The sequence below is a fragment of the Pristis pectinata genome, chromosome 25 (assembly GCF_009764475.1).
Source record: "Pristis pectinata isolate sPriPec2 chromosome 25, sPriPec2.1.pri, whole genome shotgun sequence".
Classification (NCBI taxonomy): Eukaryota; Metazoa; Chordata; class Chondrichthyes; order Rhinopristiformes; family Pristidae; genus Pristis; species Pristis pectinata.
Window position 1 is genome coordinate 12,880,984 of NC_067429.1, and position 121,896 is coordinate 13,002,879.

The following is a 121,896-nucleotide window of genomic DNA, read 5'->3' on the forward strand; positions in this document are numbered from 1 at the left end:
TTAAATGAATTCCTTGCACCAGAGAGCACCTCTGATCCAGGCTTTATTCCATTCATCTTCACTGCTGAAATTACAATGTTTTAAAGGCATTTGGACACGTACTTAGATGGGGAAAAGGGTTAGAGGGATCCTGGCCTAATGCAGGCAAATGGGATTATCATAGATAGGCATCACAGTCGTCATGGACGAAGTGGGCAGAAAGGGCTGTTTCTGTACTGTACGATTCCATGCTCTATGATTCTATGAAGCAGCAATGATAGAAAGATCAGAAAAACTCTCTTGAAGCCATGAGGTAAGTTGATGGATTGGTAGATAAAGATCACCAACGGTCCTCCCAGCCTCTCTGTGTGTTGTAGTATTTCAATGGATGTGAGAAGGGGCGACAATCATGAGCACCATGTTGGGATTGACTTTCAGGTCCTGGGTGAGTGCCTACATACAGTCCTGCTGCACGTCAGTAAAATGTGTATGATGGCTTGCCAACCAACCAAAGCACTGTACTCAGTGGTAAAATACATGAGTGCATCAGCAGGAGTCTGTAGTACTCCCACCTCAGCACCCTAGGCAAGGGCTTTGAGATTGCAGATGATATTAGTTTGTGTTTTAGTCTTGGCCGCAACCTTCTGCAGATGGTCATGTTGATATCAGGTTGTGGGAGATCTTCTCCCTATGGAGAGTAACACTTTTCAAAAAATACACTGCCACTGGAAATCTGAAATAAAATCGAGAATGCTAGGCAGTACCATGGCACAGACACTAGAGGTACTGTCTCATAACTCCAGCGACTTGGGTTCAATCCAGACTTCAGGTGATGTCTGTGTAGAGTTTGCACATACTCCCTGTGACCAAATGGGTTTCCTCCAGGTGGTTTCCCACATCCCAAAGAAGAGTAGCGGTCAGTAGATTAATTGACCACTTGAAATTGCCCTTAGTGTGTAGGTGTATGGTAAAATCTGAGGAGAGTTGATGGGATTGTGGGGAGAATAAATTAGGATTTGTGTAGATGGATGCTGGATGAGCAGTAGGATGAATGCTTTGTATTCGTGCTCTATGAATCTAAGACTCAGTGAAGTACTCAGCAGATCAGGCAGCATCTGTGGCATTATCAGTGAGGTCCTCAATCCTCATTCATGTTTCTCTATTTACCTCTCCTCCAGGCACGTCAGCTGCATTTAACACTTCACCCCCTCTCTCGGCCAACTCCAGCACAACCCATTAATCCAGTTTTTCTTGGTCACCGCCCTAACGCAGGCACTCTTACATTCTCTCCATCCCTCCCTCTTCTCTGCAACTTAAAATATGATTTTGCTGGTTTTGGCTTAGGGTCAATATCTCTGTTTTTCCCTCCGCAGGTGCTGCCTGACCTGCGGAGTATTTCCAACATTTGTTGTCCATATTTCAGTTTTCTGGATTTGCAGTTGTTGGCTTCTTGGCTCATTGCAGATTTACGGACTGCCAAACTATGTCAAGGTGCCTCACCCAACAACATATTTGTGAAATGCAATGATGATTTCCTGCAAGCAATCCTCACAGTCTTTCTGGGCTAGTGATGGCCCCAAACATACAAGAGGACATTAGAACAGAAAATACAAACTCTTAGCAGAGAGAGTCATAGAGTAATACCTCACAGAAACAGGCCCATCAGCCCAACTGATCCATGCCGACCAAGATTCCCATCTAAGCTTATTGCATTTGCCCACATCTGGTCTATATCCCTATAATCCTTTCCTATCCATGTACCTGTCCAAATGTCTTTTAAGTGTCATTGTACCTGCCTCAATCACTTCCTCTAGCAGTTTGCTCCATATACGCACCACCCTCTGCGTGAAGAAGTTGCCCCTCAAATCCCTTTTAAACCTTTTCCTTCTCACCTTAAACCCATGCCCTCTAGTGTTTGATTCCCTTTCCCTGGGAGAAAGACTGTATGCACTCACCCTGTCTATGCCCCTCATGATTTTGTACATCTCTATAAGTCTCCTACTCTTTCAGTCTCCTACATTCCAAGGAATAAAGTCCTAGCCTGCCCAACCTCTCCCTATAACCCAGGCAAAGGCAGGAGCAACTGTTAAAATTTCAGGTTGATGAACCAGTCTTGCTGAAAGGTCACCAATGGGAAAAGACACACCTGAAGGTATTTCATCTGAATACATGCAGCAATCGTTACAGGTTGATGAATTATGGCACAGATAGAAATGAATGGGTACAATTCAAATGCTGTAATTGAGCTACAGTTGCAAGGTGAACAAGGTTGGGGCTTAAATATTCCATGATGGTTCATATTCAGAAGAGGTAGGCTAAATGGAAAAGAAGCAAGGTTAGCCCTGATTTTGGTGAATGGGTAATTGAACAGAAAGAAAGGATTTTAGAAAATCAAGAAGTACAATCAATTTGTCTGGAGTTAAAAAGCAAGAGGAGAGATAAAGTGAACTGGGTGTGTACTCTCTAAACTTTAGAAGAATGAGTGGTGATCTCACTGAAAAGTACAGAAATCTTACAGGGCTTGACAAAGTAGACGCAAGAATGACATTTCTGCTGGCTGCCATGTCGAGTAGCAGAGGTGGGCTACTTCTACTGCTATTTCTTTGTACCAAAACCTAGGGCTTCTGAGAGGCAGTGTTCCCACATTTAGTCCACAACGTCCCTCTCTGACAAAATCTTCTTCATCTTCCCACTTTACAATACATTGTGTTCACAAGTCTTCAGACTTTTTGCCTCTTGTTTCTATGCTCTGAATAAGGTATCTGACAGTCTTTATTACTCACTGCAGTCTGAAGTCAACCCACCTACCCTTCCTTAAGTTGTGTTTGCAGGATCACAAATCTTTGTTCTCGGAACTGGGTTTCTCTTACAATCTGCACGCTTTTATTTGGTCAATCCCCAGTTTGTCTTGTTAGCTTGCTTCTACTTAGGCCATTTTTGGAGTAAAGTTTGGTTCCAAAGACCTTGGCTGAGGTCCACCAACAAGTGTAAGTGCAGGGAATGCACTCAGCCACCTGTCTGCCATGGTTACATTGGTCCTTGGCTGTTTTAGGCACATCCAGGATCATCCCTTTGAGTAGTCTTAAAAACTTGCAATGCAAGGTATGAGAATGGGAGTTGGGTACACAGGAGGGAAGAGCACAGGAACCCACTGTGCCAATTTCTTCTGTAACCTGCAGAGGGGACTATCAAGGCCTAGCTATCAGTAAAGACAGCATTGAAACGTGATCACATTTGGTGAAATGCTTAAAACAGGTGCATGTTTTATAAATACATGCATGTATGCATATAGTTAACATACTTAATAATTAAGGAGGGTGCACCCCCTCCCTCCATCCCTCACTGACTTCAACTCTGAGGAGGGGAAAATAGTAGCAAATTTCACCTATCCAGTCTCATTCTTTCTCTTCACAGATAAAAGAATAGTTGACATGAAAGCAGTGCCTTTTTAAGATGTGTGCTAGTGAATGTCAGTATTTTAGCAAGGTTGAATAGAAATGAAGATGTGAAGGTGATATAACCGGTAATAAAGGTAATATGCAGCAGAGAAACTATGAAAATTAAACCATTTCACAGAGTGCACTGTTAAATATTAACTGTATAATACACTGTGGATCAGATTCTGCAAATTAACTGCAAATCTTTTAATATTTAATCTCAGATGATCCACAATTGCAATACCAGCACTTCTCAGTAATTTGAACTCAATATTAAAAACGTCAACTCTCTTTTGTTAACATTTGACAAGCTTGTTTTAATGGAGTCCTACTGGAACCATAGCTTCTTGAACAGCTTGTTCATGGGTGCCCTCTACAAGGGCATGGCTTGACTTTATATCCATGAGCAGCAGTGTGTTTGCATTAACACCCATCATTAAATAACAAACTAATGGAACATTTACCTCACTGCAAGGAGAGCACAGTAAAAGCCTATTCTTTATTTTAAAAGTTCCCTATTTAACCTCTTAAGGGACAAGGTTGTCATGTGAAAAAAGGTTTGGAAAATGGTGGGCACTGTTATATAATCTGTGAAAATTAAAACATAAGAAATAAAAACAGGAAAAGGCAATTTAACCTCTCAAGCCTGCTCTATCATTCAGTAAGATCATAGTTAATCCTAGGGCAGCATAATGGTGCAGTGGTAGAGCTGCTGTCTCACTATGCCAGAGACCCAAGTTCAATCCTGACCTTGTACGAAGTTGTGATTCTCCTTATGACTGTATGGGTTTCTTTCGGATGCTCTAGCTTCCTCCCACATCCAGTTTATAATATCCAATCTCATGTGCTCTCATTTTGTTGAATTACCTCTTGTGTGGCACCTTATCCAAGGCCTTCTGAATGTCCAAATTCATGACATCCACTGCTCTTCCCTTTTCTGGTCTGCTAGTTACAACTTCAAAGAAATCTAGGAGAGTTTTCAAACATGATGCAATCACAGAGAAGGCACGCCAGCAGCTCTACTTCATTAGGAGCGTGAGGAGATTTGGTACGTCACCAAAAACTCTTGCAAATTTCTATAGATGTATGGTGGAGAGCATTCCGGCTGGTTGTATCACAGCCTGGTATGGAGGCTCCAATGCACAGGATCACAAGAGGCTGCAGAGGGTTGTAGACTCAGTCAGCTTCATCACGGGCACAACCCTCCCCACCTTCAAGAGGCGGTGCCTCAAGAAGGTGGCATCCATCACTAAGAACCCTCACCATCCGGGACATGCCCACTTCTCATTACTACCATCGAGAGGAGGTACAGAAGCCTGAAGACCCACGCTCAATGATTTAGGAACAGCATCTTCCCGTCCGCCATCAGAATTCCAAACAAACCATGAACCCATGAACACTAACTTGTTATTCTTTTATTTTCACTATTTATTTATTTTGTAATTCATGGTAATTTTTATGTCTTTGCACTGTACTGCTGCTGCAAAACAGCAAATTTCGCGTCATATGTCAGTGATAATAAACCTGATTGTGATGAGCCACTAATGTCAGGCAAACTGATCTGCATATTCTTGCTTTCCCTCCCCCATCTTTCTTAAATAGTGGAGTTACATTTCCTGCCTCCTAATCTGTGGGAACCAGGCCAGAATCCATGCAAAGTTGGAAGGTGAGGCATCTGCTGTCTCCTCATCCACCTCTTTCATTCCCCATTGTTGTGACCTTGCACCTTATTGCACTGCACTTCCTCTGTAGCTGTGACACTTTACTCTGTACTGTTATTGTTTTTACCTGTACTGCATCAATGCACTCCGTACTAACCCAATGTAACTGCACTGTGTAATGAATTGACCTGTTCGATCGGTATGCAAGACAAGTTTTTCACTGTACCTCGGTACAAGTGACAATAATAAACCAATACCAATATAATTTCTCCTGTCTCAGTCTGGAAGGGACCCACATTAACTCTTCTTGATCTTTTTTTTTCACATACCGGTAGAAGCTTTTACGGTCAGTATCTATGTTACACTCATATTCAACACTCAGTTTCCTTATCAGTGTCTTGATTCTCTTTTACTGAATTTTTATTTTTTTTCTAAATCTGTAGGCTGTCTGCTCTTTCTGACAACAACACATCTTTCTTTGATCTAATGCTATCATTATCTTCTCTTTGAGCCAAGACTCAAACGTGTTTTCATGTTCCAGTAAAGGGATTTTTTTGTTTTGGAAATTATCAGTTAATTCTTGAAATATTAGCCATCACTTGTTCACCCCCATACTTTTTAATGTCATTTCTAACCCACTATAAGTTACTCACACCTCATTCCTGGGTATTTTGCTTTGTTTAGATTTAAGACTGGTCTTAGATTTAACTATATCACTTTAAACCTTAATATAAAATTTGAACATATTGTGATCATTCTTCCTTAAAGACCTGCTAATTACAGTGTTATTACTTATCCTTTCTCATTGGACAATGCTGCATCTAAATTAGCCTGATCACTTGTTGTTTTGTCAAAACACTAATCAGGTGAAAACTATTGATTTATAAACAGAAGACTGGAAATACAGAGATTCAGAGTTTTTAAGCACCTCTTCTTCAAAAGGTGTGCATATCTACACACAGATTTTCACATTGATGTTATATTGAGAGAAGGGTTGTCAGTGCAAGAATCTCTCTATGAAAGGATGAGTGGATTAGTCACAGCATTTTGTCAGTATATCTGTGGCCTCTATCTAAGAATGTTACAGACTAATCCCATTCCAGGATTTGAATGTTTAATCTGGGATGATGTTGGTGTAGCAGTGAACTAGTTCACCATTACAGGGTCATGCACTTTGCACAATTAAACTGATACCCCAAATACTTATTCTGCATACTATCGTAGCATAAGTGTAAACCAGTTCCAAGTAGGATTCTTTGGGTTTGGGGTTCAATCCTGAACTCCTCATTTAACACGCACAGCGTTGAACTATATGATTCCATATTACTTGTTGTAATTCTTGGCATGAAACAAAATGGTTGAAAATGTGCTATGTGATATTCAGGATCATTATGATGACTAAATACCACAGGATTTTAGATTCTTAGATGTTCAGCAATGCAAGATATATTTTGTGGTCCTATTGCTTTTTCCATGAAAAATGTAAATCTGTGTCAAATATATTAATACATTCAATTGAAATGAATTGCTATGTCTGCTCATCTAAGACAGTCAACTGTATTTAATAATTCTGTCATGTAATGGGCACTTTTTTTTAACATATGCAACATGCCATTTGTTGCTAATCTCAATCATTGTTAATAAGACTTCCATTTATTAATTAAATGTTCAAATTCTCATTTTCAATAGGAATTTCTACTTTGGTTTGGTAATCTTCGTTAACAAATACTTCAGTGCACTGTGTAATGAATTGACCTGTACGATCGGTATGCAAGACAAGTTTTTCACTGTACCTGGGTACAAGTGACAATAATAAACCAATACCGATTTTTTTTCTCCTCCTGGCTCTATGCGCCCTCTAGTGGCTGGCATAATTTATTTCTGAAGTTTTGTCATTTGTATTTTCAGTGGTTTTGAAGGTATTTTTTTTGCTGAAGCAGGTAAGATCAGCTGGATTGCACTTAAGGAACTTGACATTTCACATCCATAGTTGAGAAAAAAATTGCTGGCCTTACAAAATAACATAGCTCTGGATACAGGTACTGGTTATTATAAAGCCTCTTGGAGTAAGTGCATTTCAACGGGCGACTTTTTATGGGTTTCCTATTAGTCAGAAAACAAAATTTGGAGTCACCTGGAGCAGAGGATAAACAGGAAAGAAAGGCGGAATTCCTGGTAAATAGGCAATGAGGATTTAAAGTGAAAGGCAATGAGACGTTTGAAGGAACAATCGGCTTAGACCAAGAAGCCAAGGGCATCAGAGCCGATAATGACAATTGGGTTGCCACCTTTAAATGTGCGTTCCACTATTAACTTCATCCATCACAAAGGCCGTTCGTTGTTTTCTGCTACCCAGTCTGGGAGAGCAAAGGAGCTGTTGTTATATTCATTCATGGGACATAGTGATTGCTTAATGGACTGAATCCCTGCCAAAGGTTACTCAGAGGATAAGTAAGAATGAAACCATGCTTCTGTTGGTCAGGAGTTAGATGTAGTCCAGACTGGGTAAGGATGGCACATTTCCTTCCCTGAAAGATATTACTGAACCAGATGTTTCCTTACAATAACCTGGTAGTTTTATGATGCTAACTTTTTATTGCAGATTTACTTACTTGAATTTAAATTCCACAGCTGGCATTATAGGATTTGAACTCATGTCTTCAGATCTGTTGTTCTCCAGCACCCACTACAGTTGCCTTGTTTGCTTTTCTACCTAAATTATCAAATAAAATTTCTCACATAATCAAGGAATGTGTTTAGTATAGGAAAGTGGTGGCATGGTAAAAGGTCAGCCATAATCCTATTGAATGCCGGAGCAGCTGTGGTGGGCAGAATGGACTATACCTGCTTCTGTTTCTGATGTTCTTATACCCGTCAATCACTGCAGCTCCCTTTCATGTCGGGAATTTGCATTTCTGGATTGTAATGGAAACACAAACCAGATTCATCTCTTAAGAGCATCAGCTCTGATTGCATGTACAATTAGTTTGGCATAGTTTGCTATTTTCCAGAGAAGCAATTTGTATAATATATAGGTATACCTCTTCTGCACATCTCTTCAATTACTTAGTCAGTGGTCTATTGTAAATATTCTAGACGATCTTTTGCAATTCCATTTTATAGATTGAGAGGTGCCTGAACTTTAATTTTGTTGCAAAAATACTTTTAAAAAAAACCAAATCCCACAATGTTAATGAGTCATAGAAATTTGCAGCACAGAGGGAGGCCATTTGTTCCATCGTACCTATGTCAGTCAAAATTGGACTTCAGATTAATTTCACTTTGCAACTCAGAGTCCCCTGCCTTGCAAATTTATGGCTTTTCAAGTGTTCAACCAGATTGCTTTAAATACAAAGAGCATTTCTCCCTGTGCTTCAAACAGCAAGGTCCAGAACCCCACCACTCATTGAGTGAATTCTTTTTCTTAATTCATCTTAATTATTTAAGTCTGATTACTAATTTCTCTGTTTAAAAACACAAGAGCACAAAACAAAGTAGGAGCAGGACTAGGCAACCTGGCCCCTCAAGTTTGTCTCATCATTTACTATGATCATGACTGATCTGACTCAGACCTCAACTCCTCTTCTGTGCCAATTCTCCAGAACCCAAAATTCCCTGATCTCTCAAAAGTTTGTGAACCTCTTGAAATACCTGCAATGATCCAGTTTCTATAACCCTCCAGAGAATTCCAGGGAATCAACTGGGGAATAAGTTATTGCTGATTACACTGTCTCAGCCTTTCCTAATTTCAAACATCTCAATTAAATTTCGCTTTCATCTCCTCATCAAAGAAAACAACTCCAGCCTAGACCATCTAACTTTATGTAATCCCCCAGCCCTGGAAGTACCCCCACTGATCTCTTCTACACCCTCACGATCTCCCTGCGCTTGTCTTTCTGTGCCTCAGCCAATAGAAGCAAGTAACCTGTATGTCTCCTTAGCCAACATATCTACCTGCACTGCTACCTTCAGAGTTTTGTGAAACATGCATTCCAAAATCCTACTATTCCTCCACAGTTCTTAGTTTCCACGTGTGAAAAGATAGCTAACACTTGGAGATGTTTCAAGTAACATGCAATCACTAATAATGAGTCAAATTAGAAACCCTTTAAACTCATGGAGTTTAAAGGGTTCACATTTTAAAAGTATTGCAGTAAAAATAGGCAGCACGGTCATATTTTATTTCTGCTTGGTTCAAAATGAGAGCAACCTTCAATTTGTAGATTATTCCTTATTTTTTATTCCACCATTTGTGGCCAGTCTTTCAATTACTCCAGGCATGTTTGGAATTCTGCTTCACCTTGCTGTTTCTCCCCTCCTACAGTTCTCTCAAAAGCATATTTCTTCGCTCGTTGCCTTCCATTCCTTAAATAACAAAGTATTTACAGCACAGAAATAGGCCATTCTTCCCAATTGATTAATACTGATACTTAGTCTGCAATTTTTTTTCACACTTCATTTAACCCCATCAGCACATTGTTTTATTCCTTTCTTCTTCAAATCCTAAACTGGAGGCAAATGCACTGTTGCTATTTCCCTCAGATATTTAATGTGGTGGTGAATTCCACATTTTAACTGCTCTTTGGGTATTGGCGTTTCTCTTGAATTCCCCATGGATTTTTGAGTTGCCACATGTGAGATGTCCAGTGCTATGTAAGAATAATACAAGTTTGAGCAGCAAACATCTCCCAGACACAGGACGTGACCGAGATAGGGGACAAGCACATTGCAGGCTTGTAAGCGCCTCATAAATAATGATTCACCAAGAACCCACAGAATGTGACATGGATTACTTTATTTAGAGAAAGAATGGCTACTGGAGACAGTATAATTATATGTTGACCCATCATTCCTTTATGGCTCTTGCCGGGCATATTACTCTGAGAAATAATTCTTCATGTGGACTGGCAAGTTGTTTACACCCGAAGAAATTTATGCAATTTATTTAAATAAATCAAAACTGTGCATGCAATAAGACCAAAATTAAAATTATTGCAAAAACGTAGCAGGCAAAAAAAGTCTATATTTTTAAATCTGTTACGACTCCCACTCCCAATATTTCCTGATGTTGATTCCTTGCAAAAGAAAGGGCAGGTTGGGATGAAAGCGAGAGGTGAGAGTGGGATTGCAGAGTTCAGTGTGAGGGTAGGAACTGTATGATGTGGGATATTCTGAGAGAGCTCGTTGGTGTAGGGGGACCTGGAAGGCAGCAGCACCAACCGGTCGCGGCCTCCGCCATGAGTTTTGAGTGGCCCTGGCAGTATAACTTCCCTCCTTTCTACACGTAAGTCGTGTTTGCTTCGCTTTTCACCCGGGAGATGCGGAATTAAACAAATGAACCGAACAGGAGCCCGGGGTCGGGCGGAGGGGGGACGTTTCCCGCGGAAATCGTGACGGAGGAAGTTGCCAAAAGAGGAAGGAAGAGTCGCCTCCTCGTCTCTCCCCCTCCTCTACCCTGACCCCACCTCCCTCCTCCTCATCCTACCCCCCTCCCCTTCTCACCCTACCCTCCCTCTCCCCCCCCCCTCCCCTCCCCCCCTCCTCATCCTCCCCCCCTCCTCATCCTCCCCTCCCCTCCCCCCTCAGCCCCCACTCCCCCTTCTCCCCCTCTCCCTCACCTACTTTGTGAAGCCAAGGACCTGAACCCAGCAGCACCTCCTGATAGTTCAACTCCCCCACTTCCCATCTTATGTCAAACCCTCCCCTTCCAAAACCCAGCCACCACCTTGCACCAAAGCCCAGGCCAGGGCTATTCCTCTCCTTGGGCACAGGGTATGTCCAACCCTCCAAATCAGAATCCAGTTTATTATCACTGACATGTGAAATTTGTTGTTTTGTGGCAGCAGTACAGTGCAAGACATAAAAACTGCTATAAGTTACAAAATTAAATAGTGCAAAAGAGGAATAACAAGGTAGTGTTCATGGACCTTTCAGAAATCTGATGGCAGAGGGGAAGAAGCTGTTCCTAAAATGTTGAGTACCTGTACAGGCTCCTGTACCTCCTCCCTGATGGTAGTAACGTGAAAAGGGCATGTCCTGGGTGGTGAGGGTCCTTAATCATGGATGCCGCCTTCCCTGAAAACCTCATCATTTTCAACTCTTCCACCTCATCCACACACCTGACAATTTATCTCTTCCAACAATTTACAAACACAATTTACCCTTCTGTATAACTTCCCCCATCCACTGAGAACTGTAAGTACCACACCTCTGAAACTAGGCACTTGCTCTCCAATCTTGACGACCAGCCCACATCCAATCTCAGGACTGACCTTCCTTCCCTGTCCTCCCCTGTATGGGACACAGTAACACTGTGTACTCACAGTTTCAACTCCTGAAACCAGGTTGGCCAAATCGCTCTCCCAAGTTCAATCCCCTTATACTTTCTCCAACCCAAGAGATGGGGGTCAAGGGTCATCTGAAGCAAGAATATTCGTAGATCCCTGGGCACAAACCCTACTCATCCACTTCCTGAATCCAAGTGCCGTATTGGAGAAAGTTATTTCATTCCTGTCATTAGAGAAAATACAGACACAGGTTTTTATCAGTACTCCTCAAAATACAATGTATCTATGTATAACATTTACCTGTTATTGAAAGCAAGTGTACTGCACCAGTACTGAGATTTTTCTTGATTTTTTTGAGTGGATGTGTAAAATATTGTGCAATAGCAGCCGAGGAGCTAGTGATTTAAAGGGATAGTACAAATTAACACCCTGCATTGTCAGTGTAATAAAGTGTTCCCATGTTTCAGAGGTCATGAGCAATTAGAAATGATTGTCCATTTTTAATTGTTCATGAGAGGTGATAGTGAGCTGCATTCTTTGACCACTACAGGCTATGGGGTGCAAATATACCCAAAGTGCCATAATGTAGGGAATTCTAGGATTTAGACCCAGCAAGAGTTGGAGGGAAAATTGCATCTTGTGTGTTCTGTGCACCATTTATCTTTCCAGATGATGGAGATGAACCATTCAGGAGTTGTAGTACATTTTGTATTTGATGTCCACTGCAACCATGATCCATCAGTGGTGAAAGCCTTGAGTTTCCTCACTTTCCTGCAGAGATGTACAAGACATTTTGTTGGGAAAGTTAACAAAATATTATTGTTTATTGTGATAGGAATAGAATACAAAAGAAGAGAGATTAAGCTCCAATTATAGGCATTGGTGAAATCATATATGGAGTATTTTGCATTGAATTGGTCTCTTTATTTAAGAAAGGAATAAATATGTTGAAAGCAGTTCAGGGAAGGTATATTAGACTGATCCTTGAATGAGCAGATGGTCTGATGAGGAAAGACTGAATAGGCTAGGCTTGTATTCCCTGGATTAAAACAGTGAGAGGTGACTTGATTGAAATATAAGATCCTGATGAGTCTTGACAGGGTGGATGTGGAGAGATGTTTCCTGTTGTGGGAGAATCTAGAACTGGGGTCACCATTCAAGAAGAGGTACTCATTTAAGTCAGAAATAAGACCTTTTTTTTCCTGAGTTCGTGAGAATTGGCATTCCCCTTCTGAAAGGACAGTAGAAGCAGAGGCCTTTCAGTATTTTTAAGGCAAAGTTAGATAAATTCTCGATGAGCAAGGAAGGTTACGAAGAGATCAGCCATCAACTTATTGAAGTACAAAGCAGGTACAAGGGCCAAATGATTTACCATCACTCCTAATTTGCATGTATGTGTTTTGAACAATTTTCTCTCTACTGCATTGATCGCACCAGCTGAGTTAACAGTAGATTGGAGATGTTGATTAATCAACTCGTATATTTTTAAGAGGTTACAGAAGCATGAAAGTGTGTCATAACCTTTGTTTAAAAACAGCACAAATAAACCCTCTAACAGAAGGTGACGTTAGTATTAGAAATCATTAATCCTACATAGGATATACAGCACAGAGACAGGCCATTTGGCCAAAGCAGGCCACATTGACATTTATGCTCCACTTAAGCCTCCTTTAATTTTTCCTCATGGAGTCGTACAGCATGGAAACCCTGCTGACCAAGATACCCATCTAAGCGAGTCCCATTTGGCCCATAGCCCTCAAAATCTTTCCTACCCATGTACCTGTCCAAGTGCCTTTTAAATGTTGTTAAGGTACCTGCCTCAATCAACTTCCTTCTGACAGCTCACTCCATATGTAGACCACCCTCTGGGTGAAAAAGTTGACCCTCGGGTTCCTATCAAATCTCTCCCCTCTCACCTTAAACCTATGCCCCAGCCCTGGGAAAAAGACTGTACATTCACCCTGTCTATGCCCTCATGACTTTATACACCTCTATAAGATCCACCCTCATTTCTACTATGCTCCAATGAATAAAGCCCTAGCCTGTTCAACCTCTCTATTACTCAGTCCCTTGAGTCCTGGCAACATCTGTGTAAATTTTTTCTGCACTCTTTCTCACATAACTCTCCTTTCCTTTCTCTCTAACATGCTTGTCTGTTGTCACCTTGATACATCAATGTTATTCCTTCAAGCATTTCCAGTGGCAGCGAGTTTCATTCTCAACTTTGGGTAAATAAGTTTCTTCTGAATTCTCTATTGGCTTTCCTAGAACCCTCTATTGTAACATGAACCAGTTGGTAGAAAACCTGCTGCCAACTCTAGCTCTCTACAACATAGCAATGCCGCCAAACAGGTGCAGATAAGGAATGCTCTTCAGACCATTTGATTGTATCCTTCCCAATTTATCCATCATTGAAATGAATGTTGGGTCATCAGTCTCACTTACTAATGAACTATTATTGCAACATTTGATCACATTCTGTGTAAAGCAGTATTTCTGTCCTAAACTTGTCATTCACAGCCCTGAACTGTATGCACTTTCTTATTTCCCTGGTGCATCTGAAGAAAATAAACCAAAAACAACATCATCTCATTCATTCTATAAGTGTATCTCTGGGATGTTCCTTATTTATCATATTGTTCCTGCTGCACTTCTCACTGAAATCACCCTTGTTATTTTCTGTATTTTTTTTCTCGACACAAGTCTAGGCTGACGCTTTGTTGGAATACCAAACACGGGTTGCATTGTCAAAGTTGCTTTTTTTAATGTGAAAAGCTAAACCTGATCTCTCAAGTAGAGTTGTAGCTGGTTTCCTGGCCAGTATTTATCTCATCATTATCCCCATTGCTTTTTCTAAGAGCTGCTATGTGAAAATTGACTGCCACATGTCTTATATTACAACAGTGTCTACAAAAGGCACTTATTGGGAGCAGGGTTGTTTATATCATGCTAAGGTTGTGAAAGGTACTATATAAATACAAGCCTGAAGCTGACTGGTGGATGTGACTATAGTTGCCTATCAATCTCATTTCTTGAAGTTGGACAAATTTTGCCAGAGCAACAAGGAGGAGTTTGTGTCCCTTTACAGCCTTTATAATGTTGGAAAATATCCTAAGGTGCTTCGTAGAAGACAAAAACACAGAAGACACAATGAGGAGAAATTAGGACAAATAACTAAAAACTTGGGCAATGTGATGCTTTAAGGATTGTCTTAGAAGAGGAGAGTGAGATAAAAGGAGTTAGTAAGAAAATTCTAGAGCTTGGGGCTGACACAGCAGAAGGCATGACTGCCACTGGTGAGGTGGATGTAGTAAGGGATGCACGTGAATCCTTAGTTTTTTTTTTATGGGGGGGAAGGATAGTTTTAAGCTAGAGATAATGCAAGGGGCAAAGCCTTGGAGGGGTTTGAGGATGTGACAGCACATAGTTGTACTTGTATCTAATCCAGGTATTGCACTGTACTAGCCCAGTGATATTTCTAATAGACTGGATGGGACATTAACTCATCTCCTGATTCCACAAAGCCTCACACTACCTTCCCCAAATAGTCATTTACATTGACTCTCAGTAAAGGTGCCTGGTTCCTGGTAGGAAATGGATAGACTCAGCCAAAGCAGCTGTAGAGTTGCCCCAGACGGCCTCAGGATCAGTGGGTTAAAGAGGTGAAAATCTACATGGTTTCAATCCATGATGTCCATCTCGTGTCCACGCTGCTTATAAGGCTGTGGGCGTCCAGTGAACACAGTCAGGCACATTTGCAAATAAGTGGCCTGCCGATATTATCTAGCCTCTCACAATAGAATGGAAAAAATTCTCCAGGAAAAAATCAAAACCATGCAGGGTAGAGTGATGGAATATTTTTCACTGTTCTGTGCCTTCCCCTTTGTATTTCCATTTTCTGGATGAGCATTTGAGGCAAGGTGAAAGACAGACAAATGAAGAGCTCTGCAGATACCCATCAATAATGCTTTGTGATTAAGCAGTTCATGTTTGTTTAACCATGCTTAGACTTGGGAAGGACTCTTCAAGCAGGATGACATGGGAGTTGGGGGAAAGATGTGAATAATGAAGCCTCACCTGTTTTTCTCAGTTATTGGGAAATATAACTTCACAGCTTAAACAAAGAGACTGAGAGAAAAATCCAAAGGTTAACCACAAACGTCAATGGATGTTAATTTTGCCATTCACTGTCACCAGTAATGATTGCTGCTTAGAGAAGGGATACTAAATATAGCTTGATTACAACAAAAAAAAATGTGCGGATATTGGACACACTTTCCCCAGTGCTGTCAAAGATTAGCAAAAAATTTAAGCAAAATATACCAATACTTTAAAGCAGATGCAACACCTGTATAAATGTAAAAGTGAGCAAAGCACTTTCTCAATTGTATTTACTACAATTATTACAATTACAATTGTGAGGTAGACCTCACGATCTACCTTGTTGTGATCTTGCACCTTGTTGCATTGCACTTTCTCTGTAGCTGTGACACTTTACTCAGTACTGTTATTGTTCTTACCTGTACTAGATCAATGCACTCTGTACTAACTCAATGTAACTGCACTGTGTAATGAATTGACCTGTACGACCGGTTTGTAAGACAAGCTTTTCACTGTACCTCGGTACAAGTGACAATAATAAACCGATACCAATACCAAGTTATTGAGAGGTTCTGCAATAACATCTTTTGTCCTTTAATCTCCTATTTAATATTTTTGTGAATTTACTTGTAGCCAGCCTCTCAGTGACAAGGTAAATGGTAATATAAATCTAGATCTTTGATTTGTTTATCGGCACACTTGTTGCAAGGCAGGAACAGGAGAACTGCATGATGTTTACACTCCCTTACAAACAGTCATCCAAACTATAGACTGATACAGGAGCTGACAAAAAGAATGCATTAACAGGGTTGTAATTACTAAGTCTTACCAAGTATCATTAAGAGTTAATATTCCACAAAGCAATCAGTCCTTTTCCCTTGGATCAATTCTCCATGGAAAGATCATTAAACTGGGTAGAAAATTTACAGGGATTCAAACATGTAATTAAGATGTGAAAGTAGTTAAATTGGATTAAATTACTGTAAGCACAAGGACAGAGGACCATGAAGCTAACTGTAGGATGAATTGAGAATAGAATACTAGTTGTCAGATAGACAGCTATTCATGAAAAGGTGTGTTGGTTTACAGTGTCCATGCTGATCATCACGTATCCATCTGTACTAATCCCATTTACCAGCACTTGGTCTGCAGCCATCTATGCTTTGGTGTTTCAAATGCTTGTCTAGATGCTTAAATATTGTAAGAGTACCTGCCTCCGATACCCTTCCAAGCAGTGTGTTCCAAACTCCAACCATCCTATGGGTGAAAAAGTTCTTTTTCAGGTCCCCTCTACACCTATACCCTTATCCTAAACCTATGCCCTGCTATCTACCCTATCTAAGCCTCTCATAATTTTTGTGTATCTATCAGGTCACATCTCATCCTTCTCTGCTCCAAGAAAAACAAAGCCAGTCTATCCAGTCTCTTGTCATAACTGAAATGCTCCATTCCAGGCAATATACTGGTGATTCTCCTCTGTACCCTCTACAATGCAATCATGACCTTCACAAAATGTGGCAATCAGAGCTGTGCACAGTATCAAGCTATGGCTAGCCAGTGTTTAATAAACTGTGCCATAACCCTCTTTGCTGTTTGTATTCTTTGCTTGGATAATGAAGGCCAACTATCCTTATCTACCTTGCTGCCACCTACAGGGATCCTTGGACTTGCGCAGCAAGGCCCTTCTGTTCTCAATACCTTCTCGAGCCATTCATTTATGTGCATTTCCTACCCTCGATAGTCCTCCAAAAGTGCATCACCTCACACTTAATCAAGATTAAATTGGTACGCAAGACAAGCTTTTCACTGTACCTCAGTACAAGTGACAATAATAAACCAATACCAAATTCCACCTGCCATTGCTCTTGTCCATCTTACCAATTGATCAATATCATCCTTTAGTCTGTGACTATCCTTCTCAGCATCTATGTCACCGCCAATTTTCATGTCATCTGCAAATTTACTAACCATTACTCCTACATTCCAATTCACATTGTACACATATATAACAAACATTATATGTCCCACCGCTGATCCCTATGGTACACCACTGGTCACAGGCTTCCAATCACATAGAGAACCCTTCCATCACACTCTGCCTCCTACTGCCAAATCAGCTTTGGATGTAACTTGCCACTTTCTCTGAATCCCAGCCTCTAACCTTGTGGACCAGTCTCCCACGTGGGACTTTGTCAAAGCCCCCACTGAAGTCCACGTAGACTACATCAACCACCACTGCCTCGCAAGGCAAGGTGTCAAAGCCCCCACTGAAGTCCACGTAGACTACATCAACCACACTGCCCTCGGCAATAGATTTTGTTACGTCTTTGAAAAACTCCATTAATTTGGTCAAATAGGCTTTCTTCCCAACACTATTTCACTTTTAAGAATACATGAGGGAGAGAGAGTTTGTGCAGACATTAGCTGGCTTCTGTATTTGACCCTGTGTATTAATCCAATACTTATTCACTTGTTAGATGCATGCTAAACCAATAACATCATACTTGCCTTTCAAAATTAAGCATCTAAAGGTATGACATGCCTAATAAACTTATAACTAATTTTACTGAAGCTCCAGTGAGTAGTTAAAATCCCAATGAGCTGTTGGAATATAATTGCTATTAATCTCATAAACAGTGTTGTTATTGATTGAACAGTGTATTGATGTATAAAGATATTTAATCAGATAAGTATCCATTTCAATATATACCTGCATTAAATGTGAGGAATAAGGATTAACTTGAGTCCTACACTCCTATTCACATGTTTCAGCATTGCAATTGCGCCAGTATTGTTTAATTTTTATGCTGGGGATTCAACTTGTATTAGAATTTGCAATTATTGTTCTATTAATTGACAAAGTCTCAATATGAGTGAGTTAGTTTGGTGATGCATTTATCGTTATGTGGCCAAGTAATGTGTAGTTTTTGCAATGACCTATGGCTAAAAACATTTTCTTACCCATGTAATTCTGTGTATTGCTTTTTCTTTATTGCTAGACTACAACAAATGTTAACACACAGCCGCAAGCAGCTGGGCAGCATGGTGCTCAACTGGTGCTCTCCTATCTACGCTATCACAAGCTTTACACTATTGATGTATTGGAGGCCCAAGAAAGCCCACTATTCAACAATAAGAAGATCCAAAGTATCCTTTCACTCGAGTTTGTTAATCTTCATTATACAATAGATTTAGTGTTTTGTTATATTTCAACTGCTATCAACATTAGATTTTATAGAACCTACTGCAGGAACCTACTTGGCTACCACATTTGTGCCAGCTTTCTAAAAGAACTATGCATCTTCAGTGGCAGCCTTGGCTCAGTGAGTTGCATTTTTTTCTTCTGAATCAGAAGGTTATGCATCCATATCCCTTTCCAGCTGTTCAAGCACAAAAATCTAAGCTAACACTCCACTGTGATACTGAAGGACTACTGCACTGTGAAGATGCTGTCCAAAAAAGCCACTAAATTGAGGCCCTTGAATTGTTTTGTACGGTATGTAAAAGAACCCATGGAGCTCTTTCAAGAAAAAGTTGGGTATTATCCCTGGTGAAATAGCCAATGTTTATCCTTTAATCAGCATTATTCCCTTGCACATTTCTTGTGTGCAAGTTGGCTGGTTGCCACACCTCCCATATTCTAACACTGATTATACTTCAAAAGTACTTCATTGTTAATAGAATGCCTTAATCATAGTAGATGGGATATAGTCAAGAAGAAATGCAAAGTAAAGCATTTTCCCTAACTTTGGTTTGAAGGGAAGTTTCCCATAGAAGCTATCCAAGTTGTATTGGAAGAACTCCGGAAAAAAGGTTAGTAGACAACATTTCTCCAGTCTTCTTAAAATTCAGACTAGATATTCCCCCCAAAAATTAAATAGAGCTATAACTAAATGTTTCTTTTTGCATTATATTGCTATCTTTATGCATAAACTTTCTAATTACCTCAGCTGCCCATCTGACTCCTTGCTGGTTTAGTAGGTATACAGATCACATGCTCTGCCACCAGGTCATGCAGAGTAAGGTTTATGTTGTGATAGTTGATCTCGGCAAAGATAGAAACAACGTATTACAATCAATCCCAGCAGTCCAGGGCAAATGCTATCTGACCTGTGTTTTTCCAGCATTTTCTGTTTTTATTTCACATTTCCAGCATGGTTTTCAGATTCCCCCTCGGATTCTTTTGGTTAAGTAACCCTTCGTGAAGAAATCGTCTGATGCTGGATGTTCAAATTCTGTATGATGAATGAACAGTTGGATAAAAGACCAGGACACTTGTTTTGCATGCTTGAGTTTTTCCTGCTTATGTGCTGAATTTAATATTGAGGGCTATGTTGTTTAAAGTTAATGGAATGTATCTCCATTTGTTTTTACTTTTAGGAAACTTAGAGTGGATTGATAAAAATAAAACTCGCTGTCTCATAATGTGGAGGAGACCAGAAGAGTGGGGGAAACTTGTGTATCAATGGGTAAGAAGTAGCTTGCTATCTACTTTCCACAAATGTTCTTGTAACAAATTTCAAACAGTATCTAGAGGGTTGTAAAATTAATTGTTCAGATTGCCCTTTTTTTATTTGCTGCATTTATTTTGACAGCCTGATAAGATAAAAGATGGTGAATAGATCTTTCTAAACAGCAACCTTTTGGGAAAAGAAGGCAAGCTCATCACATTTTCCTTTTCTTTCTTGAAATTAAATTGGGAAACAAGCAAGAAACAAAAGAATAGCAGTGAAAACTTTGTATTTTATAAAGTAATTGGTACATTAAAAAGTGGCTTGCCTATGTTTTCAGAAGTCTTGGCAATGGGTTATCTCTTCATCTTTCAGATGGATAAGTATGAATGATGCAATTAAAGACTCCATGCTATAGGACGTAAGAGTCCAACTGAAAGTGGTTCACATTTAAACTAATCATAACTAGCCGAATTGACAGTTACTACACACATCACTAAGAGGCTGCAAAGATGTGTGTTAAGTAGAAGTACCATTTCTGGTGCAGTGAGCAGTGCTTTATTCTGCATCCTACTAGTATCTGACCCCAGTATATTCTTGATGCTGTACATATAAAGAAAATGCAAAAACTGGGGAGGAAAAAATTATCTATTCATCAAAGGCCGGCATACCTGCTTGATGTCCAAAAATAGAAATAATTTCACCAAAGCTATCCTGAGTTCAGCAAAATGAAACAAATTGTTGATGTAAAATTACTTCAGGATTTTAATACTTAAAGAATTTATGTGTCAAAGTTTTTGTTGTTGAATGCCATTGTTTTGCAATTTACCTTGTACAGTAGTTCAGTTAAAAGTGCAGCATATCTTCATCCAAGGGTGGAAGTTGTGTTATTTAACCATAGCATTTGTACAGTATCTTGTCCCAATTATCCAACATCACTTAACACAGAATTTATTTTGCCCAGCATTATTTCACATACAATTAATTTCATTGAAGTGCAGCCATTGTCCTAAAGCTGAAAGAAGCAGAAATAGGCCATTCAGCCCTTTGTGCCTGTTCCAAATTTCAATAAGATCCCAGTTAATTCTGTGAGAGGAAGCAGGTTGTGCACTGCTGGATTTCAAAATTAGCATTGAGAGGAACAACTAATAAATTGGTATAGGGTCATTACCTGGATCACCAGAGAATTTCCACTACTTTTTAGAATTAGGATATTTGATGTTCACCAGATAATGTCACCTGAAGCTGGTATGTATCTGAATGTTTGGGCTGTCATTGATAACTGGATGATAATCAAAATCACAAGTAGTTATCCATTTTGTTTAGGTGCTGATTTCATCCGTCTTTCATTTACTTCGACACTTAATGGCAATCCAACAAAGTAATGGACTTAGATAACTTAAAATTTAGGGTTAATTATCTGTGCCTAAACTCAGTGCATAGAACCATTCGTTTTGAAATTTTCTATATTGCCTGTCAGTATCTGATATTAATATCTTGCAGGTTTCAAAGAATGGCTTGACAAACTCCGTATTTACATTTTATGAACTCTCCAATGGTGATGACACTGAGGGTGAAGGTAAGGGAGATTTACTATTACCTGCTATTAAATTAGCTTTGGAAGCAAGAGACTGGTTGTCATCATATTCATTCGTTTGTTTCTATTTATATTCTTACTTCTATTGTGTTGAGTTCCAGTGTTATCACTTTTCTGAGAAGCCTTTTCCACTGATAACAAGGAGGTACATTTTATGTATGGCTAACAAACTGGTTTGTCTACATCTGATTAAAATAATCTTGTAACCACCTATTTGAACATAAATAACCTTTGCCATTATGCTGATCAAAGAACCAGTCAGTTAATTCTGAATATGGAATTCTGGTTTCATACCTGTATCCTAGTATGCTTAGTTTTTAAGCCATGCTACCTTGGTATAATGAAGTAAAGAGATTGCTTCTTGGAGTTCCTCGATTATTACCTAATTTAGAACCACCTAGAATCTGCAACGCAAGAGGAGACTTTGGCCCATTCTATCTGTGCCAACATTGACTGGAGTTGACCAGTTCTTCATTTCTCTCCCTGACCTTGTATTCTTTTATAATCTTTCTCCACACGATTATTTATTGTGCTTTTTAAATTATGTTGGTTTGCATAATGCAGTTAATCTTTGCTCATCCTGTTAATCCTATCTGTGAGGAATCTTTTTATGCCTTACCCACCTCCTATGCTTCCTTATCAATTCATCAACCTGTGTAAATACTTTCAAAATTACACCTCAAAGACAATCCACCAGCATGCTTTCAGCTTTTTCTATCTGCAAAATTTAATATTTGAATATATCGTACTGCAAAACAAAATGAGTTTTTTTTAAGCAAAATGTATGTCAGTCTTCAGTTCCTGGTGACGACTGAAATCTGACCTAGAGAAAGAAAACACACAACAGGCAAATTATTGACTGAGATTAGTTAGTTATTCTCTGTGTGATCCGAAGAGTGCCACACTGATGGACAGTCCGATGAGGAGTGGTCTCCTGCCATTTTCCATCAAATATCAGTGAGCCTGCTGCACCTTCCAAGGAATTCCTGTCATCAAGTTCTCCCTGATATGTGCTCAGAGCAGCTGCTAAATTTCCATAGGATTGTGTTATTTAGAATGCAATGGTGTCAGTGCTGAGAGCCATGACTGTGTTCTGTCCTTGCTAGAGTTCCATGGTTTGGAAGAATGGCTTCTGCTACGGGCACTGCAAGCTCTACAGACTGAGCGAAAGGCAGAGATTATCACCCTTGCTGACAGTAAAGGGGTCAAGTTCTTCTGATGCCACTCATGTTGGTCTGAGCAGCTGCTGGACACTCGTACAAAAATTAAAGCATTATAATTGAAAATGATTTCAAGACCCTAAAGGGAAGTATTTTGAACTTCAGATCTCCAGATATCACTGTTGCACCGTTGACTCGATTGTAATGCACAATCTGGCTGCCTGCAGTCTCCTTTTCATTCTTCATCTAAGCTTAAAGCAATTATGGCTTCAAGTACTGAATACAACATTATGATTGTTTGTGCTGTTCTCTGTGTTTACAGAGAGAAAAAAAAGACTCAAAAGAAAGAATGTTTGCACATAGCCAGCCAGTACAGGCTCAGAGTTGAGTGATTAGAAAAGAGTCTACAGCGTATTGCAAACCCACAATAACATTATTTACTTCCTTCCTATAATTATGATTATGCTGGCTTATAATTCAAATTAAATTGATAACATGATGTGTGGAAGACTCTCAAGCTCTTCTTGGTAGAACTCCAAAAAGCTTGTCAGCATGTTCAGAGATTAGTTTGTCAATTTTTCCTTCAATCTTTCCTGTGAATGCACTGTTCTTATTCTCTATATGTGTCTTAAAACATTAGACAGTGGAGAACCCTCTGTCAATATTGGGAATCATATGTGTTTTTTCAAGCCAGAATAAAGGGCAAACATTTTATGAACGTGAAATATCAATGGCTCTGGCAAGGGAATACAAACCTCATGTAAGTACTAAGTGTAATGTGCAAATTTGATAGTGCAAGGAGATTCATTTTCCATCCTGGGTCCAGTCACTACTCAAATTGGATAGAGCTAGAATTTTTCAGTTGGCTAGAATACTAAAAATACAAAACAGAATATGATTATTGACTTCAGAAGTGGGGCGGCACGGTAGCATAGCGGTTAGCGCAACGCTATTACAGCGCCAGCGATCGGGGTTCGATTCCCGTCGCTGTCTGTAAGGAGTTTGTACATTCTCCCGTGTCTGCGTGGGTTTCCTCCAGGTGCTCTGGTTTCCTCCCACATTGCAAAGACGTACGGGTAGGTTAATTTGGGTTTAAAATGGCGGCGCGGACTCGTTGGGCCAGAAGGGCCTGTTACCACACTGTAAAATAAAATTTAAAAAAAATTAAAAGTCAATTTGAATTCTCAGTTGTTTGATGACCAGGTGCACAATGATGGCTGATTTGGCTAACACAGTTGCTGCACCTTCTTTTTGAATCAATAAACTTTAAATTTTGTTTTCATTCAAAATCAGTACTGAGATAATTAAATACATATCTACTTTTTAAAAATATAGTCAAAGTAAATATTTTCTTTTTAATGCAAATAGTTATGTCCTGATTAACATGAAGAACAGTCAATTATCATTAACTGCAGGGAACTCTCAACGTTTCACCTTTATTGTTAACATTGTTGCACACTTGAAGTCCCGTCAGTCAAATGAAAAATTTTGATATTGCTGAATTTAAAAATTTGTCCTGTAACAAAACACACATTACAAGTTAACTGGTTCAATTTTCCTGCTCTGTTACAGGAGCTTAATGCAGGTGTCAAATCACCAGAGCTTCCCATCCAATCTACCATCTTCCAGGTCAAATGTAGATTGTGGTTCATGGTTCAGTCAACTTTAGGGTGTTGTGTTTGGTTTCAGTAATGTAAGGACCAAAACTTTCTTTGGATCGAGGAATTGGAGCAAGGGGGCATTATCTTAAAATTCGAGCTGGAAAAGTTAGGAAAGAAGTCAAAAAGTGTATTACACAAAGGGAAGTGAAAATCTGGAACATTTTCCTACCTATTCCCAACAGATGTTTGTCAATGATAGCAAGAAATATTGGTTAATAGAGAACAAATTTTGAAAAAAACATCATACATGATGAGAATGAAAGAATGCAACCAGTTTAAGGAGTTGACTGGCCTGCGGGAGTTGATCTTTTCCCTATCTTGCTGTCAATTGCATTTATAGTAAATGTGTTTTGCATTTGTTTGCACCCTAAGTAGGTATGACAGAGTTTAATCCCCACTTATAGTTGGGAAGAGTTTTGTTTATTTACTCATGGAATATAGATATTGCTAACAATGCCAATATTTATTGTCCATCCCTAAATACACTTATGATGTTGGTGGTGAGTTACCTTCTTGAACTGTTGTAGTCCTCCTGAGTAAAGATACTGCTGTGAGGGAGTCCCAGGATTTTGACCTAGTGACAATGAGGAATGGAGATAAATTTCCAAGTCAGGGTGGTGTGTGACTTCGGAGGGGAGGATGCAGGTGGTGGTATCACTGTTGTCCTAGGTTTGGAAAGTGCTGTCAAAGAAGGTTTTGATTTTATTTACTTGAAAGCCTTTTGAAAATGATGACAATTAGTTAGAAATATGTACTAATTAAAGATGGATAGAAAGTATAGACAGTTTGTTATAGGTTACAGAAAAGAAACAGCAATCCTGAATAATTCAAAATGATGAGGATTTTGGCATTTTGTTTCAAGTAGATTTTTTTTCTTAAACTCTGCCTACCTAGTATGGATTTTGTTTATATTGCACTTCTGGTTTCATTATTTTAAAGTTATTTTAAAATAAAGCATTTTTTCCTTTATATATGCTATATGGAGTCAAATTGAATGATTTGTCAATAATCCTGGTATATAAATCGGTAATCATGAGTTAAATAAAGAATAGATTGGAAAAGTTTAAGGAGGAAAATGAAGACAAGATGAAAGGGAAAGACTTACAGAAAAGTAAATCAAAATCTGCTTTTCATTGGAGAGAAAAATCCTATAAGAAAATGTACTAGTAGCCTAAGTAGGAAGGTTTGAACTTTGCAGAGTACATCCAGAAACCTAAAGTCTGTGCAAGCGTATTTTAAATTTCCATGTTTCTTTGATCTGCTGATGTTTACGAGATATTGTGATCTAGATCACATTGAACAAACTTCTATTCAAAAGATGAATGCTAGTCATATCAAAATGGTTACTGCATGTGATGATCCAGGTGCATATGGTTCAAACGTCCAAAATATAAATTAACATTTAAAAAGATGCTGCAGAATCATATCAAGTTATGAAAGCATTAAAGAGGCAGTCATTCAAGAAGTATAACATGTAAGCATTTTACTTGCATAGAAGGAGACTAATTATCCTACTGTATCTTTGCTACTATATAACTTCAGTATTCTAATACCATCTAAACCCACTCAATTTAAAATTATGTTATAATCTCTACTGCAAATGTGTGTCTAGGCTCTAAATCAGAAGTTCAAGGGTTCAGGGCAAACTCCATTATTTAAGTTTACACCAGCAAAGCACTGAAGTACCATCTTTTAAATGTGATCTCAGGCCCCATCTGCTCCAGCAGGTTGATCATAGAAAATCCCCAAGTAGTCACAAAAAGGAATAGGGAGTTCTCCTGGTTTCCAGACTAACATTTATCCCCATCTTTAAAAGAAGAATAACTTTATTTTGTTAGTATGTGGGGTCTCATGTTGTCTGTTGCTTTTGCCTACTTTAGGATTATCTACTTAGCACTGAAATACTTTGGGACCTTTAAGTTCTAGTCCTTTTTCCAGATCTACTTTATTTTCATGTTTTAGACGTGGGTATATATCCATACTTCTTTTTTAATGCTTCTATTAACTGATGAGTCAATATTTATCAGAACCAAAGACATTAATTCCTCTTTGAACATAAAGTATTCTTTTCCATAATGGTTAAAGGAAGCCCCAAGAGAGATTAATGTAAATTATTAAGAAAACTGCTTCATTTAAATTCTTTGAATGTCACAGTTCCTTTGGGTTTATCAGCTTTTCTGTTACCAATTCCACAGTCTTCTCTGATGAAAGGTTAATTTTGAGATGGGAGCAACAAGCTCAAGGGTTGGGTATGTTTTTTTGCTTCAATGGAAGACTAGCAGTCAGCCCTGTGACACAACATTTTGTGGGCCTTTGTTGTATAAAAGTAAATCTGAACTGTAAGCCATTTCCAAACCTTTTCAGAGAAAGGATTAATAAATTGTAAATGCTATCATTTATCATATGTTTCTTCATGTTAACCTGGACCACACCAGAAACCAAATGCACAGATGCTGCTCAACCCACTGAGTTCCTCCAGCAGACTGTTTGTTGCTCCAGATTCCAGCATCTGCAGTCGCTTTTGTCTCCATTAACCTGTACATTTTAAGTGGACTGAAGCCATTTGGAAACTGAAAGTAATAGAATTACTGGTTAAAGTGTGAAGACAAGAACATTGCACATCTCTGAAGCTGCAGATGTTCCTTTTTGTATATAATCCATTGCCAAGCATTCCTCTGAGACCCATAAGGAATGTGTAGACATCTCCTTCCCTGGAAATTCCACCCTCTTCAGGTGGGATACTCTGGGATCCTTTCTGCCCACACCTACCCATAGTGGTAGACAGCTATGGGCCTCCATATAGCAGATGTGAAGTGCACCCTTAGCCTGTTAATGAGCCCAGGGAGGTGAAAGAACATTGGCTTTTCCTGTCTCTGGATAAGTGGCCGTTTTCTTGCAGTTTCTCTCTAGTCATACAAGTCTCTAGTTGGAGCAACCACTTTATAATTCATATGTTTTGTTCCAATGACCTTTTACTTCACATTCCTGTTGTTCCACTGGTTCATACTTTTGATTTATTTAAACACTGTCAATCACTTATGTCTATTATAATTCAGTTAGTTTTACAACCGCTCCTGAAAATGGAATGAAAGAAATCTTGTAGCAGACAGTAAAGAAAGCCAATCAGAAAATAGGACACAAATTGGAAACATCGATCCCTGATTTTTTTTAAATAGGACAAGATTTAGGCAGGTGTTGAAGCAAGTTTTAAATTTTAAAAAAATCAGGGCGAAGCTCCTTCAGTTCCTGTGTCTCATTAATATGCTAGTGGGCAATCTACATGTTGAATTTGGGAACCTCATGGCTATCTGCCAATGTGGGAAGGTGTGAGAAAGGTCATAGAGCTTCTTTTACGGAGAAAAAGATGGTATGGGTGGGGAAGGAGCTTCTTAAACAAGGGTCCCAGAGGAGCACTCCTGTATGATGCCATGAAGAAAGTGACAAACTTACCTATTAAGGTCTCAGCACCAGCACAACATGCCCCTTGACATAGCAAGTCATCCCAAGGCTTTTCACAAGGCATTTCAAACAAAGTTTGACAGAAAAGCCACTATGAAGATATTACTTCAGGTAAGCAGAAACTTAGTTTAAGGAAGGACTTGAGGAAAGAGAGGGAGAGGAAATTCCAGAATTTATGCAGCTGATTTCAGGAGTGATCAAAGGGCTACAGCTGAAAGAATGTAGAAATTAGGGTTGGAGGATATTAGTGATTATAAGAGGATCAAAGCCATGGAGCAATTGAAAATACATGTGAGAACTTTACAGTGTAAATTTTGTTTAAACAAGAGCCAAGGGATTATGCATGACTGGGATATAGTAGAGGTTAGGACAGATACAACAGAGTTTTGGATGACCTCAAATTTGCAGGTGGCAGAATAAGGGGCCTTTCCAGTCCCAGTTCTCATCTGAGCTGGGCAGGAACGACAAGTGTGAGTTCGCTGGGCAGCTGGAATTAAAATTGCAGTTGGAACACTAACCAACATATCTAAAGGACACTGCTGGTGATGAAGGGTTAAATTTGCCATAAAGTGATTGAAAAAGCAATTAAGATCTGAAGACAAGTACACACACAAGCAAAAATGTGCTTGGGGGTTTAATGTTGATTAAATAGCTTCAAAGCCCAAATGTTAACTAAACTCTTCACCTGTTATTTGAGAATCTTTCCAGATACCCATTAGTATCCCTATTTAGAAAAACAGCTCAGTGTATGATGACAAGGGGTCATTCCAGGATTGCTTTATATCTGTTTCTACTTTGCAAATAGCTACATTATTACATTGACATCAATTAGCAAATGGTTGCCAGCACAGCGTCAGAGAAGGCCATCTGACACATCACCACCAAAGTAGCGCTATCTAATTTCAGCTCCTGGTTGGGAGCCTTGCCGATCAGAGTACATCAAGGGCACATGGCTTCCAACTGAAACAAGCACGAAAAGATATAACTTGTTAAGTTTGTTTAAACAAGAGAGTTCTAAAAACAAATGTTGTATTCTTACACCAGTGAGGTGGTTATGTACCCAACACTCCACAACCAACCTTCATGTAAGAGCAACAATCTGCTGGAGGAACTCAGTGGGTTGAGCAGCATTTGTTGGGGGGGGGGGGGGGTTGGGGGAGGGAGAGCAATTGTCAAATGTTTGAGGTTGAATCCCTGCACCAGGACTGGGGCCAAATTGGGAGGCCTGCAAATGGAGCTGGAAGTTACGTGGGACAAGATGGTGGTGAAGACAAGTACTGAGGAAGGAATGGTCCATGTTTCGGGTTGAAACCCTGCATCTGATGCGAGGAAGAGACTGGAGACACAAGAGACTGCAGATGCTGGAATCTGGTTAGATTCCAGCATCTGCAGTCTTGTGTGTCTCCATTTTACTACTCCACTATAAAGTCTATTCAAGGTATGCCGACATTGAAGAAGTTTTTCTCCTCTCTCTGATGGGAGTTCTGTGAGACTCTCTCTCAATGCTCCCCCTCTGTGGTTTCCACTGCTCTTCAGTTACATTCTTACCAAGACTTGGTGCTACAGCCACATATCCTTACTCAGTACTTGTCTTCACCGCCATCTTGTCCCGCGTGCCTTCCAGCTCTGTTTCCAGGCCTCCAGTTTGGCCTCAGTCCTGATGCAAGGTTTCAACCTGAAACATCGACAATTGCTTTCCCCCTACAGATGCTGCTCGACCTGCAAGTTCCTCCAGAAAATTGTTTTTTTGCTCCAGATTCCAGCATCTGCAGTCTCTTATGTCCTCATGTAAGAGTTGTTTTCCATCCATTCTAGTTCTGGTCATATAGTTCTGAGGAACTATTATTGCATGTGAAATTAATAACTACTAAATTTATAAATAATATATCCACAAAAAATAATTTGAGTTTTTAAACAGTTATGTCAAAAATTATATCAAATTAGTCTTTTTTGGATTACTGACAACCAGTACTACCTATCCCCAACTGCCTATGACCTTGCCTTACCCCACTAATAATCCCCATCCCCAACCTCTTATGACGACTGATCTGCAATTCACCTGATGCGATCTGGCCTTGCCTGATTTCCTTCACTATCTCTGCATTCATGAAGGCAAGTGCAAGGCTTGTTCAACCACATACGATAGTCTAGACTTCATACAATACTGAACTCTGCAGCATGCGTTCCTCGAACCTAATGTGCTTTGTCCCTTTGCGCACCAACTGTTTAATGCATCTCCATGGGTGCTGTTCCTTTTGTGGACAGTGTATTTCTGGCAAAGCACAGACATGCTTAAGAAATGGGTCAGATATGAATTGCATCTGGCTGCTCATGTTCATGCCAGTGATGGCTGATGTCAGAATCCCTGCCCCATTTATTTCAAAGACTTCACTAACCCTGAATGAAAAGGTTAAGTGTAGATAAGTAGTTCACTTACTTAACTTTTATCTTAATGGTTTCAATTAATTTCTAGCACTTTAATGTGTGTTTAATTGAATTGAAAGTCTAGACACAGGATCATTGCTGCAAACTTTGTCCCTCTCCAATTATGATAACTTTGATATGGAAGATCTCATTCATCCAAAAGGAAGCTCAATTGCCCTGTATCCATTTGTCAGTAAGTGTGGACAAGGTCAGATGTGTCCATGTGTGTGTGTGGTAAAAGTGCATCGAATTCTACTTGAAGTGTAAATATGAGTGCATGTCTGTCCACTTGTGTGTGTACACTGTGTGTGTACACTGTGACTGTACAGCAGAGCTTGATCTACAATTGTCCTGGACCTCCTTGTCATTGGATCAAAATTTCACTTTGTCATGTCCATGTGCAATGGCCAACTTATGTTAAAAGAGTCTTCCACTCCTCAGAACTGGATTCTACGGGATTGCATATGAAGGAATTAAATGTATTGCTTTTCTATTGTTTAATATTTTATTTAAATTCCTTACCTGTTTGAACAGTTTTAAATCAAAAAATTATGTTAACATCTGATGATTTCTTCTGTTTACTATGTCAAGCACAATCAAAATTCTAAATTACACCAATAATTTCAGCAGAAGTATTAAAGAGAACAAATCTTCAACCATGTACTGAGGATGATCATAGAAATGTACAGCGCAGAAATGGACCCCTTACAGCCCACCTCATCCATGGCAACCATGATGCCTACCTACACTAATCCCATTTGCCTGCGTTAGGCCCATTTCCCTTTGCACCTTTCCTATCCAAGTACTGTTGATGGCAGAGGAAGTCTTTCTTTTTGTTGGTAAGGGAATGGTGGCATTTATTTTTTTATTAAAATTTATTGCAAATGTTTGATGCCCAATGCAAAAAAAAATTCTGATGTTAAGATGTGATGTCCATGTGTCAATTACCACAAAATTTCTACAAAGAGAATCAACTGTCAACGTGAAAGTGTTTCATTTAACCCACATGTCTATATTTTGGTAATGTGCCCCTGGTCATCGCATGTGATAGCCTTTCTTTCTGTGTAATTATTAATTATTTAAGGTATAAATTAGCTAACATTTTTCTGTTATAAGAACATGCCAATCCAGTGCCCCAGTGTTGCAAGAATGGGCATTGCACTAACAAAAGAAAGTAGCAAGTGGTTGAATGAAGTCTGTAAAGCTAAAGATATGTCAGAACCAGAGCAGAACAAATCAACACCCATTGTATAAAAATCAACGGAAGTCATGCAACAGTCAAGTTGTGCCCATTAAAAACTGAGCAGCTGTTCACCCACATACTAATACCCACATAATCAAGAGGTAAGGGGCAAAGGACTTTTTTGAAAGATCACCAAAGTTTATAATTTTGTTTTCATTGGATAATAAATGCTTATCTCCACAATGGCTGAATTAAACCATAAGAAATGGAAGCGGGAGTAGGCCATTGAGCCCCTCGTGTCTATTCTATCATTCAATAAAATCATGCTGATCTTTTATTCGAACATGGAACAGTACAGCATGGGACAGGCCATTCAGCCCACGATGTGCCGAACTTTATCCCAATTTATACTAAGTGGCCTCCTGTGTATCATCCAATAATCCCTCCATTCCCTCCATATTCATGTGTCTACTTTAAAGCCTCTTAAATTCCACCAAACTGCCTGCTCCCACTACTATCCCTTGTATCCTATTTCCCAGCACCTACTATTCTCTGCGTAAAAAAAACTTGCCTCACTTCGCATAAAAAAACTTCCTCCCTCTAGCCTTAAAAGCATGTCCTCTGGTGTTTGACATTTCTACTCTGGGGAAAAGATTCTGATTGTCTACCTTATCTATGTCTAATTTTAAAAACCTCTATCAGTTCTCCCCTCAGCCTCCAACACATTAGGAGAACAACCCAAGTTTGTTCCTTTCCTTGTAGCTCATACCATCTAATCCAGACAGCATCCTGGTAAACCTCTTCTGCACCCTTTCCACAGTCCACATCCTTCCTATAATGGGGCGACCAGAACTGCATACAACACTCCCAAGTGCAGTCTGACTAAAGTTTTATATAGCTGCAGCATGACTTCCTTACTCTTTTTTTCAACACTTCTATCAATGAAGGCAAGCATTCCATATGCCTTCTTTGTCATTTTATCCACTTGCGTAGCCACTTTCAGTGAACTATGGACCTGGACCCCAAGATCCCTCTGTATCTCAATGCTATTAAGGGGCCTGCCATTAATTGTATACTTTCTTATTTCATTTGACCTCCCAAAGTCCAACACCTCACATTGTAGCATCATTTTCCTGCACTGACCCTATATCTCTTGATTTCTTTCAAAAGTCTTCCAAAACAATCAATTAAATGAAATCTAGGCCTACCAACAATATATTAAGACTGTTACCTTTGCATTTTCAGTTTTACTAAAAAAATATTGCTTATTACTGTATTACTATATAATACATCTTACGAGTTTATATAACATTTTTCTGCAACAATCACACACCCACTAAGTTTATTCCTTCATTCCTTGACTAGATCATTAACTCCTGATCCCACCGGTCCCCACCTCAGAGCAAAAGCACCAATTGGCATTAATGACTTACATGCTGAGAAAAAGAGACCTTGCATTTTAACAACACCTTCCATGATCCCAGAATTCACAGAGTGATTTACAGTCATTGAGGTATTTTTGAATTATTGTCACTGTTCTAATGTAGAAAACTGGCAGCCAGTTTTCAAACAGCAGTTAGATAATGATCAGTTAATGTTGTTATGTAGATTAAAGGAGCAAAATATAGAGCAGAACTTCACTACTCTTCCTTGAACAATGCTCTGGCCTCTTTTACAATTGCCTGATATGGATGGTGACTTGGTTGTTCACAGATTCCACTTCAGAATTGTACTGTACCTTTTGTTTAGAATGGTATAATATTATTGTCCTTATAAATTATATAATCCTTTGTCTTTCCGTGAGACATGGAAATGGGATTAGCAGTTTGTTAACAACAGTTAATATTCTGCATATGTCAAAATCTGAACAATTTTGGAGTGGAGTTTGCTTCTTAATTGGGCCTGAAACTGACCTAGCACATTACCATTTGTAGATTTATTTCACCAAACTGTTAAAGAGTCTTCATTTCCTTAACAGAAATAACCTTTATGGCCATAAAAAGATGCAGCACAACAGAACAGTACATTGTGTTTTACATAGTGTAACATAATGTCTTTAAGAAACAGCATAGCATTCGACAACCAGAAGCAGCACCATTGATGTCCTCTTATCTATACAGAAGACTAACAATGATTAGAATGAATGTTTTGAAATGATCTAACCCACCCCCATTCCCCTGCTGCAGATAATTCTCTTGTCATCACATCATGCTATCAGGTATTCCATACATTTTTGAAATTATGTTGTGTAAAGATCATAAATGGGCTAAGATCACTGTGGAAATAGTGGATCTAGGAATGTTACATATAATGATTTAAATATTTTTGATGCATGATCTTCAAGTGAGATTATTTAGCATAATGTCATTTTTTTTAAAAATAGCTTTGTTATCTTAAGATTCATGGTGTCAATACATGATAAAGTTGCATCTATAATTACAGTACAGGTCATTCAGTCCAGTGGTTTTACGCTGACGTTTTTGCTCCTCCTCCTGCCCTCTCAACTTATCAACAATGTTTGCCTTGATGACTTAACATAATTAATTCTACGTTTTCTTTTAGCTGCAAGCAGAACTACTTCTGAAGTTCACCAGTTACTAAATTATCAATACCTTTGTGTTTATGTCATGAGAAATCATGATTAATTTAGCCCCTTTTAATTAAATGATAATTAAACAAAAATAGAAGATAGCCTTTTAGTTGTTTCTTTGGTGCAAGTACTTTGCAAATGGGAATTTATTGTGAAACTGTCATTTATTGAATGCTTTAGGTTTAATAGGCAATTCTGGTGCTGTGACTGAATCAAGCCCTTTTAGAGAATGATAATGCTAAAAGCATAACCCATAATTACACTGGGCAATGGTTTTACCCCAGCAATTAAAGGGCCTTCATGTGTGCTTTATATCACACTCATTTTAAATTTGTGATTGTGGGAAATACTTATCAAAGCATTAGTGAAATTATTGAAAAATGATTGAACAGCAGGGCTGTTTAGCATAATGAAGACAGAGTTATCAAAATGTTAACAAGCTATCAAAATATTAAGCTTTTTTTGGAGTGGGAGCAGTGAACATTCTGTAATTAACTAAATAAACAAGGAAATAATAATAGTTGTAACAACATGTACAATTCACATAATAATAGTTCATACTTATTTTGGGTGGAATATGAAATCACTGAGTATGTTTAGATTTTACAGAAAGCAGCTTTAAAATTAAGCATTATGTGAAATATTATTTGAAATGAATGCATCATTTATAATTAATTGACAATGAAAAATGCAGTTTTATGGTATATATTTTATAGATTTCTCTTTAAATATACTTGCTTTTTTACAATTCAATACACCACTGGATCAAAATTGTTTGATGTTTGGGAAATGCATTGGGTAAAATAATGCCCATACCACCCATGGTTATGTCACAGCCCCTCTCTCCTTTTACTGTTACCTTGAAGCCTTTTCACACTTTCTTTCCTGTTCACAATTCCACTGAATTTTGTATCTTCGGAAAACTTGGAAATATGACATTTGATCCCCTAGGCCAAATCAATTATATAGATTGTGAATAGCTGGGGACTGAGCACTGATCCTGTGATACCTCCCTTGTTGCATCCTGCCAACACGAGAAAGACATGTTTATAACTACTCTTTACTTTCTAGCTGTTAAACAATTCTCAGACTGTTTGAGCCCCATGTGTTCAAACCTTGTTGACCAACCTCCAGTGCAGACCTTATTGAAAAGCCTACTGATATGCACCATATGCATATCTATTCTATTACTCACGTCCTCAAATAATGCTAATTTAATAATCAAACATGATTTCCCTTTCATAAATCCACATGGACTATTCAATCCTGTTATTCTTTTATAGGTATTAGATACTTCATTATAAACCCTGACTACTAATGTTAGGCTAACCGGTCTGTCGTTCCCTGTTTTCTCTCTCCCTCCTTTGCTAAATAGTGGGCTCACATTTGCTACCCTGCATATACCATTCCAGAACCTAAAGGATTTTGAAAGGTGATAACCAACGCATTCACTATCTCTATAACCATGTCTTTCAAAACTCTGGAACATGGATCACAGGGTCCTTGGGATTTATAAGCTTTCATCTTACCAACCACATTCCAGCATTTTCTGTTTTTACTTTCAACATCTTTCTTGTGATATTAACACTGAGCCATAGTTATTTAAATAGCACCTATTGTTGCTATTAAGATAATTGAATTATTTCTTCTTTAAAATGTCTATAGTTATTTTCTGTGAAACAATTTTGGACAATAGCCCATTCAGTGAGGTACCTCTTCTATGTGGAATAGAAAGTTTTTGACAGATTGGCTCAGTTATCACCACTCTTGAACCTGAAGAATATGGTTCAAAGCTAAATAAAGGTATGATCTCTGATGCTTCCTTATAAAGCTGAGGCAGTGGGTCATGTTTGAGATATGGTTGATTTTGCATGAGATGTACCATCTGAAGAGGGTCACTGAGTATGCTGCTGTCTTAAACACTGATCTCTCTGAAACACCACCAAACAAACAAGTGAGTAATTTTATTGACTGAAATTATCCACTCGGTCTGTCTACTCAAGACAATAGTATCACTGCTTCCAAATTAATTTGCTATTTTTGAAGTTCTTTGGCTTGACCTGTTTTGTTGGAAGACAATGTGAGTCAGTCAATGACGCTTGACGTGTATGGGAGAGGAGCTAGATGCCCAAGCATCAAATCATCCCATAATAGTAACAGGTCCACTCCCCACATGGTTGAAGCCCACTCTGCTTCCTGGCTTGTCTGTGGACCTTACTCTGGAATTTGTTGTGGTGCTGTTGAATTGCACCACCTTGCTTTCTGATTGTTGCCTTAAATGTTATTACCTATTAAAGTATGATCAGGACCAGTATAAAGTGATTGAATTCATTTTAGTTGATACAAAAGAAAAATATTGTAGTTGTTAGAAGTCTGAAAATAACATTGATAATGCTGGGTATGCTGAGGCAGATCACAGCTGATGAAACACAAGAATACAAGAAAATAGGAACAGGACAAGTCTGTCCCACCATTCAATATGATTATGGCTGATCTATGCTCGCCTCAACTCCTGCGCCGTTTCTCAATATCCCTCTATTCCACAATCTATCAAATATTTATCCACCTCCACTTTAAATACCTCTGATGATCCGGCTTCTACCACCCATCAGTGCAGAGAATTCCAGAGATTCACCACACTCTGCAAGAAGAAATTCCTACATACCTCAGTTTTAAATGACCAGCTCTTTATGTTGTAGTTATGTCCCCTTGTTCGAGACTCCTCCACTAGTGAAAACATCTCAATATCTACACTCCCAAGCTCCTTTATGATCTTATATGCATGAAAAAGTCAGCCCTCATTCTTCTAAGCTCCAAGGAATGCAGGCCCAAACTGTTTAATCTTTGTTGGTAGACAATCCCTCATCCCAGGAATTAGCAACAAAATGTTGGCCCTCCTCACAGAGGCTAGTGAAACTCTGGAATCCTCTATCTCAGAAGGTTGTGGAAACTAGATTGTTGGAGGTATTTAAAGAAGAAGCAGGTCAATTTTTGAAAGATTGAGGAATTGGTAAATTGGTTTATTATTGTCACATGTACCAAGGTACAGTGAAAAACTGTTTTGCATGCCATCCATACAGATCATCTCATCATATCAGTGCATCGAGGTAGTACAAGGGAAAACAATAACAGAATGCTGAATAAAGTGTTACAGTTACAGAGAAACTGCAGTGCAGGCCGACAATAAGATGAACGGCCATAAGGAGGTAGATTTTGAGGTCAAGAGTCCATCTTAATGTACTAGGAAACATTCAATAGTCTTATAACAGCTGTCCGTGAGCCTGGTAGTACATGCTTTTAGCCTTTGTATTATCTTCTGCCAGATGGGGTAGGTGGAGAGAAGAGAGAATATCCAGGGTGGGTGGGGTCTTTTGATTATGTTGGCTGCTGTACCGAGGCAGTGAGAAGCATAGACAGAGTCCGTGGAGGGGAGACTGGTTTCCATGATATGCTGAGCTGTGTCCACAACTTTCTGCAGTTTCTTACAATCCCAGACAGAGCAGTTGCCATACCAAGCCATGATGCATCCAGATGCTTTCTATGGTGCATTGATAAAAATTGGTGAGGGTCAAAGATGACATACCAAATTTCTTTAGACTCTTGAGGAAGTAAAGGCACTGGTGAGCTTTCTTGGCCATGACGTCCATGTGGTTGGACGAGGACAGGCTATTGGCGATGTTCACTCCTAGGAGCTTGAAGGTCTCAACCCTCTCGACCTCAGCACCATTGATATAAACAGGAGCATGTGCACCACACCCCTTCCTGAAGTCAATGACCAGCTCTTTTGTTTTACTGGCATTGAGGGAAAGGTTGTTGTCATGAAACCATGCCACGAGGTTCTCTATCTCCTTCCTGTACTCTGGCATCGTTATTTGAGAGTTGGCCCACTATGGTGGTATCATCTGCAAACTTGTAGATGGAGTTAGAGCAGAACCTGGCCACACATTTGTAAGTGTATAGGGAGTAAAGTAGGTGGCTGAGGATGCAGCCTTGTGGGGCTCCAGTGTTGAGGATAATCGTGGCGGAGGTGTTGCTGCCTATCCTTACTGGTTGTGGTCTGTTGGTCAGGTAGTCAAGGATCCAGTTGCAAAGGGAAGTGTTGAGTCCCAGGTCTAGGAGTTTGGAGATGAGTTTGCTTAGAATTATAGTATTGAAGACAAAGCTGTAGTCAATAAACAATAGTCTAATGTAGGTGTCTTTACGGTCTAGATGCTCCAGACATGAAGATACGGCAAGAGAGATACCATCTGCTGTGGACCTGTTTTGGCAGTAAGCAAATTGCAGTGGGCCAAGCTTGTCTGGGAAGCTGCAGTTGATGTGTGCCATGACTAGCCTCTTGAAGCACTTCATGATGGTGGAATTGAGGACAAAGAGAAGCAGGCACAGAAAGGAGATGAGGCCAAAGGCAGATCAGCCATGGTCATATTTAATGTAAGGACAAGCTTGAGGGGCTGGGTGGATTACCCCTGTTCCAGCAGTCGTGAGTGTATAGGGAGTAAAGTAGGGGACTGAGGACGCAGCCTTGTGGGGCACCGGTGTTGAGGATAATGATGGCGGAAGTGTTGCTGCCTATCCTTTCTGATTGTGGTCTGTTGGTCAGAAAATCAAGCATGGGAACAGGCCCTTCAGCCCAACTCATCCTTGCTGACCAAGATGTCCAACTAGACTAGTCCCACTTACCCATGTTTGACCCATATCCCTCTAAACCTTTCCTATCCATATACCTGTTCAAATGTCATTTAAATGTTGTTATTTTACCTGTCCTAACCACTTCCTCTGGCAGATCGTTCTATATACACACCACTCTCTGCTTGAAGAATTTGCCCCTCAGGTCCCTTTTAAATCTTTCCCCACTCACCTTAAACCTATGCCCTTTAGTTTTTGATCCCCTTTCCCTGGGAAAAAGACTGTGCATTCACCCTATCTATGCCCCTCATGATTGCATATGCCTCTATAAGGTCACCCCTCAGTTTCCTACGCTCCAAGAAATAAAGTTCTAGTCTGCTCAACTTCTCCCTATAACTCAGGCCCTCCAGTCCTGGCAACATTCTCGTAAATCTTCTTTGCACTCTTTCCGGCTTAATGGTGTCTTTCTCAGAACAGGGATACTTCTGAACCACCAGCAATGTGATCCTCACATGATGTTCACACAAGCATTTCGCCATGTGGAAATATGAAACTTTTGTACTTAGCCTCTCAGTTTTAGCTGGCATACCTGCCACAGCCCTATTCATTTGAACGGAGTTGTCTATCATTGGGGGAGGGGGGAGCAGGGCAAGCTTCAAGGACCATAGACCTTGGAGCTGCTCAAGGTCTGTATGCTCCACTTTGTGGGATCCCCACCACGGTGGGATCTCGAGATCACTAGGTACTAAATCAGTCACAAAAGTTTAATAGAGTTGTGGGAATAGCAAGAGAAGTTCTCAAATTGCAATTCAGGATATACACTCTGATATCCACTGATACTGTCTGGCCTGCTGAGTATTTACTGCATTTTTGATTTTTATTAGCTTTACCGTAGGGTTTCAATTTGTTTGACATTTTGTGGATTGCTGCCGAAAACTCAGCTTTGATATTGAACAGGATCCACATGATACTTTCATCAGAACTAAATGGGCAGATACCTTCTCGCAATTAAAAGGAATTTAGACAAACCCAGCCTATTGCTGGTGGTTGCAACTTGCCACCAGGTTATCTTGTCCTCAGTCCCCAGACATCAGGAAGAAACAAACAAAGAAGGTTCTGATTTTTTTCAAAGAAAGCTGCAGAGGCTGAAAATCTGAAATAAAAGACAGATTTTCGTTTCTCTTTCCACAGACGCTGCCCGAGCTGCTGAGTTTTCTGTTAATTATGCCGTGAAAAGCAAAGATTACCTTCCAGAGAATGGGTCTGCAGGTCGATCCGCGCTTCACGTAAACCCACGGGGCATGGGCTTGGAAACATTAACCCACCCAATCCCACCTCACTGCGCGGATGTCTTTGAGGTTCCAGTAACTTTACTTCTAATGAAAAGCCACCTCAGTGTGTGAGGACGTGACGTTAGTGGAGGGAATGTTCTGCCCGATAAGGGAGCACTATCCACTCAGAACCTGCTCGGCGCGATAATGCCACAGGTGCAAACGTCAGCATTAAAGGGACGCCTTCGCTCACCCCGGCACTTCTGGTAGCAGCAGCAGTCGCCGCAGGGAAACCAGGCGGATTAACGCTGATTAAAAGAAAATAATAGACCTCATCGATCTAGGGACGGGTCTGTGAAGAGACGGCGTTAGAAGGACCAGCTCAGGACACCTCCAGTCGCAGAGCCAATGACCGGAGCGAGCGGGAGTCGTTAGCGCAGCGGCGGGCTGATCGAGACCAATAACAGGCGCAGTTTAAGAAACTCTACGCGAGTAAGTTTGCAAGAGGATTGAAGGTGGAACAGGTCTAACAGTCCGGGAGAAAGAGTGTGATTGCTTCCAGTGCAACAGCCGGAGAGCTGGTCCCAGCGGATGGAGAATTGGGAGGGGAGGAGGGGGGGCTGCAAATAATGTTTTGCTTCTTTAACATCGTATCTGTTTGAAAACAAGGAATTATTGTGTCGGGGAGGAGAGGAGGAGTCGTCCTCTCTAGTCACTCAACACTCTCCCTGCGCTGGAGACAAGTTTCAATTGGAGCTTGGGGTGTTGAACGACAGCTCCATGTCCAGAACGATGTCCCAGGCAGAGGTAGACCTGGCCGGCTTTGGGGTCATGGCTTCGGCGCTGGACTTGGAGCGCTCCTCCCTCCTCAACAAGATGCACAGCCGCCGGCGGAGGCTGTCGGCCAAGGACGGCAGGAGAACACCGCACCGAGCCCAGAGGAAGAGCTCCATCGAGATCGAGCTGGGCGCCGACGGGTTGCTGCTCCGCCGCCCGTCTTGGGCTCACCTCAGTGAGCCTGACGGCGAGCCGCCGCCGCCGCCTCCACCTCCACCTCCTCCTTCTCCTCCTCCTCCTGCCCCGTGTCTCGGAGAGCCGCCAACGGGCGAGGCGAGCCAAGGCGGTCCCAGCGCCCCGCCGGTGGCCAAAGCCGTGGCGGCCAACAGCTCGGACACCGAGGATGGCAGCCCCCGCACCCCGCACAAGGAAGCGGCTCCCGAGGAGAATAAGATGGAACCAGAGGAGAATGAGGTGGAGATGAAGGCGGTCGACACGTCTCCTGATGGCAGGTTCTTGAAATTCAACATTGAGCTCGGAAGAGGTTCCTTCAAGACGGTCTACAAGGGCTTGGATACAGAAACTACCGTGGAGGTGGCATGGTGTGAGTTGCAGGTAAGGAGAAGTAAAAACGTGCATTAATTTGGCACCTTTCACATCCCCAAAGTGCTTTATAAACTAGTGAAGTTTGGTCAGAGTTGTAAGAAACAGTTCATTTCGCACCACCAGCTCCTTCATGAGAGAGAAATATCAGCCAGGGCACTTGCTATCCTCAGAATATTGGCAGGAGAACTTTGAAAGGGAGAGAGAGCTTGTCTACTCTTTAGTCCAAAAGACTTGCATCAGAAATTCATCCCCAATGTAGCACTAAACATGCCGTATAGTAAGATCAAAGCATCTCTGCTTCAGAAATCATTTTGCCTTACTTATTTGTGTAAGTGTGTTGTATTCTGTCTCTGAAAATCCTTCCATTGATTTCAGTGAGACGACTTTCAGAGATGGAAGACAATGCAGGACTATAGAGAATACCTGAAGCTATGGTGGAATCATATAATAAGGAAACAGACTCTTCAGCCCAAAGAGTTCATGCCGACCATCAAACACTCATCTACACTAATCTTTCTTTAATTCCACTCCATTCTCCCTGCCCCCCCCCCCCAGATTCTATCATTCACCTACACATGGGGCAATTTACAGTGGCTATTTAACATACCAGCCTGCACATCTTTGGGACGTGGGAGGAAGCTAGATAATCCAGAGGAAAACCACACAGTCACGGTGAGAACATGCAAACTCCACAAAGACAGCACCCATGGAAACAATTGAACCCAGGTTGCTAGAGCTGTAAAGTAGCAGCTCTACTATCTGTGTAACTGTGTCACCCAGGGAAGAAGTTCTGCACAGCTGCCTCTTGACACTGCAGCTCTGGGAGAAAAATAGTCAATAACCAATTTACTGTCCTACCATTTAATCTCAGTGGAATATTAATCATCGTGTTACTTCAGAAATGCTTCATTATCGCACTACTAGAAAGGAAGAAGTTTTACCATCTTAAGACATCCCAAAACTCTTCACAGACAGCTAAGGGTGTTAAAAGTGAAGCTGTGGTTTTAATGTAGGAAAGAGTCCAATCTGTTTGTGCACAGCCGTCTGCCACAAGCAGCAGTAATGATCAGGTAACCTGCATTTGGTGATAGCTAGTTGAAAGATAAATGTTGCCTTCCAAGTAATTTTATGGGATCATTTTGTCCACCCAGCAGGTAGATGAGCCATTGGTTTGGTATATTATCTGGAAATGACACCTCTGACGGCGCAGTATTCTCTCAATACTTCACTACAGTGCACTAGAAAGGAGCTTGAATCCACAAGCATTTTGACTCCAAGATGAGAGTGCTCTTAGTAACCAAAGCTAGTACCTTGTGATTAATTTATATGATTCTCTTATTTTGTCAACGGATGGCACAGCAATCTGTCTTGTTAATGTTCCAATGAGGCCCTTTTCTCTTGGTCTCTAAAAATAAGGTGGTTTTAGATTGAATGGGTGCAGAGAGAATCTTTCCACCTGCCATCTATGTAAGAAATTCAGTAGGTAATTCGGAAGAAATCTCTTTACCCAAAGAGTGTTGAGCATGTGGAATTTGCTACCACAAAAGTGACTGAGGTAAATGGATTGGATGCATTTAAAGAGAGGCCACACAAGCTTACAAGAGAGAAGGGAATAGAGGATTACACTGGTAGATTTAGTTGAGAAAAGACAGGAGGGATCTTAAGCAGGGCAAAAACGTCAGCATGAAGTGATTGGGCCAAATGGCTATTCTGTCTAATCCTATGTGCTTTTCCCCTTGTGGAGTGATGATAGGAGTTTAAATTGTTATTTCTCTATCATGAAATCCGGAATGTAATTATTCTATTGCAAATTCCTGTCAAAATTTTGACTCTGCTGCCCCCCCCCCCCACTTTGCAAACATGACATTTGTATACTATATAATTTACCTTTGTTTCTACTCCAATGACAAAATAACAGACTGCTATGTAGAGCTGCCAATGGGATAGGTAGATGCTAGGGGATCCAAGGGACTTAAACCTAGATTGACATGGCAATGAAGTTACACAATGTCAAATCCAAGTACTGGATAGTGTGGAGGGTAGTCTTGGGCTGTAGGGTGATATTGATGTGTTGGTGAAATGGGCTGAGAAATGGCAGATGGAGTTTAATCCTGATAAATGTGAGATGACGTATTTTGGGAGTACTAATGAGGTTGGGACATACGCCATGAATGGTAGGGTCCTAGAGATTAGAGGGACCTTGGTGTACAAGTCTAAGGATCCTCGAAGGTGGCAGCGCAGGTAGATAATGTGGTTAAGAAGGCAATACAGGCCTTTGTTAGTCAGAGCATTGAATACAAGAGCAGGGAGGTTATGCTCCAATTTATCAAACATTAGTCTGACCTCAGCTGAAGCACTGCATGCAGTTCTGATCACCACAATAGGAAGGGTGTGATAGCACTGGAGAAGGTGCAGAGGCAAATCACCAGGATTTCAGTTATGAGCAGAGGCTAGGTCTGTTTTCCCTGGAGTGGAGGAGGTTAAGAGGGGACATGATTGAGGTATGTAAAATTATGAGGGGTGCGGATAGGGTAGACTGCAGGAAACTATTCCCCATCTCAGAGGTAGGTAAAACACGAGGACATAGATTTAGGGTAAGGGGTAAGAGGTTTAGAGGGGAATGGAGGGAACCCTTTTCACCCAGAGAGTGATGAGTACGTGGAATGCACTGCCTGAGAGAGTAGTGGAACAGAATCAGTGAGATCATTTAAGTAGTATCTAAACAAGCACTTGAGTTGCCTTGGCATAGAAAGCTACAGGCCAAGCACTAGAAGATGGGTTTAATATGGATGGGTGCCCACTGGTTGGTGGGGACTGAATGGCCTATTTCCATGCTGTATGACTGCATGACTCTATGACATTTGAGAGCGTGTACATGGTATGGTGAATATGTTGCTGTCTCAAAATGTGTAATAATAATAGTTTATTTTATTAGTGGCAGTTTTAGGTTTGAGGTAACTCATCTCCAGTTGCTAACACTAAATGCAGTTCATAGTTGCAACAGCATAATGCACGATACATTTGCAGTTCAGTTCTATGGACACCAGTGCTGCCAAGTAGTGTGTTTAGCTCTACTGATTGGGGATGAGTTTCTGTGCAACGTTATCTAATTGGTAGGAGCTTTGGTGTGAGCAATTATGGTAGCAGTGAAATGGTGAATAGAGGAAGCCTTATTTTGTCATTCCATCATTGGGCTTAGTTATTATTCAAATGGAGCATGGAACTGAGTGTCTCGTAATTGTATCATCACTTCTGTGCTTGTTTGTTCCGTACTCTGGTTAGCTGTGTCCTGTCTTTCCATGGCCAACTTCCAACCTTGGAACAAATGGAGCCCTGGAAAATATATCCACGTGGCCAAGTTATAAAAATAATTTTAAAAGATTGAACTAAACCAATAACTTTAATAATGTACATGGTGGACTGTGGGTGGTGTTCTTGACAGAATGAAGGAATGAAATTTATTTACATAAAGCAAAATTTTGAAGTGTCATTGGCAAATAATAAACATCATTAGTAATAAATTAAGCATGAATTGTTTTATTATTAACAAATAATTTCATATGCATTTAATAAGCAATAGGTGCCAGTGCAACTTATTCCACTCAGTGAGTGAACTATGCTCCCCATTTTCTCTTTATGCTTCTTCAAAAGTTTGAGAATGCATTACATACAACACCAGATGCCTTCAGGGCAAAATCAATGAATGTATTCCCAGGAGAGATGGTTACTTGCTCAGCAAGTAACTATTGTTGGAGATAATCTAGTCATTTTAAAGCTGATGCTAGTCCCTATCCTTTTGGGAATGGATATAAAGCTTGGATGAATTTGTTTCAGCTAACTAAGAAGCTAGTTTTCTCTACCAAAGAATTATTTAAATAGTTGAACCAGTATTTGCAGGGATTTAGGATTAAAAAGGTAGCAATGACATGGCTAACAATGTAGTTGAAACAATTTTGGTGATCCAATTAGCAAACTCCTGAGATGTACAAATCAGTCTTGGTTTATAAATGTGTACTTTTTTTATTCTCCATACTTAAGAATGTGTTTGACCCAAAGCAGTACATAGTTTTTAGACTGTTTAATTTGTCCCTAATAAAATACTCCTTAATAAATGACTTACTGTCCTTAGTATGATCTTAGAACTGTGGTAGTATTAATATACTGTATATATTTCAACATTAAGGACAACAGGACATCTGAAGGTACTCCAGTTTCTGGATGTTAAGCAATCTATTTACTTAAAACAAACCATAAGTGCTTTTTTTTAAAGCTGTTGACTAGAAGTCCTACATGGATTATTTATCCATTAAAAGTACATCTAATTACTCACTGTTATATTGGCAACCACACTTTGGAATAGAGGTAAAAAACATACAACATAGACATTCCTTCACTGCATTCAATATATAGAGGGCATGTCTATGGGAAAATATCCACATTTTATTTATTATTCAGGATCAATCATTTAAATTGTACTTCTCTACCGAAACTTGCCATGTTATTTAACTGAAACAATTTCAGTTAACTTGGCTTTTTATATTTTTTCCCTGAAAGGGGCAGAGAGCAACATCAGTTCAATTTTTATAGCATTTTAAAAATAACCAGATTCTCATAAATAACAGTGGCTCATTTCATTGCTCCACATATCATGGTGTTAAATCATTTGGTGAGCCAAATAGTCTGTCAGTTGATCGACAAGGCAAGTTGCATTTTGTTTTGTTCTCTCCTTGTCTGACAGCAATTTTTAAAAGATCATTCATCTAGATATTGTTATTGTGTCCCCAATTTGTTTTTTAAGTAGCATGCATTGTGCATTCTATTCTCCCACATGCCAGCTCTTTTTAAATCTACAAGCAATTTGAACATATTGAAGCCAGTTAGTTACTTGTCACATGACAGTAAGTGGAACACCTGCCCCTAAAGTTCATTTGATTTACTTTCAGCCTAGGGTGCAAAACCTTAAGGAGAGTAGTACATTTATATGTTGGTACTAAGGTCTCCTTGTAACAGCTTAATCGCTGTAATGGCCTAATTAGATTGTGAAATCACATGTAAATAATTCACTGTTAATGATGTGAGAGTACTTTACCAGTACATCTGATCTACGGAATTGCTTTCCTCCCTCTGTTAATGTGCAATGGAGCACTTGGAAGTTTGGAGTGTAAAATGTTGGACCATTTCCCTAACTGCTGCTGAGGTATGGGGAGATTAATACACGAGTCAAGCACCATAATCTTTCTTCGTGTCTGCTCCCAAAATTTGCCTCCTTTGTACTGCCCAATGCATAAGAAATTGATTGGGCCTTTCTATTGATCAGTGAACCTGCTATTGCAGTGTTTTCTAACCGTTCCACTTTTTGTAACACTTTTGGAATAACTTGAAGCCAAGTGTAACACAATGGGTTAAGTGTGACATGAGAAGGGATTTTTTTTCTAGTGTTGTAGATCTTTCACACCCCAGAGGATATTGAATTGCTAAGGTAAAGAGATGTTTGGACAGCAAAGTTTAAAGGCATCAGTTATGAAAATACCTTGAGGCCAATGATCAGATCAGCCGTGGTCTTGCTGAGTGGTGCAACAGGCTCAAGAGGTCTTGTAGATTCTTCTTGCTCCTGTTTGTGTTCCAGTGTTAATTTCTAGGTCAGTGAAAGCTATCAAGTACAGGGATCTATAGAAGTAAACAAAGGACAATTAAATATACTGCTGGAAACCAATAAAATAATCACATGGTTTTTATTTGGTAACTTGGACTTGCTCCTCCTGCCCTGAAAACAACTGGTACTAGTTAAAAGTTCCACTAGTTCAGTGCCTAATGGGCAGGATGGCAAGGATTCCTTTGTTTGCAATAGGAATGCAAATTGAATTTTGGCTCTCTTTTGTGATTGGAATGGAAAGCAATTCGGGGCTTTTTGTGAAGAATGATACCGCATCCATTTTACCTTTCCATTGACTCTTTGGGACCTATTCTGTTAGTTAAGCATTCAAAATGCTTACTTTTATACCCAATTTATTTTCAATCACAGCAATGATTTAACTTTTTAAGGGCTTTTGCATGTAAACAAAATATAATGACGGATCAGAAAATGGAAATCATTTTCAAGTTGAGATTTGTATGTAGCAGCTCTGTTTGGTACAGTTATGGATTGTTGGTAACCGTGGGCAAGATTAGCATTTATTGCCCATCCCTGATAACCTGAAGTAACAGAGCACCAGCTTCTTGACCTGCTGCAGTCATTTTGATGAGGTACTCCCACGGTGCTTTGGAGTAAAGTTTAGGTCAGTGAAGATGAAGATTTCCAAGTCAGGGTAATGTGTGAAAAAGGGGGGAACCCACAGGTGGTGGTGGTACCATGTATCTGCTGCCTCTTCCTTCAAAGCAATAGAGACCTTGGGTTTTAGAGCTGCTACATACAAATCTCAACTTGAAAATGATTTCCATTTTCTGATCTGTCATTATATTTTGCTTACATGCAAAAGCCCTTAAGAAGTTAAATTATTGCTGTGTAGAAGCTTTGTGAATTGCTGCAGTGTATCTCACAGACAGTTCAAATACAACATGAGCTGTCTTGATGGTGGAAGGAGTGAGAGTTGATTGTTGTGGGTGAGGTGTCAACTTACTGGGTGGTAATAAAACCAGAAATTGCTGGAAACACTCAGCAGATCAGGCAGCATCTCTGGAAAGTGAAACAGAGTTAACTGTTCTGACGAAGGATCTAGGACCTAAAGTGTTAACTCTGTTTCTCTGTCCATAGATGCTGCCTGACCTGATGAGTGTTTCCAGCATTTTCTATCTTTATTTAAGATTTCTAGGATCTGCAGTTTTTTGATTTTGTTGCACTGATGATGTCAGACTTCCTGAGTGTTGTTGGAGCTGCATTCATCTGGCCAATTTTTATCAAAATGTGCAATTACAAAATGTTCAAGTTTGACCAGCATTAGCTGACCTCTGTGCTGCATGAGTTTCCAAGCATGAGCATAACTCTGCTCTCCTTAGCAACAAATATTTAATATTCCACTCAAAGTTTTGAAAGTTGTCAGAAGGTCTAACTATGAGCCAGTTACTTTGGCTTTTCACATTGGGCTGGAGATATGTTGCTGCCTATATTAATTCAAAAGTGGAGAAATTCCTTGGTGATATGTAATAAATCACTTGTTTAGTGCATGTGTGTGGATCTGCATTTCAGAAGTTCAGCACCCATATCTTATTGCACCACTGAGGACAAAAATTGCTACCTTGAAGCATCGTAATATAACCCATTTCTTGTTCCTTAGCTGTAATGTGTTTGTCTGATAGATGGAAACTTGAGTTGTTTACACTGGCAGTCCTTGTATTGTGACATTCCTGAAATCATTTCACAGTAATATGCAAATACAGTAAGTCCACAGGTTACGACAGGGTTCTGTTCCTGAGAACTGTTCATAACCCGACCTGCTTGTAAGTCAGAAATGAACAGAAACGGCTGTCATGGGCACAGGAAGAGTGGCTGTCAGACAGCCTCACTGACTCAGCAGACTCGCTCACTTGCTTACTCAGCACTCCCAACTTTGGTTCGACCCAGCCCCTGATTGTGGCAGCTTGTAGGGGGTGTTGGGGAGAGTAGTCACACGGAACAGCCCTGTTCCCACCCGGCAGAAGACACCTGCAGCCCCGCGGCAGCCGGTGACTCCATCCCCATACATCCCGCCAGTTTCCCAAAGGTTTTTCTGTATGTACAGGCTGTCCATAAATCAGTGTTCGTAACCTGGGGAGAACCTGTACAAACATCTCTTTTAAAAAAAAATAGGAGTGTTACTTCTGCAACAGCCATATCACCTTCCAGAACTTTTTTTTCTATTGTTTCATCCTTGGTGTCTGCCGCCTTGGTGAGTTGTAAAGTTTAGCCTATGAATAACTGCATAATCTGCTGGGAAGATTACCAAAACAAAGTTATAAGTACTTCCTCCATGAGTAATTTTCCCCAGCTCTGTCAGTTGATATGACCAAATCACTCCTTTAAAGATATTGGATCCAAAGGTTATCTGAGATGGGATTTAGAACCACCCCATAATTATCAAAGTTAAAGAAAAATTGAATTTCAAAGTCCCATTGCCATGCAAATGTCAACGTGTCAATAGTAGCTCATTTTGATTAACGCTATAGCTTAGTGGTGGCAGCAGGCTACTGAAAATTGGAAAGACATAATGTCTATGCTGCATGTTTGCATCATATACTGAAGTATTTACAAGTTACAAACAAAACTTTTTTGTTGCTAAGTTGTTGTGATATCGCACTTGTTAAATTAGCAATGGTGTTGATTTTTATGATATTTAAATATCATTGAGATAAATAGAAATGGCAATTGAAAAGGGCAGGTGAAAGAATAAGCAGTTGCGAAGAGGTAATAAGTTACTGTTCAGAGGCTATTCTTTATGGTTTTAGAAAAATATGAACTTTGTTTAAAAATAACCCCGGCCAATTCTATCTTCTCTCTCCACTTCTGAAAATCTTGGGTTTAATTCCATGTGTCCCTTAGTGGTGAGCTGAATGGGGCTCTTCATTGTAGGCCACAACATTGCCTCCTGGTAATCCAAAAGCAAAATACTGCAGATGCTGGAAATCAGAAATAAAAAGAGAAAATGCTGAAAATACTCAGCAGGTCTGCAAGAAAGGAACGTGGTGTTTCAGGCCGATGACCTTTGCTTTAACCTTGTTTCTTACTACACAGCTGCTGCCTGACCTGTTGGTTATTTCCAGCATTTTCTGTTCTTATTGCTGATGCACTGCTTCCAGTGGTAGGCGTCCTACCCCAGCCCATGCTACCTCACTTGTGCAGAAATCCTGCCTGATCACTCCTTTTAATTCAATGCTACTAGTCCCAATCTAGAGACACATCTGGTATTCCATTCAACATTAGGCAACTACAGATCAGGGATTGCATTTCACAAGTGCTCACTAAAGTAAATTTGTGGAACCATCAAAATACTAAAGCCAGGAATGTACATAACTTAAATTTCTCCCCAGTGCAGTTGTTTTGCAAACCTCCACATCCTCTCCCATTGGTAGTGAACATTTTGGCCACTTTTCTACTGGTATCCTGTACTTTGCTTCTGCTCAAAGCAGTCTCTTTTCACCTGGTTTGTACTACTACAATGGTTCTCATAGCCTGCTTTCAAAGAAACAGACATTTGACCTTCCTTCAGTGGAATGCTAATAAGCAGGTGTGTAGTTTTTAAAGGGCGAATTAAGGTGATGTAATCGGTCTCTTTCCTGCTAAAACAAATAAAAAATCTCAACCCCTACAAGATGTTCTTTATAACTTGCACCCAAATGTTAAAATCATCCCTGTTGCTCCCATCAGTTTAATTTAACCCAGGCTCAGTATTTGCATAACTAGCTTGAGCAAGCATCTGGAATTTTTAGTTGTTACTCCTATCAAAGGAGATACATGTATAATCATAATAAGACTAAGCTTACAGTGCCACAGTACCACCTGCTCTAGCCACTGGGTATATCAGTTCTGTTTCAAAACTTGTACCTACTTGTGAATTATCAGCTGCAATTTCTTGATCAGATTGAATGTAGTTAGTCTGGCATATATTTATTGAACTTATTTCTGAATCTTTCAATAAGTTTATTAAATGAAATTAGAAATGGTGCATTTATAGCGTAGATGTTTGCTCTGGTGAATTATTTCTAAAGCTATCTAAATGCTGAACAAGTGTCTGCTTCCTTTTCAAAAAGCAAAGAAGCTGCAGATGCTGGAAATCCAAGATAGAAGCAGAGAATGCTGGAGATACTCAGCAGGACTGACAGCATCTGCAGAGGATGAAACAGGGTTAATGGTTCAGGTTGACAACCCTCCATCAGTTCTGGTTCTGGCTGCAAAGCACTTTGGGAAGCCCGAATGGTGCTAGATAAATCTTTCTTGTTTTCAAAATTTTGCAATTAAAACTAAATACCAACCATGGAGGATTGTGAAGTGTCACAGATAGTGAAATGTCCTTGCATTTCTGCATCCTCATTCTGGGTAAATTTCCATTTTCCCTTGCCACTTGAAAAATTCTTGCATGAAATGGAATTTAGTTGCTGATGGACATTCATTTGCATCAAGTGACCTTTGTCAGTAATGATTTGTAACCAAGGTATAAGAACTGGAAGAATATGAAATGGAAGGTCACACTGGAGCACTGTGTAGGGACTTTTTTCATTGTGTTTTCCAGAAAATTTTTCCATTCACAGCATTGACATTTTCCACCTGGATATCCAACTGTAAAGAGAGCCTGGAAAAGTTGAACACTAGAATACAAACTGCACAAAGAAAAATAATGGAGTTAGTTTAAACCAAACTCTAGGCAGGGAAACCCATAGGACATGGTGTAGAGTTGGTTTGGTAACCTGCCTAATTTTACTCTTCATTAAAATCAGTGTTTCACCTAGGCATCCTGCCAAGCTAGCAAGATTAAAGTTGCCTCATGGTCTCTTGTAAGCAGAGCTTTTATAATATTTTCCATGAAGTTTTCTGGTAAAGGTCCAGTTTGGTGACTTCCTTATTATTCTGTGCTTATGGGGTTCCTTAAGAGTTTGAGGAGCAGTTATTGTCCTTCTGCACCTTCCTAAAGGTTCTACAAAGTTGCTACAATTTAAGGTTTAACAAGATCTCACTTGGCAGATGTAAATCTAAATTTACACCAAAGATGCCAACCATCTTTCAGCAATCAGACAGCTGAAATAGTAATCAAAAATAACGATGTTTATGTGTTAGTAAAATATGCGTAGGAAAGATATTAATAATATAAATGCAATTTGAACTGTAGTATAACATTTGCATGTTAAATATCTACCATCTCTTTCATGTTTGACATTTACTATTCTTGAGTGGTTCATATGAAAAAGAATTTGTGTTTTAAATAATTGTAAAATATTACGTAAATGGAAAGTGAAGGACCTAGGACAAAAAGTACTGCTGTATTTTTTCCTCCTCCTTAGTCTGAGAGAACCTTTCACATTAATCAAGGTGAGGAATGTCAGTGTTGAGGGATTAATTATTTTTCCAATTGCGTCGGCAGTACCTGTGCCAAAAGCACTTAGTTTTTGTGCAGATTAGCTGTGGGATAAAGCTTCCAGTGATGTCCCAAAATTGAATCCAAACCCAAATGAATGCATCATTTACATTTTGAATGTGACTTTTGCATGAAATTTATGCTTTAGACCTGAAGGTCTGATGTAGTCATTAAAAAGCTGGGCTATATGCCATTGAAAATAAAAAAAAACTGTAGATGCTGGCTGTTAGCTATTTGGTTATATTGATAGCCAGGTTCATGAGTGATAGGGAGGTGCGTGTACATACATGTGCTGAAAGGCAGCCGCGTGCATTTCCTGCCACTTGAGAAATTCCTAGAACTTAGTTGCTGGTGGACAGTCAAGTCAAGTGAGCTTTTTGTCGTAAGCACAAGTACATGTGTGCACAGGTGCAATGAAAACCTTACCTGCAGCAGCATAACAGGCACATAGCATCATATAAGTAGCACTTGCAAGAAAAACAAACTGTACACAATTTTTTTTACAAGAAAGAATGTAATTATAACAAAAAATGTTCATTCGAGTGCAAAATGATCAAGTTGATCATAGTATCGCTAAATTGTAGTGATTAGGGTTTTGCCGGTTGGTTCAAGAACTAAATGGTTGAAGGGGAGTAGCTGTTCTTGAACCTGGTGGTGTGGGACTTAAGGCTTCTGTACCTCCTGCCCAATGGTAGCTGCAAAAAGATGGCATGGCTCAGATGGTGAGGCTCTTTGATTTGTAAAAAGTGGCCTTTTTAGGGGATGATTTGCAACTGAGTTATCATTAATATCTATGCAGCAGAGTGGTGTATCTCATTACGCCAAGATCTCACTTTGTTGTGTCCTTAAGGTAGCTGGTGTGAAATGGCCATTCCATATTAAAGCAAGTCATGCAGAGCCAACTTCCAATCCTCAATGTAAAGTTTGGGTCCTGGATTGTAGGGCCCTCCGGGAGAAGCCTGACATCAGACCTGAATGTAGCTCTGCTATCACAGCCCAGAACTCGAACACTTGAGTATTGACATCATCCCTCTGAGTGAGATATAATGGGCAAGAGATGATCAGCTCGCAGAACAGTAAGGAGGACCTGCCAGGAAAAGTTGGAGATCTGATAGTTGTGACCATCTTCGTGAAACCCAACTCCAGCAAGTACAGAGGGATCTTCCCACTGGCTGTTTAGGGAAAATCATCATCAGGGTCCTCCCCAGCTGCCTCCACCCCCCCCCCCCCCCCCCCCACCCAGCGGTTGATAAGTTTGCCTCCCAATTCAGTGTAGATTCCATCCATCTAGTGGCATAATAGATGTGATCTTTACTGCAGATCAACCTGAAGAGAAATGCAGGCAGCAGTGGTAACGATTATACATGGCCTTTTTTGATCTGTTAAAAACTATTGACTCCATTTACTAAGAGATTGTGGAACATCGTCTCAATTTGGGCTGGTGTAGGAATTAATCTCCATCCTATTGTCTGCTACTTGATGGCATGCAAGCTGTGATCTGAACCAAGGGGCCCACAGCAGACCCAATCTCAGTGCAAACTATTGTCATGTAAGGCTGCATCAATGCCCCAACACTTACTTCTCACTATTTCTCATCCTGGTGCTGCGGCTTGTCTCAAAGGCTTCCTGCTGAAGTGGATTTATTCTAGGACTACCGACACCTCGACTTCATGCATCAAGCTGCAGCTTGCAGACAACACTTATATTTGTATATGTCTGGAAAGCAAACTCCATGTCATCTTTGAGAGAATGGGCCTTAACAAAGGTCCTGTATCAAACTGCCCCACTCTAAAATACTGCCCTCCCAAAAATACAGATCCATAACCAGACTCTGGAAAATGCAGACCACTTCCCTTGTCTCAGGCATTGCCCCTCAGCAAAGGCATGCATTAGTGATGAAAGTCACCATTTCCTTCAGTGCACTAGCTCAGCCTTTGACCATCAAGGAAAAGTGGTTGAAAATCAAGACCTGAAGCCCAGGACTAAGCTCATGGTCTACTGGGAGCAGTGATCCCAGTCTCTGCAAAATCCTCCAATCCCAAGGAGCAATCAAAGAGAAAATGCTGGAGATACTCAATAAGTCTGGGCAACAATCTGTGGAAAGAGAAACCAGGTTAATGTTTCGGGTCAGTGATCTTTCATTGGAACTGGAAAAGTGGGGGGGAAAATGTGGATTTTCAGTTGTGGTGGAGATAACAAGGGGAATTCTGTAATATGGTGATTAGCATAGTGTTGAAGGGAGATGAATGAGGGCAGTACACTGGGAGATGCAGAACACAGCAGTTGCTGGAAATTGGAAACAAAAGCAAATGAAAATTTCAGCAGATCAGGTAACATCTATGGAGAGAAAAGGCCTGAGTTAATGTTACAAGTGGATGCTCTTACTGGTTATCTGGTTATGAAGCTGGTATTTGGAAATTGTTGGATTCGGTATTGAGCCTTGAGAGCAGTTACCTGCCTGGATGGAAGATAAAGTAGTGTTCCTCAGGCTTGCACTGGTCTCTGCTGGGATAGCATATGAGACTAAAGAAGGAGAGGTCAGAGTGGGAGTGAAATCGATAATTAAATTTGCAAGCAGTTGGGAGTTGAGAATCCCTTGCAGACTGATTGGAGTTGTTCTGCAAAATGGTCCCCAAATCCAAGTTTGGTTTCCAATGTAGAGATGGCCACCAAATACAAGACACAAATTTGGAAGAAGTACAAGTGAATTGCTGCTTCACCTTGGAGGACTATTTGGCTACCTGGATAGTGTGAAGTGAAGAGAAAGGGGTAGGGGTTGCATCTCTTGCAGTTGCATGGGGAAATGTTGTGAGATGGTAGGAAGTATGAACCAGAGAATCATGGAGGGAATGGTCCCTTGCATTGCTGAAAGCAGAGGGGAAGGGGAAGTGAGTTTGTTGGTGGAATCTCATTGAAGGTTGCAGATGCTTTCAATGTCAGTGTCCTCTCCCAGGCCAGTATCCCTAGCACCTGAACTCCCAGTTATACTTGTGTGGCTTCAATGGGCAGGCCATGTCATTTGCATGCCCTGTACCATTCTCCTAAAACAGACACTATTTTCAGAGTTGCATCATGACTTGAGATTATAGGTGGGCAGAAGAAACAATTTATGGATGTTCTCAACATCGCCTTTTGAAATGTGTACTTGTGGGAATCCCTAACCTATCACCATTCAAAATGGAGAAAGAACACATTGTGGGCCTGGAAGTGAGGGGTGTTGCATTTGTGGGCCCACTACTAAAGAAGAATCTGGAGTATGATAAAGCCAGTCAGAGTTGTGAAGTTTATCGGTGTATGGTTCTTGAGATTAGCAGATACAGAACTCGAGAGTCTCATTGTGTTTGAATGGTGCCATTGTGATTTGAAGTATAAATGGTACATTTGTGGTTAATTCTGTGATTCAGATTACTCAACCAAATTGCATTTGGCTATTAAAGAAAAACATTTGCCAATGCTCATTTCCCAAGATGTTTACCTTTTATAATTATTTTCATAAAATATAGACCTTAATTTTATGGCCAGCAATGTAGCGTCAGTGCACACAGCTGACCTCTAAGAGCTGTGCAAAAAATTTTCCATGGCGTGAGCATCCTGTTTAACAATACTTGCCCCTGTCAGGCATCAATTCAATGGGATTTTGGGCAACCAGTGCTTATGGTGCTATAAAGCTACTTCTACATTAAAGAATTCTGACAGATGGCAAACCAGGAAAGGAAATGCAGAATTAATTTTTAAACATTTTACAGAGCACCAAAGAAAGATTAGAATGTATACCCTGTTTGAGGTAGAAGCTGAAATATGAAATAATATAAGAAATAGTTATTTTATGCATACTTTGATTTTAATAAATTTAGTCTTTTGAGACCAGTGTTGAAATTTCCTTGAGAGATGTTATGGCTTAATATGCTGTTTATAAACTTATGTAAACCTAATGCAACAATACATTCCATTTGCATCAATGGATTAGGTTTCTTTGCCTAGAAATTGGGTTTCACTCTCGCTTGATGCACAAAATGTGGGGCTTCCTGCAGGCTAATGAAGGGACCAGTGATCATAGTGCACAGCTCAGAACTGAATTGCACACATACTGGCTTCAATGAAGAGAGCACCATTGATTCATCTCTCATAATGCTGGCTATTGAAAACTGTGGCTGTGTACAACTGATGTCACAGTACGAACATTTTAGTTGCCAAATCATTTCTGAACCCTGTGCATCTGTGAGTGAGCATCAAAGGTCGAAGGTTGCCTCCAACAGCTTTGTTGTTGGCAGTGGAGGAAGTGATCACTGCATGCTCTGTGGCACCATTGGGTGCATGACTGTTGCTGGGCAGATATCACTTGCCCCAAGGTGAATCATGCATGGGAGTGTTTGGGCCAATTTAGAATTCTGCACCATTTTACCTGAAAGATCACCAGGGTAATCTACCCTGGCTGGGTAAAACTTCTTTCGTGCATGATTTGAGCTTTCCTTAAAAAAAAGTGTGCAGGTGGACTCAACCTCTAGGCTAAGGTCTTGCCAAAAAGAGGGCATCTTTGACAAAGAGACTGCAGATGCTGGAATCTGGAGCAACAAAGAAAATGCTGGAGAAACTCAGCAGGTCAGGCAGCATCTATGGAGGGAAATGGACAGCCGATATTTTGGGTCAAGACCCTTCATCTCTTGATCTGAAACGTTGAGTGTTCATTTCTGTCCATAGATGATGCCTGACCTGTTGAGTTCCCCCAGTGTTTTGTGTGTTGCATCTTTTGACAATGTTGTGCACACTATGTACCATAGAGTACATGCTTGTAGAGAACTGGGGCTTAAACATGCGGGTGCTGGATGAGGGACAAAAGGAGGAAGGAAACTCCAGCAACCAATCCAACCAAAACTCCTACTCAATCAATAACCAACACATGCCAAATCTTAGTTATTCAACTTGGGATAATTGCTCCCCATTGATACTTGGAAATCCATTCTCTGTCTCTTGCACTTGGGTACAGTATCATAGCAGCTTTATGCTGTGGTTCTCTTCTGAAATTTAATTCCTTTTGAGGTAAACAGAATCAAACTTCAGAAATAGGGCAATATGCAGCGACTACTATGCTGTGCAGTTGGTTAAACCAAACAAGGAAGGATCTTTCCTCCATTCTGCAGTGATATATCATGTGCATGTTTTAATTGTGAATTTTCTATTGTGATGGAGGTTGTGTATGAAAAGGTAACACGAGGTACAGAAAATTGAGTATATCTTTATAATAACTCCTTCATTTGAGGATGTGATTCATTTTTCATCAGACCCATCAGTAACCACTGAAAGAAAGGCTTGCTTTTTGTTTTTATGCCTTTCATAATCTCAGGGCAATCTAAGCAATTTACAGCCAATGAAGTACTTTGGAAGCATAATCTGTTAAAATGCAGGAAATTTGTAATCGGTAGATAATATGTATTTGCTTTTTTTCTGCTGATAGCTGAATTAATAACTTAGAATCTGCAGCCAAGGAACAAACAGGAATGGGATTCAGTAACCTGTTTGTGACACAAGCTGTGTGTGATTTATTTTCCTGTAATAATTTGAGAACTTCAAATTAAAATCTCTAGCTACTAAGGCTGACTCCCCACTTCTTCATTTCCAGATGTAATCCACAGTACGGTTTTCAAATCACCAGAAAAAGTCATCTAGAATAATGAGAAAATTGCTTCATATAAAATTATTGTGATAATAGAATCCCATATGTGTATGTAGAGAAGGAGGCCTTCCAGCCACCATGTCCCCGATAGGCAAATAAAGAGCAACAAACAATCTGCTGGAGGAATTCAGCAGGTCAAGCAGCACCTGTGGGAGGAAAGCTGTGTACAGTTTGACAATGTTGTGCACCCTATGTACCATAGAGTACGTGCTTGTTCAGCAGTGGTCGCCCCATTACAGAAAGGATGTGGAGTCTGTGGAAAGGGTGCAGAAGAGGTTCATCAGGATGCTGCCTGGATTAGAGGGTATGAGCTATAAGGAAAGGTTGGACAAACTTGGGTTGTTCTCCCTAGAGCATCGGAGGCTGAGGGGAGATCTGATAGAGGTTTTTAAAATTATGAGAGGCACAGATAGGTTAGACAGTCAAACACCAGAGGACATGCTTTTAAGGTTAGTGGGGGGAAGTTTAAAGATGGCGTGAGGGGCAAGTTTTTTTTACACAGAGTAGTAAGTGCCTGGAATGGGTTACAAGGGTAGTAGTGGAACCAAACAGTTTGGAGTTTAGGGGCTTTAGATAGACACATGAATATGGAGGGATATTGATGATACACGAGGAGGAGATTTAGTACAAATTGGCATCGAGATCAGCACAATATCATGGGCCAAATGGCTTGTCCCATGCTGTACTGTTCTATGAAAGGAATTTGTCAATGTTTTGGGTCAAAATCCTGCATCAGGAAACGTTGACAATTCCTTTCTTCCCATGGATGCTGCTCTACCTGCTGAGTTCCTCCAGCAGATTGTTTGTTGCTTCAGATTCCACATTTGCAGTCTCCGGACAAATAAAGAACTATCTTGAAGGAACTATTCCCACTCCTCATTCAAGTACTATGTAAATGCATTTAGAGTTTCTGTTTCCAGCACCCTTTCAGGCAGTGAGTTCTAGATTCCCACCACTCTTTGAACAATTCTTCCTCTAATCCAGTTACTTAAAACTATGAACCTTGTTATTGACCTCAATGCTGAGGGAAATGAGTCCTTCCTGCTTACTCCCATGATTTTATAAAGCTGATTTAATTTCCCCTCTGCTTCCTTTGTTCCAAAGCAAATAACACTAATGTAGCCAATCTGTTTTCTTAACTAAATTTCTTCAGCCCTGGCGTTGTCCACATCCTTTCTACTCCTAATATATCCTTTTGTCTTACTCTAGCTGTGACCTATCTGGTGTCTTCTACTGTATCAGAATGACCTCCCCAGTCCTATATTTTGTTCTGGCCAATAAAGGCAAATATCTGCTTAGGGCCAATAGGATATTTGCCTTTATTGGCCCTACCTGTCCTGTTACTTTCCAGGGATTTGTGGATATGTGGCTAGAGGTCCTACTGCTCCTCCACATGGAAAATGGGAGAAGAATTAGGCTACCTGGCCCCTTAAGACTGCTCCACCATTTAATATGATCATGGCTGATCCACCCCACTTATTTTTTCATTTCCTTATCTTTGCCCTCCTCTCAGACTTCACATTTTGAAAGTAATGATTCATCTGAATTGTTCAAGCTAATATCAATATAAGAAAATACCATTTAATTTTATAATACACTGCATTGTGTGGAACCAGTGCAGGATATTTTTCAGTGAAATTAGCTGGACAAATTGATGACAGTTTGGGTAAAATAATTCTAACCAAACTAAAATACTATCATCTCACATTGATGTTGGTAGGGGAGCTTGGGCTCTGATGTTGTTAGTTCTGATGGATGTGTTCGGACCCCCACTTGTTTTTAGGTCGCACTTACTCCATCCAATGTTAGGAATGCAGCCCAGTAAGTTATTTAACAGTGTGAAGCTTTTAATTTCTATTCAAGCGTGGTGTATGGCAAAAACTCGAAACTGATGAGGATATTTTTAAGCATGAATTAATTGAATGAAAATTAACTTAATTTTACAAGTCTTATAAAACTTTAGTATTTTAACAATCCAGCAAGCCACAGATTAACCTTTGAGCTTGTATTACTCTGTCTTGTAGCTACATTTCTCAATGGAATACATTTTATTAAAATTTTTCCCACTTTCATAGTTTTGCCTAAAGACTCTTATGCCTTTTGGCTCAGTAAGGTTACAATATTCCATTGACATTGATTGATGCTCCAAACAGTTTTGGAGTTTTATGGGAGAACTTTTTCCCTCTGCAATTTTTACCTTGTGCTGCATTAGTTAAATGCAAAAGAAGAGTTTTGAATGATTTCCAAGCTCTTTAACACAACTACATTCAAAGTCATGAAAGCTTGCAAATTTAGAAATTAGGTTAGCTCCTTTCTGGGATAAGGAGGATTTTTGTTTGAAAAGTCAGTTTAATTAAACTGGTTATGCAGAGTTTTGAAGGATGAAGTAACTTGGTATTGCTTCCCTGGTCTGAACAGATCTGAGAGACTAACAGAGCAAACATACAGTAAGGTTATAGTACTGCTAGCTTTCGTCATTGAGCAGGCCACTGGGATTTTGAAGGTATCTGGCACCTCTACAAACCTTGGGAGTCTTTTGGTACAGTTAAGCCAGCCTCTCTGACATGTTTTGTTTTTTGCTGGAGCCTGCACAATTTTTCCACAGACTTATTACTGACTGATGTCCTGGCAGATAGGAAGATGGCCAAGGACAGAATTGTCAACAGGCAGTTGGGCTCGTACTTGAGGAAGTAGTCACATAGGGAAATCCTTTGTGAAGGTGCCAGGATATGTGCACAACTCCACAAGGAACCTTCGGTTGGTATGCCAATAATGGCTCAGTTGGTGGAACTCTTGCCTCTGAACGAGAAGATTCTGGGTTCAATGGCCCTCCCAAACATAAAGCACAAAATTCTAGGCTGAGGTTCTGGTACTGAGGGGGTGCTGCACTGTTGGAATTGCCGTCCATCTGATGAGAGGTTAAAACGAGCACCTGTCTGAACTCTAAATGACACTATTTAGAAAATGAAAAGGGTATTATTTCCTGTGGTCCAACCTCCACTGATTCCTCCATGGACAATGCCAAGAAGATTATGTACTCAGTAATATATTGCTGTTTTTGAGGGCTTGCAAATTGGCTACCGATTTTCCTAGATTGCATCAATGACTATATTTAAACAATTTGGAACAGTGGACACCATAACTAGGTAGAAAAGGAAAGAATTTCACACTGTTGCACCATATCTGCATTTACAGCCCCCTTCTGAATCATTCATATTCTAGTGTTCCCCTACATTGTATGGTTACCAGTGCAACCATTTTGGGTGTGGTCTGCTTTTCTCCCCAATTCTTCCACAGCTCATTATATTATGGACAATGAGGGATATGGTCCAGGTGCAGGTAGATGGGACGATCAGAAGATCAGATCGGCATGGACTAGATGGGCCTAAGGGCCTGTTTCTGTGCTGTAGTACTCTGACTCTAATTCTGCAGGACAGTGATTCCTGGCCATTCAGAATGAAAGCCCCACTTGTACACGGTCCATAAAATGAGCACCCCTCCCCACCTATGATGTCATGAGCTGCTCCTTTGAAGGAGTTGGAGCTGTCCTGGGGATTCCTAATTGCCAGCAGCTCTACAGTCAGGTCAGCTAGCAGGCTGAGAATATTTTTATTAAACTTTTTTTGACTTTCTTGGTTAACTCAGAATTATTAAAGCCTGACAAACCCTCTTTAATCTGTGATCAACTCTGTCCCCAAACCCCAACCAAGAGGTTATGCAGTTGAGGCACAGAAATGTACCAATTACCAATCATTGCCTGTCTTTGCTTTATTCTGACCTGTGAACATGCACCCAAAGAGCCAGTGAATGACGATGTTCATAGCCCTTGTGTTGCAACCTCACAGGTTCCCCTGTTCCTCAGATTGCTTCAAGCTCAGGCATCCACATAATGACCTTCAACCTATTGCAGAAACTGCGATGTCTGTGCTGCACTGAATCTCTCCTAGTCATAGATGTGCTCACTGTAGAGGAGGTGTGTTAATGCTAGTCCCCAATTTGAACATTGACGACCCAGGAAATGGGACCACAGCAGAGTAGGAGGTAGTGCAGTCCCAGCACTAACACAGAGGTAAACCTGCCTGAGGAGAGGTGCCATTTAATTAAATCAGTCTAGAACTAAGAAGTAAATTATGGTGAGATTACTGATTGATGTAAGAAAAACATTTGCTTCACTGGTATCCTTTTCTTTTTAGAAAAAGGAAATTGTCTTCCTACCCTTGTCTGATCTGTATGTGACTCCAGACCCACCAATATAGTCATCTCCTGACTTCCCTCAGAAATGATCACTGTTGGGGAAGTGCTTTGCCAGCGTCATCCACATCCCAAGCATAGATACACTTTCAAAAAAAGACTTCTGATAGTGTATAGATACTGAGTGGAGAGGTCTGAGTGAGAATTACTGCCAAGGAACTTGCCACCGCATCTCTGTGTTCAAGCTGAAACAAACCAAGGATTTAACGCTGGAGCATTTACTTTCCGCATACTTTGTTGGACTTGGTTGGCATGCTAGAATTCCATTCAGCAGCTTGTGTTCAAGTAGTCAGCTTTTCACTGTGTTGTATATATTGCAATTTGTACAAGATTTATTGGAAAGCATGTATTCTCTGACTGTGGAATCCATGTATTAGGGGTGCATGAATAACAAGAATCCTGCCCTTGCACCTTTAGTTTTAGCCCCATGAGTGAAGGATTTGATATGCATGTTGAATTTTTAAAAATTCCATAATTTGGTTGAGTGAGTACTCTGTATCATTCAGATACACTCCCCTGCCCCCTGGCAGCAATATTCCAACAGTTACCACTGGGGAGTAATAAATGCCATTTCTCTCTGTGGAGCTGGCTTCTAAAGAGCATTTGCAGAATGGAGAAAGGCAAAACTAACCAGAGAAGAATCTCTCGACAAGATCGCTACAGTTCCACTGTCTGTGACAGGAAATGCTGAAAGTCAAACCAGCTGGTTTTCTTTCCCTCTATTATTTCCACATGGGCCTATTTTTAATAAATAATATTTGTCATATGTGGTGTGTCAGGGTTCACAAGTGTGACCCTACACTGGAAGCAGAAAGCACAAGGCACATTTAAACCACCTGCATTGCTTGAGGACACAGAAAAGAGTCTTGCAATTAAGAGACATAACTACCATAAAATTAGTTGACTTTTCTTTGTAGAAAGGTAGCGAGAGGCAAATCTTACTCTGCTCTGTCACAAACACATTAAGGATCATACAGGGCAACCAGATAATACTGCAGGGGAAATTCAAACTGATCTTTCTTCACAGAAGAATAGCCATTGGTGGACTGTCTGGAATTGAATAACATATTTAATGTTAAAATAGGTAATGTAACTGCGAATACATTAAGCAGCTCAATGTATGGATACTGTCCATTCATGATTTAAAAAGATAGGATAGGTATTCAATTAGCCAATATCTTCAGTGGCCCATTCAAGATGGGGATAGTTCCTTTGACTTGAAATCTAGTTCACATGGTTTCTAGTTTCAAAAGAAGGACAGATCGGTGTGGGGAAACTGCTTTCTATTGTTGGGAGAATGGTGGAAATGATTGTAAGAGATGCTTTTATTGTCACTGAGAAATGGAAGAAACCATTAGAAACCCACACTAGGATTTGAAAAAGTCAAGTCTAACAAATTTAAAGGCGTGGTTAAACGGGAAAGAGTGCAGAGAAGATTTAAGATGATGTTGCCAGGACTAGAGGGCCTGAGTTATAGGGAGAGGTTGGCCAAGTTAGGTCTTTATTCCTTGGAATGTAGGAGAATGAGGGGCAACCTTGTAGAGGTGTTTAACATTATCAGAGACATAGATAAGGTGGATGGTAAACAGTCTTTTCCCCAGGGTAGGGGAGTGCATAACCAGGGGGCATAGCTTTAGGGTGATAAGATTTCTTTATTAGTCACATGTGCATCGAAACACACAGTGAAATGCATCCTTTGCGGAGTGTGTTCTGGGGGCAGCACGCAAGTGTCGCCACACTTCCAGCGCCAACATAGCACGCTCACAACTTCCTAACCTGTACATCTTTGGAATGTGGGAGGAAACTGGAGCACCTGGAGGAAACCCACACAGACATGGGGAGAACATACAAACCCCTTACAGATGGGTAGTGGTGGAGGCAGATATGTTGGTCAAGTTCAAGAGATTGTTAGATAAGCATATGGAGGAATTTAAAATGGGGGATATGTGGGAGGAAGGGGTTCGATAGACTTAGGTGTGGTTTAAAGGTCGGCGCAACATGGTGGGCTGAAGGGCCTGTATTGTGCTGTATTGTTCTATGATTCTATCACAGTGGCCGAATTTGAACCTGGGTTGCTGGTGCTGTAAATTGTTATGCTAACCGCTACACTACCGTGCCTGCAACGGGAAAGATTTAAAAGCGACCTGAGGTGCAACTTTTTCCAGCAGAGCGTGGTGAGTATATAGAATGAGCTGCTAGAGGAAGGGTTTGAGGCAGGTACAATAGTATCATTTAAGAAGCACTTGGATGGGTACATAGAGGGGCAGGGCTTAGAGGGATATGGGCCGAATGCTGGAAATTGGGACTAGCTGGGTGGGGACTGTGGTCAGCATGGACTGGTTGGACTGAGAGGCCTGTATCCGTGCTGTATTGCTCTATGACTCTAAATTTGATGCTGCAATGGTGGTGGATGACGGAAATCCAATGTGTACCTACCAAATTCTCCCTGCATTATTTCACCGGAAACATTAATTCCATAAAGTATTGGTCCAATGTATCACAGTAGTGATGACCTCTATACTACCTTTTCATTTATTGTGGAAGTTGAACATGTATTATTGTGCTTTCCTCATTCATGTGTTTATTTGTCATTAGACTCGGAAGTTATCGAAGGCAGAGAGGCAGAGGTTCAGTGAGGAGGTGGAGATGCTGAAGGGATTACAACACCCCAACATTGTGCGTTTCTATGATTCCTTTAAGTCTTCTGTGAAAGGTCACAAATGTATTGTGCTGGTGACTGAGCTCATGACATCGGGGACACTCAAAACGTAAGTAGTTACCCATCGCACTTCAGAGCATGAAAATCAAAAGAGCTGCAGGTGCTGGAAATCAAAACTAAAAGCAAAAGATGCTGGAAACACTCAGGAGGCCAGACAGCATCTGTGGAAAGAAACGGAGCCAATGTTTCTGGCATTTCCTGTTTACAATTCTGAGCTTTTGGGTGTTTTTTTTCCCCCAAGGCAAAGTGATAACTCGAATCACAAGCAGGAGGGAAAACATGCACTGAAGGCAGGAAGATTCATACAGCAAAAGTGGATGTCCTTCCAAAGATGAGCCAAAATGAAGATAACTAGGTGCTTCCTTCTTTAGATTCACACTTCCACTTTCTAGTCTTGTCCCCATTCATCTGAAGGGTTCTTTAGCTGCAGAAACCCCAAGTAATTAAATATGAGAAGGTGTAATAAACCTCACTGGGCTTTCAACCAAAGTGACATTACAGGCAAACACGATTACGTGCAAGTTGGCGAATGAATTCACAGATAAACATTTTCCCCCAATGCTGGGGGCTTTCAGGCCAATTTTTGTGCACCAGCTGAGTCATTTTAAGAACTTGCCACTAGAAATGAGTTTCTGTCCGTCATTTGTGCCACATCATAAACCTAAGCATTCTGTAATCAGAAGTACACAAATAGCATAAGAAACAGGAGCAGGAGTAGCTTGCGAGCCCACTACCCCCACCCTACTCCAAAGCCTGCTCAGCATCTTAAGATCATGACTGATTATGTGGCACATCTCCACCTTCCTCCCTGACCCATCTCTCATCTCTTTACCTCGTATCTATTCTGTTCAAAATGAATTAATTGGGAATAAAATTTAGCATCCCGATTCACTCTGGTCGCATTACATTATCACACAAAAAGCAGTTCCAAATATAATTAAAACACAACCAAAATCCTGACAAATTGTTATCACAACTGGAAGGAAAATAACAATCAGAACTCTTTATTGTGTTCATGTTTTGGGTCTTTATGAAACATTATTTTCCTATACCCAGTAATCTTGTGTGACAGCTAAATGTGATGAAAGAATGACTTTATTTGGCATATAATGTACAGTAATACCGAACAAGCTGATACTTCTAACAATATGAAAGTTAGCTGGCATGTTTTGTTTTCATTTTAGGTACCTAAAGCGTTTCAAAGCAATGAAAAATAAGGTTCTGCAGAGGTGGAGCAGACAGATCCTGAAGGGTCTTCAGTTTCTCCATACCCGGTCTCCTCCCATTATCCACCGGGATCTGAAATGCGATAACATTTTCATCACAGGCCCGACAGGCTCAGTGAAGATTGGTGACCTCGGTCTTGCAACACTGAAAAGTGCCTCGTTTGCAAAAAGTGTAATAGGTAAACATGTTAAGATCTTGTATATCTTTATTAATCAGATTAATATGGCATCATGGCAGAAATGAGTTGAAGGATGAAAGATTTGCCCAGAAGTTAACATACCTTGCCATGTCTTGGTATGAAAAGTTATTGAATTTCAATGTAATCATTTGTAAAGAGAAATCAGATTTGTTGTGATTGGGGCAAAGTCCACAATCTTTGTTTGGTGTCCTCCATGCATCTGTTGTACCAACACACAGTGGACCATGGACAATACCAGTGCAGTGCAGTGCATGCATGGCTGGCCCTTCTGAGACTTTGGATCACAGGAGGCTTACTTCACTGTTACTTGAGCCACCAGACAATCTTCCAGGCCCTGTGGAGATTGGAGCTTGCCTCAGTTAGACACTCCTCAAGCAATATATTTACCTGTATCCCCTCAAGCTCATTGCTATTGTAATGTTTGGGAAGAAAAGTTGAAGCCATGTTGACATAATGTAAATATTGTAAGTGAATGTAACAATATGCTTGGTATGGTGAATGATAGGTGAATATCCTGTATTGTACAATTATAAATTTTATGAATAAAGTGTATTTTTGAAAAAAAACCGTGACGATGACTTTCCCTCAGGCCCCTCCACCCCTTCCAAGTCATTACCCTCACCCATACCATAGTCCATTCATCTGCCATCTGGATGATCCCCACCAATCTCTGCCTGACCTGATATCATCTCTCTTTTGCCAGCCAAGAGGGAAGCCATTACACAGTTTATATCAGTGGCGTAGAGGTTAGCTATTCCGAACAATTGCCACATTGTTTCATGACAACCTAAATTGGAACAACTGGGGAAAAAAATGGAAGTAAACACAGCAATAATCATTGCAGTGATCAGATAAGGACTTTACAAATCCACTTCCTCAAATACACGTACCCAGCGACATTGCAGTGCCATAGTTAATGAGTCAGCATGGATTTAAGGCTGCAACCACAATAGAATTCCACTTCTAAGTAGCTTCAATGTGTTAATGAGGTGCCAGCCTGTGACCTACACTCATCTAGCACTGAACTAGAAAAAAAATCCTCTTTGCACAAAATTGGCATGAATCCAGAGCGAATGGATATGTGCTCCCATTTTTAAATAAGTGACATCCAACTTTTCTTAAGAAGTATGCACTACCCAGACAAAATATTCTGTGTCAATAGCAAAGTAATGCAGCAAACAATGCTTTATCAATGCTAGAATTAAGACCCTGTATTGGGGCAGAACATAGGGGGTCCAGACTTTGCATCTGGTCTTTTCTACAACACTAAAAGTGAATTAAGCCACTTAAAATTAATATATAATCTTGTATTTTATTGCCTAAAGGCTAGGCAATTTGATGTGGAGACAATACAGCATTCAGATGCAGATAGTCTGTACTTGAGCCAAATGTTCAAGGTTATTTAACGCAATGCTCAGAAGAGGTCAACAAATGTGTAGTTACATACCAGCTTAATCTGTTTCAAAAGAGAGGTCAAGAAACATTGTCTCTTTGACTAAGTATTTATAGAACTAACACTAGCAATATCTGGTAGATGTACTGCACATTAGTCCAACAGATCAACTGAGATCTATTGATATACTGAGAACAGCAAATGCAAGAAAACAGAAGTGAAAGCATTTGACTTAAGCCAAAAGAGAAGGCAAAGATGTCATCATTAAAATAAGACAGTGACAATATAGACTGTCTGAGCAGGAAGAATGAATTAGCAAATCAATCTAGAAATGAGGAATAATAGAGAAAAACCAGGAGTAAGAGACAAGCCAGCGCTAATATGCTCCCTTACTTGTAGCATTAACATCTTTACCTGTTCAAGTGAGTGTCTCTCTGATCAAAATTAACAGCCAGTTTTGGTACTAGGAAGACAAGAGTTGCTGATAACCAATTCATTGTGATTGTATTTAATCAAAATCCCTAATGTAAAACATAACAGCATTTAAAAGCTTAACCCAACCTTCCTTGTTTTAGGTACTCCAGAATTTATGGCCCCTGAGATGTATGAAGAAAAATATGATGAAGCTGTTGATGTTTATGCATTTGGCATGTGCTTATTGGAAATGGCTACCTCAGAATACCCATACTCAGAGTGCCATAATGCAGCCCAGATATATCGCAAAGTAACAAGTGTAAGTAGAAACTTACTTTAGTTTCCAATTTTATTAACTGAAGAATTAATTTGTGAACCAAAGTTACCATTTACGAGTTCTAGGACTTCCACCTCAGCAAAACTTGCCCAACTGCACCTCTGGCTCCACTCATCTGCTGCCAAAACCCACATCAATACCTTTGTTACCTTGAGCTGATTATTCCAATTCATTCTCAAATGAAGTCTTTCACTTCACACCCAACGAGTGTCAGGTCACTCAAAACACTGCTGTCCTTCCCCAATATACTGCACTGGCTCCCAAATGTGGGTTTGCATCTCTCTATCCTGGTAATCTCCTCCAACCTCAGATATAACTGTGTTTCTCCATTTCTGGCCTTCCCATCCTAATCATCCCTAAATGTAATTCCTATACCTTTCCCTGCTGTGCTTTCAGCTACCAGTCCCTGAACTCTGGAATTCCCTCCCTAAACTTCCCTACCAATGTCTCTCTCCTCCTTTAAGATGTTCTTTATAACCCATTTCTTTGACCAACCTTTGATCATTTGGCATAATATCTTCATGTGGCTCTGTTTCACATTTAGTTTGGTAATATTTTGGACATAGAAATGTTGTGGCAACTGAGAATTTTTTTAGTTTCAAAACATTTTCCTAAGTAAATGAGAAAAGACGAGGTCTACTAACAGTATTCAGGATATCTCAAACTGGCTCGCATGTAATTATATAACTTTGATCTACAATTATTATGAGGCAAATGTGGTTGCTATTATACATGTAGCAGTAAGACAAATGGCTAGCTAACCTACATTTTTTGTTCCTGTTGACTGAAAGATAAAAGCTAACCAATCCACTGGGAAATTTGCTCTCTTTTGTTATTAAGTCTGTTACAACCACCTGAATAGACAGGTGAAGTATCAATAATATCACATTCCCAAGAAGCATCCGTAAACATGCATCACTCTCAGAGTACTGGATTGAGATTTCGGATCTGATCAATTACTGAAGTCTTCAGACGGGAGTCTACATCCACTCATTCGATATGAAGGTCTTCAGTTCAGTTGGTGTAAGTTTTCCAGAGGTGGTTCCAATAGAAACAAAGACTTTCAGTTACTGTGTAGGTCCACACTTAATATTAAGAATACATTATATGACCAGAAAGGGCTCGTTACCTCATTGGAGCCCAGCTTTGGCAGCAAACTGTTGATGGTATGCAATGCTCCATTTGGCGTCAGTTAAACATAATTCAAGCAAAGCAAAGACGACTAAGGATTGTGCAAGTTGAAGATTTTTAAGAGATTGTTAAGTGCTTACCATGAAATTGTGACACTTGTTCGCTCAACAGTGCAACTAGCAGGCACAACAGTACTCCACCACTGAGGTATCATTCAGCATGGATCTTGGTTAAGATAGAACAGAGTCTTGTTCCAATTTAGCTACACTATGTTTTTAAACCTTTACTTCCAAGAGCATAAATTGAAATAGTGGTGTTACGACACACCGGTATGAAAGAGTGTGCTGCTATCCTTCTACATTCCTCACCTGTTGGAAGCCACACCACAGTCAAAACCTAAGATGTTTAAACAAGAAGTTGACCGAAGCATGTCATGGGACTAATAACTGAGTCAGATCACAAATATACTATCATATAGTTTTGGTCTGAATAAACAGCTAATTCTAGAGTTGAGACTGCCTTTGGCATCAAGGTAGCATTGGACTGAGTCCGGTAATCAAGAAGCCCTAGGTGTATGCCTTTAAGCAAGTAGAAACATTCAGCCTTGACTGTGTTCAGGCCCTGAAGCCAATTTGGCAAAATATGGACTGAATCCATCCTCCCATTCTCCTGTCCTCTCCTTATCTGGTTTATTCCATGAGCAAATATAAACTGAGACCTTGACCAGGAACCTGATTTATTGCTTTCAGGGAAATGAAGCCTGAGGGTGAAATTTCAGTGAGTCTTGAGGTTCATCTTCAAGTTTTAATTTGCTCTCAGAGGAACTTTGTGTCACTTTTCGATGTGGGACCATTTTCCTGATTGCCCCTTCACCACCACAAACCTTTCCATCCTCACCCCACACCTTGTCACTGAAATCCCTGGTGTCACCAACTCCAGTAATGATCATGAGTAGTTCAAGACACGAATGTTAGAGCATGCTCTGAGGTCTTGAAGGGAAAACAAGGGCACCTTTACAAAATAAAATTGCTAATTTCCCTGGGTGGAAGTAGACTGAACAATCAGTCATGTTTCATTGCCCACTGAAAGTCAAAACATTTTCAGACTGCCTCACTGTATTGTGCAAGAATTAAAATGTTAACATAATGGAAATATACCCATGGCTAAAACGTTAATGCCTTAAAAGCCAAATGTTTCTCTATTAGTTGTGCATTTAAACATTCTATAAACCAACACAAATTGCTCCCTTTGAAGTGCTCAGGAAAAGGAAAGGCGTTTGTTTAACAGAGTTTGGATAATCGTTGGGATCGTCATTGAAAAGAACAGGCTGGATGAAATTAATCTGAGGCCAGTGAAGGCAAGATGGTACATATTATGGAAAGTTAGGGAGGGTAGTCAGTCAAATGATGTCATATGATGTGCTTGCAGGGAAATAGGAAACGGGGCAGCACAGTGGTGGCAGCTGTAAGGGTCCAGTTTGATCCTGACCTTGAGTTCTTTCTGTGTTTGCACGTTCTCCCTATGACCCTGTGTGTTTCCTCTGGGGGCTCCTGTTCTTCCCTTCCTCCCCACCCCCCCACTCCACCCCTACATCCCAAAGATATGTGGGTTAGTGGGTTAATTGTCCACTGTAATTGCTCCTGGTTTAAGGCAGGTTGCAAGAGAATTTGGGGGAGTTGAATGAGAGAAAATAGGTTAGAGGAAAGTTAGTAGGGAAATAGGACTGATGGGAGTGCTCTGAGAGCTGGCATATCTCAATGGGCCACATGGCCTCCAATGTCATAAGAAAGTATGGGAATAAGACACAAATATGAGAAAATTGATATAGGTCCTATGCCAAACATTTAATAGTTTGCTGAAGTGTGGAATTGGTATCTTAGTCCTGAAGGCCTAAGGTTTTCAAAAAGCAGACATGATGGATTCATTGGTTCATTATCTTCATGTCAAATATCAATGATCGACAATGCAAGTACGTAGAATCACGGACATGGCTGCACATTAAGGAGGCCCTGTCCTGCATGAAAGATTCACCAGATATACTGGGAGAAGGAAACCTGGTTGATATTGTCCACCCATACTCTTAAAAAGCTTTTGAAAAGGTTCTCCACAAAAGACTTTTCTACAAGATTGAAGCCACAGGTATTACTGTTCAACTGTGCTGGATTGAGGAATGATTGGGAGTCTGCAGGTAGAAAGTGGTTGTGGATCAGTTAGAAAGTGATTGGTGGCTACTGTATCCAACAGTGATAGTTTCTAGAGTTGTTGCCATCTAGGTGTATGGGAAACTATCTGCAAATGTATGTTGATAGTAAAGAACGCCCAGGAGTCAGGACTGTAGATGATACTTTATTACATCAAGCAAATATAATATAACAATGGATTGGGGCCATGATTGCCAAATAATGTTTAGCTTGGTTGAGTGCAGACTTACCCACCTGGATGATTTGATTTATAAATTTGGCTTGCAATGATTATCTTGTGATGGTTTTAATTTTCCCGATTTGGCCAAGCAGACGTAAGACGGTTAGCCACAGAGGCAAGCTGGGACTGCTGGTGAGTGGGCAGTTGATGTTGCTGTCACTGGTATTACAGTAGAGGAAAATGGTGGCATAGTGGTTAAGTTACCAGAGTCCAATCCAGAAGGCTAAACAAGTGATCATGATGACATAAGTTTATATCCACCAATTTAAATCCACTTAACTAAATAAATGGAAGTAAAATGCTAGGGAAGAAAAACAGAAAATGTCAGAAACACTTCACAAGTCAGCAGCCATGGACAGAGAAACAGTTAATTTTAAGTTCATTGACCTTTTAGTAAGCTACTGTTTCTTTTATATCTGTTTTTTCAGGAAGTCTGTTGTCTGCCTTGTGTGTGATTTCAGACCCAAAGCAGTGTGGTTGCCCTTTAACTGTCCCATGAAATTGTTCAGCACACCACTCTTCAAGAGCAGTTTAGGGATGGGTGTTAAATGTGGATCTTGCTATAAAGGTAGATAACAGTCCATTCATGAATGGGAGTACTCCATCTCCACAGAAGCCTTGCAGTCAGGACAATTGGCCTTCAGTGCATGGAACACCCACTCCTTGTAAACTTCAACAACTTTAAAGGACACTGAAGGGCAACAAGCCCTGTGCACATGTTGCAACCCAGTAGAATCAACCAGCAGCTAACATAAGGTAATTAATAACACTATAAATAGTCTATTAGATGTGTTAGCTGAAGCACTATGCAGTATTTGCTGATTGATGCCCTAATCTGTCCTACTAGCAGAGGTTAACTGTAAGGGCACTGGCTATCACAAAATATGAGTGACTTGAACTCCAAATGTGCACACAGGTCAGACACAACGTAACCTCTGCAGCACCCATAGAACATGCTGGATACCTGAATTAAGCCCAGCCCTTCCTTTCTTTCATTACACACTTGTTTGACCCCCACAACCCCCTGCTGGGGTTTGCTCATGTGGATCCTTAGTGATGTTCTGAAACCCACCCAGCACCAATTTTTTACTAACTGCTCCAGCAGTGACTTGGGCAGGTTGTTAGAGCTGCTGCACAACAATTAGGTTAGGGAGCTAAAATCGGCCAGGCCTTAAACTCTGGAGTACCCAAAGGTTGAGCCTGTGTCCCAGCCCAGTAAAATAAGAGCTGTAAAATGGGTTTGGTTGGATGCACAAAGTGAGAACATCACCATTTGCTCTCCAGCACCCCAGGTGATTACAGAAACTGGCTAATATTAGGCTCCTCCCAAGTTTCTTCATAACCACACGAGTTCAGGCCCACAGAAAAGATAACATAGTCATGCACTAAGCTGCATATCCCATGTTTCTGAGCTCAGGAGCCTGTATAGGTATGGGGCAAATGGTATACTGCCAATCCCAGTAGTTATTAATCACATTAAGGATGTATACATGTATAATATAATTATTTAATGTGCCCATTCAAAAAGCAGTCACATTTAAATCCCTGCATGTGTCAATTACCAGGCTTGTTCTCTAAATTGTATCCTCCATGCTTAGATCTAATTCAGGATTCGGTGATTCCCATCCAACTGACAATGAAATTCTTCTTTTACCTTTCCAGTCTTCATATTGCAGTCTAAGTAACTACTGAATTTTTGTCACTGTCCAAATTTATTCAAGCTACCTCTGCTTAATTTTAAGATTATGGTAGGGAGTGGAGGATCAAGAGCCAATGCCCCCTCCCAAAAAAATAATGCAGGAATGAGCCAATGCCCTTGCTCTCAAAGTACCATGTCAACTTTGTGCAGCCTGCTGATTAATATGATTGGATCATGCGGCCAACAGCAGCAGTGCTGTTGGGGTGGTCGGATTGCCTCAGCAGGGAGACCAGAATCAATAATGGCTTACACCACCTAAGTTAGACAGCACTGCTTTAAGTTCACTCTCAAGGGCAGGTACATTGTGGCAGCAGGTGGTAGCAGATTTCAGTTCTTCCTGAACACAGACATCTCGCCCATTGCTGAGGTTTAGGTACTAGTGCCCACCTGTTGGAGCAGTGTATTTTGTAGCAAAACCTTGAAATCAGGGCAAAGTTCTTCAGCAGCAACCACACTACTACCTGTTGTCTTCAGTAACTTGAAAGAACATTGGTAAACGCCAAACGCCCATACAACAGAAGAAACAATCAGTAGAAATCAATCAACAGTTAACCTGAAATTCTTTGATGGTCCCTTTTAAGTAGTCCTGATCAGATCTTCCTGTTGCTCGGGTATGGGAGTTTAAGAGGAGATGTTCGCTGGAATGTGAAGTTCTGAATGGGCTGTTTGATGTCACAATATACCTGCTCCGCACACTTGCAGTGACTGTTCACTCTGTGAATGCTAACTCCCTTGCTACCATACATCCAACACCATCTTGGAATTGAAAAGGAATCCTTAGTGCTCAATTTACATGCGCTACCGATATAAATTTTGAAGCCTTTATCTGCAGTACAATTTTAATTTTGTAAATTTATCCTCAGGAGACTTCCTCAGCCTGGAACTGCTTCACCAGTTTTACTTAACTACAGCCAGCAGCATAACATCTTGGCTCTGCCTGTGCTGCTAACAACTTGAGAGTACATATGATTGTATGTGTGCCCCATATGACCCCTAAGCTGTTGCTCTCTGGAAAAGAGTAATTACAATGTATAATCCAATGATTGAAACCAAGCAAACATAAAAAAATTAAATATGTACCAAAACTTGACATGCAACTTCCACGTCAGAGGGGACACCAAAGGGTAGATTTTACATGAATGTTCCCTCTTGAAGTTATTTCCCTTATTCCTATTTCTTTTTAATTGAGGAATGCATAATGATTTCAGAGTACCAAGTGTTGGACGACTGAGGAGGATATACCTTCATTGATTCCTGATGATTAAATGCTCTCCACCAGGCTTACAAGCCATCTCAAAATTAGTTAGCACACAGTTCTCAGAAACTACAGGATTGACAGATCTTTTTGGAACTCTCATTCATCTGGGGAGCTCAGCTTGGCTGCATTGTATCATCTGTTGCCAATTTGGGAATGAAAGAAAGTCTAAGAAAGAATGAAAGAAAGTGGCGTAGATAGGGTGAATGCGCAAAGTCTTTTTCCCGGGGATAGGGAACCAAAAACTAGAGGGCATAGGTTTAAGGTGAGAGGGAAAGATGGAAAGATTTAAAAGTGATCTGAAGGACAACTTCTTCATGGCAGAGGGTGGTATGTATATGGAACAAGCTTCCAGAGAAAGGAGTTGAGGCAGGTACAATAACGACATTGAAAAGAGGTGTAGCGGTTAGCGTAACGCTATTACAGCGCCAGCAACCCGTGTTCAATTCCAGCCGCTGTCTGTAAGGAGTTTGTACGTTCTCCCCGTGTCTGCGTGGGTTTCCTCCGGGTGCTCCAGTTTCTTCCCACATTCCAATGGCGTACAGGTTAGGAAGTTGTGGGCATGCTATGTTGGCGCCAGAAGCGTGGCGACACTTGCGGGCTGCCCCCAAAACACTCTACACAAAGAAGCATTTCACTGTGTGTTTTGATGTGCATGTGACTAATAAAGAAATCTTATCTTATCTTAGATAAGTACATGGATAGGAAAGGGTTAGAGTGATACAGGCCAAACGCAGGCAAATGAACTAGCTTAGGTGGGCACTTTGGTCGGCAAAGGACGGGTTGGGGCAAAGAGCCTGTTTCTGTGCTGTATTACTCAGTGACTCTATTGGAACAAAAATCAGAATGCTGGAAGAACCTCAGCGAGTCAAGCAGCATCTGTGGAGATCCTGATGTAGGGTCCTCACCCGAAACGTTGACTTACACCTTTAGCCTCCACAGATGCTGCTTGACCTACTGAATTCTTCCAGTTTTCTGTTTTTTGTTCCAGATTCCAGCATCGGAGGTCTCTTTTGTCTTCAAAGTCTATCTGAAGTTGAGTAGCTGTGTTCTTTCACTAGTACAGTATGCACTTTGAGGGAAGGAGATTAGTTTTTAGATTAGTCCAGCAGTGAAGTGATGTTTTGCCCCAGAATCCTTGTGTGCTGTTGTCCTGTGCATCTGTTTGGGGATATTTCACAAGTCTTGGTAAACAGACAACATCAAAGTAACCTTAGTTAACGATGCTGAACTGTGTAGATGCCAATCTGATTATATGTCTTTGACCTTAGTGAAAGTTGCATTTGCATTATATGGCCTGAGTTACCCAGAAGAAAGTGCAGTTAAGCCTGATTTAATTTTCTTAGAAGCAATTAGCACTAGCTCATACAGGAGTAAACTGCCATTGATGTGCAATAAACAGTAAGACTGTAATTCAATTTCACAATCCACCTTGATCTAATTATTCTGTTGGAAAATTTTGGAGGTTATACAATTAGCTCATTTCCATTTAACTGCTTAAACTGAGACTGCGCAAGGGCTTGCCCCCAGTTTACACCTGACATTTTGAAGAACGCTGAGCATATTCATTAGTATGAGTGCAACACTTTTCAACTTTTGGTAGTAGCCTAGGTGCAACACTTGGTGGTTGTGAGGTCTTTAAATCAACTCCTGTAGTAGGTTCTTCCCTGGCAACTTTATCAGGTTGGTGTCTATTTAGCTAATAACCTGCTAAATTATGTATAACGTGAATGTGTGGAAAAAAGCATGCGTGAGTAAATACTTGGGCCAAAAAATGCTTCTGCATGCTAAAGTGTACATGGAAGAGGCACTGTGCTGGGTCCTCCAGCAGTTGGATGCGAGCCCCACAGGCTCCAGTATTCTATTGCACGAGGCCAAGGCATTACAATAGGCCTTACAACTACACAAAGGCCCTTTCTCCACAGTGACAGGAGATTGCGAGTTGGGGGAAGGGGAGAGGGGAAGGTGGGAATGGGAAGAATATGAGGGGTAGAATGTTTGGAGGGTGCAGACTGATGGAGAGAGAATTGGGGGTGGCAGATTGAGGGGAGGGGATCATGGGAGAGGGAGATTTTTGGGAGGGTATATGGGGAGAAGATCTGGGGGAGGGGAGATGGAGGGATCTGTGGTGAAGATAATCATTGGGTGTGTTTGCATAGATGATGGGGGTGTTGAAATATTATTGGGGTGGGTGACCTGGGAGATGATTCTGGGTCTTGTCATTGGGACTGTCGTGGGGGCAGGTGAGGTAAGTGGTGGGCAGGAGCAATAACTAACATTGCAAGATTAATGAAGGAACCTACACAGAGAATTATCTGGACAATAAATTTCCTAACAATGGCCCAGGTAGGGTCAGGATCTGCTTCACTGATTGAGGCCAAGCTATTTGCATCAGTAAGTTATCAAAGCATGCAGTTTGGAATAATTGCACAGGATTAACTAATGCCTTCTAGTCACAAATGCAAAATTGTGATGACAGGATATAACATACTTGTAAGGTTTCTTAATTCCTCCGCTTGGAATTGTCTGGGACATAATTAAATCAGGCTATCAAGTTAATCATTGTCAAACACAACACTTACGTACCTTTGATTGCCCTGAACTTTGATGTTGTTTTTCTGTAGGGTGTTAAACCAGCCAGTTTTAACAAGGTAAAAGTCCCAGAACTCAAAGAGATTATTGAAGGATGCATCCGCCAAAACAAAGATGAGAGGTAAGAATCTGGTCATCATCTGTCTAATGATACAGGTTAATCTTCCAAATAGATGGTTTTTCATCTTTGCCCTTTAAATCATCCCTGTCAATCCCATGTGACCAGTTATTGTATGGGGAACTTCTCATCTTTTAAGTGGAAAGATTGTATTCTATGTAGAGGTTCCAGTTTCTGTCATAGAAATGTATGCATGTTAATTATGTACATTCTATGTATAAACATTTTTGAAAGCCAAACAGAATGTCAGATTTTAATAAATGTTTCTCAATGGGTTGTTCTAAAGAGAAGTGTAGCTTCTCTTTAAACAAGCTGATTTACATCATGATATATTAGCTTATGCCTCTCAAATACATACCTGTTTCATTACAATCTTATGCTTTCCTGATTGTGAATGAGTATGGAATGTGTAATCCCTCAATTGTATTGTATTCCTTAAGGGACAGTTACAGGCTCTGATGATGATGATTGCCTCCAGAAATGTGAATGGAAAGGCCTCATTCAAAAGCGGCCCTGGGTGCAGGGATAGACCCACATCTGAATGGATAAGCCTATGCCACAAGTGACAATGGGCCTTTGGCTTCACTCTGACTGAGCTGTGAGCACCCAATAAGCATTGTTTGCCAGTGAAGACCAAGCTGATGTGATAGCCAAAAGAGTGAGACCAAATCAAGAGTGGCTGTGGGGTCAGATGTGGTTCGGGGGAAGGTAAAGCAATCCGAGCAGGAAGTCAGTGCACAGAGAAGGGAGCGATGGCTAAGACGATGTGGATAGCGGTGATCGGTGGGAGAAAGCAGAGGCTGTCCTTCAGGCACAGAAGGTTATGGGGTTGTTCAAACATGGGGGAGCAGCACACAAGGGAGAGCAGTTACTGAATGGCAACAGTGATTAGAAGGGAACAATGATCAGCAGCAAAGTAGTGGTTTATAATTGGGATTGGGAAGAGCATGCCTGCTCCTGCTAGTTCTGCACTCAGGTGAGAATAGTCTAAACACATGCCCTCTAAAGGAGCATTTGTAGATATCTTTTAAGCTGTCCCACACTGGTACAATTCATCATAATACTGTAGATGGAAGTTTGAACAAGTGTTAGGCCCCTTATTGTAAAGGGGAATATCTGATTCAAGTTGAGGACCTTGGACAGCTATATATCTGTTTGCATTAATATGATGGGTCGAGTCCCTCTGCCTCATAATGAGCATGCCCTTCCTGCTGTCGCATTGCAGGCTGAGGCAGCAATTCAATGCCTAAAGAAGTGCAAAGCAAACTCAAATAACATTGTACAGCATAAAATCAAATCCATCCCCACCACTAATCACATTTAAGTCATCTGCACCCCTGTTCTGATTCCAATACATTTTATCTGCCTTTCCCTGTTACCACTGAAAGACAGATAATGAATCTTTAATCTTGTCTTTTTGTGTAGAATTTTATTGAGATCACTTGCAGATGAAAAGCCTCCTCTATTTGTCCAAAGATCACCTGAGCAGAGGGATATAAATGGCATAATTACAGTTAGAAAATTATAACTGCATAAACCTTGAATGATATCTAATCATGAACCTAAAGAGACAATATAGTGACATTGTAAATGTACTTAGTCTTGTGGCACCTAACATAGAAAATAGGAGCTGGATTAATCCATTCAGCCCTTCAAGCCTATTTGGCCAAACAGAGACAGCTGATCCTCTGTCTCAATACCATATTCTCACTCCCCCTAACCCGAAGCCTTTTTAGTAAAACTATAGGTGTATTTCTATTAAGGGTCTTCTGAGCAAAAGTTAGCATTTATGTAAAGTGCCTTTACAACCTTTTTACAGCAGTGAAATGCTTTGGAGTGTAGTCACTTGAATAATGTAAGCAAACATGACAGCCAACTTGCACACAGCCAACTACTTGGTAATGGGCAATGGTGGCTGAGGGATAAATATTGTCCAGGCTCCAGGAATAACTCCCTGTTCTTCTTCAAAATTATTTGATGCAATAGTTTACATTACTCCTGAGCGTATAGATAGGGCCATATTGTCTCATCCAAAAAGAAAGCCACCTCCAACCCTGCATCACTCCCCCACTGTCATCCCACTGGAATGTCAGTGCAATGATCAAATGTGTAAGTTCGGTAGTGGGGAAGGCAATATCATATTTTCCCAAGACCATCTAGGCCACCCATAAAAGTATATACAACTTGAATCCATCGTTGAACACTTGTTCTATAGAGGTCCAGGTATCAATTTAACTTTAAAAAACTGAGATGTATTTCTCCAATATTTGTTTTATTGATCACTTAAGTATATTGGTTGCACAATGCAATCTGAAGATGCTCATAAATATTTACCACCGTGCATTTAGTCAAGAAGTAGCAACCAAGTTTATTCCAAACTTTGAGAATCCAAATGATTTTCAAACTCCAATATTAAGGGGACTGTTAGTTATGAAATCTATGAATTAGCTTAATCCTAGCGTCCTATTCTATTTTTGAGCAGGTACACCATTCAAGACCTTCTCGACCATTCATTCTTCCAAGAGGACACTGGGGTCCATGTGGAACTTGCAGAGGAAGATGATGGAGCAAAATCTGCCCTGAAGCTCTGGCTCCGCATGGATGAATCAAAGAAACTCCATGGCAAATACAAAGACAACAAAGCCATAGAGTTCTTCTTTGAACTATACAAGGATGTTTCAGAAGAGGTGGCACAGGAAATGGTAAAATTACTGCTACTTCCTTCCGTTTAGTGTTATTACTTAATAACTGCTGACATTGTGGATTTTGTTGGTTGCCACCACTTGAACATGACGAATGTATATAAATATAGTATCATTTTGTGTGCAACACTTGCACGCAGCTGAATCCCACAAACAACGTGATAATCTGAATGTGCTAAAATGGGATCTAAATGTAACTCAGGTGATTGTTCTTTAAATTGTGATTGCTAAAAATTAACCTTGATTAATTTGTTAAGAGCGTAAAGAAGCAGAAGCAGAAGCAGGCCATTAAGCCCCCTATTTCTACTGAATCATTCAGTGCAATCACTGCTGATCTTTTACCTCAGTACTACTTACCTTTACCAACACAGTTTCCTTTAATATTCAAAAATAAGCTGATAGCTGTCTTGGATATTCAGTGTACATTCAGTCATATTCAGTGACTGAGCCTCCACAGTTCTCCATTTCCTACCCCTGGGTGAAAGAATTTCTTCTCTGTAGCAAACGACTGACCTCTTATTTTGAGATTGTGACCCATGGTTCTGGAACACCAGTCAGGAAAACATCATTCCTGCAGCTACTCTGTCAAGCCAGTAAGAACCTTATATGTTTCAGTTAGATCATTTCCCATCCTTCTAAACTCTAGCCCAATCTACTTAATCTCTTCAACAGACATCCCAGGAATCAACCTCATGACCAACTTTTATAAAACACTGATTTGGCCACAACCGGGGTATTGTGTCCCATTCTCAATGCTAACTAAAAAATTGCAGAGCGTACAGCAGAAATTTACTGTGATGATGGCAGGGATGAGGGGCATTGGTTATGTGGATCAACTGGAGAAGTTGGGTTGTTTTCCATGGAACAGGGGACATTGCAAGGAGATCTGATACAAGTATTTAAAATCACAATGGGTAGTTATGGTGAGAAGGCGGGGGAGTGGGGCTAAATGGAAGAATGAATCAACTCATGATAGAATGGTGGAGCAGACTCGATGGGCCGAATGGCCGACTTCTGCTCCTTTGTCTTATGGTCTTATGGATAAACTGTTCCCATTGGCAGTAGGGTCAAGATCCAGGGAACATAGAATGAAGATGATTGGCATAAGAACCAGAAGTGATATGGGGAAAATTGTTTATACATTGCAAGTATTTAAAGTTTGGGATGCATCACTGGGGTTGTTTTGGAAGCAGATTCTGTTGTACCAATCAAAGGGAGGCTGAATAAATATCTGAAAGAAAAAAATTGCAAAACTAGTTAGATCGCTCTTACGAAGAGTTAGTACTGATCCAGTGGCCAAATGGCCTCCTTATGTGCAGTAACCATTCTGTGATTCTGTTTGTTGGACCCTTACTTGCACTCCCTGCATTGAAGTATATCCTTCTTTGGGTAGGGGGACAAGACCTGTGCAAGCTACTTCATTCGTGGATCACTTACATAATTGCATTAAGTCTTTATTCCTGCACTCAAATTCTCTTGCAATAAAAGCCAGTGTACCATTGCCTTCTTAACTTCCTGCTGTATTTACATGTTAATTTTTAGTGATTGGTTAACAAGGACACCCAAATCCCTGTGAAAACAACACCTTTCAAACTTTCACCATTATAAAGCACTTCATTGCTGGATGATCTCATATTTTTCCACATTGTATGCCATCTATCATGTCCTTGCTCATTTACTTTGACTATATATGTCCTCCTCACAATCCACACTCCAACCCACCTTTGTATCATCAGCAAGCTTCGATATATTACATTTGGTCTGCTTAGCCAAATCATTGATTTAGATTGTGAACAGCTTATACCCAGCACTGGTCTCTGTGGCTCCCCACTAGTCACTCCCTCCAAACCCAAAACTGACATATTTATTTCTACTCTTTCTTTTCTTTCCATTAACCATCCACTGTTTTTTTGTTTTATCCTTAATACTCCATGAAAATAGAAGGATTTAGTTTTTGGAAAAATCATGATAGCTATTGTCACTGCAACTAAATTTGGGTACTCCATTACTTTGCTGATGGATCCTTTTTCCTGAAAGCCTCTTGCACAAGATTATCTTGCCTCTCATATATGTATCTTCCCTGCACCAACACAACCTGATATCCATCCGACTTGTCCTTCGAGAGGTAACCGGAGCACCATCTTGTTACAAATGTGAAAACTAGGCTTTAAAATCCTGTTTTATTTATCATAGCTCAATAGACAATCAGAAAGAAATATTCTTTACCCTTGTCAATTCTCTGTGATTGGTATTCACTAGTACAATTTAAGTCATGTTTTGCTTCTAATTTTTATTAACATATAAAGTCTTGTCAGCTAAGCAACTTTACCATATGGATTAGTAAAGTCCCAGATTCAATCTACAATCTATGCTTAATTAGCTGTAGTCTGCTACTCTGCTGCAGCTGGCTTCAATAAGTTTTGGATTCAGGAGGGAAAATAGCAAATAAATTCTCAATGTGAAAGCTCACACAAAATTCCAGCTGATCCTGGCAACCTGTGCCTGTGAATCTATTCCCCAGAAAGCAGTCACTATTTTCAGTAGAGGATTCATAGAGAGGAAACAGACATAAAGATAAAGACAAAAAGCCCACCTGAATAAACCCTTCACCTTGATGTCCAACTCCTTCTGTTCCACCCCTGGTCATTATTTCAGACCACTGCACTCTCTGCATTGAAGCTCTTTCCATCATTCTATAACCAGCTACAAATTTCCTCTGGTAGGTAAATCCAATAAAAAGGCATAACTTAAAGTGTTGAGCTAGACTACTTGGGCATAAACTCCGGAAGCATTTTCTTTCTCCACAGACGTTATGAGAGATTTAGAACTCTGACCCCCAAAAGGGTGTGGATGTCAGATGAATTAAAATTCTCAAAACTAAGATAAATTGATTTGGGTTTCAACAGACATAGGTAAATAAAAATTAATTTCAGATCAATCAGGATCTGATTTATTTCTTATTTACATTCTAGATATGGGCAGCACTTGCAGTGTTGGCATCGCCAACTACCCTGGCTGCCCTTGAGAAAGTGGTGGTGGGTTTTCTTGATGCACTTGTAGGCTGTGAGGTGAAGATAATCCCATAGTATTGAGCAGGATTTTGACTCAGTGATGATGAGGAACAAACAAGTTGTCTGACTTGAAAAAGAACTTGAAAATGATAGTGTTCCTTTACACCTATATCGGAGTTCTGATTGATGCGCTTATATGAAATGAACAGTGAATCTAGCTCAAGGAGCCATACTCCCAGCTTCAGTGTCATGTACTAAACCCAATGCAGCTTGTAATTGGTTTCATAGAACTCAATGGAACTGAACTTTGGAAGTGGATTACAACACCCACATTCCACTACAATGCATGTTAAATACATACAACAACAGACTAGCTTTTACTTCATGGTGTGTTAGAGAAGATTAAAAAGTGTAAATGTGAAATGACTTTCTCCCACTAATACTGTCCACCCACTGTTGAATATGTAATGTATCTCTTCATTAGGTGACCTTGGGTTTCGTTTGTGAGGCTGACTACAAATTAGTTGCAAAGGCCATCAGAGACCGCGTGACTGAGGTCAAGAGAAAAACGTGAGCGAAACCAACGCATGCAGGAGGAACTGAAAAAAAAAGAGCAGGAAAAAAAGAAAAAGATTTGCGAGCTCTTGGAAGAGCTAAGTTGCCTCAAGACGCAACAGAAAGTGCAGCTGGGGTTACTCAACCACCCCAGTCTCTAGCCACCACACGTCCCATTGAGACACTGCTGAATTCTCCCTTTCCACCAGAGCCTGAGGAGCCAGAGGCTGATCAGCATCAGACTTTTCGATATAGGAACACAAATTATTCTTCAGCTACATGTAAGATTGAAGATTAAGTTTCAAATCCAGATTTTCCTTGAAATAAATTAGTGGATTAATCTCCTTTAAATAATAGGCTAGTCATACTGAATCTAAATGGACTCACTGAAAACAGTTTATAGGTCTGATCTAGAAAAGATATGGGGGGGATGTAACTCACTGCTCCATGACACAGAACATGCTGTATCATATCTGCTGACTGACCATATGTGACCCATGTGATATTCTGTTCCATTGACATCATTCCTCTAACCTCTCTCATTCCCAACATATTGTTTAATGTAACTAAGATTAATTTCATTTTATATACTGCATGATGTTTTAGCAGTCCTCGCTTCCAATAATATCCTTGCCTTTATTAAATTTTCCATTGAAAAAAGATGCAAAACCGTTTACTTCTTGGTCCTCTCCCATCTGGCTCTTGGGGAAACAAAAGGTTATTGTGTGGAAAGTCTCCAATGGCATTTGAAATAACTTCCAAACCACAGAGCTGCACATTGATTTATTTCATGGAATAGTATATTTGCCAGGAAAATCATAAACAAAGTTATTAATAAAGAGATCAAATTATTTATGGATATTTTTTCTCCTACTATGTTGTAAGACAGAAAAAAAAACTAAGAAATATAACTATTTTTAAACACCAACTGGAGCAGAGTTCAAGCATCTAAAACTTAAAAGGGGTATGCTGACAGCAAATTCCTCACATAGAGGTTCCTGGTACCATCTGGTCATCAGTAATGGATCATGGGATTCAAAGCTGACATAGCTGTATCCAAACTGATTACATTGCAGAAATGTAATTATAAATGGTTTCATGGATTCCTTGGTCACTGTACTTTCAGTCCATTACACATCTACTTTCAAAATAATTACATGTCTACATACGGTCATCTTTGACTGCTAGAGTTTAATGGATCCTACAGTGTCAGCCACTGGTTGTATTCTCCTTCCAGTATTAACTCCAATATCGGGAGAGGAGTGCAATGGGGAGTCCGTACTTCAGCACCCCTTTAGTGCCAATGTCAAAAGATGAATTGCTTCCCCACCCAAGTTCATGTATTTTTTGAGCTTTGTTTCATTAAGTTGTGATGCCATGACAACTAAAAGGGTAACATTTTCTGAGCAACTGATTGGATTTCAGGATTTGGCAGTATTTTTTATAGGTAGGTCAGTGACACTCACCTGAATGTTATTGGATTGTTTATTGTGTTCCTGATTAAAATGTAACAGGAAGAACATGATATCAAGACCATTTTCAAACAAATTACGTTCATTGTTTTCTCTGTGTTTCTTAACAGCTGATTGTGAGACTGATGGTTATCTGAGTTCTTCTGGATTCTTGGATTCCAATGACAATTTGCACATGGCTGGCCGATTAGCCCCAAAGTCTGGAATTGGTCTCCAATTTCCTGCTGTAAGTAAATTCCAGGCAGCCGTATACTCCTCAACCTTTTCAGGCAACATCAAGTTTTATGAAAGTAAATGTTATTTAAGAACAGCATTGTTTAGTGGCATGTTTTTTTGTCAATCTGTGCGGTTGTTGTTTTGGCAGATTTGGGAATATTGAAGGGCTCATTCCGAAATTCTAAGTCAAATAGTGTTGAGGAATATTAGAGAATCTTCTCTAAGCAAATGAACAGAGACTTCAATTATGTTTTTTTCATCTTGCACCTCTTAATTTTCATTCATCGCACAATTGTACCATGTTAAGTCTTACCGCTTGGTTCCTGCTGGAAATAAGATAATAAACTGTGCAGTTCATTAAATTGGATGATAATACAGTAATATGTTACTGCTTCACATAATTCTAAAAGCATCGTCCATAATAAAGTTAGACCTTTTATTGAGAAATTGAAATGGAAAAAATAGTGTTTGGATAACTTCAAGTTTTCCATTACTTCCAAAGCCTGAAAAAGTCATATGAAGGAAGCGAATGAACGTAAGGAATTGTACAGTTTTTATGTTTTTAGGATAAGTACAAAACAATTGATTGCAGTGCAGGAGAATGCAGAAAGAATGAAAAACAACACTTGAACAACCAGACTTTCAAAGTTCTGAAGATGGAGGCTATGATTTGAAGAAAATTAATGAATATACAGTGGTTAGAACTAGATGATTTGAAGAGGTTACCTAAGGCTGGGAGAGAGGACGGAACCCTAGGAAGTCTCTGTTAATGAACAAAGAGCCAAAGTTTAAAACAACAACGACAGCATAAGTCAAAAGAGCTATGAACGTTATGTCAGTGGGAAGTCACTTGAGGGTAACTTAGAAGTGTACAGTAGTAGTTCTTATCAAAGACTTTGAACATGTACAAGACAATAATATGCATTGTTCAGTACAGTGCTCAAGGCTAGCATTCTCAGGCAGAAATTATACATCCATAGTGGAATGATCTTTCCTGAAAATACATTGCATTTCATTGTTTAAGTTAGGACTTCTCAAGCAATGGGAAAGAGGATAGTAAAGAATATCTTCCATAACTTTGGAAAGTATTGATCTTATAGTGTGAAGTCTGAAGCAGCAAATGTTATTATTTTACAAGCTAACTGTTATATTGAAGAAGCCTACAGCATTCTATAGAGTAACTCTCCATCCTTGCCATTTGGGCTGTAGCATGCTGAAGTGAGAGGGAGGTGATTATTCCCCTGTTGAACAACTGACCCAGATTTTATGGAACAAAAGTTAGGGCAATTGTACAATAGGTTGGTAATATGCTACACTCCACAAGATTACTGCCTAACTCTTTAGTTGTTTCGGTCACAGAGATGTTTTAGTTTGGTTCGTAGTTTATGTCAAAGAATATCACATTATTCTTATTCTCCTCTGTCTTTTTATTGCAGAACATTGCTGTGACCATTCCCTCCAAACAACATTCATCTCTTCACAGTGGGCTTCATTCACCAGGTGACAGGTAAATCAAATGACTATAATCCAGTAATCCATGATTGATATTTTTAAACATAAAATTAAACTGACAATCCATTTTCAAAGATTTGTGTATTTGAGCTCCTCTCTTTAACATGTTTAAACAAATAAGTTAAAAAAGTGAAGGACTCATATGTTGGTGGCACGTAAGTCTACAGTTGTCCTTTCTCTGGGTCTAATTTTAATTCAACAGTTCTTAGTATTCTACTTTAACAAACTTTATCTGAACCACAGCATGCCTTTCTTGAAAGGAACAAAAAAATCTGTACTGTACCAGGCAGGCATGGTAGTGAGATGAAGGATATCTTTATTAGTCACATGTACATCGAAACACACAGTGAAATGCATCTTTTGCGTAGAGTGTTCTGGGGGCAGCCTGCAAGTATCGCCATTCTTCTGGCGCCAACGTAGCACGCCCACAACTTCCTAACCTGGAATGTGGGAGGAAACTGGACTACCCGGAGGAAACCCACGCAGACATGGGGAGAATGTACAAACTCCTTACAGACAGTGGCCGGAATTGAACTCGAGTCGCTGGTGCTGTAATAGCGTTACGCTAACCGCTACACTATTACAGCTCCAACAACCCAGGTTCAATTCTGGCCACTGTCTGTAAGGAGTTTGTACATTCTCCCTGTGTCTGCGTTGGTTTCCTCTAGGTGCTCTGGCTTCCTCCTACATTCCAAAGATGTACAGGTTAGGAGCTGTGGGCATGCTATGTTGGTGCCAGAAGAGTGGCGACACTTGCAGGCTTCCCCCAGCGCATTCTCAGTAACACAAAAAACGCATTTCACTGTGTGTTTCAATGTACATGTGACTAATAAAGATATCTTAATCTTAAAAATCCATATCAGAAAGAGTGGAACATTTGGTCAAATGGTTGATTCTTTTATGGTGTCACAAGCAAATGATTGCACTGTCATAAAGAATTTGTTATTAAATTTTGTCAAATAATGTTTCTAGAACATAGAACATTACAGCACAGTACAGGCCCTTCGGCCCACGATGTTGTGCCAACATTTTATCCTGCTCTAAGATCTATCTAACCCTTCCCTCCCACATCGCCCCCCCCCCGCCCATTTTTCTATCATTCATGTGTCTGTCTAAGAGTCTCTTAAATGTCCCTAATGTATCTGCCCTCACAAACCTCTGCAGGCAGTGCATTCCACACACCCACACTCTCTGTGTAAAAAACTTGCCCCTGACATGCTCCTTATATCTTCCTCCAATCACCTTATAATGTAATGTTACACAATGATTTGTGTTTGCTGGAGTTTCGATAAAGATAATTTTAGTTTTCATGAAGAGCTTATAAAAAATTGAAATAGTATCAATTTTTGCCAAAGTTACAGTTCTAGATTAAATAATTAAAATGAGAAAAAGAGCTAAAGATTCACTTCTACTTGGGCCTGACCCATGCTTAGTTGGGATTTCATAACTAAATGTGAAGGGTAGATATCATGAACTATGTAAAGATGTAAGCCTTTTACAACTTGCCCATAAATTGATTCATAAAACATTTTTATGTTATACTTTAGTTTTACTATGTATCACATGTTAGGCATTAAATATAAATTGATTCCCGGAGTTTATGGTGTGAGCACAGGGCTGTTGTGTTCCACTGGAATACTGACAAGCAGTCAAGGAGATTCATTCCATTTCTGATGGTTGTTTTCAAGGACAAGGATCCCTGGGATAAGCACCCACAGCCATCGTCTGAGTTACCTGCAGGTGCTAGGTTGTCCAATATTTTTAAAACAAGAGCTTGCTTAAAACAATGACATTGGAACCTCACTTAGTGCTTGGGACGCATCCCCAGGAGTGACAGGACTAATGGAATCAGCACTATAAGGTGCATCACTGAGTGTGCTGCAGTGCTGGGGTCCTGATGCAACCCTTGCCTTCCCCATTGCTACATGCTGCTGTGACTGGAAGTTGAATCCCTGTCCACTGCTGGTGCTTCCCTGGCAGTGAATTCCCCATGGCTCATTCAGAGTTGTTGCCTGTGAGGGCTGTTTATGAGTGAGCTGGGTGAATGGTGCAGATGTTCAGCGCTGAGATGTGGGGCTCAGGGCTGCACTCTGGTCGGCACAATGAGTTCAAGCCATCGCTGGCGATGGGCAGCATCAGCTCAGTGTGTTGACAGACCGCCTGGGTCCTACAGTCTCCCTCATTACCTCCCCTTGGATGTGACAGAAGCTGCTGTGTCCCTCTTGCTTTCTTTGGCCGCACAGCTCTCCCCAGCCTAGAGATTTATCATGGTGATAAGCTTAACGGTGGTTGAGTTTGTCACCAGGCAGACTCTGCACACTGAGCCATGAGTGAGTCATTGCTGCAGGAATGCCAGTTTCCAGCACAGCAGCGCACATCCCAAACCAACGTTGTTTTTGAGTACAGGAGGGCACGTACCTGTGCGTGTTCAGACTGGAGGACCAAAAGCGCTAGAACAAATCAGCACACAGCAGGGTAAGTGCTAAGTGAGATACCAGAGTATAAACATCGGCAGAATTGAGCTGATGGTTCGCATTATCAAGGTTTGGCTCATCTGTCACTAAATTCCATGTGGTGTCCAGCAACAGAGGACAATGGTGCTGGACTTCCCCAGAATTTCCCTCGCGAATCCTCCTCTCCCACCCCAGTCCAGCCAGTGTATGAACAGGAACCTCATCTATTTGAATGGAGATTCCGAGCCCTATGGGTTAAGGAGAACATAAAGTAAATTCTTTTGCTTATTGTCTCACTTATTTTACTTTATTTTAATGTTATTTCTTAGTGTGTTAATGTATTAGAGTGTTTTTGTTTCCTTAATCTTCCCTAATTATTTACAGCAATCTTAGCAGTTTTTAATGTTGTGGAACATGAAGGACAGGTTTTGACAGGAAACAAAGGTCCTCCCCATTCTTGCCTCTGGTCAAAGGCAGTCAGTGTAATCCAGGGGCGGGGCTTTAGCAGTACACAGAGGCTGAGGGTGCTTTGCAACTCCTTGCCAATGCAAGGAATAGCAATGTTACTCCTTGTACAGAGCAGAGGTCAGCTCATTCAGCCCTCTGTGTCCAGGTCAGATAATTACTTGGGACTATGCACAATGTATCTGGGTGTCATGTCAAATCTAGATTAAGAATCTTTGTCCCAATTTATCGTCGTTGAATGGAACTACCCTTCCCTTATATTGGAATTACCACCTACTCATAGTGAGAGTATAATTGTTAGCCTTACATTATTTTCTATCTCATTATTATTTGTACATGTTGTCGTCCATAGGATTCTCAGAAACTGAGCACTGTAACAAATTTTCTTACAACTAGCTGCAACCAAAAGATTGAACATGTTGATGGGAATCTGGCCCAACATTTGACATTGACATCAGTGCTACGTTGTTTTGGTTTGCTTTAGCAGTTACGCCTCAGATGCTGCTTCTGGAATGAGTGATGGATACGAAGGCCTGTCTGCAGGAGAAGGTTCGCAAAACTGCCAGTGAAGCGTTATAGCGAGTAAACTCATTCGAAAGCGTGGCAGATCCAGGCTACGGATTCTTAATGTAAGCAGCCTCTAATTCAGTCAGGTTCCACGCTGGTGTTAAATGGAAACACAAATGCTGACAGTCTTTTCTCCAACCTTTACTTCCCTGCACAGTCACTCTGCAAGTTCCTCATCATGAGATCCAGATTCCAGCATCTGCAGAGTTTCTTGTGTCTTCATAATGTGGTACAATGTTTCTGTCTATTCACATATTTTAACTGACAGTTAAGAATTATGGGACAGAAAATTGTCTGTCAACTCTGGATGAATTCCCTACCCTACGTTCTCTGGATACTTTACGGAAAGGGTAGAGTGCAACTATACAACATTAGCTATGCATGTCAGTTGGCATTAATTGTTCATTTATACATTGTGTTTTAGACTTAGCTGATGCACTTGATCAAGTTGTTGCAGTGCAGATGTAAATGCCAACAATAGAAAAATTAGTAGATATTGATAGGTGTTAGATTCATCGTATGTTGCTACACAGAAGAATGCTGTTTGGACCATTTTACCTGGGCTAGCCCTTCAGTAGAGCAATCCGATCAATTCCCCAATCCTGCTCTTTTCTTTTTAATATTCAAATAAGCAATTCCCCTTTGGAAGTTACTGCTCAATCTGGTTCCTTTTAGGAGAGTGCATTTTAAAACAACTTGCTGTGTTTTAAAAGTAATGTTCCTCACATCACACACCTTTGCAGCACCTTAAACCTGGATCACTTGGTTACCGTTTTGCCACTAGATACCATTCTCATTTTCTCTATCAAAAGCATTTGTGATTTTGAGCACCTCTATGAAATCTCCTCTTAACCTGCTCTGCTGTAAGGTGAAGAAGTCAGATTCTCCAGTCTTTCCATGTAACAAAATTCCTCATCCTGTGACCATTCTAATAAATCTCCTCTGCATTTTCTTTCTTTTTCAATCTTTTTATTAGTTTTCAAATTAATACAGATTAATATATCAATATTTATACATGTAATACAAAGAGATCAGGAGAACAATGACATGGATAATCATAAAGAACAATAAAGTATAAAAAAATTCTGTAGATCCAACGATCAGTTAGTGAATGAATATAAAAGAAAAAGATTTATTATAAAATATAAACAAAGAAACAAATCCCCAAAACAATAAGAAAAATTATAAACAATATATCAAACCAAACTAAGCTAAAGAAAAATTTTTTTTAAAAAAACAGAAAAAAGAAACTGGACTAAAATTTCTCGATAGAAACAGGAGCAATATTATGTCGTCAACTCTGTTTCCTCTAAATTGAAAGGTTATTATAAGGGGATCTATATCATGTGAAAATATTGAATAAGGGACTCCAAACTTCCTCAAATTTAAGCAAAGGATCAACAGTACCACTCCTGCATTTTCACTAGGGACCTGACATCCTTCCTAAAATGGAAGACCCAGACTGGAACACAATATTTCAACTGAGACCCAAAAGTTGAATTATAAAGGCTTGGTACAACCTCCATGTATTATACTCATTTTTAGTAACAATGCCAACAATTCCATATGCTTTTTTAAAAGTCATTTCAATTTTTCCTGCAAGCATTAAGGGTCTATGTACACAAAGCCTGCACTTTCCGTTCCCTTCACACATTTAACTTCATGTTACCTCTCCTCATTTTGTGTGCCCAAATTCTTAATTTCAAAATCCTCAGCATTAAATTTCATCTGCCTTTTATCCAACAGTTCCACCAGTTTGCGTCCTCGTGTGTTACTATTTTCCTCATCATTTTTAACATTCGTGCCGTTTACAAAATTTGGAATTCTAACTTTGTACCTGAATTCAGATCATGAATATTGAAAGGAAAAGTGATCTTAATACTAACCCCCTCAAGGAACAAAATTGTATGTCTGCGTTCAATCTAAAAAATGGTTATTACAGTTTGTTTCCCTTCACCAATTTTGTATCAGTATGTTTACTGTTGCTTTAATCCCATGACAAGTCTGTTATACTTACTGGTAAATTCACTGCCACTTCTCTTCCAGAAGTCCTGATTTCACTGGTGAATTCACTGCCACTTCCCTCTGGGAATCCCAAACTTGATGATGTTCTGCTCTTCTCTCCAATGAGATTTCTGACTGCCTTGCTGACAAAGGGTCTTTGACCTAAAACGTTAACTGTTACACTTTTCACAGATTGCTGCCTGACCTGCTGAGCATTTTTTCTTTTTATGTCTGTTGCACATAGTCATTACCAAAAGCCTTTTGAAAGTTTATACCACATCAACCAATCTGCCCTTCTTCACAGCTTCCTTAAAGAACTCCGTTAAGCTGCATATGATTTGCCTTTAGCAGTGACTTCAATCTCTTAGCCCATGCTTTTCCAAATTCTAATTAATTTTGTACTGGATGATTGCTTCAGCAGATTTAACCAACACCGATATTGGGTTGACTGGTCTGTGGTTGTCATTTCTTCCTGTTTTCCTTCTAAATCAGAGGAGAGACATTTTGCAATTCTGTAGTTGTGCTTTTGGGGTATAACATCATACAGCTTAACAGTGGGATGGTCAATGCCCAGTCTGCATAGGTGCTGATCTTGTAGCCAAAATTGTGGGGTCTAATTTTTGAGCAGATGCAAGAAACAATCAAGGGTCAGGCCATTTCAAGAATTCCTTTGATAAACCAGGTAGAGACTACTAGGGCAGATGTCAGAATTCTAGAGTGATCTCCCAGTATAACCTAAAGGTACTTTTTATTTAAGAAATAACTTCAGCTGGAGCCAGAAGTTACTTCCCCACTCCCCAGACTCAACTCATCCGATGGCTTCTGGAGTTCCACTAGATGCAGCCAATGACAGGTGCTCACCGTGGTTATTCAAATTGAGGCTCATGGAATTTATCTGGCATCGATCTTTGAGCTTTTGCCTTGATGTGCACTGCCTCCAGACATACTGCCAATGAGAATTGAGAGTGGGTGCAGTTGATTTCTATCCTGTGATGCTAGATTACTGGGGACACAAGTAATTCTGCAGATGCTGGAATCTAGAGCAATACACAAAAAGTGCTGGAGGAACTCAGCAGGTCAGGCAACATTCATGGAGGGAAGTAAACAGTTGACATTTCAGGCCAAGACCCTTCATCTTGGCCTGAAAAGTTGACTGTTTATTTCCCTCCATGGATGCTGCCTGACCTGCTGAGTTCCTCCAGCACTTTTGTGTAATGCTAGGTTTACTATGGTGGTTAAAGTCTGAAAGTGGAATTGGCCCATTTATACAGGTATTCTAGTCATGTTGGTAGTAACCTGTAAATGGGTCATCCAGGGTCCCACTGGTTTAGGCTTGAGGTCACTTATAAGATGCAAGATGAAGTCTTTTAGCAGACTTAGCACCCAAATGCAAATTTGATGTACACTCTTCCTATTGGTACCGACATTCCATAGCCAAAGTAGCCCTGTTTTCAGCTTCTGCAATTGCTTTCACTTGTCCAGATTGTTGGCTGGATCCATGTCAGAACTTTTGCTTTCTTGCTATCACCAAAAATAAAGCAGGATCAAAGCTCTGTTTCCACCCTTAGACGTTGTCTGATCAATTGAAGCTGATGCTCCAGCCTTCAGATAACTCAGGCCTAACAACACTATCAGTGACCATCGGCAGCTGGGTTCCTTCTGCAACAATTCAGTTTGCCCCAAGAGTTATAGTCGGCTCTTTTTTTCTGGTGTTTGCATCTTCATCTTTTTTATTGTCTTAAGCTTCTGATGTAGAGTGTGGAACACTTCCTTTCATAAGGAAAACCCCACAATTGGCACAGATCACATTGACTATAGCTGTCAACTGTTGAACAATGCTCATTGTCACACCTTCCAATCCCACTGCAGATTTCAGACAAAGGAGATCGAGTTGTAGAATGTCAGCTGCAGACCCACAACAACAAAATGGTGACCTTCAAGTTCAACTTAGAAGGTGACTGCCCAGAAGACATTGCTGCAGTTATGGTGCGTAAAACATAAGATTGGTCCTCTTCTGCAGGGGTGAAATCAGTCTTCAGCAGTGGTGTAAATGACTAATAGAAAATCAGCAACCCGCTTTGAAGTTAACAAGGGTCATTGACCTAAAACACTGACTGTTTTACTTCACCACAGACACTGCCTGGCCTTCTGAATGTTTCTGGCACTTTTTGTCTTTGTTTCTGATTTTCTAGTTTAAGCCTTTTCCCCAGCCTTCCCTGAAATAACATAGCACTGTAAATGTCTCTATAATGCCCAAATATTATCCCTATATAACTCATACTCATTGTGGAATTGTACAAGATTATAGTGTCCAGTCTAATCCCATACCCCAGCTTGTGATCCATAGAGATATGTTCTTAATGTATTTTTATAGATTTTTATCCTCGCCTCATGTTATTCATTGCAATTTTGCAAAAGGCCAAGTAAGCAACCTGTTTTCTTCAATGGTCTGCTGCTGTTACTCAGAGTTAATGTGAAGATCACTTTGGAGGACTTACTGGACCACTAAAAGTGAAAAATGTCTCTCAAGAATCAATGCTGATTCCATATGGAATAAATGGCTCACTCATCTTGGATACAGCTTTTTGTAACCAAGAGAGCATATGATCAGTTCATTCCTAAGCCTCCTTTCTCATCTGAGCACTAAGAAACAATAGGAGACAACACCTCAAATTCCCTGCTTTGCTGTACTGAACCTCTACATTGTGAATCAGAATCAAGTTTATTATCACTGACTTATACGTTGTGAAATTTGTTGCTTTGTGGCAGTAGTACAGTCCAAGGTCTCTTCACAGCACCGTGGTTGTGATCAAGAATCCCAGAAAATGGAAGATATTCTCTGAGTTTATTGCATTAGCAGAAGATCCACATTTGCACATCAAAATTAATATGCTGAATTATGAATTAATATTTTAAATGCTCTGCAAAGCAGTCTCTTATGACAAAGACAAGGACAAAATGTAATGCCTACGTATATTATTAAAACATTATATTATCCTTTAAACTGTGGTTTCTGTCAATTAGATTATCAAAGGGATTGGTTGCACCAGGAATATGTAGCTTATTAAAGTAGTTCTGCTTTTTCCCTAAACTGTAAAACTTCTTTGCATCACCATGGACTGTTTGTGCTCTGAATTGTTCAGGTCAATAGGGAGTTCATTCTACAATCAGAGCAGGACAGTTTTGTCAGCAAGCTGCAAGAAATCATACACAAGGCAGTGGCCGTGTTGAAGAAGGATATTCACAATACAGATGCACCTACTAAGCTGCCAAGTACTCTGAGCTCCCGTGATTCACAAGTAAGGGTGACTGTGTCTAAGATGTATTACATTTCTCATGAGATATTAAACCATTGGAACAACTCCCTCTTCCTGTGCTGGATGACCTTTAGTTATCAAATCTTTTATAGTGACAACAGTATCTGAAATTTATTAACAGATGAATGTGGGAGTATTGTCACCATGTTCCCCTTTATTTTACTATGTAGTTTACTTTTGCTATTTTTTCATTTGATAGTTTAATATTGATTATCTAAATTACAGAGTTAGTAATTATTGTTACCAATAATGATGCATCAATATTGGTGTATTTGTTACTTTAAATATAAAAGCACTTAATGGTTTAAAATAAAGTAGTTAGAGGAATATCATTTCTCAGTATCATTTGTTACCATTAAAAGTCATTTCCGACCTTGTGTAGTTAAGATTGTTTGCCCTGCAACCAAATACTAATCAATACCAAATATTGTGATGCTTATGTGCTTCTGCGCAGTTCAGGTAGATTTTTCACAAAGATTTTTATTGCTTGGATTTTGCTATTTGACCGGATTACATGGAAACTGAGCAAATGAATAGCAATTACTACTTTCTAAACCTGTGTTGTAAAAGTATAATAACTAATCTCTTGCTTCATAGGAAGGAGAAAAGTCAAACCACCCGCCACACCCCTCATCATCATCTTCAACTGGAATAGGTAAAATATACCATTAGCACATTGTTGTCTCCATCACAGAATTAGTCTTTATATCAATTTTACTTTGAAAGTTAAGTTTTTCTTGTGTGTTCTGGATTTCTAACAGTTCTATTGAAAGGTCACTGATCTAAAACATTAACTCTATATCCCTCTCAATAGATGCTGCCTCACTTGCTGAGTATTTTCAGCATTTTCTGTTTGGTATCCAACAAGAACCAGGTCAACAATATACAAATCTATTCCAGAAATGAATTGCCCGCTCATTTACAGAGGTTTACTCTGTCAGTTTAGTCATGATTTATACTCTGAGGCAAAAATACAGAGGGTGGGTGCAATTTTCTTGCCACAGCAGCTGTTATGCCTACCATGGTGAAAGGCCTTCTAATAATTAATCTAAGTGTAACATAGAATCACAGGACGCAGCTGTTCACCCAAAGTGACAATGTCAGTTCTTTAAATTTTCCCCAATCTTCTGCTCTTTACCCAAACCCCACAGATTCCTCCTGTTCATTTAGTATAGAATTGGATATATATAAGTTACAATTTTCTCTGCTCAGTCTCTACATTCCAGAACATTACAGGTCACAGCATTAAAAAAATTTATGTCACTTCTCCAATGAAACTTTTGCCAATTATTTTAAAACTGTGTTCTCTGGTTTCTGACAAGTAATAATAATTTTCTAATGGTTCTCAATATTCACCATTTTGTTTCAGATTTTGTGGTCTAAGAGCTAAGTTTAAGTGTAACACACTATTAATATAAAAGCAATTCTAAAGTGTGTTTAGACACTCCATATTCTTGGAATAACATCACATGGGCGTGACACTTACAGCTCACTCAGTATTTTTAGTAAATATTCATTAAAGACTATACAAAAAGAAATTCGCAGAGACTTGTCTATAAACCATTCTTACAATTAACAACTCACCACATTGACATTAAACTGCCCATGTACAATGCAGAAGAGCTCCAGGTAAACAGAAACAGATAATGCTCAAAACTTGTGCAAGTCAGGCAGTGACTGTGGAAAGAGAGAAATTCTCTCTTGCTTGGTAATGGTAAGAGCTGTGTGTTGCAGTTGAAATTTGATTCCATTGAATTCAGTGAAACAAATTTTGGAAGTGGAATACTGTGTGTAACCATTATTGTGAATTTATCAACCAAGGACAAACTTCAGGAAAAATCGATTTGGATCAATGACCTTTCATTAGGAGAAGCAAAAGAACATATTTAGTCAATTGAAACACTGAGAGACTCAGTAGTGATGGAATTCCAGGAAACAGATTCACAGACTGAAACAAAGGAAAGTGCATGTATATTTTAAATTTATCCAATCTAAATTAATATTAGTTAAGATGATGAAATTTATTGACTCGTTGGTCTCCATTATTATTGAATACAATGTTGCTGCATTCTTTTTTCTATACATATGGAAGCAATTCCTTTCTTGGACCTAAAATAAACATGAAATGCAGATCAATATTTGCATAAAACAGACCAACAAAGTTAGTCAGATATCTATGACAGCCTTTCTTGGTGCCATTTCTACATTGTTATTGAATTCACATACACATCTTAATCTGTTTATTCCCTGCTAGGAGAGGGTACCTTGCACAGTCATGTGGTACAGTCTCCAACAAGGAAGTTTTTGGTCAGCCATGTTCCTGAAAGTAAGTTTGCCTCATGCACTGAATCTTTTATCTTATCCTTATAGGTATGATGGCTTTAAAAAACTAGTATCAGGTATAATAATGCTGAAATATTTTTGATCTTTTTAATGTAAGATGTGTATTTGTAACAGAGGTCCAGTTCAAGTTATAGATTCATAGAATCATCCAGCACTAAAATAGGCCCTTCATTACAGCCATCAAGTACCTATGCTAATTCCATTTTCCAACATGCAGCCCAAAGTCTTCTATGCTCTGGCATTTCAGGTGCAATCAAAATGCTTTTTTAAATATTATGAGTGTATTTGCCACTAATACCCCCTTAGACTTTGTGTGTCAGATTTCAACTTCCCTCTGGGTAAAAAAAATCTTCCTCAGATCCCCTTTAAACCTCCTCTCCTTTGCCTAAACCTGTGCCCTCTGGTTATAGATATCCCTGCTAACAGGAAAAGCTTTGCATTATCTACCCTGTCTCTGCCCCTCGTAATTTTGTATATTTCAATCAGGTCCTGCTCCAAGGAAAACAAACCCAGTCTCTCCTCATATCTGAAATGCTCCATCCTAGGCAACATTCTGGTAAATCTCCTCTGCAACCTCTCCTGTGCAGTCACATCCTTCCTATAGTTTAGCAACCAGAACTGCACACAGTGCTCCAGTTGTAGTCTAATTAATGATTTACATAGTTGTACCATAACTTCCCTGTTTTTATATCTGTGCCTCAGTTAATGAAAGCAAATATCAGATAAGCCTCCTTAACCATCTCATCTACCTGTGCTGCCACCTTCAGGAATCCTTGGACATGTGGATTAAGGTTGCTCTGTGCTAGTACTTTGTAGGATCCTATATTCATTGTGCACATCCTAGCCTAATTAGTCCTCCCAAAATACACCACTTTACATCTTTGGGATTAAATCTGGGATTAAATTTTCCCATTTTACCAACTCAGCAATATCATTCTGAAACTGTAGACTACTGCCCCTGAAGCTGCAGATTACTACCCTCATTATCAATAACAACACCAACTTCTGTATCATCAAGTTATAGCGTAGTTTACAAAATCTTTTCAAGTTGATTCCAGCCAATCATTGCCAATCATGGCAATCTGTTGCCATGGTTGTCTTGTGCGGTGTGAGTTCTTCTACATCTTTAGGTTATGCAAAGTTGTGAGTGTCCCCTGACGGCATGCTCCTCAATTTTTAACTGTGTCTCCAACTTTCAGAACATTATCATTGCTTGTAAAACAATATCTCCACATGCAGATTGAAAATTTATTGCTCTACCAGAGTTTCAGTGGACATTTGTAACATTGCATGAATTCTTCTAAAAGTTAAACCACAGTGCTTCAGAACTGCAAGCACTTGGATTGAAATTGCTGGAATATTGCCCTGTCATGGAGAATATGACGTGATGTAGAGACACATCCTTAAAAAGTATTTATTTTTATATTACCGTTCTTGCAGTCTAGGGTTTGGAAAAAAAGATACAGAATTTACCATCATGCATTATGTCAATATCATTCTTTTGATATTGTTAATATAATGCAAGTTTAATAAAAGGATAAAGAAAGACAAGTGCCAATCACATCCATTGAGGATATCCTGAAATGCTTATAGCCAATGAAGTACTTTTGAAGAATAGTCACTGTTGCATTGTAGGAAATGTGCCAGTCACATTGGTGGGATTTGCTGTACACAATGTGATACTGATCAGATAATGAGTTTTATTAATGTTCAGTAAGGGATAAATATTGGCCAGAGCAGCAGGGATAAATCCTCTACTCTTCCTCACAATATACCCATTTGAGGGATTACATGCAGCCTCGTTTAGCATCTAATCCAAAATACAGCAAGTCCAGCAGTTCACTTTTCCCTTGGACTGGAAACTCCATCCTAGTTTGTCTTTCAGTTCTCTGGAGTGGGACTTAAATACACAACCTTCTGAATCAGAGGCAGGAGAGCGAATAGTTTCATTGCAACTGACACTTCAATATTCCTCACATTTCCAGCTAGCCTTGTCTGCTATTTAAATCCCAAAAAGCACATAACACACTAAGTGGACCTAAATTAGGATGAAGTACATCATCATGGGCTAGTGAGTAGAATAGGGATGACTGTGTAACAAGTAACTTCCACTTTGATGTTTTTTTGTTGTGCAAATCAAAATGAAAAGTATTAATGCGATATTTGAGCTAACATCACACAGGTATATATAAATGTGTTTGCACTGTGCTGTTTATTTCATGTCACTCTAGAATTTCAGCTAGGCATTTCCTGGCATGAGCCATGCTTGCGTATCTGAATCAATGTCCACATCAGACGTGCATCAAGTGACATTATTCCCAGTCCAGCATTCTTTTTTGGGAGCTACTGTAGTTTGCACTATTGGGCCATGAGGGAAACAAACATGATTATTTTGGCATACACCAGTTTCCCGGCATTATATCTGGATGCTTACCCACAATACATCAGTGCAAGTTCAAAACAACAGATCTATGGCACGTTGTCATATCACACACCATCTAGCCAGCTGTAAGTAGAATCTTAGATTTAGAGACAATTAGTTCCAGATTCAGAACGAACTGTGCTGTGGAGCTTAACCACTGGGATCTACGCTAAGACTGTGTACACTGATTTGACATGTGGCCTTAGAGACAAATATAGAGAGTTGTGAGAGTGAAACTGGATCTCATTGCATCCAGTTCTTAGGTGCAAAATTGGATTACAAAGGTCTTACCTAAGGAGCCAATCTGCCACATCAGAAAAATGCTGGAAACAAACCCAGCACCATATCGGTTCAGATTCTTTGTGGTGAACAATATTCAAGGGGCCTAAAGCCTGTTTTACATCCCATTTGAGGAAATCTGTCCTTGAATACTGTAGGCAAGGCTCAGGATAGACACGTGGCCAAAAAATGCATTAATAATAACCAGGAGAAGGACTTCTGTAGCTTCACAGTAGCGCTGGTGACAAGCACAGGCTCCTGCCGATTCCTCTTCTGATGACCACTACCATTGCTGTAGCAACCCAGCTTCATCCCCATTTAGTCAGTGAGCTGCCTGGGGATGCACAGTTGTTGTCTGTGGTTGATTAGAATGAGTTCCAGCGTCCAGAATCAGTTGGTCCTCGGCGTGCAAGATACTACAGGGGTATCCTTCCTTGAATGGATCCTCTTGAACTGGGTTGGATTCAGTTCCAGGTCCCAGAAATAAACGACCTTCACGTGACCCACTGCATGCTGGTGAGATTTTACTCAAGGCTTTAGAATCTGAAACAATGATAGATAATTGCAGTGAATATATGTGGAAATAAAACTTCCCATATAGACCTTTTTCATTGCAACATCTGAATCACTAACCCATCTGTTCTCTGCCAAGAGCTTCTAGTAATATCAGCTATTATTAATGTTTACCTAATTGTCTTTATCACACATGCTTGAAACCATCCCATTGATTTTTCCCAGTAGTCAGTAATGTGCATTTTCTGAAATTAGAGTTTTCAAATCATGCAGGAAGAGCAAACGTTAATGGTGTTTTTGAATATTATTTTGTGCATTGGTTAAATTGCTATTATTTATTTTCCAACAGCTTCATCAAGTGTATCCTGCCAAGCCAGAGCAACAAGCCAACTAGTTTCAACTGGCCATACAACAGTAGCAACGTATAACACAACAGCAGTCTCCAATCACAACCCTGTCCCAGCCTCTGAAAATGTACCCTGTGGAACTGACCCTTCTTTGCCTACAACATCTCTCCCTGCTGCTGCATGTACTTCAAATACTCATCTAAACTCAACACTGAATCAGCAGGGAAGTGGGCAACATACCGTCCAAAGAGAATCTGCAACAAGAGGAGCAGGGAATGTTGATAAAGAAATGCCACCACTTCTGCAGCCACAGACTACAGCCTGGCCACCAACTACCCAGCCCCTGTCTGTTCTGGCTGACATGCTGTCATTGATGTGCATGAGTCAGCTGGCCCATTCAATCATACCCAGTAATTCTTCACAATCACCACTGATATCCCCCTGCAGCAACAATTCTTCCCCAGGCTCCCCTCTGTTCTCACCAGTTAACCTTTCCAGCTCGCCTCACCTTTTATCTCCAGGACCAAATGTTGGACAACAGCCAAGTAATGGAATCAGAAGTTTAGGCGAGCAACTTGGATCATTTTCTGAATGTAATATGTCTCATGAGGTACTGGAAAACCTCAGCCATTTGCCAGGAATGTCACCCTCTAAATTCAATCATATATCATCAAGTAATGATGGTGGATTGAGTCCAACACACCCAGATATCCCACAGCAGAAAGTAGCTCCTCCTCCAAATACTTACACTTCTGTGCCAATTCCAATATCAGCTTCTTGCAGAAACTCTGTCTCACCAGCAAATTCTCCACTGCATTCACATTCCAGTCCTATATATAATCTTGCAGCTTCACTTCCACCACAGCAGAATGGTAATCCAGGAAATTACGGAAACACTGGTTTCCAAGGCAGAACATCAGATTCACCGTCTATGCCTCAAACTCCTGTTACAGATCAAACAGGCAGCTCAACTACAGAGCTTGAGAATAAACAGTTCTCGGTAAGTTGGCTTGTAGGTTAAGAACATGATTTAAGATTCTATAAACTTAATTTCTGAAATGTGCAATTAAAATTAAGTACATAGCACAAAGGTGAAAACTTCTAGTTGCTGGAAATCTGAACAGAAATAGAACTTCAGAAGCACATTCATTGGATTTTAGAGGCACAAGAGAAGGCAGACACTGGAATCAGTCCAGATGAAGGGTCTCGACTCAAAATGCCGACTGTCCATTTCCCTCCACAGATGCTGCCTGACCTGCTGAGTTCCTCCAGCATCTTGTTCTATAGCATTTTAGGCTTTCACCAGAATTTAAGAAAATCACTAACCTGAATAGTTAACTTTGTAACTCTCCATACTAATCCATTGGAATGCAATTAATTTACAAAGCACTAATGGGATCAGGTTGAAATTGTACATTTCAGTACATCAAAATCATCAGATGTTCTAAGTAAACAGATGATAATATGCTTTAAGGGTTACTTGAAGTACCTCTTAATTGATTGGTTAAAAATGAAAAATACATATCTGATTGAACTTTGATTTACATTTAACAGCTGTTGGATATAAATAACAAAAAAATACCACCAATGATTGTGACCGAAGACTTAACATCACAATCGGGAAAATCACCACTGCCTTCTATAACTGAGGGTAAGTAATCACTACAGTTGGAAAACGCTGCAGAAAGTTGTTGTAATGGGCTTTTTCAATTGGCAGCCATTTTATTCTTCCATCCATTCATAAACTGTGTCATTTCTAATTTCTGTGTAAAGCTGCAGCATCTTAAATAATATGCAGTAAAATCTAGCATAAAAGTTATAATGCCCAAACTTTAGAAATGTTAGTATATGTGTTTATTTGATACATTGGAGTAGAAATTTACCTTCAGTCAACAGCAGTAGACATACAGTATGTAACATCTGCTCATGCTTTTCTGCTTCCTGAATTCAGTTTGATTAACTTCTAGGATAAAATCCACTGTTTTCTTCTTGTTTGCCGATGTCTAGATGAGTGAAAATACCTTATTTAGGATTAGCCTTTAGCAAACATGAGTGATCTAAAAAGAAAACAGCTGTTTACATTAACTGAGATTAGAAATAAATTATGGTGTGAAATAAATTAAATTTCTGAATTCAGTGACTCTGACGAATTTTTGAATTAAGTGAAAATCAAAAAAAATGGCAGATTTTGGAAATCTGAAATAGAAACGGAAAATGTTGAAAACACTCCAGGTCAGGCAGCATCTGTGGAAAGAGAAACAGAGTTAACATTTCACCTGCTGGGTGTTTCCAGCATTTTCTGTTTTTATTTAAGTTCCTGAAGAGATTTTGCCAAGGATAGAAAAATGTATTTATACAGAGAATGGCTATAACTTGGAACTTGTTCTTTCTAATGATGGTTGAAGCAGGACCTTCAAAAGGCAGTTGAGGGAAATAATTTGGAGGTCTGAGTCAAGAGCAAGGGAATGGGACTGACTGAGGTGCTCTATAAGGAGTGGACAAGGACTCACTGGGTCCAATGGCCTCTTTCTGTACAGTAGTGGTTTTATGGTTCTTTGATGAGGTGAGTAGTAGGGTGGAGGGTGATTCACTGTGCTGAAAAAAATAAAGTTTAAGACCCAGGGCTGTTGGTAGTTGTGTGCAATGTTAACAGAGCTGGAAGAGCAGCAGGCAAGGTGTCTATGTAGTTATGGAGCTTGGAGGAGGCAGCTGGCACTGGGAGGAGGAGCTTGAGCGGTAAGAAAACAGGCTGCAATGTATGAGATGCAGCTGTATTTCTGTGTTATGGATCCATACTCCTAAAAGATTAGTTTTACCAATTTTCTGAGTAGAATGTTTCTTTAAAGTGAGAACAAGATGTTAACAGATATGGAGTCAGCTTTGTATTTAAATTGCCTTGTTTAAAAAATAAATTGCAACTCATTATGACTAAGAATATGTAATATGACAACTGATTTTCTTGTTTTAGTGCATATCTCTTGTTCACATTCAAATTGTCAGTGAATGGTGTGATTGGGATTTGCTGATTTTATAATTTGATGTGTCTTCCATCAAGAAAGATTGGTAGAATAAATTGCTTACAAAATTATATCATGTTTATGCATTTATCTTGTAAGAAATATTTGATTCTGGATGGCTTTAACAAATATTTTTAATATTTACAGAGTTCAAAAGTTTTCAACCATCTGCATCATTTCAGCCCCTTCCAGTGGGACACTTTGAGGTTTTGAAAACTCAAGATCTAACCAAAAAGGATTCTCAACTAACAAAAGAAGGTGATCCTAAAACAAAAGATCAGTTGGTTCCAGGCAACTGTACCACTTTGCATTCAACAATGACACCAAAGGATTCAGTGTTGGATGTTGGATTAGGTGTTGCATTGGGAAATCATCAAGACAGCGACAACAGCAACTTAGTGGCTTTGCCAGTTTCACCTATCCAGTTGGTGCAGCCTTCCCTAGACATTCCTGATGCTGCTGCAGACAGTCATACACCAGAGAGTAACAAAGTAGTGGCCAATTCAGGAGATGATAAACGAAACAGTGATTCCAAGTTATCAGATGAGCACAACTATTCAGTCCCAGTGCCTGGACGGATTCAGCATTCACGAACTTCAATCTATATCAGCAGTGATGACTCTGAAACTGATGATGATGAGATATTTGAAGAGTTGCAAACTCTGAGAGAAAAGTAAGATCGAAGTTACACCTAGTATTTGAAAATCAAAACTAAACTGCAGATGCTGCAAAGCAGAAATAAATGCAGATAATACTGGAAATGCTCAACAAGTCAAGCAACATCTATGGAAAGAGGAACAGAGCTCATGTTTCAAACCTCTATCTCTTTTTAAGATATTGCCTGATCTGATGAGTGTTTCCAGCAATTTATGTTTTCATTTATGGCTAGAGTTTGTTGTGTGGTACATGATTTTGTTGGACTGGATGAACTGAATTTATACTTCAAGCTTGTTTTACGTGCAAATCTTTCTCCTATTTCATTTTTCAAATTTATATAAAATTTATTACATTTTTTTTATAGTTCCCGTTTCTCAGTAGATCAAGATCTATGCTGAAATTTACAGAATCAAATTATGCTAAGTTGCCTTGATCATCTTTTTCCTGCTTCTCTACATTTAGTGGGGACCAGTCTTAACTATATGTTATTGACATTATCGCATAATGCTTATCATTCTCTTATGGGTGTCATAAGTTGCATTATAGGCATTCTTATGAGAGCAGGAGTGTTGCAATAATGTTTTAGCTGAATTGCTATTTTTTAAGAAATACGGTTAGTTTGGAAGATGTTCATAAATTTGATAAATTTCCAAATCCCATTAGAAAAGAAATACTAGAATATTGTCTTCATATTCTTTCAAGAATTTATAAGTAACATGAAAAGTCCAAACTTCTGATTTGATTTGTAGGTCCAATGCTTACACAGTAAATGCTCACAGTATTATAGAAACACAAGAGGCTGCAGATGCTGGAATCTGGAGCAACAAACAGAATCTGATCCTGCTTGATCCACTGAGTTCCTCCAGCAGATTGTTTGCTGCTCACAATTATATAATCTGGTTTATATCCATATACATGCTGTTCAACAAGAAAAGGTTATACTTTTCACACAAAATTCTACACAGAAAGAACAAGATTCATACATTTCAGGTAATCCACTTGATCATTGGCTCTGCAACAACAGTAGATAAATCCTAATAAGTATAAATCTGGATAATGGCGTTGCTGAAATCAAACTAGTGAATGAGGTAAGACGAGTATATTCCAGAGATTCTTAGACATAAAGTTAACATTTTAGATTAGTGACCTTTTGTCAGAACCTCCCCAAATGCAAGTTGCCAATCTTTCGTACTGGATGAGTAAGTCCAATGTTTGCATGAAAGACTGATACATTTCTCAAAATTAAGCTACAGGTTTGGGACAGTCAAAAGAATGATGACCTGAAACTACACACTAGATGTTGTAGGTTATTGCCAGCAGTTCTGATCAGAACCACCAGTATTTAACCATAGGATCTACAGTAGGTTCCAGACTTCCAAGAATACAGAATGTACAAGATACGTTTACAGATCAGGAAGGCCAATCTGTCTGTTGCTCCAGCATTACATTGGAAAATTCTCAGACTCTGCACCAAGACAGACTTGCTGTACAATCTGAAACCCTCCATCAATTTATGTGCAGATTGTGGAGGATTAGGAAGCATAGAGAAAGAGAAGTTACTTAAAATTATTTTGCTTTGATTTTAATGTTTTTTAAATAAAAAACTGTTAATATTGAATTGAATAATAACATAATTTTAAAAATTAAAAGTTCACTGAAGTAAAATATAGAAATAATTTAAAACATTAAAATCAAAGCAAAATAATTTTAACCTAACCTCCTGAATATTCCCAGAATTTTACAGTTCTTGTTTTAGATTTCCTGCATTTGCAGTATTTTCCTTTTATTTCAGTGACTGAAGTACTTACGTTAATCCAACAGGCACATGGCAGAGGTTCAGAGACTGCAGGCAATGCAGAAGAAGGAGATTGAGCAGCTCTATGAAAAGATGGGCAAAGTGCCTCCCGCTGGAATAGTATCACCAGCTGCAATCCTGAATGGAAGGCAAAGGCGTTTGTCTAAGGGCAATTTTAACCAATCCCGTCGTAATAGCCTGCAACGACTTGAACCTTTACAACAACCAGGTATCTATAGCATACTCCCCCACAGTGAGCAGCTACATTTTTACACTAGAAATTTACCTTTCCTCTATACCTTACATTGAAAAGTCATATTGCCATATTATAATTTTTATTGGAAACCCAATGGTATGTAATTTTATTAGGAAAGCTTAAAAAATGATCAGTGATCTTGTATGGATAATACGCAGTATATCTGTAAGATCACAGAATTGATGCAGATTGGGAAGTCCATTCAATGGCAACTTGCATTATGCTGCTTCTTTAAAGCAGGAAAAATACTTCTCAAGTACTATAAAATATTGAATACTGGGCTATGATTACAGGAAGGGTGATTGAAAGCTTAATCCAAGAAGTGGATTAATGAATTGTTTTAAAGGAGATATATTTGGGCAGCAAATCCTATAGCAAAATACCAATGTGGCAGCTTTGAAAGATGAGGTGATGGTGATAGAGGCAGGGGAGGGAAGCTGGATGTAAAACATGCTAGGGTCAGAAGGAGAGAAAGTAACAGGAAGAAGCAGCATGAAGGAATTTAAACAGGAAGGTAAGAGTTTTAATTCGGAGGTTTTAAGGATCTATAAGCTAACGTAGATCAACAGGAAATGGAGTGAGAATTAAAAAAGGTGTTATGCTGCTTAGTATACAGACAGTAGTATTGTGGATGAGTTTAAGTTTACAGAAAATAGAGCATGGGAGATTGGCCAGATTTCCACTGGCATCTATATAGGAAAATCCTAGACCTCCACCACATCATCCAACTGTTAAATTATTTCAGAATTTTGCTTCCTCTACCCTATACTATCCTCAACACCGTGTGTGCAATGAAGAACCCCTCAACATCATTCTTAAATTTGCAGTGCAAACATTTATTTCTTTATGCAACCTACATGATTCAGATAGGTTCCATAGATGACTGGTTTGCTTTATGAGGAGAAAAAATGTAGACTAGGCCTTGATTCACCAGAGTTTAGAAGAATGAGAGCAGACCTCATTGTAACTTACAACATTCTTACAGGGCTCAACAAGCTGGATGCAGAGAGGATAGACCCCCTGCCTGAGGAATCTAGAACAAGGGGTCATTATTAGAATAAAGCATAGGCCATTTAGGACCAAGAGGAGGAGAAATTTCTTCATGCAGAGGCAAGTGAATCATGGGAATTCTTTACCCAGGGGACTGTGGAGGCTTAGTCGTTGAGTTCATTCAAAACAGTGGGTGATAGATTTCTGGACCTTAAGGGAATCAAGAGATATGGGGATAGTGCAGGAAAATGGCAGGAAGGCAAATCAGCTATGATCTTGATGAATAGTGGAGCAGGCTTAAAGGGCGAAATAGCTTACTCCTGCTCCTGTCTCTCATGTTCTTCTGTTATGTTCTTAAAGCTATCTTCCAGAAAATTAGGTTAAGAGAAGATAAGCAAATGAATTGGTATTTCCCGCTAAATAATTTATTACAGAAATCCTCCTCTTGACAGTTGGTGAAAACACATCTGTTGTACTGCACAAAATCTGCCTACACAATACTCTATTTAAATGAATACACCAGACGGCAAGGGATTTCCCCTCTTTGAGGTAACATACCTATTCCCTGGCAGGCATATGAATATACTTATAAATAAATAAAATAGATGGGGAGAAGTGATCGAGAACCAGCCTGATGTCGTTCTACAACCTACACCCTTTGGCCATCCCTTAACCATAGAAACCAAAGTAAAGATGTAATACCACAACACTGCAGGAAGCCTACACTTAAATTCTTGTAAAAAGTGAGGTATCAGGTGAGCCCTTTATTACAGATGACTGAAATAGTTGCACACATTTGCCTTGAAACTGGGTTTCACTTTTTTTTGATGTTCAAAAGAGGCCAACTCACAAAAATATGTACAATTGGTGGAAAAGCCAGTTAAAAATCACTAGGATGGTTTTCAGTGCTAACAGGTGCTGCATCAATGTTATGCTACTGCTGGGAAGTGAGTCAGCTCTTGAAGCACACTCTTCAATGACGGCACAGAAGCATCCAAGGCCGGCCCAGAAGCATCCAAGGCCGGCCCAGAGTTGATGAAAATGGGGTGGTTGTTAGAGGAGAGGGGAGACACAATGCTGTTCTGTATGGTTGGAAGCCCTTATGTCATGACATAGCCCCTGTTAACTACTGACCTGCGAGTGGCCCCAATCATCTGCTAGCTGCAGCCTGATCAAGGGCAGTGGTTACCACAACTAATTTCCAAAACAAAGGCTCTGATCATTGAAGGGAGCTCCAATGAATTATTTGACAGAATGCTGGTTATTAAGAAGTGAGGTTGGGCGATGTTGTATGCAGGACATGAAAATGACAGTATAGACCCTTCATTTGCCACTTCTTGCTGAACACACTGCAATGGCTTTTTGAGTTAATAACGAAGGTCATAGATTTCTCCCAGCAGCTCATTTCTCTGTGTGGGAGGAAACGTGCACTGTGCAACCTTACACCATTATGTGTCTGACTGATTCTGGCCAATAGTAGGCTGCACTAGGAGGAATTGCACCCAGAAGTGTCCAGGCCAGTTTCTTGATGGTCGCTGATAGATTGGGAGACAATTGCTGTCATGATCTAATATGTGCAAAATGGCCTTTATGAGCAATCCTTGTATAAAAAGCATGAGTAAATGGGTGCAATTTCTAGAATTTTGGTAATGCTTTCTCATTTCTATCTAATTAAATAGTTCTTTGGTTTTGCCATATTTTATACTCCATTGGAATTAAGTCAAATATTTTCCTTTGCACACGTTAAGTGTTATAAGGATGGTAGAAGTGCAGTTATTGAAAATACCATGCTATATATATAGTAATTATTCCAATTATAACCTTATGTTCATGTTGGATCCCTGCAGGCTTCAGCAGAAGGAATTCCTTAACTGGCATCTGCAGCTCACAAGATCAACGCCAAATGCAGTCCACCATTGGTGGGGGTTACTTTTCCTAATAGCTTCTAAATGGTGATAGACAGCCTTCAGAAGCTAAGGCTTTGCGTAATAAATTTAAAGTAAATGGAGCAGAGAAATAGTTATGGTTCTGACTGCAACATACATCTGGCACTATGATACTTCAAGTGCTTAAACTGCAGAAATCACCAGTTGTCAGTAGCTTTGAGTACAGTTAATGCCATTATTAATTTGGACATGGACTGCTATGTGATGCAATTAGTTAACAGTCAGCTTTCTTATATAAAAGGCCTTTTGTTTTATATGAACATAATAACCTTAAACAGATGTTCAGAAGAGAACATGGATGATCCTAGTCATAAATCCTCTTCCATTGTCATTAAAGATCTTGAAATATATTGCTTTTGACTTTTCATTCTAAGCACTAATATAATTTTTAGAAATACTAAGGAATCAGAACTGTTTAAAAAATTATTTTTCCTTACTACAGAATTTTTCATTAAAATATACTATTCTTGGTAATGTGTCTAAGAAAATCTGATCAAATCAGATTTAAAACCAAATATAAAAAAAAAGAGCAGGTAATAATTTTTGCCTTAATTTTAGAGGAAGTTTGTTAACCTTGTAAACAATGGAAAGGCAATTCCAAGACAATAAGAATACTTGATGCTAAGCAGCCAAATCATTTTTATATTTTTGTGTTAAAGTATGTTCTTCCACTGTCACAAACTGCAAGGACTGAATTTATTGACTTTGATTGTCTGTATATATGTGTATATAAAATGTACATTTTAAGCAATAAATTATACAAAGATTATATTGATAATTAGATTCCTAATTTTAAAATAAGCTGTATAAGTAACTTTAACAAATGGAAGATTTAGATACATTTATTATTCCTTTTTCTTTGTAATAGACATTATATTTGCTTATATTAAACACAAGGGTGTCACTTCATCAGAGAAGTTTGCTCATTTTGTAAAATATTTTGCGTATTTGAGTTGCAAAACTGACTTTGGTGTAAATGTGTATCTGCAAGGAACGGAGATTCTGTATTTAGAGACAATTGTTGGTTATCTCAAGAAAGTTGATCTTATATAAATCCTTATGATTCAAATCATTGTGTACATTCACACCTTGTAATAAGATGCTAGATAAATTATTTCACACTTCATGGAAATAGAATTTTATATAAATTGTGTTGTAATGTCTTTTGAAGTACAAGGTCATTTTCACAAACCTACAGAACATTGAACTTGGTATCTCTATAGCATCGAAGCCAAGCCACATCTTTATTTTAGGTTAGCCTTATTTTAATATCTCACATTTGGGAAAGCCAAACAAATTGGAAATGTTAATACATGTTTTAATACCAAGATCTTGAAATCACAGGATCAGAACAGTTAGGGCATCTGGAATACAAGAGTGACACAAAACTCCTTGCAAACTTGGATTGGTGATGTAAAACAATAAGGACTTAATTTCACTGCTGGTTTACAAAAAGGCATTTAAACTTGAGGTTTGCCTTCGATTTCTAAAATATCAGTTTCAGCAGCCTGGTATAGACAATTCTCTGAGGTAATACTTGTATGAGATTAAAATATTACTGTAACACCACAGTCAACTACGCCAAGAGAGTGGGCAAAGGATGAAATTGAACTGTGTGGTAGAGATAGGATTGTGTATCAGAGTGATGCCACAGAGGGAACTTCCCTCCTCCATAGGGCGCAGCAAAGTTATAAAAAACCTTCTTTATAAATGTTATTGCTACACCAGTTGAAATGAAATCTCCCTAATCACCTAAGTCCCAATATTAGTGAATTGTTACTTCAGCCAAAATTAAATGATGAAATCAAATAATTATTTTTCCTACATTTGGTTTAAAATTTCCACAAAGGTTCTTTTCAAACTTAAAGTTCAAGGCTAAAATGTTATATTTTTCTGATAAGCATTAGTTGAACAATGTCATTTAAGTCACAAGTCTGTATCTGTACAAATGTGAATTGGCCTAAAATCTACAAAGGATCTGAATATGTCCTCACATGTATGTCTAAAGCTAAGCAATAAATTGTCTGAATTACTGGTAAAAAGTTATTTTCTTTATTTCCTGTTTTAAAGCTATTTGGATTTCTAAAATGAAGAACACATTCAACACCTTAATGTTATTGTGAAATTTTAGTTTATTCTGATTGTAAAATTGCAAATTATTCATCTTCTACATCAAAATGTTAAAAGGAGTAGCATGCCACTTCATTGTCTTAGTGATATTATGATCCTGCTGGGTTGGCTATGAAAAGATTGAGCTGTGTCATTGCCTCCGTTTTGGAATATCAGAGGAAGAAATTGGCCATTTAAAAAGTCTATGTTATGAGAAAGTGAGAAAAGACTTATTAATGCTATATTGCTGATCTGTAATACAATTCCCATTTATCTTTAAATATGTTATTTTTCTATGTGACTGGTTAGAGTTTGTTTGAAAGTTGGAGATACTATTACACAATATACAAGTCTCTGATGCCCATATCCTAACTCTCATCAAGTTCTATTCACCCATCATGGTAATCCTTGCTGGCCAACTTTGATTACTGGGCTTACTGTCCCCTCCTTTCACCCCTTCCCCTGTATCTTAAAATGTTTTTTTTTAATTCCAATTCAAGGTAATTGTCTTGAATTATTAAATTTCGCTCTCTCTCTCTGAAGGTGCTGCCTGACTTGCTGAGTATTTCCAGTGTTTTATTATTAAAGTACTGATATCCTGAAATTATTTGCCATCTCAAATGTTTATTAATCCATTTATAGGTTTGTATTTAAAAGGCACAAATAACCTTCAGCAACATGAAATATGTACACAAGTGTAATTATGAAATTTTAAATGTCACGCATTTACATTACTGATGAAAGAGGAGTATTTTCAGAGCAGTCATCCACAAACATAAGCATCCACCAAACAATCAGCAGCTATTTCTTCAATGTGTATAGGTGTTCCAGTTACCTATTACGTGTATTAATCAAACTCCATGGAGCATTTCCTGATTCCATTCTTAATTGCGTCTTTCATTTACTTAAGGCTTCTTACTATCTTATACATCCTTGTGAGGCCCATCTTTAACTCATTTCAAGTTCAAAAGCATGTTTTGCCATCTTTTCCTGATATGAAGGATCAAGCTTTTTATCTCCATCTCAAATATATTAATATCTTCACTTCTCATAAACCAGAAATATATATAGAACCTAGGACGTGGTCTGCTTTTTTTTTGAAAAGGTGGCAATAGAAACAAACTCATCACTTCAGGTCAATGACCTTTCATTAGAAAGATCTGAGTATAACTATGGCTCCCTTTAACTTAAAGCTAAGAACTTTTAAGTTTTCAGACTTCAAATAAAAAAAGTTGCAATGGAATGATTAAATTTCAGTTAAATATCCTATCATTAAGTGTGAAGACTAATAATCATTTCTATTTTTTGATGTTTTCTCTTCTTCTACTTCAATACCTATAAAATATTAGCAAGGTTTTGCAGAGAACTCACAATATATCCCAAAGCAGTTAAGTTTCACAACTTGAATGAAGATTGATAGACCCAAAATACAAACCACAATAGTGTACAAATTCTTTTAAAATCTTGGGTATGGTTTGGCAAAGAATGTTCCCAGTTTATTAATAGTATTACAAATGTCTACTTTCCATTTTACCACATTTATAGCGGATTATCATAGGGAAGTGCATCTTTCAGCTGCACTGGCAAAATATTATTCCCAGATCAAGCCCAAAAATAGCCAAACAGAAAATAAAAGCTCTGTGCATTTTGAAAAATGTGCATCTTGATTCAGCACATTTAATTTTTTAATCTCTTGTTAGCTGTGTATTTGCTCAGTTTGATCACTCACAAATCCAGAGAAAAACTGTACACACTTTCTATAAACTAATTGTTTCAGTTTGCTGAAGTCTTGGAAGCAGTTTTTCCTCGAACACCTTTTGCTTCTTCTTCCAAATCATCCAAAAATCGTTCCTGAGATACTGAATAAAATGTGTATCCGTCTAGAGAGATTATTAAGGAAATATAGATACATCTGAAGAGATTCATTTAAAATCTAAAGCTTTACTGTTTTAATATCACTGTGGCTAAAAAAAATCAAATGTATGGTACATTCAAATATTAGTTAACGGTACAAAATTAATTTGTTGTGCATCTCATCTAGTTCATTCATTAACAAGAGACACGAAAAACAAAAATTACGGAATTACAAAATGGGCCTGTCATTTATTTAAAAGAAATAAATCATCAAAACCACACCACATTTCTGCTACAGATCTTATTGAATGTGTACTCTTTCTATGAATCGTTCAAAAGATAGACCAGCTTTATTAATACGACCTCACAATGTTGAAGAATTGTATAACTAACCCCCAATCTTCCAATCCTTTCAGGGCTTTACCATTTACTGCCTTAATCTGCTCATCCTTCTCCTCAAAATGAACCAATTTACATTTTTGTTCATTAAAATTTAAGCTAAACACTATCTAATCTAAACATGAAGCTTGAAGTTATACAGTCCTTTTAAGTTAACTTTGCTTCCTGTTTTTCTTATTGGCAAATTGGGTCCAGATGTAAACAATGGTCCTAAAGCTAGCTGCTGATTGACATTACCATGTACATACTTCCAGTTTGTAGTTTCATTAAGCACCATGCTGTTCTCTGTTCTACTACTAATTTCCTAATCATCCTGCCTCTTGTCCTTTATTGTTTAATTTAATTTTAGCAACCAGCTTCCTATGGAGTAACATAACAAATATCTCCTATATAATTTAATTAGAATCTACCTCATTTCCTTTGTCAAGCAAGTTTTCAACAGCTGGCTCCATCTCAACAACAAAATCCTACACCAAAAATCCTGAATTGTGAGGTGGAGTGGTACATGCCTATGAGACTTATGTGAAAATACTTGCCAGGGACAAAGGCCATGCCTCCAATCTTAGCCAACAGTCAACACTCACAAAATGCCCAAGTCTTCTGTATTCTAATTTTTTTTTAAACTTCCATTTTTTTTAAATAAACAAAAACTGAAATATGTAAATAATCTTTCAAATAAACAAACAATTAGAAAATAGCCTAACAATCCAAACCACATATGCTTGCCTTCATAGATAAGGGCATGGAATATAAAAGTTAGGACATTAAGTTTTATATCAAACTCATCTCCAGTATAGTTGCTGATTCCTAAACATCACCTTATCCTAATTTTGCCTCTTGTCCCATTTAATTTTCTGGGCTCAGTTCTGTGGTCAGGGACAAGAGGGTGTGACTGTAAGGCAGGTAGGGGGATCCAAGAGGTAGTGCTGGAGGAGCCTCAGCCCTTGAGAGTTTCCAACAGGTTTTTCTCCCTGTGCGGATGAGAATGGGGGCTGCAGGGAGGATGAGCAAGCGAACCGTGGCACTGTGGTTCAGGGAGCCATTCAAGAGGGGGCAGAGAAGACAAATGTAGGTGTATTTGGGGATAGCATAGTCAGGAGAATAGACACAATTCTCTGTCGCAAGGATTGAGAGACCCGAAGGCTGTGTTGCCTGCCTGGTGCCTGGGTTCAGGACATCTCATCTGACCTGCACAGGAAATTGGAGTGGGAGGGGATAGATCCAGTTGTCATGGTCCATGTGAGTACCAATGATGTAGGGAGAACATGAAAAAAGGTTCTGCCGAAGTAATTTGAACAGCCAGGGACTAAATTAGAAAGCAGAACCAAAAAGGTAATAATCTCTGGATTGCTATCTGAGCCATGTGCAAATTGGCACAGGGTCAATAAGATCTGAGAGTTAAATGCATGGCTCAAAGATTGGTGTGGGGGAAGTGGGCTTGAATTCATGGGGCATTGAAACCAACGCTGGAGAAGGAGGAAGCTGTTCCAATGAGACGGGCTCCACCTGAACCATGCTGGGACAGGGTCCTGGCAAATCGCATTACTAGAGCTGTAGATAGGGCTTTAAACTAAATAGTTGGAAAAGTATGGATAAAGTAAAAGGGGAGTGCAGGAGAGGTTACTGAAGTCTCCAGAATAATGAATAAGACAAAGTTTAGAAAGGGATAAGAATTTAACTTCAGGCAACATGGAGACAAATTTGAGAAGAAGGGTGGTGAATACCTGAAGGTGTTATATTTGAATGCACACAGTATACGAAATGAGGTAGATGAGCTTATAGTGCAGTTAGAAATTGGCAGGTATGATGTTGTGGGCATCTCAGAGTCGTGGTTGAAAGAAGATCACAGCAGGGAGCTAAACATCCAAGGAGACACATCCTATCAAAAAGACTGGCAGGTGGGCAGAGGGGGTGGGGCAGCTCTGTTGGTAAAAAATGAAATCAAATCCTTAGAAAGTGACATAGGATCAGAAGATGTAGAATCCTTGTGGGTAGAGTTAAGAAACTGCAAGGGTAAAAAGACCCCGATGGGAATAATATGCAGGCCTCCGAATAGTAGCCAGGATGTGGAGTACAAATTACAACAGGAGATAGAAAAGGCATATAAAAAGGGCAGTGTTATGGTGGTCATGGGGGATTTCAATATGCAGGTAGATGGGAAAATCTGGTTGGTACTGGATCCCAAAAGAAGGAATTTGTAGAATGCTTACAAGATTGCTTTTTAGAGCAGCTTGTGGTGAAGCCCACTAGAGAAAAGGCAATTCTGGATTTGGTGTTGTGTAATGAACCAGATTTGATTAGGGAGTTTAAGGTAAAGGAACCCTTAGGAGGCAATGATCATAATATGATAGAATTCACCCCGCAGCTTGAGAGGGAGAAGCTAAAATCAGCTGTATCGGTATTACATTTGAGTAAAGGTAAATACAGAAGTATGAGAGAGGAACTGGCCAAAGTTGATTGGAAGGGGACCCTAGCAGGGATGACGGTAGAGCAGCAATGGCAGGAGTTCCTGGGAGTAATTCGGAAGATGCAGGATCAGTTCATCCCAAAGAAGAATAAGCATTCTAAAGGGATGATGAGGCAACCGTGGCTGATAAGGGAAGTCAAAGACAGCATAAAAGCAAAAGAGAGGGCATACGTATAATATTGCAACAATTAGTGGAAAGCTAGAGAATTGGGAAGCTTTTAAAAACCAACAGAAAGCAACTAAAAAAGCAATAAGGGGAGAAAAGATGAAATATGAAGGTAAGCTAGTCAATAATATAAAAGAGCATACCAAAAGATTTTTCAGATATATAAAAAAAGACAGGCAAGAGTGGACATCGGACCACTGGAAAATAATGCTGGAGAGATAGTAATTGGGAACAAAGAAATGCGGTGAATTAAATAAGTATTTTGCGTCAGTCTTTACTGTGGAAAACACCGGCAACATGCCAGAAATTTGAGAGTTAGGGGGCAGAAGTGAGTGTAGTCGCTATTACTACGCTTGGGAAACTGAAAGGTCTGAAGGTAGATAAGTCACCTGAACCAGATGGACTACACCCCAGGGTTCTGAATGACGTAGCTGAAGAGACTGTGGAGGCATTAGTAGTGATCTTTCAAGAATCACTAGAGTCAGGAATGGTTCCAGAGGACTGGAAAATCGCTAATGTCACTCCACTCTTTAAGGGGGGGGGGGGGGGCAAAAGAGAGGAAATTATAGGCCAGTTAGCCTGACTTCAGTGGTTGGTAAGAGTCCATTATTAAGGATCAGGTTTCAGGGTACTTGGAACCTCATAATAAAATAGGCCGAAGTCAGCATGGTTTCCTTAAAGGGAGATCTTGCCCAACAAATCTGTTGGAATTCCTTGAGAAAGTATCAGGAAGGATAAAGGAGAGTCAGTGGATGTTGTTTACTTGGATTTTCAGAAGGCCTTTGACAAGGTTCCGCACATGAGGCTGCTAAACAAGATGGAAGCCCATGCTACTACAGTAAAGGTACTAGCATGGATAGAAGATTGGCTGACTGGCAGAAGGCAAAGACTGGGAATAAAGGGGGCCTTTCCTGGTTGGCTGCCAGTGACTAGCTGTGTTCCATGGGGATCGGTGTTGGGTCCACTACTTTTCACATTATATGTTAATGATCTGGACGATGGAATTGATGGTTTTGTGGCCAAGTTTGTGGATGATACAAAGATAGGTAGTAGGGCAGGGAGTGTTGAGGAAGCAGGGAGTCTGCAGAAGGACTTGGACAGGTTGGGAGAATGGGCAAAGAAGTGATAGAGGGAATACAGCATAGGGAGGAGTACGGTCATGCACTTTGGTAGAAGGAATAAAGGCGTAAACTATTTTCTAAACGGGGAGCGAATTCAGAAATCGGAGGTGCAGGATTCCCTAAAGGTTAACTTGCAGGTTGTGTCAGTAGTAAGGAAGACAAATGCAATGTTAGCATTAATTTCAAAAGGACTAGAATATAAAAGCAAAGATGTAATGCTGAGGCTTTTTAAGGCGTTGGTCAGACCACATTTGGAGTATTGTGGGCAGTTTTGGCCTCCATATCTAAGGAAGGATATGCTGGTGTTGGAGAGGGTCCAGGGGAGGTTTACAAGAATGATCCTGAGAATAGAACGGTTAACGTATGAGGAGCATTTGATAGCTCTGGGCCTGTACTTGCTGGAGTTTAGAAGGATGAGGGGGGGGATCTCATTGAAATCTACCAAATATTGAAAGGCCTGGATAGAGTGGGCATGGAGAGGATGTTTCCAGTAGTGGAAGAGTCTGGGACCAGAGGGCACAGTCTCAGAATAGAAGGACTTCCCTTTAGAACTGAGATGAGGAATTTCTTTAGCCAGAGGGTGGTGAATCTGTGCAATTCATTGCCACAGATGGCTGTGGAAGCCAAGTCTCTGGGTATATTTAAAGCAGAGGTTGATAAGGTTACAGGGAGAAGGTAGGAGAAAGGGATTGAGAGGGAAAAATAAATCAGCCATGATCCAATGGCAGTGCAGACTCGAAAGGCCGAATGGCCTGATTCTGCTCCTATGATTTATGGACTGACCTTTCTGCATAAATCCAGCTCGTGGACATGTGCGTTAACTTGACTTTCCCGTACAAATGGCAAACAGCACAATTTGGTTTGGTCTTTCACACAAATATGTTAGTCAACAGCAAGCAGCAGCAACAACAACTGTGTAAAACCCAAGCTAACTATCTAGATCCATTCTTGCACTTACAACACATAATCAAACATATTAGAAGGATACAGATCCCCAAGACGATGGCCCCGATAGCTAAGCCCGTGAACGCATTCCTCCCGCGTCGCTTCTGGACTTTTTTTTGCCACTGAGCCAGCTCTACTTTCCGTATAAATTCTAGTTGTTCTTTGGTCAAGCTATCCTTTTTCGGGTCTATGCGTTTAGCAAATTCCGCTTCTCCCGGCGACTCCCTGTCCGCCATGTTTCTGAATCACCAGCAAGATTACTATACGGAAGGTCAACTACGGAAAGTGGGAGATCGGATGTCAAACAGCAACGCGATTTATTCCTGTTCCTCGTTTTTTAGAATGTCCACAGAAAGGATAACATGTATTCAGTTTTTGGTGTGAAGTAAACACGGAAACGGGGGAAATACACTTCCAAATATTGGTAACTGTAGAATAGAATATCATGAAAAATATTTTTAAATTTGTATGGAGAGAAATGGAGTTAGCGTTTCTGGTCAATTGAATGGTCGCTGACCTGAAATATTTGACTTTTTTCTCTCCACAGAAAACTGCGAGATCCGCTGAATATTTACAGCAGCTTCCCTTTGATTTCCGCTTTATGTCGCTCAATTAATAAGAGTGACAAATATGAATAGGACAGGAAAGCCATAAATATATTGCAAAAGATAAACGCAGCTTCTCTAGCACCCTTTGAGACTTTCTTTAAAGTGGATCCCTTGACCAAAAGAAACACAAGAGACTCAGATGCTGGAATCTGGAGCAACAATCTTCCGAGGAACTCAGCGGGTCGAGCAGCATCTGTGGGGAAAAAGGAATTGTTCACGTTTCGGGTCGAAACCCTGCATCAGGACCTTTGGCCGAAATTTAGATCGCTCATTAGGTTTCCGCAAAGTGCTGGAACATTGTTATATGTTATTGTTCCCTTCCCTACAACAGTCACTATGCTTCAAAAGTACTTCACTAACATAAAGTACTTTAGGAAACCCTGAAGTCATAGAGGATGCCGCACAAATAAACGTTTTTTTATATAGCTACCAGAAGTTGCTATTGAGTAAGTTTCATTTTCAAGTATTTTTCAACCATTGGGTGGCACTACAGGACTATTTAAAAAAGGAACATGGCTGATGTTGTTCATCTTTAACTTACTTGCCTGCACTAACCCTTACGTCTCTTGATTTCCTTAATAACTGATGTTATATTAATCTCTTTTTTGAAATAGAGATTAATATAACATTAGCAGGAATCTCCATGGCCCTCTTGGGTAGTAAATTTCAAAGATTCATCACTCTCTGGATGAAGAAATTTCTTTATAACACTCCTGAATGACTGACCCCTTATTTTGGGACCGAGGCCCCTGGGTCTAAATACCGCAGCCAAGAGAAACATCATTTCCATGTCAAGCCCCTGAAAACTTTGTATGTTTCAATGAGATTGTCTCTCATTCTTCTAAACTTTAGGGAGCCTGGTTTTCTAGCGTAACATTTTTCAAATGCAGATGTTCTTCAATTTATAAACAAGTTATATTCCATGAAAATGTTTCATTAAGCAAAAATTCAGAAATCAAAGCAGCATTTCGCATTATTTTGTAGAACAATCAACAGAAAGAGGTAGAAGAACTAGAAACAGAGGCCTGGTCAGCAGTGTGCAGTGGGATCATACTGGTATTTGGACATCTGGTTAGTGTCAGTGTAGGAGTAGAGCTGAGGCAGCTTTCCAGCTGTGACGGCCCCTGAGGACATCCCACTCACCCTGAACACAGAGGAAAACCGATAAGGATATTCTGATATGCACAAACATTTTGGGATACTGTGTACCAGAGGCAGTCTGGTAAATTGTAAAAGCTTAAACACTGATAATTGCAGACCAGGTGGCTAAGGTGATTATGGAAGCCAGCAGGAATTTGAGATATAAGGAAAGTAATTGACTTATAGACATGCAATTGGCCGTAAATCAAAGCAATGTCAAGAGGGTATGCAAATAAAGGTATAAAAAGGATGCCTCACAGGATAATCAAGATCAACAACTCTGGGAAATAACCAGTGCAGAAGAATACCCCGAGTCAGGTACTCAGAGAAGATCTTGTTGGATTGAATCTTGGCCAGGTTCAGCTAGCGTAGGTAATATCTAAATGCAGGTAGTGGGTTTTGGAAGTTGTGAAACCAAAGCATTGTGTAACTAGAGAGTTAATGAGTCTTGTTTGAAACTACATAATGATTTTTCAGTTATTTAACTAATCGCGATTAATAAAGAACTTTGG

General features: G+C 39.7%; 3 protein-coding genes across 3 annotated transcripts; 2 read left to right on the plus strand and 1 right to left on the minus strand.

The window, feature by feature from the left end:
- The first annotated feature begins 12,658 nt into the window (after window positions 1–12,658).
- Window positions 12,659–25,312, plus strand: vps25 (vacuolar protein sorting 25 homolog). Its single transcript, XM_052038385.1, has 8 exons — window positions 12,659–12,714; window positions 13,633–13,716; window positions 16,099–16,117; window positions 18,465–18,612; window positions 19,225–19,278; window positions 19,846–19,934; window positions 21,420–21,495; window positions 22,620–25,312. Exons 1-8 carry the CDS (start codon window positions 12,659–12,661, stop codon window positions 22,730–22,732), a joined length of 639 nt encoding a protein of 212 aa, XP_051894345.1. The 3' UTR covers window positions 22,733–25,312.
- Window positions 25,313–40,057: 14,745 nt separating this feature from the next.
- On the plus strand, window positions 40,058–113,969 carry wnk4a (WNK lysine deficient protein kinase 4a). Its single transcript, XM_052038645.1, is given in 19 exon segments — window positions 40,058–41,279; window positions 64,827–64,999; window positions 66,135–66,355; window positions 68,345–68,502; window positions 77,651–77,739; window positions 80,219–80,438; window positions 83,934–84,285; window positions 85,587–85,702; window positions 87,129–87,199; window positions 90,610–90,751; window positions 94,563–94,679; window positions 95,837–95,992; window positions 96,608–96,665; window positions 98,265–98,336; window positions 101,917–102,914; window positions 103,469–103,565; window positions 105,079–105,604; window positions 107,410–107,612; window positions 110,477–113,969. Coding segments are annotated over 19 exon segments (4,473 nt in total). The 5' UTR covers window positions 40,058–40,667; the 3' UTR covers window positions 110,569–113,969.
- Window positions 113,970–114,320: 351 nt separating this feature from the next.
- LOC127582977 (cytochrome c oxidase assembly factor 3 homolog, mitochondrial) lies at window positions 114,321–119,907 on the minus strand. Its single transcript, XM_052038646.1, has 2 exons — window positions 119,680–119,907; window positions 114,321–114,564 (listed from the first exon to the last, which is right to left on the minus strand). The coding sequence occupies exons 1-2, from the start codon at window positions 119,870–119,872 to the stop codon at window positions 114,458–114,460; spliced, it is 300 nt and encodes a 99-aa protein (XP_051894606.1). The 5' UTR covers window positions 119,873–119,907; the 3' UTR covers window positions 114,321–114,457.
- Window positions 119,908–121,896: the final 1,989 nt, after the last annotated feature.

Bases quoted from the DNA above. Each gene is read 5' to 3' on its own strand.
- vps25 (XM_052038385.1), top strand. From the start codon at position 12,659: ATGAGCAAGGAAGGTTACGAAGAGATCAGCCATCAACTTATTGAAGTA. The intron at 12,715-13,632 runs GTACAAGGGCCA...TGGCTTTCCTAG, and splicing joins CTTATTGAAGTACAAAGCAG to AACCCTCTATTGTAACATGA. The intron at 19,279-19,845 runs GTTAGTAGACAA...TTTTACTTTTAG, and splicing joins GGAAGAACTCCGGAAAAAAG to GAAACTTAGAGTGGATTGAT.
- LOC127582977 (XM_052038646.1), bottom strand. From the start codon at position 119,872: ATGGCGGACAGGGAGTCGCCGGGAGAAGCGGAATTTGCTAAACGCATA. The intron at 114,565-119,679 runs GTATCCTTCTAA...TAATCTCTCTAG, and splicing joins GGCCATCGTCTTGGGGATCT to ACGGATACACATTTTATTCA.